Here is a 116797-nt window from a genome sequence, read left to right as displayed (position 1 = left end):
AACATGGTGTGAGCTCTCCATCATTCATGGAACATGGTGTCAGCTCTCCATCATTCACGGAACATGGTGTGAACTCTCCATCATTCATGGAACATGGTGTCAGCTCTCCATCATTCATGGAACATGGTGGTCTGAGCTCTCCATCATTCATGGAACATGGTGTCAGCTCTCCATCATTCATGGAACATGGTGTGAACTCTCCATCGTTCATGGAACATGGTGTCAGCTCTCCATCATTCATGGAACATGGCAGTCTGAGCTCTCCATCATTCATGGAACATGGTGTGAGCTCTCCATCATTCATGGAACATGATGTGAGCTCTCCATCATTCATGGAACATGGTGTGAGCTCTCCATCATTCATGGAACATGGTGGTCTGAGCTCTCCATCATTCATGGAATATGGTGTGAGCTCTCCATCATTCATGGAACATGGTGTCAGCTCTCCATCATTCATGGAACATGATGTGAGCTCTCCATCATTCATGGAACATGGTGGTCTGAGCTCTCCATCATTCATGGAATATGATGTGAGCTCTCCATCATTCATGGAACATGGCAGTGTGAGCTCTCCATCATTCATGGAACATGGCGGTGTGAGCTCTCCATCATTCATGGAACATGGTGTGAGCTCTCCATCATTCATGGAACATGGTGTGAGCTCTCCATCATTCATGGAACATGGTGTGAGCTCTCCATCATTCATGGAACATGGTGTCAGCTCTCCATCATTCACGGAACATGGTGTGAACTCTCCATCATTCATGGAACATGGTGTCAGCTCTCCATCATTCATGGAACATGGTGGTCTGAGCTCTCCATCATTCATGGAACATGGTGTCAGCTCTCCATCATTCATGGAACATGGTGTGAACTCTCCATCGTTCATGGAACATGGTGTCAGCTCTCCATCATTCATGGAACATGGCAGTCTGAGCTCTCCATCATTCATGGAACATGGTGTCAGCTCTCCATCATTCATGGAACATGGCAGTCTGAGCTCTCCATCATTCATGGAACATGGTGTCAGCTCTCCATCATTCATGGAACATGGTGTGAGCTCTCCATCATTCATGGAACATGGCGGTCTGAGCTCTCCATCATTCATGGAACATGATGTGAGCTCTCCATCATTCATGGAACATGGTGTGAGCTCTCCATAATTCATGGAACATGGTGGTCTGAGCTCTCCATCATTCATGGAACATGGTGTGAGCTCTCCATCATTCATGGAACATGGTGTCAGCTCTCCATCATTCACGGAACATGGTGTGAACTCTCCATCATTCATGGAACATGGTGTCAGCTCTCCATCATTCATGGAACATGGTGGTCTGAGCTCTCCATCATTCATGGAACATGGTGTCAGCTCTCCATCATTCATGGAACATGGTGTGAACTCTCCATCGTTCATGGAACATGGTGTCAGCTCTCCATCATTCATGGAACATGGCAGTCTGAGCTCTCCATCATTCATGGAACATGGTGTCAGCTCTCCATCATTCATGGAACATGGTGTGAGCTCTCCATCATTCATGGAACATGGCGGTCTGAGCTCTCCATCATTCATGGAACATGATGTGAGCTCTCCATCATTCATGGAACATGGTGTGAGCTCTCCATCATTCATGGAACATGGTGGTCTGAGCTCTCCATCATTCATGGAACATGATGTGAGCTCTCCATCATTCATGGAACATGGCAGTGTGAGCTCTCCATCATTCATGGAACATGGTGTGAGCTCTCCATCATTCATGGAACATGGCGGTGTGAGCTCTTCATCATTCATGGAACATGGTGTGAGCTCTCCATCATTCATGGAACATGATGTGAGCTCTCCATCATTCATGGAACATGGTGTGAGCTCTCCATCATTCATGGAACACGGTGTGACCTCTCCATCATTTATGGAACATGGCAGTGTGAGCTCTCCATCATTCATGGAACATGGCAGTGTGAGCTCTCCTTCATTCATGGAACATGGCAGTGTGAGCTCTCCATCATTCATGGAACATGATGTGAGCTCTCCATCATTCATGGAACATGGTGTGAGCTCTCCATCATTCATGGAACATGGCAGTGTGAGCTCTCCATCATTCATGGAACAAGGTGTGATCTCTCCATCATTCATGGAACATGGCAGTGTGACCTCTCCATCATTCATGGAACATGATGTCTGAGCTCTCCATCATTCATGGAACATGGCAGTGTGAGCTCTCCATCATTCATGGAACATGGTGTTAGCTCTCCATCATACATGGAACACGGTGTGACCTCTCCATCATTCATGGAACATGGTGTGAGCTCTCCATCATTCATGGAACATGGCAGTGTGAGCTCTCCATCATTCATGGAACAGGGCAGTGTGAGCTCTCCATCATTCATGGAACATGGCAGTGTGAGCTCTCCATCATTCATGGAACATGGTGTGAGCTCTCCGTCATTCATGGAACAGGGTGTGAGCTCTCCATCATTCATGGAACATGGCAGTGTGAGCTCTCCATCATTCATGGAACATGGTGTGAGCTCTCCATCATTCATGGAACATGGTCTGAGCTCTCCATCATTCATGGAACATGGTGTGAGCTTTCCATCATTCATGGAACATGGTGTGAGCTCTCCATCATTCATGGAACGTGGCAGTGTGAGATCTCCATCATTCATGGAACATGGTGTGAGCTCTCCATCATTCATGGAATATGGTGGTCTGAGCTCTCCATCATTCATGGAACATGATGGTCTGAGCTCTCCAGCATTCATGGAACATGGCAGTGTGAGCTCTCCATCATTCATGGAACATGGTGGTGTGAGCTTTCCATAATTCATGGAACATGATGGTCTGAGCTCTCCATCATTCATGGAACGTGGCAGTGTGAGCTCTCCATCATTCATGGAACGTGGCAGTGTGAGCTCTCCATCATTCATGGAACAGGGCAGTGTGAGCTCTCCATTATTCATGGAACATGGCATTGTGAGCTCTCCATCATTCATGGAACAGGGCAGTGTGAGCTCTCCATCATTCATGGAACAGGGCAGTGTGAGCTCTCCATCATTCAAGGAACATGGCGGTGTGAGCTCTCCATCATTCATGGAACATGGTGGTGTGAGCTCTCCATCGTTCATGGAACATGGCAGTGTGAGCTCTCCATCATTCATGGAATATGATGTGTGTGAGCTCTCCATCATTCATGGAATATGATGTATGTGAGCTCTACATCATTCATGGAACATGGTGTGAGCTCTCCATTGTTCATGGAACATGGCAGTGTGAGCTCTCCATCATTCATGGAATATGATGTGTGTGAGCTCTCCATCATTCATGGAACATGATGTCTGAGCTCTCCATCATTCATGCAACATAGCAGTGTGAGCTCTCCATCATTCATGGAATATGATGTGTGTGAGCTCTCCATCATTCATGGAACATGGTGTGAGCTCTCCATCATTCATGGAAAATGGTGTGAGCTCTCCATCATTCATGGAACATGGTGTGAGCTCTCCATCATTCATGGAAAATGGTGTGAGCTCTCCATCATTCATGGAAAATGGTGTGAGCTCTCCATCATTCATGGAAAATGGTGTGAGCTCTCCATCATGCATGGAACATGATGGTCTGAGCTCTCCATCATTCATGGAACATGGTGTGAGCTCTCCATCATTCATGGAATATGGTGGTCTGAGCTCTCCATCATTCATTGAACATGATGGTCAGAGCTCTCCATCATTAATGGAACATGGTGTGAGCTCTCCATCATTCATGGAATATGGTGGTCTGAACTCTCCATCATTCATGGAACATGATGGTCTGAGCTCTCCATCATTCATGGAACATGGCAGTGTGAGCTCTCCATCATTCATGGAACATGGTGGTGTGAGCTTTCCATAATTCATGGAACATGATGGTCTGAGCTCTCAATCATTCATGTAACATGGCAGTGTGAGCTCTCCATCATTCTTGGAACATGGCGGGGTGACCTCTCCATCATTCATGGAACGTGGCAGTGTGAGCTCTCCATCATTCATTTACATGGCAGTGTGAGCTCTCCATCATTCATGGAACATGGCAGTGTGAGCTCTCTATCATTCATGGAACAGGGCAGTGTGAGCTCTCCATCATTCATGGAACATGGCGGTGTGAGCTCTCCATCATTCATGGAACATGGTGGTGTGAGCTCTCCATCGTTCATGGAACATGGCAGTGTGAGCTCTCCATTATTCATGGAACATGGCGGTGTGAGCTCTCCATTATTCATGGAACATGGCGGTGTGAGCTCTCCATCATTCATGGAACATGATGTCTGACCTCTCCATCATTCATGGAACATGGCAGTGTGAGCTCTCCATCATTCATGGAATATGATGTGTGTGAGCTCTCCATCATTCATGGAACATGGTGTGAGCTCTCCATCATTCATGGAATATGATGGTCTGAGCTCTCCATCATTCATGGAATATGGCAGTGTGAGCTCTCCATCATTCATGGAACATGGTGTGAGCTCTCCATCATTCATGGAACATGGCAGTGTGAGCTCTCCATCATTCATGGAATATGATGTGTGTGAGCTCTCCATCATTCATGGAACATGGCAGTGTGAGCTCTCCATCATTCATGTAATATGTTGTGTGTGAGCTCTCCATCATTCATGGAACATGGTGTGAGCTCTCCATCATTCACGGAACATGGTGTGAGCTCTCTATCATTCATGGAACATGGTGGTCTGAGCTCTCCATCATTCATGGAACATGATGGTCTGAGCTCTCCATCATTCATGGAACATGGTGTGAGCTCTCCATCATTCATGGGATATGGTGGTCTGAGCTCTCCATCATTCATGAAACATGATGGTCTGAGCTCTCCGTCATTCATGGAACATGATGGTCTGAGCTCTCCATCATTCATGGAACATGGCAGTGTGAGCTCTCCATCATTCATGGAACATGGCAGTGTGAGCTCTCCGTCATTCATGGAACATGGCGGGGTGAGCTCTCTATCATTCATGGAACATGGCAGTGTGAGCTCTCCATTATTCATGGAACATGATGGTCTGAGCTCTCCATTATTCATGGAACATGGCAGTGTGAGCTCTCCACCATTCATGGAACATGGCGGTGTGAGCTCTCCATCATTCATGGAATATGGTGGTGTGAGCTCTCCATCATTCATGGAACATGGTAGTGTGAGCTCTCCATCATTCATGGAACATGGCAGTGTGAGCTCTCCATCATTCATTTAACACGGTGTGAGCTCTCCATTAGTCATGGAACATGGCAGTGTGAGCTATCCTTTATTCATGGAACATGGCAGTGTGAGCTCTCCATCATTCATGGAACATGGCGGCGTGAGCTCTCCATCATTCATGGAACATGGCGGTGTGAGCTCTTTATCATTCATGGAACATGGCGGTGTGAGCTCTCCATCATTCATGAAACATGGCGGTGTGAGCTCTCCATCATTCATGGAACATGGCAGTGTGAGCTCTCCACCATTCATGGAACATGATGGTCTGAACTCTCCATCACTCATGGAACATGGTGGGGTGAGCTCTCCATTATTCATGGAACATGGCGGGGTGACCTTTCCATCATTCATGGAACATGGTGGGGTGAGCTCTCCATCATTCATGGAACATGGTGGTGTGAGCTCTTCATCATTCTTGGAAAATGGTGGTGTGAGCTCTCCATCATTCATGGAACATGATGTCTGAGCTCTCCATCATTCGTGGAACATGGTGTTGTGAGCTCTCCATCATTCATGGAACATGATGTCTGAGCTCTCCATCATTCATGGAACATGATGTCTGAGCTCTCCATCATTCGTGGAACATGGTGTTGTGAGCTCTCCATCATTCATGGAACATGATGTCTGAGCTCTCCATCATTCATGGGACATGGTGGTGTGAGCTCTCCATCATTCATGGAATATGATGGTCTTGCATTACATCAGATTTGCCACTGGTCCTGGATTTACTGGGACAGTCGCATTTTATACTAAGCTGCCCCGGGATGACTGTGTCCCAGGCAGTATCTCAGGAACCTGTACTGTGCCCTCCTGACCCCCCCCCCCCCCTTCGATACTGAGCCTTTCCGCCTTACCCCCTGTACTGTGCCCTTTGTATTGATTAGTCTTTGATTTATGGCATCCTTTCCTATTGTTGAAAATTGATTTTATTGAGAGTACTAACGAATATATTAAAAATGTGAAAAGGGTGCGCTGATAAATTTAAATACGGTAAGCTGCAACCAGAGATCCAAATAACTGATTTGGAAATGTGAATGGAAATAAAGTGGTCTGGTGCACTAAACAAAAATAATCTCACTAAAAACCACAAATATAACAACATGTGATGCTGTAATAAAAATTGTCAAATGATGTGACGGTATTGATTCCCACAAACAATTTATTTCTACTAACAAATATGTTTAATTCTATCAGCTATTTATACTTTAACCAGTTCCCCATCGTCCAAAGTACATTTACTGTGGCAGGGCGGCCGCTCTGTGCAGGATCACGTAGCTGTATGTGATCCTGCACTTCCGGGTCTAGGGCCGTAGGCGACTCGCTCCCACTGTGATTTGACACTGCCAATCGTTTGGGACAGAAGCAGAATGGCAGTCTCCCTATGTAAACAAGGCAGACTACTGTTATGTCAGTAGGGAAGGTAGTGATCCTGTGTTTCTGCAAAGCAGGAACACGGATCTCTGCCTTCCCATAGTATAAGCACCTCCCACACAGTAAGCAAGCAAATTTTAGGCACACATCTAACCCGCTGATCGCCCCTGATGTTAAACCCTTCCCTGTCAGTGTCATTAGTACAGTGACCATGCATATTTTAAGTACTGATCACTGTATTAGTGTCACTGGTTCCCATCGTTCCATCGTTGTACCGGGCCACTGTGATCGGCCCTGGTAGCATGTGATCGCTGTAGCCAATATGTCATTTCCTTGCATCATTGTGTACTACTGTGTGTCACAGAGATCACATGGTACAGGCCCAATAACAGATATCACAGTATTTCTCAATGACTATAGGAATGCACCAGGAGAGAGAGTCTGATCATTAAGGGGATTAAACCTTCTGGAGCTAAAGTGGTTAATAGACACCAAAGCAACCAGACATCAGTCCACGTGCCCCAGATTACTGCCACACCAGTCCATGTGCCCCAGATCACTGCCACACCAGTCCACGTGCCCCAGATCACCGCCACACTAGTTCAAGTGCCCCAGATCACCGCCACACCAGATACAGGTGCAGTGCTGCTTTTGCTTGCAGTCTGTACCAATCCTGGCCTGTTTATGAACCATGTTTCTGCCTGTTGCCTGGACTTATAATTTGCCTGTTTTCTGACCATGTCTCTGCCTGCAGCCTGAACTGACCCATTTGCACATCCCACTAACTATGTTCCTGCGAGACATCAGTCCAAGCCATCACCTGTGGACAAGTGCGCTCCTGGAACCACATGGACTCTTTTGTTCTTCCTATCTTCAGTCCCCTGTACTTCCTGGCCAGTAAATATGTAATTCCTGGGGGCAGTCACATACCAGTAGGCTAGGCTTGCTTGGCTTAACCACTTCCCGCCCGCCCTATAGGCAAATGACGGTGGGAAGGTGGTTACATTATCCTGACTGGACGTCATATGATGGCACGCAGAGCGGTGATGCGGCGTGTCACTCTGACTACTGACGTAGGCTCTTTACCATGTGACCAGCTGGTCACATAGTAAATAGGAAGTGCCATTGATCAGCTTTCCTCAGTTTGTGCCTGACGCATGAGTAGAGGAGAGCCGATCTGCGGGTCTCCTAACAGGGGAGGGTCTGCACTGGTAATCAGAGCATTGATTACCAGTGCAGACCCTTGGGGGGGGGGGGGGGGAGTGCCACTAGAACCACCAGGGATGCCCACCCATGACCCCAGGGATGCCCACCCATGACCCCAGGGATGCCCACCATGGCCACCAGGGATGGCAATCAGGGCTCAGGGAGCCTGCCAGTGCCATCCCCATCAGTGCTGCCCACCAGTGCCCTCCCCATCAGTGCTGCCCACCAGTGCCCATCATTGCCCACCAGTGCCGCCTATCAGTGCTGCTCATCAGTGCCGATCAGTGCTGCCTATCTGTGCCACCTATCAGTGCCCAGCAATGCTGCCTATCCGTGCCCAGCAGTGCTGCGTATAAGTGCCCACCAATGCTGCATATCAGTGCTACCTACCAGTGCCACATATCAGTGCCCATCAGTGCTGCATATCAGTGCTGCCCATCAGAGCATCATATTAGTGCCACCCCATCAGTGCCTCCTCATCAGTGCCTGTCAGTGCGGCCTCATCAGTGCAGGAAAAGACTTATTTACAACATTTTTTAACATAAACAAAAAAATGTATTTTTTTTTCAAACTTTTTTTTTTTTTTTTATTTGTTTAGCGAAAGAAAAAACCTTGCGGTGATCAAATACCACCAAAAGAAAGCTCTATTTGTGGGGGAAAAAATTACATAAATTTGGTTTAGGTATAGTGTTGCATGACCGCGCAATTGTCATTCAAAATGCAACAGCGCTAAAAGCTATAAATTGGCCTGGGCGGGAAGGGGGAAAAGTGCCCAGTATTGAAGTGGTTAAAGGAACTGGGACTGCTATATATGAGGCTAAACTAAGCTATATTCCCTGAGGTGACTATTACATTACACTGGTTTTGACACAATTGGTTGATTTGTGTAATACACAAGATATAATATCTGGTACATAAGAACTCAAAATATTGAAAATGTCTACTCCGTCCATGGCTTAGTTTTAGAAAGAAAACAAAATGTAGACTTTGCACACCTTTTATTACAATGTACCTGGAATCTATTTAGCTAGTTTAAACTGATCATTTCAAAAGGAACTGCAGTCTGCTCACATAATTTGTAATAAAAACATATTTGCCATTCTGAAGCTTCCCTCCAACCACTTTGCATATTATTTTATATATACTGTGATTCTGTACTTGCCAAATATGCTGCAGAAATCTCCCTCCACTAATGGCACTTTTCCACTGCAAGTACCGGCTAGTACCGGCTCGGCTCTACTCGGCCCTGCTTGGCCTGGTTTGCTTTTCCACTGCTGGTACCGCATGGTATAGGGTTGGAACGGTTCGGTACGGTACGGTATAGGTTTGCTTTTCCACTAAAGCAGTACTAAAGTTAAGTGGGTGGGATAACAACGGGGTGGGTGGGATTCTCTGACCAATCAGTGGCTAGTAGTGACTGCATGCAAAGGATTGTGGGATATGGTACCAGTTTGGTACCTGTTGGAACCACAATCGAGTAGGTACTGTTTTTTCAGGGCCGTACCGTACCGTACCGTTCGGTTCCATGCAGTGGAAAAGCAAACCTATACCGTACCGAACCGTTTCCGACCCTATACCATGCGGTACCAGCAGTGGAAAAGCACAAAAGGGTGCCGAACCGGTACAGTTCCATGCAGTGGAAAAGCGCCATAAGTCTGGCTGCAGCCATTTTAACTGTGGGCAGCTGAAGCTGCTGCTGCCTGTTCACTTCCTGGATTTACACAGACCCACAGAGGTACACAGACATACATACATATACACACACACACACACACACACATATATATATATATATATTTATATATATATATATATATATTGTAAGGGATTAGCTCGGTGGCGGGTGTGGATGACCCCTTTGGGGGTGCGTTTTCACAGAGAGATAGCCGATAAGTGCTTGCAAACAACAGTTTGGTTTATTAATGCATTTTTTCTTCACCAGACTGCAAGCGTCAAAACCAGCAAAATAAAATAAAAGACAAAATAAATCCTTGCCTCTGTGGGCGGCTACCTTCTCACACTGGAACCTACCTAAGAGTCTGTCCCCAACCTACTGTTGGGCAGACTTTCTTATCCTACATCGGATACTCAACAGTCCATGTTTTATCTCTTCACACAGCACATGTTCATTTAACAGGTCCCTTTACTCTTCACAATGAGAATGTCTCTTTGCTTGTCCCTTCACATGGCAAACAATCCTTTATTTCTTCCACATAGCAATAGTTCGTTTTCTCACCTTTGATAAGTCTTCACAACTGGTTACCCTCCTTAGCGCACATCACTTCAGGGGGTCTTCTCCCATGCTCACACAGCTTGTCGGGAGGCACACATCTGACTGTCCTCCTTCTCCCAGCCCACACGGCTTCAGGAGACAGCTTCCGGAGGCAGCAATCAATAGGACTTCCTTTGGACAAATTATAGAGGCCTTCATTTCCTCATTCTGAACAGCTGAAGTCTGTTCAACTTCCTGCTGGCTAGCTCTGTAGCCAACACCCTATAGTAATTGGTGAACTTTCTAAATCAGGTGGAAATGTATCTCCTGCCTGTGACTACATTCCCAGATTTACCTGACTTCCTGTCACAATATATATATATATATATATATATATAGACAGACACACTCACACCACTGCTTGCATGCACATATTTCCTCTCTTGATGAATACTCATTGATCTCTGCAGTCTCCTGTTATCTTTGCCCTCATCCAGCCCCTCCAGCTATGCAGCACTCCTTGGTTCTCCTATGACTCATTCTTCCTCCCTTGCTGGCAAACTCTCATGAGGGTGAGAGAGAGAGAGAGAACTGTGCATGTCCTCATTAGCCTAGGCTAATTACCAGACAAGAAAGAGGAAGTGGGCTGTATAAGGTATTTATTAGCAGGAAAAAAAAAAAACGTTTTACTATCCAAAGTTAAAACAACAAGATTTAATAGATGGAAATATGAAAAAATGACTGAAGGTCAGCTTTAAGCTAAAAACCACCAACAAAGCTGGAGTGTAGAAGAGAAGAGGGTTAGTTTGCAGCATGAGCCCTAATAGGATCCTGACAAACTTTAGGGCTTATTGGGTGAGCACCAGAGTGACAAAATGGTAGTTCACAAAGTATGCCATGGTGAATTGTGGGCTGCCATGTGCAGAATGAAGGTACAAGTTTGGAAGCATGATTCAGTAGTGTCAAAGTACCCAACAGAAGTACATTCTTGCCAAATATCACTCTCCAGCAGTAGCTGTTTCCCACAGCAGGTGTTCAGTTAATCTCAGCAGTGATTTAGGCCCCTTATTAGATCTCAGGTAAGGAAGCACTAGTCAAAGATGCAACTAAGAGACCAATGATGGTCATACTCACACTAGGCACGGTTGTCTTGTTCATTGCCCAAGCTCGGTAGTCTCCTCCTTATCCCCAACCTTTGTTGATAATACGCCAGGGGCTCAAGCATGGTCAAAGTGGTTGTAAAGTCAGTTATTCCAATTCCTGCCAGCCCCTCTGTAAAAACAAGATGTACTACACAGTGGGTTTTTTGTTTTTTTTTGTAAACTCTGCAGCGAAACACCTTTTTTCTCATCGCCAATGTGTGGTCAGTGTTGCCAGGGCTGCTGTTTGAAATCATGGGGACCCATGAATACCTACCTGACAGGAACATCCACCCCCCCCCCCTGGCCAAAGTGACTGAGAACATAGATTTATCAGTCCTTTCGCTACAGCCTCAGCTGCACAGATGAATGAATAGGAAGCACTCTGAGGCTTCCTGCTCATTCACAAATTGAAGCATACTAAGCACAGTTTACTATACTTCAGCAATGAAGACACAGGAGTGATTAGTACCAATCTTTCACTGTTTTCATTCAGGAAAGGAAGGGACCAGTAAATTACATTTACTAGCCCCTTCCCCCGCTCTTCGTCCTAAAAAAATCCCTGTTTTCCTGCAGCGGTCAGGGTGCCAGGAAACCAGACCACACGGGTATGCGGGTAAAACAAAGCAGTTTATTGGAGAAATCAACAATAAAACACATAGCAAGAGTGAGAAAGTGAGAGCAGGAACAAGCTGGGGTAGAGTCCAAAAGCAGGTAGTCATCCAAGACGAGGTCGAGTCGAGAAGCGGGTAGTCATCCAAGCTGGGGTCGAGTCGAGAAGCGGGTAGTCATCCATCCCGGGATCGAGTCGAGAAGCAGGTAGTCATCCAAGCCGGGGTCGAGTCGAGAAGCGGGTAGTCATCCAAGCCGGGGTCGAGTCCAGAAGCAGGTAGTCATCCAAGCCGGGGTCCAGTCGAGAAGCGGGTAGTCATCCAAGCCGGGGTTGAGTCCAGAAGCGGGTAGTCATCCAAGCCGGGGTTGAGTCCAGAAGCGGGTAGTCTTCCAAGCCGGGGTCGAGTCCAGAAGCGGGTAGTCATCCAAGCCGGGGTCGAGTCCAGAAGCAGGTAGTCATCCAAGCCGGGGTCGAGTCCAGAAGCAGGTAGTCATCCAAGCCGAGGTCGAGTCCAGATGCGGGGTCGTCTGCCAATGTGGGATCGAGAGCCAGGAGAATTGTCAGCCATTCCAGGTCATAAACGGAGGAACACGGAGAACAGAAGACTGCTAGAAGAGATGCACCTTGGAGCACAAATGTAAGGGCAAGGACTACAACCCATGAGGTGATAGATATAGTCAGGTGTGCATCATCCTCACTGTGCAACACCCAGGCAGCAGGCAAGTGATGATGCAATCAAAGTTTATAAGAGGCAGCGGTCTGCACATGTCCAAGATGCCTGCCAACAGGAGGGCAAGGTAAAACCTTGACAAGCGTTTCCGGCTTCCTTTCTCTCCCGCCAGCAGCTGGAATGGAGCACTCAGGGGGGCCCGACAGCATATGGAGGGGGTGCATGTGATAGAACCAATCCCCCTGCAGTGCAGCTGGAGAGAGGGACAAGAGGAGAAGCTGGTAGCACTGCAGGGGGAAGCAGAAGAGGATCAGTGTCTGCAATAAGACAGTACAGCAGTACAGCTGGCTCTTCTGCTCAGAAGCCCGGGCCCCCCTTTAGAATTGATGGGCCTGGAACCAGCATAAGGGCTGACTTGCTGTACTGCCTTTTCGGTGGCCATTAATGTTGCCAACTGTCAATATTTTTATTGGCAGCCAGTAAAAAAATTAGCACTTTTCTCCTGCCAGTAAATGGCATTAACAAGAAAAGGTTGCCAGTAAAAAATATTGCTGTGATGCTCAGCTCACGCATGCTTAGTTCCAGTCCGGAGATGGCCGAGACGATCTGAGCACCTGCAAGAATGTGCGCCCCCCCAAGACCAAAAACACAGGACAGAGCTGGGTATTATGGAAGATTTCCACTGCTAAAAAAAAACATCCAATCCTATTTGATCTTCACCAAAAAGGCACACGGGAGAGAAAACCTAGAATAGGCAGCCGCACACAGCACTGGGATACTAATTAAAACTTCTTTATTGTAATGTTGGCAGATGCAGTCACAGGAATGAATGGAAGGTTAGCACCCTTCACACATCTTGTGCTTAGTCATAACCCAGGTTATCCCATTGTGGTGTGCAGCTGCCTATTCCAAGTTTCTTTGTCACCATGGCGAGCCGGGCCAGCACCTGCTGTGGGATCTCCTCGGCTCACCTGGAGCGGTAATTTCTCCTCTGCCTTCAGGCACACGGGAGACCTAGCAATCAGGAGAAAATTTCCTGATGACATCAGAGCTGAACTTTCAAGCATTAACCCTGGTTCACACTGGTGCGGCTTTGATATTGCACTACTTTAGCGCAATTTCAAAGCCGCACATTAGTGCGATTTGAACTGCAAATTTAATTGCGGCATGCGATTTCATTTAACAGAAGTCTATGCAAATCTCTAAAAAGTGTGCAGGAACCTTTTTCATAGTCGCTGCGACATGAGTCAAGTCAATATGAACGGTTCCATTGCTGGCAATAGGGTGCAACTTGTCATGCGATTTGGAACTGTCAAAATACATGACAAGTCGCACCGGTGTGAACAGGGGCTTAGTGCAGTACAATAGGGGGGTCTATTTATAAAATATTTGATGTGAGAATGTCTCCACATTAGCTCAAAGTTCAAATAATACCCATGATATTTGTAATATGAGTTAAATGTCAGTTTATAATTGTTTTCCTTCGCCAGACAAATTCAACCAGAAAACATTTGAGAACATTCAACTAATAGAGAATATAGGCTCACACTATAGGCTAAAATATGAGGGAGACCTCTGCACTGTAAACTAAGGGGGTCTATTTATAAAGAATTTGCATAGCCATTTACTCAGTAAAATCCCATGTACATTTAGGCAACAAAATGACTGTGAGTAGGCTATATTATGTGCTGTTTGAATGTAAATCATTAGTTTTACCACTTCCCCTTAGGTGGATGTCATATGACATCACGCAGTATATTCGCAGTGTTCCTGCATCGCAATAGTGTGAACCGGTGTTCCGTGAAAAAACCATACCCGTGAGAAAACCATACCCTCGTCACTTCCGGTTCCGCTACGGAGGGTATGGATTTCTCACGGTAGTTAAACTTGCGGCGGGTACATTAAAACACTTCGGGTGCAACATAAATCATCTCCGCTCCTATCGCTGTAACATCCCTCATCTCCGGTAATAAATATAAAAGCGGATCACGGAGCCGCGATCGCCGTCACATTTACGTCTCATACACCCGCCGCCGCTTTTATATTTATTACCGGAGATGAGGGAAGTTACAGCGATAGGAGAGGACATGATTTATGTTGCACCCGAAGTGTTTTAATGTACCCGCCGCAAGTATAACATTAGAAACAGTGCCGTGATAATTTCATGCCCACCGAGCATGCGCACTTCTCAAATTCTTTCTTCTTCAATCACGTATCCGGGGCTCTGAGCATGCGCACTACTGCGCTGCTCAGCTGTTTCAGACCGGAAGTGACGTGGGTATGGTTTCTTCACGGGGTATGGTTTTTTAACGTTACACCGGGACTTAGTGTATGAAGATTCCTGTGCTCACCACTGACATTGTAATGAATCAGAGAGTAAACAACTAATACAATGTTGCAGAGCTGGAACTCGGTGGCTGGTGAGGCTCGGTTCACACTACTGTGATGTACTTTTGGTGAAATTTTCAGTTTGATTATGTATCAATGGATGTTTTTAGCATATTCTATGGGGCCAAATTGGACCAAAGTAGCATATTATCCTTTCCTAAAATCGCACCACACAGAGTCACATTGATGTAAATGGCCACCATTGAAAATATTGTGATTTTCCTTGTCATGCAATTCTGTGCAACTCAAGTCCAAGACAATATCCCCAACACACATGTTCCTAAAAATGGCAGAAGTGTGAGTGGGTGGTGTAGTGACCACCATCTGGAAACCAGAAGGACTTCAAGGCAAAAAATATGTCACTAGCACACCAGGGAACTCCATAAAAGGGTCCAGTACTTTATTAATTGATCACATCACAGCAGAGGATAGCAACCTTTCGCAGCCACGCAGACAACTTTAACAGGCATATGACCTTAATCAGAAATTGCACCAGTGTGAACCAGCACTGAATCAGCAACAGATCACCTTACGTAAACAGAATTCGGTCTCTGGAACATTGAATCAATTCTGTAAAGCAGTTCACTCTCTACAGTAGCTGATTCATTACACCAGGGATAGGCAACCTTTTGAGCATAGTGTGCCAAAAAATGTTTACAAAGAAATTGAGAGTGCAGGGAACATAAAAAAAAACTGTCAACTTCACACTCAATTACGAAAATGATTTTTTTTTATAAAGTAAATGCTGTAAAAAAAAAAAAAACTTGAATAACAGTGAAAAAATGAATAATGAGCCTTACATCATTTATCATATCATCTCAATTCCTGCACTATAGACCTCAGTTCACCCCAAATCCTGCACCTTCACACCTCCGATCAGCCCCAATTCCTGCACCATCATGCCCTAGATCAGCCCCTATTCCTGCATCATCATGTCTCAGACCACTCCTAATTCCTGCACCATCATGCCCCAGATCAGCCCCTATTCCTGCATCATCATATCTCAGACAACCCCCAATTCCTGCACCATCATGCCCCAGATAAGCCCCTATTCCTGCATCATAATGTCTCAGACCCCCCCCCCCCCCAATTCCTGCACCAGTGGCGGCCCGTGCATAGGGGACGCCAGGGCGCCGCCCCCCCCCCTAAAAAAAAGAAAAAAAATTACAAAAAGAACACTAAAGTTTTTAAAAAAAAAATCTTGTTCGCCGACCTATGTGGTGGCTATGGGGGGATGGGGTTTACGACCCAGAAGAGGCGCCGATAGGCTGCCTTCTGGGGGCGTAACCTGGGCGCAGGTCATTGCGCTAGGACACCCCCACTTTCGTGATATCCTGGCTGTGATTGGTCCAGTCTCCAGCCTGGACCAATCATCATCCAGGACATCCGATTGTGACCCCCCTGACATCGCAATGGGGGCGGTGCCGGTGCATGCATCAGTCACTCACCGTCACCGCCCAGTCAGCTTCCCGACGCCGAAGAGGAGTCCAGTCCGGAGAAGAAGCCGGCGCCGCTCACCTTCCCGCCGCCCGAACGAAGAAGAGGAGAGGGAGAAGCCGCCGTGACTCACAGGTAAGTGCACTGCTCTCAGTCGGGCACGCACGCATAGCTCTGCATTGGGGACATGTATACTGGTGGTCACTGGCTGCACTGGAGGCACGCACGCATAGCTCTGCATTGGGGACATGTACACTGGTGGTCACTGCACTGGAGGCACGCACGCATAACTCTGTATTGGGGACATGTACGCTGGTGGTCACTGCATTGGAGGCACGCACGCATATCTCTGCATTGGGGACATGTACACTGGTGGTCACTGCATTGGAGGCACGCACGCATAGCTCTGCATTGGGGGACATGTATACTGGTCACTGCATTGGGGACATGTATGCTGGTCACTACATTGAAAGGTGGCATTTATACTGGTCACTATATTGAAGGGGGCATGTACTGTGGGGTTTGTGCTAGGGGCCTGTACTGTGGGGTTTATGCTAGAGGGCCTGTACTGTGGGGTTTGTGCTTGAGTTTTTTGTGCAGGGTTTGTGCTTCAGGGGTTTGTGCTGGGGGGGTCTGTACTGTGGGGTTTGTGCCATTCTCAGACCATGTATCCCATAATAGGATGTCTCTCACAGTATATCCCATAATAGGGCCCCTGTTCCCTATTATGGGATATACTAGTACTGATGGACCCCTTAATATGTGATATATTGGGAGAATTGGTTCACGCAAGCAAAATACAGGGGACAAATGGGTGGAGTCTATAAGGGGTGGGGCTTCTGAGAAATGGGAGGGGTTAAAATGGAAGGGCGGGGTCTTGCGCCCCCCCATCTTAAAACTTCACCAGCCGCCGCTGTCCTGCACCATCATGCCCCAGATCAGCCCCTATTCCTGCATCATCATGTCTCAGACCACCCCCAATTCCTGCACCATCATGCCCCAGATCAGCCCCTATTCCTGCATCATCATGTCTCAGACCACCCCCAATTCCTGCACACTCAAACCTCAGATTATCCCAAATTCCTGCACTTTCACATCTCAGATCACCTTAATTCCTACACCTTCACACCTCCCGTTTGTAACCCTAAAAAAAAAAAAAAGGAGATCCTGTTCCCTTATAGCAGATTAAACAGCAAAGTGCTTGTGCGGTCTAACCTGCCCCTCTCTAAACCGGGCTAATCCTGCCACTTCCTGTCTGTGCCCCCCTCTCCACTGACCATGATAGCCATTGCTGCTGAGCCCCGATCACCGTGATCAGCTTACATGCCTCCATCATCCACAGCATTAATTTGTCCCTCTCAATCCCATCCCTCCCTGCCTGTCAGCTCCTGTGTCTGTATCTCTGTTTCTGCCCCCCCCCCCTCCTGTCGCTATTAGTAGATATAAAATATTAGAAATTGTCACTACCAGCCCCTCTGGCAGTGACAGACACAGGATTAGTGTTTTATTAAAACAAAGCTTCTAAATACCTTTTTAGAGCTATCTTCAGGCCGGTCACGTGACTCCCGGCTGGTCTCCTACTCTGATCCAGGGCTACAGTCGAGGATCAGAGATCTCCCTCTGACCTCACCAGGGGAGGTCACGTGGCCGCTCAGCCCCTCCTGCTGTAGCCCAGGGATCAGAGTAGGAGACCGGCCAGGAGCCACGTGACCGACCTGAAAAATCGCACTAAAAAGGTATTTACAAGCTTAGTTTTATTAAAGCCCTAACCGTGTGCATTATGGCTACATATAATAGAGGGGCTGGCAGGGATTTACATGTTTGTGGTAATAACCACTTTAATTCCTACACCTTCACACTTCAGATCACCCTAACTTCTGCACCTTCACACCTCTGATCAGCTCCAATTCCTGCATCATCACGCCTCTGATCAGCTCCAATTCCTGCATCATCACACCTCCAATCAGCTCCAACTCCTGCACCATTAAACCTCCGAGCACCCCAATTCCTTAATTTTCACACCTCAGATAACCCTGATTTGTGCACCCTCAAACTTCAGATCAACCCAACCCCTGCACCTTCACCCCTCAGATCAGTCCAATTTCTATACCTTCACATTTCACATCACCATAATTCCTGCACATTCACAACTCAGATCTGCTCAATTCCTCCACCTTCATACCATAGATCAGCTCCAATTCCTGCACTCGCACTTTAGATCAGACTCAATTTCTGTATCTCCAGATCTCAAATAAGTCTAATTCCTGCACCTTTACACATCAAAGCATCTCAATTCCTGTACCCACCTCAGATCAGTCCAATTACTACTAGGGATGGGCTTTATGTTCGAGTCGAATGTAAGTTCGACTCAAACATCAGCTGTTAGTGTGTTCGCCGAACAGACAAACAAATTGGGGGTCAGTGGGAAATTTACCCACTGATGAGCCCCCAATAATGCACTGCGCTGTTGCAGTGCATTGATTGCTGATTATTGGCCAAAGCATGCACCTGACCTGTATGCTTTGGCCAATCACAGCACAATGTCCAGCCAGAGCAATGATTGGCCAAAGGCAGGGTGCCTTTAGCCAGTCATGGCTCAGAACTAAGTCCACACCCCACACTATATAAGGCTGCTGCTGACACGGCAGCAGTGTATAGTGTGTTATAATAGAAATTAGGCAGGTATTTAGTGGATAGTGTGTTGAGTTAGTTTAGTGCAGTCACATGTCTTAGTCCTGGGTCCCCTCTCGGTGCTTCCCAAGTTTTGTGTCCCTGTCACTTATAGTTCATGAGCAGTGCCATGCGAAGCGGATCAAGATTTCCCATAGACACCAATGTTAAAGACAGGGAGCAGTGCCATGCCAAGCTGACCAATATTTCCCATAGAGGCTAATGTTAAAGACAGGGAGCAGTGCCATGCCAAGCTGACCAATATTTCCCATAGAGGCCAATGTTAAAGACAGGGAGCAGTGCCATGCCAAGCTGACCATTATTTCCCATAGATGCCACTGAACACTGAAACCTAAAAAATGGTCTAGGCAGGAAGGGGGTGAAAGTGCCTTGTATTTAAGTGGTTAAGGGGAACTCTATGACAGAGTTAAAAAAAACAGCATGGGGTCCCCCCCAAAACCTATACAAGGTCCTTTGGATCTTGTACAGATTTTAACCACTTGCCGACTGCCTAACGCCGATCTACGTCGGCAGTCAGCCCCTCACAGGCAAAGTGACGTAGGGCTACGTCACTAGCTTGTGAGGGTCTAGGGAGCGAGCGCGCGCCCTCGGAGGCGTGCTCCCGCTCCCGCGTGGTCACGGACCCCCCCGCGCGTGTGACCGGCGGACCCGATGTCCGCCGGTCACTCGGCGATCGGCGGGGGAGAGGGAGAATGTCAGGCAGCCTGTGTAAACAAGCTGCCTGTCATTCTCCTTGCTGTTAGGATACTGATCACTCGGATCTAGTATGTAGATCCGTTGATCAGTGTCCATACAGCTCAAGCCCCAGCCAATCACAGTAGAAAGCACGCCCCTAGGGATACACACAGCCCCTCCCTCCCAAATAAAGTTAACCCCTTCACTACCAGTGTATTTTTACAGTAACAGTGCATATATATAGCACTGATTACTGTAGAAATGTCACTGGTAACCCCAAAAGTGTCAAAAATGTCAGTCAAGGGTCCGATCTGTCCGCCCCAATGTCGCAGTACCGCAAAAAAAAATCGCAGATCGCCGCCATTACACGTTAAAAAAAAAACAACAAAAATGACAGAAATCTTTCCCTTTGTTAGTAAACGCGATAACTTTTGCGCAAACCAATCAAAATACGCTTTTTGCAATTTTTTTTACCAAACATAGGTAGCATAAAACAAATTGGCCGAAAAAGTAAAAAAATTTTGATTTTTAAATTTTTTTTTTGGGGAATTTCATATAAAAAAATGTGAAAAATATTGCTATTTTTGCAAAATTGACGCTCTTTTTTTGTTTATAGCGCGTGATCAAAAAAATCGCACAGGTGATCAAATACCACCAAAAGAAAGCTCTGTTTGTGGGAAAAAAAGGACGCCAAATTAGTTTAGGTACAGCGTCGCACGACCGCGCAATTGTCCGTTAAAGTCACGCAGTGCCGAATCGCAAAATACCCCCTGGTCGGAATGGGGGTAAAATCTTCCGGGGCTTAAGTGGTTAAGGGGAACTCCACACCACAATTTAAAAAAAATGGCTTGGGGTTCCCCCCAAAATCCATACCAGACCCTTATCCGAGCATGCAGCCTGGCAGGCCAGGAAAGGGGGGAGGACGAGCGAGGCCCCCCCCTCTCCTGAACCATATCAGGCCGCTTGCCCTCAACATAGGGAGGGTGCTTTGGGGTGCGCCCCAAAGCACCTTGTCCCCATGTTGATGGCGACAAAGGTCTCTTTCCAACAAACCTGGACTGTGGTTGTGGGGGTCTGCGGGTGGGGGGCTTATCGGAATCTGCAAGCCCCCTTTAACAATGGGAACCCCAGATCCCAGCCCCCTTTAACAAGGGGGGCCCCAGATCCCAACACCCCCCCCCCCCAATGTAAATGGGTACATAGTATTCCTACCCATTAAACCAAAAAATGTAAAAAAAGGTAAAACCACAGAACACAGTTTTTGACACAGCTCTTTCATAGACAAGTGACGGGGCCACCCGGTTACGTGACGTCAGAAGGGGCAGTGCCACCGGGGGATGTAATCGGGCATACAGCGGGACGCCTCAAAAGAGGCGAAGCGTTTTTTAAATTTTTTCTATTTTTCAGGTCCAGCGGGCATCGTGATTGATGATGGATTTACATCGAGGGACACTATTTTTTTACAGGCCCAATATTTAAAATAAATTTTTCATTTTTATTGTTTCACTTTAAGCATCATTAAAATCACTGCTCCTGTAAAAACTATTGTTTTAAAAAAGATTTTTTGCGTTGATACATGTCCCCCAGGGCAGTACCCGGGTCACACTTTTTATGACAATAACTTGCACATAAGCCTTTAAAATTAGGAATTTTGATTTCTCATGTTCGTGTCCCATAGATTTTTAATAGAGTTTGCATGTTCGCTAGAACTTTTTCCCTGTTCGAGATGTTCTGGTGCGAACCGAACAGGGGGGTGTTTGGCCGATCACTACTGGCCATATATTTTCAATCGTCTGGTACAATTTTCCTTTAGATTTACTAAAAACCATATAATATGAAGTTTAAACTAAACAACTTTCAATTGTATCCAATTAGGTAAGCCGTTGCACTACATAGTTTAAAGGTAAATCTAAAGGAAAATTGTACAAGATAATTGAACATGTATGGCCAGCCCTAGAAACTAATATATTTAATGAAAGGGCTGATCTTGAATGATGTTGATGTTGATGCTTGGAATAAACTACCATCAGAGGTAGTGAGACAGTCAACAGTAAATGGCTTCAAGCATGTTTGGGATAAACATAAATCTATAATCAGATAACAAAGTTAACGAAAAACAAAAAACAAAACAATAATATAAAAAAGAGACTCAATCGACTACCCAGTCTTTTCCTGCTGTCACTTTTCTATGTTTATATCAGCCCCAATTCCTGCACTTTTTCTGCTCCTCCCGATCTCAAATAAGCCAAATTCCTGCACCTTCACACATCAAATCACCCCAATTCCTGCATCCTCCCAGTTTAGATCAGCCCAATTACTGCACCATCCTGCCTTATATCAGACCATATTTCTGCACCTTCAGATCTTAAATAAGCCCAATTCCATCACCTTCACACCTCAGATCAGCCCATTTCCTGCATCTTTCCACCTCAGGTCAATCCAATTTCTGCACCTTTACATCTCAGATCAGCCCCAATTCCTGCACCATCACTTCTCAGATCAACCGCAAACCCTGCACCTTCTTAGATAACCCCAAATCCTGCATCTTCACACCTCCTGCATAAAAACACCTCAGATGAGGCTCAATTCCTGTACCATGCCACCTCAGATCAACCTCAAATCCTGCACCTTCACACCTCACATCAGCTCCAAATCCTGCATGTTCACACCTCAGATCAGACTCAATTCCTGCAATTTCACAACTCCAATCAGCCACAACCCATACACCATCACACCTCAGATCAGCTCCAGTTCCTGCATCATCACACCTCCGATTAGCCCAATTCCTGTACCATTACACCTCCGATCAGCTCCAATTCCTGCATCAACATACCTCAGAACACTCCAATTCCTGCACCTTCATACCTCAGATCACCCAGATTCCTGCGCTTTCACACCTTAGATCAGACCCAATTCCTGAACCTTCACATCTTAAATCAGCCCAAATTCCTGCACCTTCACACCTCAAAACAGTCCCAATTTCTGCACCAACAGACCTCAGATCAGCCCGATTCCTGCACCTTTGATCAATCCAGTTCCTGTACCTTCACACCTCAGATTAGTCCCAATTTCTGCACATTTAGGACAAATAGGCGGTCTCCAGTTTACAGTCATTCATAAGAAGACCAGTCTATAGAGGAGCCACTTTCTGAGCCATTCAATTTCGATTTTTCTATGTATCTTCCTTTGTCTCAGCAGTCAAGGAAACCAAAGGATAATAAGAGGAGGCAGATGATTCCCTGCAGAAGGTCAGAAAATAGTAGACAATCCTCTTATTCCTTCTGACATGCTCAAGATCAAAGAGCTGATAAAGGAGTGGACTAAGCCTGACAAGAGACCCAGTCTTGCTAATATATTCCCTAAGCTTTACTCTCTACATTCAGTAGAGTCAGGGGCCAGGGGGCACGGCCCTGCAGTGGCCGGATAGGCATGTAACCCTCTCACTAGATGTGTCTGTGACATTTCAAGATCTGATGGACAGAAGGTGCAATTCTGCTCCTAAAAAGATTTATACCTTGACAGAGGCTGCCTAAGTCACTGGATGCCAAGCTTTGTGGTTTAAGCATTTGGGCAGCAGTGTAAAAAACTTCCTTTTCCTGGGAAGGCAGTATTTGGAAAGACCCTTGATGAGTTAATCAAGAGGGTACCAAGCAGAAAATCAGGATTAATACCCCAGCAGAGGAGAGGGCATCATCAGTCCAGAGAAGGGACCACAGAGCACCTTCCTCAAGGGTTTTAGGGCCAAAGCTTCCCAGCAAGGTAAATCCATTGGCAAATCCTATTGAGAGTGGTGGGGATTGGGAAAGTAGCCCTGTCTTGGGCTGGTGGGGACCAGGCTACCAACCTTTACTCGAGTTTAGGTGGACAAGATTTCAGATCATTGGGTAATGGAAACTATCCGCAGAAGCTACAGCCTAGAATTTTCGCTTCTTCCTGGGAGGAACCTTTATATGAGGACTAGGATTCCAGATCAGCTCAAGAAGAGCTAATGTCTAGAATCTCGTGTCAGAAAATTGCTTCAGGCTGAGGCTATTTTGCTTGTTCCTTTTGAGTGGAGATGCAAAGGTGTTTATTCTCCTTTTTTCTCATTCATAAGTCTTCAGAAAAGCACAGGTATTTGAATAAACTGAACATCTTCATGAAGGTAGAGAGTTTAAAATGGACGCTTTAGCCACTATAGCTTTCCTATTCCATCCACAAGATTGAATGGTGACTATAGGCTTTAAAGATGCCCATCTTCATGTATCTTTTGCAGACACCGATTAGCAGTATATGAGGTTTGTGGTCTTCCACCAGCACTACCACTTCAGGTGTCTTCCCTTCAGCCTCAGCTCAAGCCTGAGAACATTCTCCTATCTGTACTAGCATGGATCCACTTTAAAGGAAAAAGAGTGTTTCTTAACAATATTCTCTGAGGCTTATCTATTTAGCACGTATGGAAATAGAACTTCAGACTCTTTGGTTGGCTTGTAAACTTCCAGAAAAGCCAACAACAGCCAGTTTAATATAGTAAGGGGTATGGAAAAGATTCCCAGAAAGTCACTATAAAGAGACCAAAGTATTATGTTTATTGGACTCAGAATTGAATTAACAAAAACAGATATATAGTTGCAAACCACCACCGAACGCTGCAATAAGAACGTTGTTATTATGAAAATAAAATGAGGTTGCTAGGACCAACCTTCTGACCTACAAAGGGAACACTGTTACTATATTGATCACTTGAGCCTTTACCACATAATTCAAATTGTTCCCAGAAGAACGTGCACTCACCTGTCTCTATCGTTAAGGGGAATGGTTGTAATTACATTAAATACACTATAATGCTATACATCTCCGAAATCTACAAACCCCTGAAGGTAACATCCTACTGATCAGGTTTTCCACTGTCCTCAGCGATGCAATCTGGCTAACTGTCTCTGTATTTAGAGACTGATACTGCTCAGATGAGCAAATCATCCAACTGATATCGCAGAGATAAATGGATGGGTAGATGTGTCCACTGTCTATCTCTGCAATATCAATCAGGTGATTTGCTCATCTGAGCAGTATCAGTCTCTAAATACAGAGACAGTTAGCCAGATTCCATCGCTGAAGACAGTGGAAAACCCAATCAGTAGGATGTTAGCTTCAGGGGTTAGTAGATTTCAGAGTTGTAGAACATTATAGTGTATTTAATGTAATTACAACCATTCCCTTAAAGATAGAGACAGGTGAGTGCACGTTCTCCTGGGAAGGATTTGAATCATGTGGCAAAGGCTCAAGTGATCAATATAGTAACAAGGTTCCCTTTGTAGGTCAGGTTGGTCCTAGCAACCTCATTTTATTTTCAGAATAACAATGTTGTTATTGTGGTGTTAGGTGGTGGTTTGCAACAATATATCTGTTTTTGTTAATTCAATTCTAAATCCAATAAGCAGAATACTTTTTTTGTAAGCATACTGTCTGGGGTGTCTTTATGCTGACTTTGAGTGGAATCTTTCCCATACCCCCCTACTATATTGCATTTTTTCAGTATGGTGACCCACACATATACCTGTGGAACGACAGATGCAACATAGGTCCCACTGTGACTCCCCATAAACAGGGTGAGCCATGTTGTCTCTTGTTTACATACAGCCAGTTTAAGCAGTGGAGCATCTACGTATGATATTTAATCCATAACAGTTCAAAGATATTTCTCCCCCCACCCTGACCGCCTTCCCTGAAAGGTGTTTGAGGTGATGCTCAAGGCCACCAGGACGAAAAGTCAAGTCTCTTTGTTGGCGAAAGATTGTATGAACCAGATTTTGTTTCTTGATCCCAGCTGTGAAGTGGGCGCATTGGAACTTGTGCAGCTTTAATTCCTCTGACAATGGGACACATTTTCTTTTTCATATACCATCTTCCTCCCTACTCCTGTCAGGCAAAGTCTGGCCTGGTGGACAGTTCCAAACAATCTAGACTAGGGTAGGCCCTTTAGCCTTTGAGAATTTATTACGGTTACTTCAGATATTACTTTCCAGAGCTGGAGGTGCACTGTCTGTGCTTTCATGCCCAGGGCAGGTGGCAGAGTCAGGCTATCAAGCAAACCTACTGGAGCACCAGGCAGCCCTGCAAGCTCTTAAGCACTTACCAGTCATCCGCAGAAGCTGTGTGGGACTTCAGATCAGTGTTAATTTCGTTGACTAAAACCGACTAAAACGTTTTCGTCGACTAACACAATTCAGATGACTAAAATACGACTAAAACTAAAACGGCATTTTAGTCTTAAGACTAAAATACGACTAAAACTAAAATGGCATTTTAGTCAAAAGACTATAACTAAAACTAAATCGAAATTTGCTGCCAAAAATTAACACTGGTGCATGCTCAAAGCATAAATAATAACATATTAGATTTTTCACTCCAGGACCAGCAGTAGTATATAATGAGTTTGGAAATTGTAGAGAAATGCTTAAATAATGCATTACAAATTACAATTGAACTACACCCATTTGATTATAGATGACTAAAATGAGTTTTAGTCGACTAAAATGTAGGGCGTTTTAGTCGACTAAAATATACTGGAGTTTTAGTCGACTAAATACGACTAAAACTAAAACACTTGCAGAAGACTAAAATAGGACTAAAACTAAAATGCCATTTTAGTCCTAAGACTAAGACTAAAACTAAATTGAAATTTGCTGCCAAAATTAACACTGCTTCAGATGTAGAACAGAATGGTGATAGCCTACTTGTCTCAAAAAAGAGGCAGCAGGAGTCTATAGGTTGCAAAATAAATGTTTTTATAGGCTCAGGTCCATTTGGAACATCTAACAGCTGCCTATCTTCCGAGTCTGGAGAGCACCTTGGTTGATGCCTTGATTCACCAGTTTGCCCTTAATAGTGAGTGGTGATTGAACCATAAGCCCCTCCAGAGCATTTTCTGGCAGTGGAATGCTCCCTATATGGATCTCAGAGTGACTCCCACAATGACTGCCTGTTGAATTTCTTTACCCAGTATTACTGCCACAAAGTCCTGATTTAGGATGCCTTTGTTTCCTTTGAAGTTCAGGTTAGTATACCTGTTTTCACTGACGCAGTTGATCCCAAGGTTTTTATTGATGATTCAGTAGGGGGGGGGGGGGGGGGATTTCAATAATTGTGATACTTCCTTTTGGCCATGGAGGCCTTGGTTTCCTCTCCTCTATGAGATGGTAGGGTATTCACCAATACTGCTGCCATGTGAAAGGGGAAAGGGACCGTCTTTGCCAGGAGGGGCTGTAACACCCCAAAGTCAATTGTCTATGTTTGATGGCTTGAGGGTCTAACAGCTCCTCATCCTCAAACTGTACCTACGACGGATTCTGGAATAAAATTCAGAATTGAAATGATGGAATTGGTAAAGACCAATATCTTGGACTTCCTCCTGTCAACCCTGGATCTAGGATTAAGTTACAACACCATCAAAAATCAGGTTTTGGTGGGCACCCACTGAGCCGTTCACTCTTTGGTAGTGAAGATTCTCCAAACAGCCATGAAGATTAGGCCTCCTATCATACCCATTTTTCTAAAATCGGATCTTCCTAGGTATTGAACAGCCTCATTGCAAAACTATATTATCTGGCCACTTCTTGTTCCCTTAGACATATGTCTCTGCTGACGTCATTTCTTCTACTAGGAGCTTTTGTCAGTTGCTCTAATATAAAGTGGTGCTAAGACCATATCTAGAGTTTCTACCTAGAGTTCTTGGGAACTCAATTTCAATACTGACAAAGTGTGCAGTGCTCAATATATAAAACCAAACAAAAGGTTAGTCAAGCTGTACGCAGTGACTGTTAGATAAAATACACATAGGATCCCATAATGAAATGAACACCATCTAAAATATATTATAAAAAGTCCATAAAAAGTCCATAAAAAATGAACCCCTCAGAAAGAAAGTCCCATTCACAGTGTGCTGGTTGAATATCAGAGAAGCCTCCACCAATCACCCAATAGTGTGGCAGCTTACCAGAATGAGTAGATCCCCATGACAGAGATCCACACCAGCTCCAATGATAGTTAACCCCAGGGCACAATGATCAACTGCACAGATGTTGTCTCCTATTCTCAGACCAGCTCACACTCCAGGGATACTTTCCAAAGTAAGTCAGTTTAAACCCTCATAGATAGTCTCACCAGGGCTGAGCGAGCTGATCCGAATTATAGCCTATTATGGAGACAACATCTGTGCAGTTGATCGTTGTGCCCTGGGCAGTGGCGTAGCGTGGGGGGTGCAGGGGGGGCCAGCCGCACCGGGTGCAACATCTGGGGGGGCGCATCGGCAGTGTCACTCTGTCTGTCTGACTCTGACATACACAGTTCACCCACTGTCTGCGGCTGCCTCCATCTTTAGGCTGGGAGATGTCCAGCGCAGCCGCCTTATGGCTAAAAATGGCGGGGCTGGACTGTGCCTCACCTGTCCATTGGTGTAGGGTGGGGTGGGGTTGCAAGCCAAGCCCCGCCTATGCTGCCTCTCCTCACTGCTCAGTCAGTTTAGCAGCGAGTGAGTCAGCAGCCTGGCGCTGTCACAGTGTTTTTTTTTTTTTTAAATCACCTGATAGGCTTCAAAAAAGGGTGGACCCGGGGTGCAGAGCTGGTCACTCTGCATTGAAAGGGGGCACGCTGGTCTCTCTGCATTGAAAGGGGGCACGCTGGTCTCTATGCATTGAAAGGGGGCACGCTGGTCATTCTGCATTGAAAGGGGGCACGCTGGTTTCTCTGCATTGAAAGGGGGCATGCTAGTCATTCTGCATTGAAAGGGGGCACGCTGGTCACTCTGCATTGAAAGGGGACAGCTGGTCATTCTGCATTGAGAGGGGGCATGCTGGTCATTCTGCATTGAGAGGGGGCACGCTGGTCATTCTGCATTGAAAGGGGACACGCTGGTCATTCTGCATTGAGAGGGGGCACGCTGGTCATTCAAACTTGTATTTAGATGCATTTTGCTTTAATTACATCAGTATTTTCCTAACAAACAATACATGTGCTTAGGGGGTAAGGGTTTCTTTAACTACTCTAGTGGAAGAGACTCGAGTGCTAAAATTCCGCGGGTTAGGGGGCGCAAATTACTTGCCTTGCCCCGGGTGCTGACAACCCACGCTACGCCACTAGCCCTGGGGTTAACTATCATTGGAGCTGGTGTGGATCTCTGTCATGGGGATCTACACATTCTGGTAAGCTGCCACACTATTGGGTGATTGGTGGAGGCTTCTCTGATATTCAACCAGCACACTGTGAATGGGACTTTCTTTCTGAGGGGTTCATTTGTTATGGACTTTTTATAATATTTTTTATAATTATATTTTGATATCTAACAGTTACTGCGTACAGCTTGACTAACCTTTTGTTTGGTTTTATATATTGAGCGCTGCACACTTTGTCAGAATTTTCAGTGTTTAGTTGGGATTCAACAACTTTATGTGCTGGCTGTTAATATGTGCTAAAACCATATATATTTTTAGATATTGATTAAGCGCAGTGATTTATTGTTTTTTTAACTCAATTTCAATACATAGATTATTCTGCTGTCTTTTGATTCCTCTACTTCATCCAATGTGTGTTTGGAAAGGCTGAACTTGGAACACCTTTTCTCAACCTATTTGTGTAGGACTGAATCCAACAGGAAGACAGGCTCTTTGTTCTACCTAAGGTCCAATAAAGGGTATGACAACCTCCATCAGTCTTCATGGTTGGATTAGTAGAATGTGTATGGCCCATATCTCATTGGGTCTTTCCCCAACAGAGGAAATCAGGGAGCATTTCACTAGAAGAGTGGCACATTTTGAGCAGCATTTACAAAGTTGTCAGCAGAGGCGATATACAAGAAGGACAGCTGTAAAACCTCAAACACCTTCATTCAACATTACAAGTTAGATGTGGCCTTGGGTTCAGCATATTGGTCTGTTCTGTTCTGTCTTCTACTGTTTCTCACAAAAAAAAAAAAAAACTTGTTTTGCAGTATGTTCCTTGAATATGTTGTTTTTTTTTCTTCCAATTCTTTTTTTCTTTGACTTTGTTATTCAGGGTCCATATTTATACTGACATGAGGTGAGCCACAAATACAGAAATAGTTTTCTTATACGTACCAAAATTCTCCTTTCCTGGCCCTTCCTCACATCAGCATATTTTCCCTTCTTGGTGTCCATTGTGAGTCTATTCAAAACACTTGGTGGAGGTGGTTATTGGCTACTGAGAAGTTGTACAGTTGAACAGTTGCGGTTGACTACAGTTTTCTTAATTTTTTTTTTATTGCGTTTCTTAAAGCCAGAAGGGTGGAATGTTAAAATCGTTTTAAGGCATGTCTGTGATTAGTTCTTTCCTACACAATTTAACAATTTGAACATTGTGATGTTCAAGTGGTGATTCCATACTTTTTGAGGAAAAGCCAGGAAAGGGAAATGATGGTATAAGAAAGCAATTTTTTGCATTCCTGGTCCACCTCATGTCAGCATATTTATGGAAACTGACTAACCTTAAGCTAGCCATGCACATTTAGATTTGTCTTTGCCAGCCCTGCGAGCTAAAAAAAGAGAAATAAAACAATTAACCCAATACCCACTAAACGGTGTGGATGGAGGAATCTGCACTGCGGGCTATTCGATTCAGTGGCTGCAGTGGCAAAGCTAGACATTTTTTCACCCAGAGCAAAGACTAGGATTGCCACCTCATCCCTTTAAACCTGAATTCATTACACAGGTTCTGAGGCTAATTTAATGCAGATAAGACACCAAGTGAGTTTAAATACCACCTTAATCAGCCACAGAACCTGTGTAATTAGTGTGTTCAGTTTTAAAAGGATGAGGTGGCAACTAAGGATGATCGAACTTTTGAAAAGTTTGGTTTGACCAGAACACCCGAATTTTCCAAAAGTTCGGTTCTGATTTCAGAACCCCATTGAAATCAATGGGACCCGAACTTCGGTAATCAAAAAACACCATTTTGAAGCCCTAAAACCCAATAAATGCCCCTAAAAAGTGCCTAGGGTTCTGGGTCATGCCCCATTAACTAATAATCACACAAAAAAAAAGTTCTTAAAAATTGTCATTTTTGATAAAAAGGCCAATTATTGAAAAAAAAAAAAAAAAAGAGAGATTTGGATTTAGTATCTGGGGGGTCTAAAAGGTGTGCATGTGAAGTTTCAGCTCTGTAGCATGTCCAGAACCATGAAAAAAAAAAAGATAATTTTTCAGTAGAACAGGGATGTGGGTCGGGACCCTCCTTTAACTTTAACACATATATGATCTTTTTTTTCTGGTTCTGGACATGCTACAGAGCTGAAACTTCACAGGTACACCTTTTAGACCCCCCCAGACACAAAATCACACAAAAAAAGTTCTTAAATATATTACTGTAAATGATTTCATTAGCGCAAGCATTTATTTCTGCTACTATCACACCTATATATGTCTAGGGGTATATATTCAGACATATATGTCTATATATACCCCCTATACACATGTTCAGATGTTTTGCCTGCCTCCAAAACCCCCCAAAAAATGCCAGCAAAAACACACCTGGGCATTTTTTTTTTTTGACGCTAGCGTTTTTTTGGCATTTTTTTAGGTTCTTTTGAGGCAGGCAAAACATCTGAACATGTGTATAGGGGGTATATATACACATATATGTCTGAATATATACCCCTAGACATATATAGGTGTGATAGTAGCAGAAATATATTCCTGTAAATGATTTCATTAGCGCAAGCATTTATTTCTGCTACTATCACACCTATATATGTCTAGGGGTATATATTCAGACATATATGTCTATATATACCCCCTATACACATGTTCAGATGTCATGTCTGACATCAAACATGTCCTCAAAAAAGCACTGGCAGTGGCAGCCCCTGCAGCATAAAAAATGCTTGGCTGGTGAGAAGCCATATTCCAGTTACGAAGCTATTCAGAGAAATGATCATTTCTCTATAGAGGTCACCCTGCTATGGAAGGGTTTTGTCACACTGCCATAGCAGTCACTGCCAGTTAACCCTACACTACACTACGGTCCCCTTACACTTAACACTTTCCCTACAGAAACTCAATTTTTGAAGCCAACTTAAGTGTAAAGGAGCACTCTAACTACACTAGATATCCCTTTCCTCACACTAAAAATAGCTAAATGACACTTTTAAAGTAAAATTAACAGAACTGCTTCCATTCTCTTCCATGTCCAGTATAACAATGCTAGGAATATGGCGGGGGCGATCTTATATACTGGGGGGCGTATTCACTAATGATTGGTCTAGGGACCCCCTAGTCACTCCAATCACATTCCTAGCATTCTCCTGCCCCCTCAATTGGCTTTTGCTAATGGTTCTGGTCCAATCACGGGCTTTTAAAGCCCATTTCCTGAAGCATTGCATTTTGGGCGGTTCTGGTTGCAGAATTCCGAACTTTTTGGGCAAAAAGTTCTAAATTTGGCCGAACCTCGAACACCCAATGTTCGGGTCGAACCGATGGTGGACCCGAACCGTTCGATCATCCCTAGTGGCAACCCTAGCAAAGACTCAGTTCAGCGCCCCACCGAAGAGAGAAGTTCTCCATCCGGGGGGCAATATATCTGATGTTCCAAAGTACTTTGAAATTCAACAAAAAGAAAATACATACACAGGTTAGCGAATACCAACTCTGGCCTAACATTAATACATTTTTCAGGCTGAATGAAAAAAATCAAATAGATTGCTCCATCCATGCTAACAGCATAGATGGATGATTCTCTTACTGATACTATTGTATTTTGACAGCCAGTGCTGGTGGCTGCCAGAATACAGTAAGCGCTCCTAAACAGTGATTGCAGCTGATTGACAGCAGTCACTGTTTGGCCAAGAAATATCCACCCAGCTCCTTCAATTTTCAGATCAAAAGATGTAAGGCAGGTCGGTGCCATCAGTGCCATCCACTGCTCGAATGTCTGCCAGTTTATCAGAAACCAGCCAACATTTGATCAGCTTTATGAAACCTTGAGCAAGGTAAGGTGGAGCTGTGAAATCTTAAATTACATTTTGCATATCGCATGAGTAGAGTAACATGAGACAACAGCTGTATTATTACCTTGCTCCAGTTTTCTTATAGCAGCCCTTTACTGCAGTTGTACAGATGAATATAAAGTATTTTACAAAGGAAACTCATTAAAAAAGGAAAACAAGCTTAAAGCGAACAAGCCCTAACTCATAGCAGTATTTGGGATTAGCTGATCATTAATCAACTGGATTAAAATGATCATTAATAATTCATTTGTGGCTTATACTGTACACGTTGCTAATTAAACACAACCAGGTTACTGAAGCAATAACATCTTAAGTGCAGCTGGGAGGTGACAGTCCTTCTGGATGAGGCTATCTAGATATACAGTATTGGCTGATTACAGTGCAGCACTATACAGTAGCTGCCATGACAATTGCAATTTTTGCAAGAAGAGCGGGTGTTTCTCAGAGTGCCAGCGGGTTATGAATTTTAGTTTTGACCTGCTTAGTTTAATAACTCACTATTGGGCTCTATAGAAACAAATTTGCAATGTGTATCCCTTTTTCTCTACCAGGCTTGCCCTATTGTACATTTAGGCTATAGGGTCTTCAAACTATGGCCCTCCAGTGGTTTGGGAACTACAATGCCCATCATGCCTAGTCATGTCTGTGAATGTCAGAGTTTTACAATGCCTCATGGGATGTGTAGTTCTGCAACAGCTTGAGGGCTGTAGTTTGAGGATCCCTGGTATAATCAAAGCTACTCTTTAGGCTCAGTTCAGCTACAGAACTGAGCATAGAAATCGCAATGTTTTGGCATTTTCTACATGCATTGTTGTTCATCCTTATCCAAAGGTTTGCTTTGCTGGAAAATGCACCAAAGATGCAGCAAGCCAGGTATTTTTTTACAACACACTACAAAATGTATAGGTGTAAAAGTAGCCAAAAACAGACTTTAAAAATGTAATCAGGCTTGGATTATGCCTATGGAAATTCAAGTATTTACATACTGCATTGTTCCATCAGCAGTGTATTGCTTTTCAGAGGGTGTTTGACAAGCAGGGAGGAGGTGTTATGTTGCCTTCTCACCATCTGTTTTAAAGAGGTTGTACACCCACTATTTTTACATTTACCTATAGGTAAGCCTATAATAAGGCTTACCTATAGGTGCTATAAATATCTCCTAAACATGCACCGTTTAGGAGATATTTACAATGCATGCAGCAGATGACGTCATCGGCGCATGCACTCTGAAGGGACGTCCACCTGTGCCGTTCCTTCAGAACCCTATGCCGGCGGCTCGCGCATGCGCGGGAATGATGTAATCGCGCCTCCGGCCAATCAGATGGATGGAGGGCGCGAACAAGGAAGCAGGGCGGCCGGACATGTCGGCCGCCCTGTTGCTGAGCGGGCGACACTTCGGGCAACACTTGTGATGCATACTAGCTCATTATGCCTTTGTCTTTACAGGTTTTTTTTCTCTCGTTTTTTTTACGTGCATTTCCTCTTTAACCTCCAAAAGCCTGCACACATGTGCATTGCACAGTACCGCCCGTTAATTGTGACGGGGGGAGATGTTTTTTTCCACGCCGTGATGCAAAGCATCGCACCCATGGCATGTGTACTCTCCTATATAAAGGGGAGTGGTTAGGGGGTGATAAATACGCTGCAAGACATTAAAGCTGATTATGCACCTCTTACATGGTTCTAATAATTAGAAAGTAAATTCTGAAACATTAATACAGAAAACTCAACAATCGTTTAAATGAACACACGAACACGTGCTTAGCAGGAAATATAATATAGCGTTGTCCCTATTGTGTCACCCAGTTTCATGTAACCAATACTATTAGAAACAAGAGGCACTCTGAAACATCTTTTAAAAACACGGTTCTGATTACTGTTCGGGGATAGCCACTGGTAAAATGATACACTGCTCAAAAAAATTAAAGGAACACTTTGAAAACACATCAGATTTCTAAGGGGAAAAAAATCTCATGCTGGATATCTATACTGGTATGGACTGGGTAATGTGTTAGGAACAAAAGGATGCCACATTGTTTGATGGAAATGAAAATTATCAACCTACAGAAGGCTGATATAAAAGACATACCGAAATACAAAGTGAAAAAAGTATGCACCAGGCTAGTCCATTTTGATGAAATTTCATTGCAGTAACTCAAAATGGTACTCAGTAGTTTGTATGGTCCCAACGTGCATGTATGCATGCCTGACAACACTGGGGCATGCTCCTAATAAGACAACGAATGGTGTCCCCAGGTATTTCCTCCCAGATCTGGACCAGGGCATCACTGAGCTCCTGAACAGACTGAGGTGCAACCTGGCGGCATCGGATGGACCGAAACATAATGTCCCAGAGGTGTTCTATTGGATTTAGGTCAGGCGAGCATGGGGGCCGTTCATCAGTATCAATTCCTTCATCCTCCAGGAACTGGCTGCATACTCTCACCACATGAGGCCGGCATTGTCATGCACCAGGAGGAACCCAGGACCCTCTGTACCAGTGTAGGGTCTGACAATGGGTCCAAGGTTTTCATCCCAATACCTAATGGCAGTCAAGGTGACATTGTTTATCCTGTAGAGCAGGGATTCCCAAACGAAGCCCCTGCAGCTGTTGCAGAACTACACATCCCATGAGGCATTGTAAAACTCTGACATTCACATACATGACTAGGCATGATGGGAATTGCAGTTCCTGAACAACTTTAGGGCTGTAGTTTGGGAATCCCTGCTGTAGAAGTCTGTGCGTCCCTCCATGGATATGCCTCCCCAGACCATCACTGACCCACCACCAAACCAACACCAAAAAAATGCTGAACGATGTTACAGGCAGCATTACGTTCTCCAGACCCTTTTACGTCAGTCATATGTGCTCAGGGTGAACCTGCTCTCATCTGTAAAAGCACAGGGCGCCAGGGGTGGACCTGCCAATCCTGGTGTTCAGTGGCAAATGCCAAATCGAGCTCCACGGTGCCGGGCACTGAGCACAGGGCCTACTAGAGGATGTCAAGCCCTCAAGCCACCCTCATTAAGTTTGTTTCTGATTGTTTGGTCAGGGACATTCACACTAGTGGCCTGCTGGAGGTCATTTTGTAGGGCTTTGGCAGTGCTCATCCTGTTCCTCCTTGCACAAAGGAGCAGATGCCTGTCCTGCTGATGGGTTAGGGACCTTCTACGGCCCTGTCAAGCTCTCCTACAGTAACCGCCTGTCTCCTTGAAATGTGCTGACAGACAGAGCAAACCTGGCAAAGGCACATATTGATGTGCCATCCTGGAGGAGTTGGACTGCCTGTGCCAGCTCTATAGAGTCCAGGTATTGCCTCATGCTACCAGTAGTGACACTGACCCTAGCCAAATACAAAATTAGTGAAAAACAGTCAGAAAAGATGAGAAGAGAAAAAAAATGTCAGTGGCCTCCACCTGTTAAACCATTCCTGTTTTGGAGGTCATCTCATTGTTGCCTATCTAGTGCACTTGTTAATTTCATTGACACCAAAGCAGCTGAAACTGATTAACAACCCCCTCTGCTACTTACCTGACCAGATCAATATCCCAGGAGTTTACTTAACTTGATGCTGTACTCTGATTAAAAAGCATTCCTTCAATTTTTTTGAGCAGTGTATTTGCAGTGGCCAACAACAACCACAGATATAATGTCTGCAGACAATACTGTTTAATTGTTGTCAAAACTGTAAATTAAACCTGCACCTTCAAATATTATATATTTTCTGAATGCAAAGACCCTGGAGAATGAAATGGTCACCCCAAAATATCCAATACATATTTTCAGTAAAAAAAAAAAAAAAAAAGTTAAAAAGGTGCATAATTAATGTTTACACTTGCAGTTGGGGGCTGGTAAAAACATGTGATTAAACCATGTATTTTGCACCTCCCTCCTGCTTTCAGAAATATATATGCTGTTTGGGGATTTTAACTAATCTTCAGGCCTAAAATGTGCATTTAAATATCTGTGCAAAAGGGTTAACAGACCTTACAGGTCATCAGTTCAGAGTTCAACATCAATGATTGCCCTAGAATTAATACTTTTATTCTGCCTTGCACTGCAATCATTGTTTTCATATACAGCATGTGTTCTTATGTGCGTGAATATAGCGGTGCTTTAATTTTTTTGTTTTATAGATTTAGTGTAACTTTTATTTTTTTCACTTCACTTTATTGGTATCACATAGGGGAATGACAAGTGGAGGAGGGGGCGATACCTAGCAGCGTGTGTAAGTGATCAGTCAAATCACTTCCAATAGTTGGCAAAATGGACTCCCAGCTGTTATAGCAACCAATGCATCGTACACATGCAACGATTATCGGCCGACCGATCGTCCGACTTTTGTCCAGAGTGGTGTTTTGTTGGTTGGAATGTGCCTAGACTGCACACGAATTTTCTCGGCCAACAAAAATCTACTTCAGAAGTGATGTCATGTGCTGGTTTACTTTCCGTGTGTTTTTTCTTCTCTGAGCATGCCCAGTCTTGCTCATCAGATTTTTGTCTGCCGAAATCTGTACTGACTGACGGAAAATCGCCCGTTGTGTTGACGGCCAACAAAAATTTTATAGTCTGCACACCAGATTTTTTTCGGCCGAAAAGTCGGAGTTGGTTGTCGGAAGCATCATACTAACAAGCCGAAAATCGGCAGATCGGACGTTGGCCGAAAATTCCCCGCCAATTTTCGACGCGTGTGTACGGGGCTTAAGAGTCAGTTTACAGGGCTGTGCTACCAAGGATGTAGTATTTATGTCCTACAAGGCTAGATGATGAGACCACATTACCAAAGAAGCCAGCCAGTGTGCCGGTTCACTAGCCATCCCAGTACACTCTACTGGGGTGGCTAGTGATCAGGGGACACAGGCTTGCTGCTTTGGTGACACTGTACTGTGGGAAAATAAACCTGTTACTGATCTTTCAGAAAACATTATTTCTTCTGACAGCTGATGGGTGAACCTCCTGTCACAACCCCACTACACGCTATTTCAACAACCATAATCCCTTCAATCCGCTGCTACATAAATTATAACTGCCCTGTGAAAGTAACAATAATATATCAATTATGCAGCACTAGATTGCACCCACTTTTCCATACCCACTTTTCCATACCCTAAATTTATCAACTAACCATGAATAATAATAATAATAATAAAAAAGAAAAAAAAGTGTGCCCCAACATCAATCCAACCAGTGTAATACATTTGTGAAACATGTACAGTTTTTGACTTGCCGTAAAATCAATTTCTCTGAGTTCATTGATTGATACAGCACCCAGCCCTCTATGGAGTTGTAATCCTTCTGACATTACTTGTTACAAAACTGAAGGCCTATAGCAGAGGGGAGCATGCCACTGAGGACTGCCCATAGGCGTAGCCAAGCCTTTTTTTCTGCCTAGTGTCCTACTCCTGTAGGGTGCAATATAACCCAATGGTTCAAAATAATGGAGAGCTGTGTCCGTCAATGAACCCAGAGAAATGGATTTTACGGTATGTAAAAAAGGCCATTTTTCCATGTGGCCTCAGAATCTTTAAGGTTCCTTTTGGCAAAGCTAATTCATGACTGCATGTGGCCTTTGAGGAGTGTCTTTTTTCTTGCAACCCTCCCATACAAGGCACATTTGTGGAGAATTTGTGATATTGTTGTCACATGCACACAATGTCATAAATTCCTGCAACTGCTTCAGAGTTGCTGTAGGCCTCTTTGTAGCCTCTCTTACCAGTTTCCTCCTGGCTCTTTCATCTAGTTTGGAACAATGTCCTGATCATCCAGGGAGGGCCTGTGTTGTACCAAATACCTTTCACTTCTTAATAATAGACTTCACTGTACTTCCAACTATTGATAAAGCCTTTGGCATTTTTTTGTATCCATCTCCTGACTTGTACCTGTTTACAACTTTATCCCAGGGATCTTTTTACGTGTCTTGCCACCCAAAGTTGATTGCTTTAGTTGCACTACAAGGAACTGAAATGCTCCAGAAAAGCTCTTTTTATGCTGAACTAATCAAAATGATCACCGTTAAAAGTCAAATGGCTTTATGTGCCATTAAGGTGATTAGCTACACCTGATTGAGTTTACAAGTCATTTTTAGGAGGTGGGTGATCCTTTTTCCAACTAAGTGATTCTGTTTTTACATTTTTTTTATATATTTTTTTCTGCCATGTTGTGGTTATATCTTTCACTTAGATGTTACAAGTTGAACTGAGTAAATAAAGCTGGATAAAACTAAAACTGTCTGCAAAGCAACAAAATTTGATTTTAAAGGGGGATGGGAATTATTTTCTATACCCACTTTACATCAGTGGAAGTCTTAATGTTGGTGATTTTTTTTCTTATTCTTGCGTTATACCAGAAAAAAAATATATTCAAAAGCAGAATTAAAAGTATCTGCTGCAGACGTCTGCTGTTAAATACATTTTCTCTACTGTTATAATGTGCAATTTGTGCCTGTGCAAAAATTATCTTGTTTAAGCTGACAAACTTGTAGTTTAATAACAGTAACCTATCAATTACTGTATGCAGCAGTAAATGCCGTTCCCTTCTACACCTTATATTAATATACCGTGTGCATTATACATCAGTCTGACTGCAAAGGTATTATTTCTCTCCTTCCTACCAGTGCACTGAAGCCAGCCCCTAGCACAGTCATGGTCAATGTTAAGGACTGATCTGCTGCTCTAGACTAATAAGGATACCACCTCCTTTGTGTGTCATCAAGCTCAACTCTGATGCGTTTCGTCACTGAAACTTGTTGAGAATAAGTGTGGTTCCCAGTTGAGGGTGGAGGCCTTCACATGTTTTGGGTGAAAAGGGTCTTTGCAAGGAAGAAAAAAATCAGTATGGAAAATACTTACTGTGGTGGAAGATATACCATTTTTGCTTTCGTTCATTGACAGACACAGCTCTCCAGTATTCTGAACCATTGGGACATCCCCAAGCAGTGCCAAACATGAGGGATAGGACAACAAAAATCCCAAGGCTAAACAAAATAGCCAACCAGGTAAACAGGAGCTCAACAAAAACACAACTGGAGCCCAACCTGAACAATACACCCCCAAAGAGGGAACAGACCCTCTAAACAGCAGCCTGCAAAACTTTCCGGCCAAGGGAAGCATCTGCAGATGCCAACACATCCACTTTGTAGAATATAGTGAGAGTGTGCACCGACGACCAAGTGGCCATCTTGCAAACCTGGGCAACTGACACCTGATGGTGGAAGGCCTAAGAAGCACTAGGCGTCCGAGTAGAGTGTGCGGTTACTGTGAAAGGAGGAACCTGCAGAGGACTCCGCTCGCAAGAGGTCGACCAGGTAGCCCAGTACCACAATCCCCAGCTGACGTAGGAATGCCAGAACCGGGGCCAACAGTTTTGTGAAGACCGAGATTGGCGAGGCCAAAGGGTAATGCCACAAACTGATAATGCTCTTCTCCTTCAGCAAAACAAAGGAAGCGCTGGTGTTGGGCACATATTGAAATGTGCAGGTAAGCATCATTGATGTCGATAGGAAAGAAAATCCCCCTGATGTAGGGATGCCCCCACCGTGCGAATGGACTCCATTCTGAACTTCTGTACCCCGCACAAAGCAGTTCAGGGCCTTGAGGTCCAGAATCGGACGTACCTTGCCCTCTTTCTTTAGGACCGTGAACCGGTTTGAATAAAAACCCTGAAACCGTTCTGAGACTGGAACAGGGACAATCACACCTTGAAGCAGATCTTGTATCGCCCCAAACAGAGTTTGCAATCGGTCTGAAGACAGATGCACATTGGAAGGGAAGAACCTTTCCGGAGAGGAAGAATGAAACTATCTTCTAACCGGACACCATCACCTTGTGGTCCCATTTGTCATTTACCAAAGAGGTCAATGGGCCCGGAAACCAGCAAAGATGTCCCCCCACCTCAGGCATGGGTGAGGGTGCACCTTCATGCTGAAGGACCCTTGTCTGCGGGTTTAGACAATCCCCCTTTTGGCTTGCCGGACCAGGGCCGCGAGGAGGACTTGAAAGGTTTTGAGCCTTGTCAGAGGATCCCGAGGGACAAAAAAATTTCTTGTGAGCTGAGAAAGATGGGCCACGTCTGCGATGAGGTTCTTTTCCTTTTCCAGACTGTGGTAGAAAGGTACTCTACCCCCCTCCCATGAGACTCTTAATGATGTAATCCAGGGTAGCCCCAAACAGGCGATCGCCTAGAAGTCTGGTACGCAGACCAACACTTAAGCCACAATACACGGCTAAGCACCACTGCCGAAGCAGAAAGCCTAGAAATCAGAGGGAGCAGACAGCCGAGAAATCCAAAGAGGCATCACAGACAAACTGCAGCCCCTGGATCAGCTGGTCTGCCAGTTCAGCAAAGGCAGAGGGAAGCTGCTCACCCTCTAGGTCACAGTGCAAAAGTTTAGCCCACTCGGTCAGAGTTTGCGACACTAAGGAAATGTTGAAGACCTAAGCTTCGAACGAGCAACAGTGAACATATTGCAGGCCACAGCCTCTGCTTTTCTGTCAGCCAGGTCTTTAACCACTTCAGTTCCGGAAGGTTTTACCCCCTTAATGATCAGGCCATTTTTTGAGATTCAGCACTGCGTTACTTTAACAATTCCACGGTCGTGCGACACTGTACCCAAATACAATTGATGTCCTTTTTTACCCCACAAACAGAGCTTTCTTTTGGTGGTATTTGATCACCTCTGCGGTTTTTAGAATTTGCACTATAAACAAAATAACACAATGTTTTTTACTTTATGCTATAAAACATTCCCAATGAAACATTTTTAAAAAACACTTTTTTTTTCAGTTTAGGCCAATTCTGCTACATCCCAAAAAATCCCAAAAAGCGTATTTTAATTGGTTTGCGCAAAAGTTATAGCGTTTACAAACTATGGGATAGATTTTTGGACTTATTCTTTTTTTTTATTAGTAATGGCGGCGACATTAATACAGTAATCAGTGCTAAATAATATGCACTGTTACTGTATAAATGACTCTGGCAGGGAAAGGGGTTAATACTGGGGGTGATTAAGGGGTTAAGCGTAAGCCTAATTGTTGGGGGTGGGAGGGCTCCGTGAAAGGCACACAGAGAGTGGTGTTTTAGCTTAGTTGAGACACATGATCTCACTGTCCCTGTCTGACAGGAGAGCCGCCTGCTTTGTTTACATAGGCAGGCGGCTCTCCTGTCGGTTTCCCCGAAGATCGCGGGAGGCTGGCCGTCTGAATAATCACAGCGGGAGCGCAGTTCTGAGACTGCGTGCACATAATCACGTAGATCTACGGGACTCCTCAAAGGGGTACCTTACCCCAAAGCATTTAGGAACCACAAAGGGATGTTTTGGATGCTCCAACTCTTTTGCGACAAATGTGTCAAAATAGGAAGGATAGGGAAACACCTTTGCCGCAAGACAACCTGTGAGTGACAAAGGGGACAGCTTCCTTTGCCACAGCTTTATCATCCATTTTTAAAGTCTCACGCTTAGATACAATCAGTGCATCCACCAGCACCTTCTTGTGCGTAGCCACAGACGTGAAGGAATCATCCTCACTATCCGATAATTCCCGGGAGCGTGGCCGCAGACCCCTCATGGTGGGCCACGTCTATGGCGGCCGAGTCAGATTCAGGATCTGATGGGACAGAGGAGACAGAGGAGGCAGGGAAAGGAGGAGGGATGCTTTTTGCTAGCCCTCCGCCCAACAGCCAACTTCACCCGGGACACAAAGGACTCCATGACTGCCATCAGTGCATCAATGGATAGCTGGAACGCTAAGGAACCTGCAGCCTTTGAGAGTGGGTCAGGTGGAGAAACATGCCCCAGAGACTGTCAGTAAAGAGGAGGAACCCCACAAAAAGTGTATGGCAAGGCAAAGGGACACCCTCACCGTGCTGGTAGCACCACCAGCAAACAGAACACCCCACAACCTGCAGCAGAAAGGAGGGACCCCACCAGACAGGACGGCCTTAGGTGTTCAGGCGCACTGTGCGAGCTAATCCTGTGGCGACCCCCCCCCCACGTGCGCATTTTCTTGCACCTTATTTGACTTTTCTTTTTTATGATCACTAATAACTTAGCCCCCCTTACATCAGACACCCTCACAGAGCCCCCCTTACATTAGAGACCCCTACAGAGCCCCCCCTTAAATCAGAGACCCCCACAGAGCCCCCCCTTACATCAGAGACCCCCACACAGAGCTCCCCTTACATCAGAGACCTCCACAGAGCTCCCCTTACATCAGAGACCCCCCCTACACAGAGCCCCCTTACATCAGAGCCCCCCCCACACAGAGCCCCCTTACATTAGAGACCCCCCACACAGAGCTCCCCTTGCATCAGAGACCCCCCCACACAGTGCTCCCCTTTCATCAGAAACCCCCCACACAGAGCTCCCCTTACATCAGAAACCCCCCCACACAGAGTCCCCCTTACATCAGAGACCCCCCACACAAAGCCCCCCTTACATCAGAGACCCCCCCCCACACAAAGCCCCCCTCACATCAGAGACCCCCCCACACAGAGCCCCCCCTCACATCAGAGACCCCCACACAAAGCCCCCCCTCACATCAGAGACCCCCTCACAAAGCCCCCCTTACATCAGTGACCCTCCTCACATAGCCCCCCTAATTTCAGCGACCCCCCCACACAGAGCCCCCCTTACATCAGATACCCCCCACACATCAGAGACCCCCCCACACAGAGCCCCCCTCACATCAGAGACCCCCCACACAAAGCCCCCCTAACATCAGAGACCACCCCACACAAAGCCCCCCTAACATCAGAGACCCCCCACACAAAGCCCCCCTTATATCAGAGACCCCCCCACACAGAGCCCCCCTTACATCAGATACCCCCCACACATCAGAGACCCCCCCACACAGAGCCCCCCTCGCATCAGAGACCCCCCACACAAAGCCCCCCTAACATCAGAGACCACCCCACACACAAAGCCCCCCTAACATCAGAGACCCCCCACACACAAAGCCCCCCTAACATCAGAGACCCCCCCACACACAAAGCCCCCCTAACATCAGAGACCCCCCCACACACAAAGCCCCCCTTACATCAGAGACCCCCCTTACATCATAGACCCCCCACATCAGAGACCCCCACACACAGAGCCCCAATTACATCAGAGAGCCCCCCTTACATCAGACCCCCCACACAAAGCCCCCCTCACATCAGAGACCCCCCACACAGAGGCCCCTTACATCGGACCCCCTCCCACACAGAGCCCGCCTTACATCAGAGACCCCCCTTACATTTTTTGCAGCAGAGAGACCTTACTTACCTCACACTGTCTGCAGCTTTTTTTTTTTCTTTAAACTTCCCGCCCACACATCCCCAGGGAGAGTGGGCGGGAGGGGGAGCTGACGATCTCTCCTCTGGCATCCCTGCAGGGAGGAGGGATCTGTCAGCGTGGATCGGAGGCTGAGCTGTGTGTGATACACAGCTCAGACTGCAGCAGTAGGAGACCGAGGCACAGCCGCACAGCAGGAGGTATTTGACTCTCTTATGAGAATTTGCCTCATTTAATGAAATGAGCACCTTTAGTTTATTTCTGGTAATCTGTTGCTTCTTTACTGCGGCCACCAGCCACGGCCATCTTGCTTTTGGGAATAGAACAATCACACACGGTTTGAACTGAAGTATTTTTTTTTTTTTATTAAACTTTGTTTTTTACGGATTCACACTTTGGAGAGTGCTTTCTTGTTTTATGGTATTATTCGTGTATGGAGTCTCAACGCACAGTGAACTTTGGCGGAAGCTGTGGTATAAGTGCCCTGACAAGATCCTCAGTGATAGATCAGGCGTTTTGTGGAGCATTTATTAAATGCAGTTTGACCTCTCCTTAGCAAGGGGTGAAGGGTCATTGGAATCCGGTAGGCCCCCCCTCTTCACGCACTGTGGTGGTTTGCATAGTGATTCTAACAGCTGGTTATTAAGAGGCTTTTCTTTGGGATTCACTTCTCTATCTGTCATATATAGAGATCACCCTGACAGCCTTTGGCTCTTGTTGTGGGACTTATATTTACCGTTTCAGTTTATTCTAATGTACTTAATGTTCTTCACACTTCTTGATTATGCACCATGTTGGTTTCATTCGAAGCACTTGTATGATTACACCTATGGTTTTGCATTATACATAGCATAAACACTGTGTATTATGCACATATAGGTATTTGTATTTCACATTTATGAGCGCTGTGCTGTTGTTTTTGTATTTATGTATGCCTTGTGCTAGATGCTACTCTCTATAGAATTTCTCTAGACATTCAGCATGGTTTTCCTTGCTTTACATATTAAATACTGTGTACATATACCCGGAACTATAAAAATTATTTTTATGATCTTAACTACTTATAGGCATTCAGGTAGTGCAGCCCAAACAAAATAAAAATATCCATAAAATCATGAATAAATAATTAAGAATTTCATCTCATAAAAATCCACATATCCATAACCGCTGTGAATAAGTGCTTCCAAATGGGGCATGCAGGTGAAACACTGAGATCCCTCCACCACAAACATAAGCAGCCTCTCACCTCCTTGCTAAGACCAATAGGTCTCAATACACCAACCCCAATAAGGGTCACAGATCCTCCAGTAGGCACTCAGTAGCAGCAGTCTGTGCGTGAGATGTAAAAATAAATAAGGCAATATCTAGTGCTCTCCGTTTGACATCACACTTTAAAAAAGCAGGTTAAAAGACTTACAAGCATAGCACTTGTGACAAGTGCAAACGATCAGCACTCTAGGTACAATCAGTAAACCATAGGGATGGCAATGGGTGATGTCACACATAGCTCCTCCCCCATAGACATTACATCCTGGGTGGGACTTCATCATTCCCACTGACAAAGTCCCACCCAGGATATAGCGCATCTAAAGCCTCGTACACACGCACCGATTGTTAGCCGTGAATTTTCGGCCAACGTCCAATCAGCCGATTGTCAGCTTGTTAGTATGATGCTTCCGACAACCGACTGCGACTTTTCGGCCAAACAAAATCTGGTGTGCATGCTATAAAATTTTTGTTGGCCGTCACCAGAACAGCCGATTGTTCCTCAGGCAGTACAGATTTCGGCAGACAAAAATGTGATGATCAAGACTGGGCATGCTCAGAGAAGAAAAAACACACGGAAAGTAGACCAGAACATGACATCACTTCTGCAGTTGGTTGTTGTTGGCCGACAAAATTCGTGTGCAGTCTAGAGCACATTTCAACCAACACAACAACACTGGACAAGACGGCCAATCGGTCGGCCAACAATTGGTGCGTGTGTACGAGGCTTTAGTAAGGAGGTGAGAGGCTGCTATGTTTGTGGTGGAGGGCTTATCACAGTGACATCTGCATGCCCCATTTGGAAACACTTATTCACAGCAGTCATGGATATGTGGATTTGTATGAGATGGACTTCCTAATGATTTATTTATGTTTTTTTGGATGTTTTTATTTTATTTATTTTGTTTGCACTGCACTACTTGAATGATTATTTGTATTTATTAGGTATTGTGTTTTGGGCATGAAGTATTCAGCTGGCAAACCTATTAGATATCAATTTATATTTGAGCTGAATATTTTATCTTTTGAGCTTAACTACTTCCCAGCCCTAGAAGATATCCTTGTCAGGCTCAGACTTTTACCCTAAACATTTCTGGTTCGGCTGCATCACTTTCAAGATGGAGGTTTTACCTTATCAATTTTTCTCCATACTGTGTTTTTTTGCCAAGCTGGAAAACTGGATTTTTGACTTACATTAAAAACCATTTCTCTGATATTCAGTGACGGATACAAGGATACAGCTCTGTTCCATTCTTGACCATTGGGCTATGCTGCTACCTACAGGAGTAGGACACTAGACAGAAAAGAACTTCTGGCTACACCAATGGGCAGGCCGGGGGGGGGGGGGTATACTCCCTCTTCCTGCTATATTCACTCGGTTTTGTTACAAGCAGTGTCAGGAGAATTATAACTCCACAGAGGGGTGGGTGCTGTGTCCGTCAATAAACATCAGAGAAATAGATTTTACAGTAAGTCAAAAATCCCATTTTCTCTTTTGTTCATAGATGGACACAGCTCCTTTCTTTACCATTGGGGCATCGCAAAGCAGTGTCAAACATGAGGGGAGGGAAAGAGCAAAATAAAAAAACTCCCAAGGCTCAACAGTAGCCAATTAGGCGACAGGGGCTCAACCAAAACAACTTGAGTCCACCTAAAAACAATACACCGGATCAGGTCCTCTTAACATCAGCCTGCAAAACCTTGGGGCCAAATGAAACATCGTCAGATGCCAACACATCCACTTTATAAAACTTTGTAAAAGTGTGCACCAACGACCAGGTGGACGTCTTGCAAACCTGCATTACTGACGCTTGATGACGGAAGGTCCTGGAAGCACTACGCTCCCTAGTAGAGTGCGCCCTGACAGGGAAAGCAGGAACCTGACCCCTGATGGAATAGGCCTGAACCACCGTCTGTCTGATCCATCTGAAAAAGGTGGCAGAGGAAGTGGACAACGCTTTGCGAAGTCCATCCATGAGCACAAATAGAGGGAGTCTGACTTCCTGAAAGACTCCGTAGCTAACAGATACTCATGAATTGCCCTTACCATGTCCAAGGCATGCAAGGTAATTTCCTTCAGATGTTTAGGCCTAGGACACAGAGAAGGCAACACAATGTCTTCATTCAAATGAAAGTCAGAGACCACCTTAGGAAGGAAAGATGGACAGGGTCGAAGCACCACTTTAATCCTTGAAAAACACGCAGAAGTGATAGCCATCAAAAAGGCCACCTCCTGAGATAGCGTAAGCAGGGGAATCTCCCGAATATTTTCAAAGGAAGGCTTCTGTAGAGCTGAAAGCACCAAATTAGCATCCCAAGGCAGCAACATAGCATGCACCGGAGGAACCAAATGTTGGGACACCCTGAAGAAAGCTACACACCAGGGAGTGTGTGGCCAAAGGTCATTGGAAGAAGACCACCAAAGTCGACACCCTGGCCCTTGATGGTACTCTAGGCCAACTTCTATTCAATCCCCTGTTGAAGGAAGGTTAAGATACGAGCCACTGAGAAGGAGCGAGGATGAACCCCAAGAGACTCACACCACGCAATGTACGTCTTCCACGTGCGATGCTAGATCTAACTAGGAGGTAGATTTCCTAGCTTTTAACATAGGAATCACCGACTCAGACAAACCTCTATCCTTTAGCAGCTGGCTTTCAACAGCCAAACAATCAAAGCCAGCGACTGTAAAGCAGGATGGAAGATCGGTCCTTGGGGCAGCCGATCCTCCCTAAGAGGAAGCTTCTAAGGAATGTCGGCAACTAATCGCACTAGATCGGCGTACCAGGCCCGACGAGGCCAGTCAGGTGCCACTAGGATGAACGAAATGCCTTTTGCCTCGATCCTGCATAGAAGTCTGGGCAAAAGCTTGATAGGAGGGAAGGCGTAGATCAGACGATACTGACCCCACGGGGCCACCAGCTCATTTGTGGCATCTGCCAGAGGATCCCTTGACTGAGCCACAAACCTCTGCACCTTACGGTTGAGCCGAGACGGTATCAGATCCACCTTGGGGGTGCCCCACCAGAGACACAGCTGATGACACACCTCCGTATGAAGGGACCACTCCCCTTGGTCCAATGCCTGCCGACTGAGGTAATCCACCTGCCAATTTTCCACCCCGGAAAGGTGTACAGCGGAGAAGGCTGGAACGAACTGTTCTGCCCACCTTAGAATGCCAGCTACCTTCAGAGCCACCAGGGAGCTTCTTGTGCCCCCTTGGTGATTGACATAAGCCACGGCCATGACATTGTCCGATTGAATGCACATTGGGCATCCCTAAAGACGATCCGTCCAATGATCCAGATAGCTCAAGAGTTCCAGGACATTGAACAGTAGTCTGGACTCTTCCAGTGCCCAGATCCCCTGAGCAGAATGCTTGTCGAGGACGCCTCCCCAGCCGGATAGGCTGGCACCTGTTGTGACCACTGTCAAATACAAGAGGAGAAAGGATTTTCCCAGCCGAAGGCACCATATCAGGAACTCCTTTGTTCCCTGGATCTGATTGTCCAGAGACTGCGGAGTCTTGTCCCATTTGGTCAGAATCTCCCTTTGCAGGAACCTCATATGGAACTGTGCAAATGGAACCGCCTCCAAGGTAGATACCATCAGGCCCAGCACCCGCATGCAAGCCGGGAGAGATAACCATTTGTTGGACAGCATGAGGCAAATTGCAGCCTGCAATTTCTGGAGTTTGTCCAGAGGAAGGAGCACTCTGGCTATGGCCGAGTCCAGACTCAGGCCCAAATACTCCAGCTTCGTGGACAGAACCAGGGCAGACTTCTGAAAATTCAGAACTCCCACAGAGTTCGTATTGTGATCTTAAGGTCCTCCACCAGAGCAGAGGGAGACTCCGCTCGCACAAGGAGATCATCCAAGTACCCTAGTACTGTGATCCCCCATTGATGTAGCAAGGCTAGCACCAGAGCCAACACTTTAGTGAAGACCCGAGGAGCGAGGCGAGACCAAGAGGCAAAGCCACAAACTGATAATGCTCCACTCCCACAGCAAAGTGGAGAAAACGCTAGCAACTGGCACATATTGGGAGTTTGCCACACTTCTGGAGGATTCGACTGTATACACCATAGCACTAAGGGGACCCCACTGTACATATACACATCTGCCTGAGACTTTCACACCCTCTCCCCCCCCCCCAATCTCCCTCTTGCTCCCCCGTTCTCCTCTCTTTTATTTCTTTGATTTATTTTTTTTCTGGGCGCTGGGCAGCTGATTTGAAAAACCGGCTCCTAACTTTTTTTAGCTGGCTCCTAGATTCAAAAGAAAATTTGTCAAGCCCTGCTTTAAATACTTATATATTATTACATACTTCGTATATTCAAATAATTCTAATAAAATAGTGAATTGCTGAATTTCCCCACCTGCAACACATTGAGGTACTGACAGTCCAATATCAAAATTGATACACCCCTTACATCACCACCTGGAGCGCCTGGGTCACATTTTTGGTTACCCAATGCCTAAAGGATGTTGTATTAAAACACAGAATGAGGTCTGAAATTTTGGGGGTGCATCACCTCAGTTTCCCTCTGCCCTTGACCCCTAATTCTCTTAACGGTCTCAAGGTGTGCGGTCATGGAAAGAGAAAAAAAAATATGTGTGGTATAGAGAAGGCAAAATGAGTGGAGAACAAGGTCATCTGCAGTACTCAAAGGCTGAGCAAGTGCTCATTCTCCTTTTTCTATGTACTTCAGTGTCCACTTTAACAAACCATCCATCTTGCACAGCTAGATTATTGTACCACGTGACTCTCATGATGCACTTTAAATAAGACCTGTTGTAATATGTGACTGACGGGACCTGTTCAGTACTTTTCTGTAACCTGGAACTAGCCAGACATGTGTTGGTTTATGGATCTGCTTTATCTACTATGGGTATAAAGTTTTATTGCTATGATATTTAAAAAAAAAAAAAAAAAAAGTGAAAAAAACTGTAAAGATCAACTTTAGATCTGAACATTCTGAGCGTGACCAACATCAATGCTTAGGGACAACAACAGGCAGAAAAGAGAAAAACCTGCTAAAGCTGACATCATTGGACTTTAATTTACAAAAGAGCACCACAACCACTTTGAGTGTATTCTCTGACATTGGAATAGTTGCAATTAGTCATAATCATAGTGACATAAGCAGCTCCCTGACCAACTTTACAGGTTGCTTGTAATAGATTTAAAGAAGCCATTTTCTTTCAGATTGATTAGCATTCTTTTTAGCAAATTCTATTTACAGACCTGGAAACTGGGCCCAACATATACATACCTTTTCCCTGAGAACCTAGTTTTGAATCCTCCTTATCCAATTGAGCAATAAAAAAAAAGGAGCAAAAATAAAGTATTGTTGCCCCGAACTACATACTGACAGTGCAAATAATTAACACACACAAAAAAAAAAAAAAAAACAACCATATTGCAGCCAGCACTTACATGCGTTCCCGCACCAATGGTCATATTATTCCTTGAAAAAGTGCCACCCAGTCACAATATAATCAAGAGAGAGACACACTAGACATGCAATAATGTGCAAATCCAACTTCAATACAATATGACCTAGCGGTTGAGAGTGAAATTATATGAATTTGTGCAAACTAACTACATGCGCTAACATGCATCAAATATTATACGAACTAAAAAAAAAAAAAACACAATGTAAAGTGCTTATATAAATGTATATATAACATCAACAGTTTAGCTGATTTGCATAGTGTCCAAAAACGATCTTCAGTGATAATGGTTAAAGATAGGTTATCGTGTACATCCAGTGTAATCTACCACCAACTTATGGCGGATTTCACTGGCTGTACACGATAATTAATTATCACTGAAGATTGTTTTTGGACACTGAGCACCTTTGGAGTATATCAACTAAACTGTGGATTGGACTTCTGTACATAAATATTTTATTCACATTGTTGTATTTTTAATTAATATGATTTAGGATGATACGTTAATGCATGCCACTTGTTTGCACGATTTCAAATAATTTCACTCTAAACCGTTTGGTCATATTGCATTGAAGTTGGATTTGTACATTAAACGCATGTCAGTAGTACTTTTCTTTTTATTATACTGTGTCTGCGCTGCACTTTTTCAAGGAATAAAAAAAAAAAAAAAGAAGGAGTATGTGTAAACATACATAATATAAAAACAAAAAAGAGCAACATTCTGGATAATTGAAAAATACGTGGTGATAAAGACCTTTTAACCTTTTATAAATAAGACATAAAATCCTTAATACATGCAGCTGCAATTTAGAAAACAAAAATGGAGGTTGCAGGCAGCATCTTCCCATACACCTCTATTCTCCAGTCAATTTTTTAGATCAGTACATTCAGAAAATAAACAGTCAATAGTGCTCTCCTCTCCCGAGGATTCCAGTGAAGACCTCCTTCAGTCTGTTTTGGTGGCTTCCTTTTTGCTTGACCTGTATTCCTTAGCTATCTTCAGCAGAGACAGCAAGATAGGGACAGCCATGGGCAAGAACAGAGGAATATAAATAGCAAATTTCTGATCATCTGGGAAGTACAAGAGGTGAAGCAGGGAAGGGTCAAAGAAAGCCTTCTCAGAAGAAGTAATGGCTTCTTTGCTTGCTTTAAAAGCATTCTCCAGCCTGCCAGCTTCCAGTTCAGACAGTGCAATTTGAACAGAGGACACCGCATGATATACCTGTGGGAGAGAAAGTCAAAAAACAAGCTTTTAGGCCTTCAATGTGTTTAATAAGAGGATAACTTGCATAGCTTCCACTAGTAGAACACCTTAAAGTGATTGTAAAAGTCTCGCTTTTTTTTTTTTTTTTAGAATAAAAATAGGTTATACTTACATGCCCTATTGCAGTTGGTTTTGCACAGAGCAGCACAGATCCTGCTTATCTCGGGTCCCTTTTCAGCACTCCTGGCCCCTCCCTTCTGTACAATGCCCACACAGCAAGCAGCTTGTTATGGGGTCACCCGAGCTGAATCACAGCTCAGTGTGTCCATTTAGACACAGAGCTGCTGTTCGGCCCCGCTCTCTCTCTCTCCTAAATAGCTGACTTGGATTGACAGCAGCGGGAGCCAATGGCGCCACTGCTGTGTCTCAGCCAATAAGGAGGGAGAGTCCCAGACGGCTGAGGGACTCAGGTAAGTATTGGGTGGGGGGGGGAGGGGGGCAGCTGCACACAGAAGGCTTATTATCTTAATGCATTAAGATATAAAAATCATCTGATTTTTACAACTCCTTTAAAGCGGAGTTCTGGCTTTGGGGGTCAATTTGAGCTAAAAATACCTCCGGGACAGTCAGGGCTAGTACATTCCATAATGGATAGCCTCTGAACTGTCCCGGGTCGCACTTACCTGCAAGAAGAAATACTTATCTTGAAAATTTCTTCTCCAGCGTTGCCATCTCAGGTGTGGGCAGCTGAAGCCGCAGCGTCCCTCTTCGTGTCCTCTTCCGTGACGTCGGAGTCCCACAAGCTGTTTAGCAGTGAATACCGTGCCTGCACTGGAAGTGACGAGCGGGGCCGGTGCAGGCGCATTGATTCCTGGGAGCGATGACGTTCAGCTGCCAGGAATCATCGCAAACCGGAAGTGACGGCGCGGGCCGCGGCCGCAGAGGTAGGAAGTGGAAGGAAGGCGAGTATATATTCTTCTATAATAAAGTAAATGACCAAAAAAAAAAAATATCGGCACTATCCATTTCTCTTTCAGGTCCCCTTAGCAAGTGGATGGCCCAAAATTAATTTTATCGATGTTGTGGCCGGAACTCTGCTTTAAGGGCTATAGACAAGCTCCCTACACACATAAGGCTGGCAATACACAGTGCAAGTTGCTTTCCTGCATCCATGGCTAATTGCAAAAAGATAAATAAATGATATTTTACAGGACTCACCTCAGAGGCCACATTGTCTTTGATGACAATGTTACCAATCTGATCCAATAGCTGAGCCAAGGAGGTCAATGTGGTAGTGACCGTAGCAATGTTTTCCACAGCCCTTGTCCAGAGAAGCTTATCCAATTCCCAATCAGTCAGCCCTTCATTGCCTGGATTTTCCAGCTGATAGCTGGCAGGCACATATACCTTTGATATACCTAAAAGAAGCCTAGAAATTAAAAACAAAAAAAAAAAAGGTCATACACAGAGGATAAAGAGAGGTCTTGCAAAGCGGTCTTTAGGTGGTCGCCACCCTAAGACCAGTAATTGATAAAAAGGACACTTGGTCAAAACAGGATTTACTGAATAACCGCCATTGCTAAATTTCTTCTATAAATGTTACCTGCCTGGCTGTCCAACATCAGTACATTACAAATCCTTGACTCAAAACAAGCATGCAGCTAGTGAAATCAGGAGAAATACCACTGCGGCCAAATTACTGCTCGCCCACCTGCAGCATAAGGCAGAGAACCCTCTGTGGCACAATTCAGTCTTCCACACTGCAGCCCAGATTTCATGAATGGAGCTTAAAATCTAGGTGTAATGTGAAATACACATTGTGCCGTCCAGCCGTATTGTTACGTTGTTGATTTGCCTGTATAATAATATAATACAAATTTTGTCCTTACCTCACATCGTAGCTAAAAGATGCTCTGTATAGCTAGTCCCACCCTCTTTTTAGTGTGTCTTTAGTTTCTATTCTGAGCACTGCTGGAGCTAGACATACTATGATTTTTTGACCCATCTGATTTTATTCTGTGAAGATCTGCACAACTTCTGTAAAAATCTTTCTATGATCTGCAAGATATCATTTGGATCGAGTCACTGTTCTGCCAAGCTACTGAGCCCATAAGTTACAGCTATCTTGCCACAACTTGATCTGTTATAAGGATCAAACTTGCGATGCTTAGATTGGAGAAGCAGAACAAGTATCCACACTCTGTTTAAAAAAAAAAAAAAAGGACCAACATTTTAAATTCCACAATGGCAGCCTATGTATTTTATCAGTACAAGTTTCCTTGAAACCAAATGAACCTGGTGAAAGCACAATATAGGGTACATTAAATGTTAGAAGTGACCTACATAACCGATAAACTAAAATGTATGCAAAAATTTAGCGAATACCTACCGTAACTGCGTCAGAAAAACCTCCATTACGGATACCATGTCAATATCAACATGTACTGGAAATTCTAACTCCTCAAGATTCCCATAATTCACATTATATACCTGCAGAGACACGAATAATCATACATCAATGTAAGATCGTAAAACAAATTTTTGTGATTACAGTTCTAAGATGATTCAGCACAAAAAGGTCCACATATATCCCAGGGCCCCCTCTCCCTGCAAAAATAATCTGGTACTAGTAAGTGTGAAAGCTACCTGTTATAAAGTTAAGATTTATACTTTTCCCCCTTCCACATCGCTGGGCAAGTCACTGCCCTACTGGGAAAATTCTTTGGGAAACACAGGGCAGGCCAAATCTCACAAAATACACTCCAGTGTGTTGCAAGAATGTCTTCTCATGAAAAATTTAGGCTGCTCTGCATTCCCCGGGATCTCATTGGAAGGAGCATGACATTATCCTTGTCCAGGAGCTGCAAGTGGAAAACAGAGGTAAGCAATTCAAGAAACTAAATTTTCCTTTCTAACAGCAAGTTACAGGGGGGAGGGGGCTCAACAGCATGGCTTGACCAAATTTGCTTTGAATCTAGCAACTAGCTAAAAAAAAAAAAAAATTTGAGCCAGTTTTTTTTACTACAGGGCTTTATTTTCTACAATGGAGATGGCAGATCTCTAATTTGCACATGGAAGGGACTGAAGCCAGGCATGGTGCTTGGTGGGTCTGCTTTCATGCTAGGTGGTTGTCACCAGGATGCTTGTCACTTTGGGGCTCTCAGAGGGAGATTTGCATATGAGGTGGTTGGGGGTTGAGGTTGTTGGTGTGTGTTGGACTCTGCTTGTCTCCATCACCAAGTGCAGGGACTAGCGGGGAGGAGGGGTGGGCCACGGTGAGCATGGATTGGCTGGTGCCGAGGGGGGGGGCTGGGGGTTTCTTTCCGTACAGTGGAGGTGGGTCTGCTGGGAGAGGGTGTACCAGGGTGCCAATGTGTGGGGAGGAAGACAGAAACCATGGCTCTGCTGCAGGTATGCATCAGAGCTGGAGGTGTTGTTTTTTGGGAGATGCATGCTCGGAGTGTCGGGCAACGGGAGCTACTCGTGCCTGCTGCCAGCAGTGAGTGGGCTGGTGGAAGCCTGGGTGCCAGGGCGCTGTTTCTGATCGCCATGGTGCCTGGGATTTGTTGAGTCCTGCCCAACAGTATAAGCAGACCTTATATTTGACTGCAACATCTACTTTAGGGTCACTGGAACACCCCCCTGCAATCTGTGAGCACTAACCTTTCAGAATGCACTACACTGCACCAAGCCGCATGGTACAGTGGTACCATGCAACTTTATGGCTGCAAAAAGTTTGCAAGATACGTTTGGGGTGCTATTGACAATTGGCTTGCAAGGGCAGTGTGATCACCCTGCGGTGCTGGAAACACACATGGAACATGCCTTTCCTGCACCCTATTTTGGTGTAAACTGGCCCTAAAACCAAAGCACAATTAAAAACACAAAGCCCATAGGCGATAGGAGTCTTGTTTGGTCACTGCAGGCACGGATTGTGTGTGTGTGTGTGTGTGTGTGTGTGTGTGTGTGTGTGTGTGTGTGTCCCATCCACCCCCCCACTCCTGGACCAGGTCAATTTTTTAATTTAAATAATGGCCTATGGAATGGATACACACATACACACTTGTCATTATTATCGTTCTGGTAGGTCCACAATATTGTAATAAGGACAAACACATTTTTCTTTTGTCCTATTATTTTCCAATGCATTATCTGTATTTTCAATAAACTTAAGTTAAAAAATGACAACAGCGTAAAAAAATAAAAAAGTTAAATATTTTGTTCTGTTGGTTTTGCTGCTCATTATAAGAGTAACATTGCATAGCTGGTACAAATGCATGGTCGCGTTTTCTAATTAAAAAATTAAGGACTTGGGTATTTTTTTTTTTTTTTGAAAGAAAGAAAAGGAAACAAAAAAAATAAAAAAATTTGACTTTTTGACCCTGAGTTATAGGTTTGTACCTTCAGGTGATTGGACACTGGCAAAGGTTTTGAGGACATGCCCCCTGGTTGCCTCCCCTATACCCCTACCCCATGCGGAGTCCTTGTTTTTGTTAAAAGCAAAGCAACCAAGCAACAAAAGGGAGAGTCCTGTACTCTACTCAAAGATATAGAATTTACAAGTAAGTCAAAAATCCTCCTACCTTAATCATACAGTACAAGACACAGGCAGAGTACTGTATTCACAGATCCCAAGATATCGAGAACGGAGAACCAGGTAATGGCTGTGCAAAACTAGGCTACAGAGGCTTGGTGTCAGAATGTTTAAGAAAAAAAGCCTGCTCCAGGTCAACAAGATGTTGTGATGGAGAGGTCTCAGGTAAAATTGGGTGAATGGCACTGCCTCAAAAGAGGCTACCATAAGCCCTAGAAGGCTTATTGTGAGATGTCTGACCTCAATTCCCCAGTGTGAGAACAGAGAGCGCATTTTCTTCTCTTGAAGGAAAACATTTGCATTGGATGTGTCCAGGACCAAACTTGGAGAAGGCAAAGAGAAGGTTAAAGAGCAGATTTTTTGGAAATTGATCACCCATCTGAAAACATGGAGCATTAGAATTGTCCTGCGATTGTTTACACTTAGCTGGAAGGTAGATAAAGGGTGTGTAAACATGTGGCCTTGATGCTCTTCTTGGAAGTTCTAAGTTTGTAGAGTATTCACAAAGGTCCTAGCACCTCCTCTTGCCCTTTCAAGAAAATAGGATAGGCCAGAATGCAGTTCAACAAACTGGAAAGGATAGTCTTCCACTGCAAATTGCAGATGTGGTGGATAAATTGGAATATGCACATGACCATCTTGGATGTCTATGAATGGCAATTATTTGCCTTTTTTCAGAGAGGCAATAACTGACCTTGCGCATTCCATGTAAAATGTTGGTATTTGTTGAGGTCCAGAACAGGACAAATGCCCTTCGTTGGCTTTTAGCACCATGAAAATGTTTGAATAGCATCCTTTGAACTGGTCTTGTTGGGGTACTGTTACAACTATTACCTGGGACAAGAGATGATTCATTCTGCAAATCTGACTGTCCTTGGGCAAATTTTGGTTGATTTGAGAGAAGAAAACAGCGAGGGAGTAAACATTTTAACATTTTGTACCCCTTTGCAACCACTGATTGAACTCACAGGTCTGAGACATCTGCGACCCAGAAAGAGGCAACATGTAACAGACCTCTGCCCACTCCTAAGTGTGAGGGCCTCCCCCCCCCCCCTCATTGAGAAGAGGGCTTTGGGGAAGACATGGTGGGCTCTGTGTCCCAAGTCTTACGTCGAATGGAAAGGCTAAACTTAGGTTTTGAAGATGAAGCCTGGGTGGAGTGATTAGGTGCTATGTTTTGAAGAGGTAGAGGCTCCAGAGGAGGGGGGTTGAATTTTCCACTGTGAAAGTTGAAGTTTCTCTTTTGTGATATCTGTAATGAATTTGTCAAGTGCCTTACCAAAAAGATATCCTCCTTCAAAAGGAGGGGGATGATCAATTTACAAGCAGTTTCAGCTGTAAAGGCTTTGAGCCATAGGATTCTGTGCAAGTAAATGGAGATTAGAGCCATTCTGGAAATTTTGCTACTTGTTCTAGGACATCAACACAAAAGAACAGAGCAAGAATTAACTGCAGAATTGCTTAGTTAAGGCATGATCCTGGAACACAGGATCATGTTGGTTGTTCATTGCCCTACTTCGGTTACCTGTAGTTTAAACAGACAGAAATTGCAGTGATAGCTGGTTTCAGAGCTAGGCCCAAGTTTAAAGAGACTCTTTAAGAGCATCTCAAACTTCCCACCTCCAGAAACTTTGAACGACAGTACATCTTCAATAGGAACAGAAGGATGTTTAAGACTCAGATGGAAGACTCAACTAATAGAACAGACATCTATTAGAGAACTTTTTCCACTGGATAGAGTTCAGTAACAATTTTCAAAGGAGTGAAAATCTTTTGTGGATTGACCCAATCATTGTGGATTGCCCATTCTATTTGTTCATGAACAGGGAACAAGATCATTTTTTAATCATCTGAGAAATCTTTTGCAGCCTCCTAACACTGCCTCCAGGTCCTCTTCATTCCCTTATGTACATTCAAACACAGGAAGAGAAGGATCTGGAGAAGGGGCCTAGCATTTTAAAGCCCTGAAGGGAGATGGTTGTGTTAAAGTCGTCAGTTGTCTGAGAAAAATGGATTTTTGTAAAATCTTACCGTAAAATCCTTTTCTCTTAAGCTCATTGACAGACGTAGTCCTCGTTGATTAATAACAACTCGGGTTATACTGCCCTCTACAGGAGTAGGACTAGACAGGAAAGAAAACGTTCTGGCCACACCCTAGGGGCAGTCCCAGAGGGTATATCCTCTCAGTTCCTGCTACAGCAAATCAGTTATGTCACAAAGCAGTGTTTAGAGAATTTAACCCAACCCAACTCAAAAACAGAGGGGTGGGTACTACGTCTGTCAATGAGCTTAAGAGAAAAGGATTTTTACGGTAAGATTTTACAAAAATCCATTTTTCTCTGTCGCTCATTGACAGACGTAGTCCTCGTTGATTAATAACAACTCGGGACGTCCCAAAGCAGTACCACAAATGAGGGGTGGGATAACAGAAATCAAAATCCAGAAGGCCCAACCGGAGCCAACCAGAAGCATCAAGGACTCATCGAGCAAAAAGAGGAGACCTAAGTGAAAAAAAACCCAACAAACCCTTGAGGTAGACCAACAGTCTCCTCAGATTGCGGCCTGCAGAACCTTGCGGCCAAAAGAGGCATCTGACGATGCCATCACATTAACTTTATAAAATGATGTAAAAGGTATGAACCGACGATCAAGTCAAGTCATCGCCTTGAAAACCTGTATCGCTGACGCCTAATGGCGGAAGACCCAGGAAATACTAGGCGCCCGAGTAGAGTGCGCCTTAACAGGGAACGGAGGATTCCGACCCTTAATAGAATAAGCCTGTACCAACATCTGACTGGTCCATCTAGATATGGTCGCGGCAGACACAGGCAACCCCCTTCTAGGGCTATCTGTGATCACAAAAAGTGAGTCCGTCTTACGAAACAAGTTCGTAGTAGTCAAGTGAACCCTGATTGTCTGAACCCCATCCAAGAAGTGTAATGCAACCTCCCAATGATGGCTAGTCTTAGGACACGGGGAAGGTAACACAATATTTTTATTCAGATGAAAACTCTGAAAACCACTTTAGGAAGGAAGGATGGATTCGGAAGAAGAACCACCTTATCCCTATGAACCACCAGATATGGGGAACGACAAGATAATGCGGCCAGTTCTGACACCCTGCGTGCAGAAGTAATGGCCACCAAGAAGGCCACCTTCTGGGATAATGTAAGCAAGGGAATCTCCCTAATATCTTCAAAGAGAAGTTTCTGAAGAACCGACCACACTAAGTTAAGATCCCAGGCGGTAAGGGTGCACGCACTGGCGGAGCCAGATGTCGCACCCCCTGGATGAAATTCCGCACCAAGGAATGATTAGTCAAAGGTTTCTGAAAGAAGAATGCTAACGCTGAAACCTGACCCTTGATCGTGCTCAAGGATAGTTTCTGCTCAACCCCTTGTTGCAGAAAGACCAAGAATCGGGTCACCGAATAGGTATGTGGGGGAAATCCAAGAGATTCACACCACGCAATATAAGTCTTCCATGTGCTGGAAGTCGCTTTCCTTGCTTTAACTAGAGGTAGGAATAACTGAAGCTGACACTCCCTTGTCCTTCAGTACCTGAGTCTCAATGGCCAGGCCATTAAGCCAGCGATTGTAAAGCAAGATGGAAGATCGGTCCCTGAGACCGCAAATCCTCCCTGAGAGGAAGTCTCCAAGGAGCGTCTGCGACTAGCCTCACCAAGTCGGCGTACCAGGCTCGACGAGGTCAGTCCGGAATTTCCAGAATAACTGGAATTCCCTCCACCTCTATCCTGCGAAGAAGTTCCCGCAGTAACTTGAGAGGATGAAAAGGCATGCCGTAGCTGATACTGCCCCCACGGGGCGATCAGCGTTTCTGCTGCGTCCGCTAGAGGATCGCGGGTGCGAGCTACAAACCTCCGCACCTTCCTGTTGAGCCAAGGTGCCAACAGATCCACATCCGGGGTGCCCCAATGAAGGGACAGTTATTGAAAAACCTCTGGATGAAGAGGCCATACCCCTTGATCCAGAATCTGATGGCTGAAATAATCTGCCTGCCGATTTCCCACCCCTGGAGTGAACACTGCGGGGAGATCCGGAACAAACCGTTCCGTCCAACGAAAGATGCTAGTCGTTTCGATGGCCACCAGGACACTCTAAGTGCCCCTTTCTTGACATAAGTCACGACCGTGGCATTGTGCGATTGGATCCGAATCGGGCTGCTCTAGAGCTGCTCGGTCCAGTAAATCAGACAAAATCTGATCGCTCTCAGTTCCGATACCCTTATTGGTAACCTGGATACTATCTGAAGGAATGACTTCCCCTGGTTGAGCATCGGAGACTCCCTGGTCCGCTCGCTCAACCGGATCCGATTGTCCAGGGAATCGGAATTCTGATTCCATTAGAAAAGAATCTCCTTCAGGAGAATTTGGGTATGAGACTGGGTATACGGTACTGCCTCTAAGAAGGCCACCATCAGTCCCAGCCAATTGACGGACAGCAACATCCGAATCGTTGACTGAACCTTCTGGAGTTTCTCCGCAAGGAGAAACTCTCTTGCCCAGGATGTATCCAACATTAGGCCCAGATAGTTCAGTCTCCTGGTGGGAACCAGGGATGATCTTTGGGAAAGCAAAGAAAACGCTGATGTCCTGCGATGATGGGGATCTAAAGATAGGCATCCTAAATGTCTATGGACGCCAGGAAATCCCCCTGATGCAGGGAGGCCACCACTGTTCGGATGGACTCCATTTTTCCCCAAGTCCAGAAATTGGACGCACCTTGCCCTCTTTCCTGGGCATTGTGAACAGGTTCGAATAGAACCCCTGAAACCGTTCAATGTTAGAAGGGAAGAATCGCACCGGTGGAAGTGATCGAAACTCGATCCTGTATCCTGACCGTATGACCTCGCGAACCCCTTAGTCCGGGGTTCTGGCAAGCCATGGATCCGGAAACCGGTGAAGACATCCCCCCACCCCAGAGATGGGTAGGGGCGCATCAGGCTGTATTCTTCAGGCTTGGCTGAGCCGGACTATTTGTTTAGCTGACCAGCGCCCTTTGAAAACCCTCTGAAGGGGCTTTGGAGGGTTTTGCCTTATCGCCCGCCCTCGCGGAACGAACAAACTCTTTATGAGCAGAAAAGGAAGGTCCTCGTTAGTTACGAGGTCCTTTTATCCTAATAGTCTGTGGCAAGACAGTGCTCTTGCCCCCAGTGAGATCCTTTATAGTCTCAACCAAACTAAATGGCAACCACTGGCCTAAGAGTTGACCCTATCAGGGAAAAAATGACGCGGGATTCCGCTTCCACTTCTTCGATCCACCGGATCCCTAAAGGACGCAACGTCCTCCAACGGGATAACGGTGGCTTTATTTGGAAATTGGCGAGTCCACTACAGGTGGTACCGTCTATCCTTTAAAGAGGGATTCCTCAAACGGATAGTACCTAGCCATGCGTTTGGAAATAGCAGGGGTTCGTTTCAAAACGACCCCATTTGGGTAAAGGAAAATCCTTCGACCTTTTGGTAGGCTAACAAGTACCAAAAAGGAATCTCAGTCTCAGCTACCTCTGCCGGTGTAACCTCAAGACTAAAGGTTTCCCAGACGGACACAACTAGTGCATCCACCACTGCATCCACTGTGCTATGGCGGAGGCAGAAACGTTCTCCTCACTGCTGAGGGGACATTACCTGAGACAACAGCCCCATAAGAGGGACCTGCAGCTGCATTGACCAGCTCCGAATCCGTATCTGAAGTATCAGATAAAAAATAGGGGTAGGCGGGGGTCGCTTCTTGACCCTCGTCCCTGACAGGCCACCTCCACCCGGGATACCAAAGACTCCAAAACTGCCGATAATGCATTAAAAACAAGTGGGGTACTGGAGGGTCCTGCGGCCACCTTGAGGGGATCAGGTGGGGATACATATGCGGCAGGGTCCATTATTATACAAGACATTTGCCAGCGACAAAAAAAAATGACAAAGTAAAAAACTTTTTTTTTTTTGTAATCCCCCAGCGCAACAGCGCCCCTCAGTGTTACCTGCCTTTTTGGACCCCACAGAGAGAGAGAGACCCCAAGGCTCATCTCTGATGCACAGAAGTTTTCTATCAGCTTGCTCAGTGCTGTCCTGTTACAGACAGGAAGTCTTTGGGCCTTTTTCCTGGGTAAAGGAGGCGGCTCCGCCCCTTAACACGCCTTCCGGCGCCTCCCCCTGGCTCCACGAGGTGTTTGGTCACCTCAAACATGGCCGCCCCCATGCTGGAGACACGAGGCTACGCCAATATGGCGGTCTCGTGTGATCTGCAAGAAAAAATGGCGGCGGCCTGTTAGGATAGCGGCGGCTAGCAGCGGCCTGCGGGATGCTGTATTCGGCCTAGTGGCCTGCGGGAGTGCATCGGCCCCACAAACTTCACCCTGGATGGTGATAAGCCTGGCCTGCGGTACAGGACCCTGGCGGGCCGCATGCGGTCCGTGGGTCGTCGGGAGATGCCACAAAACAGTGCTGTGCAGCCCGTGGAAGCTGGAGGAATGGCGATCTGGACTGCAGTACTCAGGCATAGGCATCAGCCTGTGTGTCTCTGACAGGTAGGATACCTTATACTTCAATAGTAACGCCCTTTTAGTGCTGCCACTGACTTCAGTCATCCTTACAGTCTTACAATGACTTTAGATCGTCAGCTCCCAAACCAAGCCTCCTGGTTATTTTTCACAAAAATCACACTCAAATTGGGGGATCTGTGACTTATTATAGGATAGAGGGGAGATCCATCCTACCATCCCAGAAAGGGGCCCGCGTCCACCATAAACCCGACAAGGGGAGAGGGGGAACCTACTACTCACCATACCGGACCAGACGGGCGCCAACTCCTGACAGAACCCCTCTCCACCGGGGTGGGGGGGCTGTCGACCAATATGGATGCCGTGACTCTGTTGGTCATTGGCGTCCAGGCGAGACGTTTAACTCGCAGGGTCAGTCCCTGTCCAGTGGGACTATGTCGCGGCCGACCCAGCGCGGAGCTATGGCCTGCACGCGCTCGTAGGCTGAACTGGGGTGAGCACTGGATCTCAACATCCAGCCCGTCGCCCAGTTCCAGCTTACTTGCTTGAAGATCTCACAGGAAACTGGAGAAAAGAGCTGTCTAAAAAATCTTTCTAAGAAAAAAATCCTGCCAGGACCGAAGATCCTAGCAAGGCATCTAGGTCCTTACTCCTAACTAGACAGAAAAAAACTGATTTGCTGTAGCAGGAAGTGAGAGGATATACCCTCTGGGACTGCCCCTAGGGTGTGGCCAGAACGTTTTCTTTCCTGTCTAGTCCTACTCCTGTAGAGGGCAGTATAACCCGAGTTGTTATTAATCAACGAGGACTACGTCTGTCAATGAGCGACAGAGAAATTGTGTTATAGTTGCAGAAAAAAAAAAAAAAAAAAAAAAAAAATCGCCCTTTGTCCGGCAGGCCGTTTCTTTTGTACCTAAAATAGAACTAGCCTGATGCAGACGCAGACTGGTGTTAAAATTGGGTTCTGTTCTGGTGCAAGGGAAGCATCATAACTCTGAGGTTGAGGCTTCGTTCACACCCTGGTGCAGAGACATCAGTTTTTCTGCACTCATTCTGCAAGGGCACAAAAAAAAAACAATGGTTCTTTATGCGCCTTGTTCATACCACAATGCGCAGATTTGTTTTCTGTGCAGGAATTTGCAATATGTATGCAGTTTTCCGCTCAGGAAAAAAAATGGACGTAACATCAACACTGATGTGAATAGGGCACATAACTGACAGGCCTTCAGCAGGGAATGTTTGACGGAATTTTTTCTCCCTTCCCCTGGGTTTCCACCATAGCTATGGATGAGGGCAATCCCCTGCAGGGTACTTCTGGAGTAGGGTGGAGATTATAGGGAAAGCATGTCCGGAGGTAGTACGCAGCAACCAAAGTCCTTGTGGCAAACAGGAGGAAGGATGCCCCTGAGTACCTTACAAGGGTACCTACAACATAGGGTCCAGGTACGGTTCCTAAGCTTTTACTAAAGTTGCACTGATTCTATTGGGAAGACCGAAGATTTAACTGACAAATCTGAAGATAAAATAAGAAACTAGTTAAGCTAAGAGTGATTTCTTTGAAAGGGAGTAGAGGGCCATCACCTTGCGACACTGAGGAAATGTGGAGTGGGGTAAGGTGCGGTTAGGCGAGAATGATGTCCTTATAAGCTTTACCAGTGTCCAATCACTAAAAAAGGTATGAGCCTATAACTCAGGGTCTATGAATGCTCAGCTTATGTCCAGTAGTTTATGATTAAGAGAGGTGAACTAAGCAACAGGAGTAAAAACAGCTCAGGATTAAAAGCGGGGAAAGGTTTAAATGAGATAATTATGTAAATCGAGTATAGTTTTTATTAAAATTTTGTTTTTTCACTTTTTTTGCAGCAAGTTTTGGCATGATTAAATCACAGAACACTCCTATAATCTGCAATGAGGCCACAGCTGTGTAACTTTGTAACTACTCCGTTACACTAGTTAACCCATAGAGTTACTGTGCAATTAGGAGCCACTGTCACTGGTTTGCCAGGCTAGGACAAGAAAACAGGCCCCAATAGACATGGACAACTTCTTCAAGATCCTAAAGAACTAGATGAAGAAGTACTCCAAGATTTATACAACATACAGGTCCTGAAAAAGGTTGGAAAAAAAAAGTACAAACTACTACACAAGTGAAAATCGTCCTGCATACAGTATTCATCTTATGAATGTGCAAAAATCAGAAAGCTGTTTGAGGTCAGATTTAACACTCCATAACAAATAATTTACATGGAAAACAGTCCATAAAACTGTAGTACAGGCAGTTCCCGGGTTACAAACAAGATCGGTTCTGTAGGTTTGTTCTTAAGTTGACTCCGTATGCAAGTTGGAACAGATACATTTTTTTTTTTTTTTTTTAAGTGCAACTCCAGACAAAAATTATTTTTAAGCTTTTTGGATAGCATACGGAAGGGTTTACACCCCTGTAACATTTGTTTTGCCGTCTGTGCCCCTGTTCAGAAGACTTCACCTCACTTTCTGTCCCTGGGACAATTGGATTTTAAAAAATGTTGGCTTGTTGTGGAAATAAAGATTGGTGATAAAGCTTCAGTGGAGACACCTTTTTCCCCATAATACCTCTTACAGAAGTGAATTTCCCTTCCTAGGGGTAGATTTCTTTTCCCTTCCTGTTGTCTCCCTCCATTTGTAAGTATGAGTTGTATGTACATACAGTTGTGCTCATAGGTTTACATACCCTGGCAGAATTTATGATTTCTTGGCCATTTTTCCAAGAATATGAACGATAACACAAAAACTTTTTTCACTCATGGTTAGCGTTTGGCTGAAGCCATTTATTACCAATCAACTGTGCTTAGTCTTTTTAAATCATAATGACAACAGAAACTACCCATATGACCCTGATAAAAAAAATTTACATACCCTGGTGATTTTGGCCTGATAACATGCACACAAGTAGACACAAAGGGGTTTGAATGGCTATTAAAAAAAAAAAAAAAAAAAAAGAAGAAGAAGAAGAGCATCCTCATCTGTGATCTGTTTGCTTGTAATTAGTGTGTGTGTATAAAAGGTCAGTGAGTTTCTGGACTCCTGACAGACCCTTGCATCTTTCATCCAGTGCTGGACTGACGTTTCTGGATTCTGAGTCATGGGGAAAGCAAAAGAATTGTCAAAAGACATGCAGGAAAAAGGTAGTTGAACCATATAAAACAGGAAAGGGATATAATAAGATATCCAAGGAATTGAGAATGCCAATCAGCAGTGTTCAAACTCTAATCAAGAAGTGGAAAATGAGGGGTTCTGTTGAAACCAAACCACGGTCAGGTAGATCAACTATAATTTCATCCACAACTGCCAGGAAAAAATTGTTGGGGATGCAAAGAAAAACCCACAAATAACTTCAGGTGAAATACAGAAAATACAGGACTCTCTGAAAACATGTGGTGTGGCTGTTTCAAGATACACAATAAGGAGGCACTTGAAGAAAGATGGGCTACATGGTCGAGTCGCCAGAAGAAAGCCATTACTACACAAATGCCACAAAGTATCCCGCTTACAATACGCCAAACAGCAGAGAGACCAGCCTCAAACCTTCTGGCACAAAGTCATTTGGAGTGATGAGACCAAAAATTTAGCTTTTTGGCCACAACCATAAACGCTACATTTGGAGAGGAGACAACAAGGCCTATGATGAAAGGTACACCATTCCGAATGTGAAACATGGAGGTGGAATGCTGATGTTTTGGGGATGTGTGAGCTACAAAAGGCACAGTGCCGAATGCAGTACGTTATCAAAAAATACTGGAGGAAAATTTGTATTCATCAGCCCGGAAGCTGCTCATTGGACATACTTGGACATTCCAACATGACTATGATCCTAAACACAAGGCCAAGTCAAATTGTCATTGGCTACAGCATAAAGTGAAGGTTCTGGAGTGACCATCTCAGTCTCCTGACCTCAAAATCATTGAGCCACTCTGGGGAGATCTCAAACATGCAGTTCATGCAAGACAGCCCAAGAATTTACCGTAACTGGAGGCTTTTTGCCAGGAAGAATGGGTAGCTTTACCATCTGAGAAGATAAAGAGCCTCATTCACAAATACCACAACAGACTTCAAGCGCTCATTGATGTTAAAGGGGGCAATACACGGTAATAGGAACTGGGGTATGTAAACTTTTGATCAGGGTCATTTGGGTAGTTTGTTGTCATTATGATTTAAAAAGAGTAAACACAGTTGATTGATAATAAATGGCCTCAGCCAAACACTAACCATGAGTGAAAGAAAAGTTTGTGTGTTATCATTCATATTCTCTGACAAATGGCCAAGAAATCCAATTCTGCCAGAGTATGTAAACTTATGAGCACAACTGTACGTACGTATGTATGCAAGTCAAGAGTTTGTAACTCGGGGACTGTCTTTAGACAGACTACTATGCACATTTTTTTCCCAGAATTCAAAAATGTAATACATTGTTAACAAACAACAAATGTTGGTACTGGACAAGTCCTATGTCCTAACCTCTGACGTTAGAGAATTGTAGTATGCCAATAAATAAATACATAAGGTTGTATGAAACAAATACTTATGCACCACAAATACAAGAATTTAATTGTAATTGAAACAGTTAAACTCTGGGGTTAATCCTGATTAGCTAGCAGAAAGCTCTCTGTGGAAAGAACACAACTCTGCTGAGTGAGTGAACATATGTTGCTGCATGCACTTAGTAGAATATATCCTCCTTATCCCATCATTTAAGTCTTGGATTTTATTAGCAGAAAGCCGAATTGAAATAGCATTGATGTGCCATGTGTATTTCCCAAGCCTCTTTTTAAAACTGCACCTGGGACTACTTATTGCCCTGGTCCCATTTGGACCTAAAATGACTATGTCTGGGCCATAATGGAACAGTACTATTTTCTCCAAACTTTGCAGGAGACGATGGTGTAGCATCTGCTGTGACAGGGCATTTTCTACCTTCACAGGAAACCGCTCTTCTAAAATGTCTAAGAGTCTGGGACTAGAGTAAGGATTAGGATTAGAGCCAGGATTAGCAGTTTTGGAGAAAATCTCCAAAAAGGTACTCAAAGTAAACAGCTGAACTCACGGGTGAAATAAATACATATAAAAAGGAAGCTGTTTTACCTGCCAAATAATGTGCTTTTTTTTTTTTCCAGCTCTGAGATTTACACAGCTCTGCCATGCCACAAACTTTTGTCTGGCAGTGGAGGAGACCTGAATAATTTTTTGGCTGCAGTTGAGTAATTCTTACAGGACTCCTTACCACTGTGTTACTAGACAGAGAAAAAAAGAAGAAGCAGCAGGCTGATGAGATATTTTCTCTGTCACTCTGCCCTCTCCTCCTGTAAGCAAGCTCCTTGCACTGAGGTACAGCTGACTGGCTTCTTGCTTCTCCTTTCCTCAGTCTGAGCTCTGCTGTACAAGGACTGCAAGACGTTGATACCAAGCAAAAATCAGATGTACACAACTTGCATGAATAATACATTTTAAAGTGCATTAATGATTAGAGATGCATTTGTGTTTACTTGCTTGGAGTTCAGATTTAACTAGAGAAGGTGGCCGCCACTTCATTGGAGACAGGACTCCAGCTTCCTGTTTATTTTCCAAAAGCTTTTATATGGCTTAGACGTATAATTCAGAACACTGCACTGCCGAAGGATTTGCACCAAAAGGGATGGCACAAAAAAACGTTTCAAATAAAGTAATACCATTCTGGGTCATTATTCCCTCTTCTAAGCCTGGCATTCTGGAGCGGTCTTTCCAGTTGCAGGCGATGCTGGTAATTGGCATGTACTTATTCCAGTGGGCCTATACTCATATTATTCCTTAAATCTTAACCATTAGCATAAAGTAAATTGTGGCTAAGCAATACTCTCCAAAATCAACATTTTCCTCCTGAGTGCACATCCTGACATGTGACAGTTCTTTTGCACTCCTGATCATTTTGCTCACACCCGACTCTGGTAATTGCTATTCTCACCAGATTTGGAGCATCCTTCACCTGTAAAGTAAACTTGTACCTACCATGATACCACCCCATCGAGGACTGTGAAATGCATTACTAGCTACCCTCTTGCCATCTTTGTCCTGAATGTAGAGGGGAGAGTGAAAATACTCTGGGACGTAGAGTAAAAAGTTCAGTACAGGGTACAGAGAGGCAGCACTGGAACCTGGAAACAGACAGGCAGTGGTAGACAATAAATAAGCAAGATCCAACTAGAATGAATTTATACAAATAAACAAAAGAGATCTTGTATACTCTCAGTATTCAAAACTGCTAATATCAAGTCCTAATCAGGGGGTGTCCAAACTTTTGGCCTTCCTGGACCACATTAGAAGAGGAAATGTCTTGGGCCACACATAAAACACAGGAACAATGATAGCGAATAAGCAGAAAAAGTCAGGCAGATTACAAGCGAACAAGCACCAATATAAATAAATGTACTTATATGCATAATAAAACTTTTTTTGTAATTTTTTTAATATAAAAGTAAATATAAAACAAGTGCGATATGCGACACGGTTTTTGATAAACTAACATTATCTGGTTCGAAGGATTTAGTAGCAATTCTCAAGGTGCTCATCAGATTTTTTGGTTCTAATTTTGCCCCTCGTGTGCTTCATCCTTGAAAATAGTTGCTCACATATATAGGTACTGCAGAAAACCCATGACATGAATAAGGCATGATTGGGAATAGTGGGATATTTCTCTTTGGAATATAAAAAAAACGTATAAAAGTCCAGTAAAGTGAAATGTTTTCTTCGGCTGCATGTGTTTGCGTTTGCCAAGTATAAATGCATTTAGACAATAAAAAAAGAAAAAAAAAGAAAAATCAAAATGTGCAAGTTTAGGATTTTGAATTGGACTGCATTCATAGCAGTCATGGGCCGCAGGTTGGACCACCCCTGTCCTAAAGGTAATTAGGTTTCTGCACCTAATTGACATGAAGTAAAAATTCCAGTTAAAAATGAGACACTACCTTTTTATTTATACGTTTAACCACTTGACTGACTGCCCTATAGCACCTGACTGCCCTATAGCAGATTTACTGCTACAGGATGGCCACTCTGTTCAGAATTCTGCACTTCCAGGTAGGGGGCGCACACAATGCTTCTGCTGCAATTAGTCACAGCAGAAGCCAATCAGCGGGTGTCGGCCAAGGAATGTCAGTCCTTACCAGCTGATTGTAGAGGAGAGAGGCTGGATGGAGTTTTGCCTTGTTTACACACTGTCAGTGTGAGGAGAGCCAATAACTGTAATTTCCTTGTTTACATGTGATCAGCTGTGACTGTCCATTAGACACACAGAATGGGGCTCAACCCGCCCCTGCTCCCTACTTACTGGTTTTGATTGATAGCAGCAGGGCCAACCAATAGCTCCTGCTGCTGTATCTGAGCCAATGAGGCTCTTGTGCACGTTGCTGGGCTTTCCATGGGGGCACCGTGCTTGCTCGCTCCCGAGTTGCCCTGTCTATGTCTATTGACACAGAACGGGCAGCTCAGCCCTGTCCCCAGCTCGGCACAGCATTTGATTGACCACAGTGGGAGCCGATGGCTCCCGCTGCTATCAATCTTCCCAGGGAGGAGGGAGCAGGCTGCTGCTCTCTTGCACATCGCTGAATCTGGCTCAGGTAAGTATAAGGGGGGGGGGGGGATTTTGCAGCACAGAAGATTTTTCATCTTAATGCACAGAATGCATTAAGGTTAAAAAAAAAAAAACATAAAGGCTTTGGAATCTTTTTAAACGCTTGGTTTCAAATGAAAATCCAATTAAACTTTGAACCTGGAAATTGTTCTTACATGATCTGCATCATTTACATGAAAAGAATGCGTTTTATTTAAAAAGGTAATCGTTCTAATTTTCTAGGAGCCCACCACAATTAGTGCCCTTCAATTTGTTCTTAAAACTGGAGCTTTCCTGTAAATGACCTTAGTATTCAAGTAGAATATCAATATTTCTAATTGTCTGCTTTGCGCTGACCTAACTAAAGATTAGTATATTTACAGAAGTTAAAATATACAGCCGGAAAGTATTAACAGCGCTTCACTTTTTCCACATTTTGTTATGTTACAAACTCATTCCAAAATTGATTCATTTCATTACTTTCCTCAAAATTCTTCAAACTGTACGCCATAATGACAATGTGAAAGAAGTTTGTCTGAAATCTTTGCAAAATTTATTAAAAATTAAAACAAAGAAAAACAAAAAAAAAAATCCCATGTACATAACTATTCGCAGCCTTTGCCATGACACTCAAAATAGAGCTCAGGTGCATCCTGTTTCCACTGATCATCCTTGAGAGGATTCTACAACTTGATTGGAGTCCACCTGTGTAAATTCAGTTGATTGGCATGATTTGGAAAGGCACACACCTGTCTACATAAGATCCCACAGTTAACAGTGCATGTCAGAGCACAAACCAAGCACAGTGGCCTCCATCATCCATAAATGGAAGCAGTTTGGAACCACCAGGACTCTTCCTAGAGCGGGTTGCCTGGCCTAACTGAGCAATCGAGGGAGAAGAGCCTTAGTGAGGGAGGAGACCAAGAACCCGATGGTCACTCTGACAGAGCTCCAGTGTTTCTCTGTGCAGAGAGGAGAACCTTCCAAAAGAACAACCATTTCTGCAGCACTCCACCAATAAGGCCTGTATAGTAGAGAGTGGACAGACAGAAGCCACTCCTCAGGCACATGACAGCCCACCTGGAGTTTGCCAAAAGGCACCTCCTGAAGAACTCTCAGACCATGAGAAACATAATTCTCTGGTCTGATGAAACAAAGATTGAATTCTTTGGCTTGAATGACAAGCGTCATGTCTGGAGGAAACCAGGCACAGCTCATCGCCTGGCCAATACCATCCCTATAGTAAAGCATGGTGGTGGCAGAGTCATGCTGTGGAGATATTTTTCAGCGGCAGGAACTGGGAGACTAGTCAGGATCGAGGGAAAGATGAATTCAGCAATGTACAGAGACATCCTTGATGAAAACCTGCTCCAGAGCGCTCTGGACCTCAGACTGGGGCGAAGATTTATCATCCAACATGAGAACGACTAAGCACACAGCCAAGAGAATAAGAAGTAGAGGCTAAGGGACAACTCTGTGAACATCTTTGAGTGGCCTAACCAGAGCCCAGACTTGAACCTGATTGAACATCTCTGGAGAGATCTGAAAATGGCTGTGCACTGACGCTCCTCATCTAACCTGATGGAGCTTGAGAGGTCCTGCAAAGAAAAATGGTTGAAAATTCCCAAAAATAGGTGTGCCATGCTTGTAGCATCATACCCCAAAAAGACTCGAGGCTGTAATTGGTGCCAAAAGGTGCTTCAGCAATTTATTGAGCAAAGGCTGTGAATACTTATGTACATGTGATGTTTTACGTTTTTAATTTTGAATAAATTTGCAAAGATTTCGAACAAACATCTTTCATGTTGTCATTATGGGGTATTGTTTGTTGAATTTTGAGGAAAATATTGAATTGAATCCATTTTGGAATAAGGATTTAACATAATGAAATGTGGAAAAATTGAAGCGCTGTGAATACTTTCCAGATTCACTGTAGGTCTGTTGACATGAAATAAAATTTTAACCACTTGCCGACCGCCTGCTTCAGATATACTGCGACAGGCTGGCTCGGCTGCACAAACTGCTGTACCTGAAGGTGCGCTTGTGCCCTTATTAGGTAACTGGGAGGCTGATTCACAGGGCCGGTGGCCGCAATTGCCGCCGGGCACCCGCGATCACTCCCCGTGGAGAGAAAACAACGGTCTGCTGTTATAGTCAGTTCATTTCACCTGAAGTGAATTCTGCAGATAAAAAAGGTACTGAACAGGAATAGTATTTAATAGAATACACCCCTTATGAGAGTACTTACCAAGTCTGGCTTCTACAGGGTTGATGACATGGGGCAGGTTGTGTGCATTCAGAATGTAGCTTGATGTTTCCTTGTCAAATCGAGGATTGACACCAAGGATAGCATAATACAGAATCTAAAAGCAAAAGCACATGAATACTCAATTTTAAAACTGTAAGTAAATAAAACATATCACAATGCCATATATTATAGGTCTGTCACATTGAAAGCCCCCAACCAAGGCTGGCAACTGAAACTGCCCAAATGCTGGACGCATTGCCATGCCTTCCATATCCGGAGTCACTAACCCAGATCTAGTATGCAGAAAAGGGCTTTTGATCCTACTCTGATTTTTCTATACTCATACTCATTCATGGGCAGTGACTTTTTTTTCTCTTTTATTCCCACCAGGTGACCCTGCAAACAACACTTCCTATTGATTAGGTCTACATTTTTTCCTCCAGCCCATCTATGGGGCCACATTGACTGTCATACAGCCTGGACTTCAAATATGTCTGCCCTTTTGCAAAACCATAACAAAGTGGATAAATGGGACTAGTAGTTTAAACAAGCAAGATAAGCTTCTTTGCGCAGGACACCATTTCGGGTAAGATCAAGAATGCATTTGCTGTATATGTGAAAGTGGAAACCAATGCAGCCACCAGATCTTCGGAATAGTAAGCTGAAAAAAAAGTAACAGACTAGCTTGTAAATGTCATATCTTGAAGTATAGTACAGGACCCTGGGTTATAGGCTGGTAACTTCAGGTGATTAGACACTGCCAAAACCTTGAGGGACTTGCACCCTGTGCTTCCCCATATAAACCTATTCCACTCTGTGCCCTCAGTTTTGTAGCAAGCAATGCAGAGTAATACAAGATTAGAGTGGAGGATGGCCTGTGCCCTGTACTGTGGAATTTAGAGGTAGGTCAAAATTCCTTTTATCTTATTTGTACAGTAGACCTCACATGCTTGGTATTCTTAGACCTTGTACATTTCCAAGCAACGAATAAGGGTGGGCAACAACTAAACAAACAGAAACTGTGCCAACAGCCTTAGCAACAACAAGGAAATAGATCCAACTTCAAAGTGCCGCTGTAAGAACCTTACAGCCGAAAGCTGAATCCACAAAGGTTTGGGGATCTAGGGATTTCAGGTCCAGAATAGAACGTATACCTCTGTTGGATTTTTGTACCATAAAAAGTGGTAGTAAAGTCCGCTTTGCAAATTTTAACTACAGGTAAGCTGATATTAAAACTTACCTGTAGGTAAAATAGTCTCCTAAACGCGCACCATTTAGGGGAGATTTCAATGAGTAACAGCCGCTGATGTCACCAGCACATACGCACTCTCAATGGACGGCATGCTCCCTGTGACAAGGCACAGTTCTAGGCGTTCTAAAATCTGGCCTTGAGCAGATTTTGGTCAGTTTAAAAGAAGGGAACGATGAGAGAGTAGGGTTTGGAACTTATTTTGTATCCCTTTGAAACCACTGATTCATTTAAGCCACATAGGGGCTAGCTTTTTCCACCCCATAAAGTTACTATTACACCAGTGACTGAGGCCAGCTCCCTTTGCTTTCAGGCCCTGGTAGACCCAGGCACCCCTCTGTGTCCCCCTGATTTCTGAATCATTCTGATTTTGGATGGGGGTACAAGGTCTTTGTCTGCCCCTCCTGTGGCCCGATTGTGCTCCTGCCTGGGCATTGGCTGTTTAACCACTTCATTACCAGACCAGACCTTTCTGCCCAGGGCAATTCTCAGTTTTCAGCGCTGTCACACTTTGAATGACAGAAAGCCTCCACCTCGTTCCCCGTTTGCGATCCGCTCGCCGCCTAGTACCTGGTCAGCAAGCTTCCGGGTATGACATAGGACGTACAGGGTAACCTTGGTGACCGCGCCCTCAGGTGAAGTCCTTGATGACGAAACGCCTAAGGGCGTGGTCACGCGGTCACCAAGGTTACCCTGTACGTCCTAGGTCATACCCGGAAGCTTGCTGACCAGGTACTAGGCGGCGAGCGGATCGCAAACGGGGAACGAGTACCAGACGCAGGTTAACCACATTACATACGCTTTGATATATGCTTATTATGTGAGTGCAATATTTGAAGGATCTTTTGTTTGGGATATTTTAATAAAATTGGAGTTAAACAGGATTACACTATGTGGATTTTGTCAATCTATTTTCATGCACAACGGTATATGCTGAGTGAGTCCTGTCCATTATTGTGAGGAGAGTGTCCGGTCCACGGTTCCAGTGCTTTGAAGATATGGTTTTTGAACAATACAGGCTTATAATTAAGTGGCCTCTGGTAAGTCTATTACCATAAGGCGTGCACAGCAGTGAGGTGGAGGCTTTCTGCTAGTTGGATGCACAATTGTGGATGATCGGATTATCTTTTTATCCTTGGATCCTTACCCTGTTTTTATTGGACTGTATGCATGAACTCTTCTACACTGATATTATCAACATCAAAGACTCTTTACTTCTGCTTTTATATTCATGTTATGATGATATTTATTTTGATTTGTATACGTTTATGATATACCAGCGCTGCTAGTGTATTATTTAGGGTGGTTATGTGTATCTTTACAATCACCTTTTGAATACACCTTTTTTTCCATTTCAGTGTTTTTATAGCAGCAGCTCACGGTCCTATTTCAATTTTATTAGCAGTGGAACCATTTGTTTTGTTTCCTATGAGCACTGGGTGAGTGGGGTTCTTTCGTGTTTTAGTTTATCCTACTCCTAATTTATATATATATATATATATATATTTATTTATATATATATATATATATATATATATATATATATATATATATATATATATATATATATATATATATATATATATATATATATATATATATATATATATATTTATTTATTTTTTTTCTTTCTTTATTAATATACAGGATTTATATAGCGCCAACAGTTTGTGCAGCGCTTTACAATGTGAGGGAAGACAATACAGTTACAATACAATTCAAAACAGGAGGAATTAGAGGGCCCTGCTCGTTAGAGCTTACAATCTAGAAGGGAGGGTCAAGTGAAACAAAAAGGCAATAGCCGTGGGGGGATGGGTTGATGGAAAAAATGGAAGTAAAGTTGTTAGGTGTGGGTAGGATAGGCTTTTCTGAAGAGGGTTTTCAGGGATTGTCTAAAAGCTAATAGGGTAGGAGATAATCTGACAGATTGGGGTAAGGATTTCCATAGTATTGCAGAGGCTCTGGTAAAGTCCTGGAGACGAGCATGGGAGGAGGTGACGAGGGAGCTAGAGAGCAGGAGGTTTTGAGTGGAACGAAGAGAATGATTAGGCTGGTATTTTGAGACTAGGCTAGTGATGTAGCTGGGGGCTAAGCTGTGGATGGCTTTGTAAGATGTTGTTAGTATTTTGAATTTATTTTGTTGGGTGATGAGAAGCCAGTGGAGGGCTTGACAGAGAGGAGCAGCGGACACTGAGCGATTGGTAAGGTGGATGAGTCTGGCAGCAGCGTTCATGATGGATTGAAGGGGGGATAGCCTGTGTAGTGGTAAGCCAATGAGAAGGGAATTGCAGAAGTCGAGGCGCGAGATGACCAGGGAGTGAACTAGGAGCTTTGTTGTGTCTTTGGTAAGAAAGGGGCGTATTTTGGAGATGTTGTGGAGGTTGAGGCGGCAAGATTTAGACAGTGATTGGATGTGGGGCTTGAAGGAGGAGAGTTCAGAGTCCAGGACAACACCTAGAACCTTGGCATGCGGGAATGGGCTGATAGTAGTGCCATCGATTGACAGCTATCAGCGGAAGGGGCACGTGGAGGAGGAAAAATTATAATTTCCGTTATGGATGGATTGAGTTTGAGGAAGTGGTGTGACATTCAGACTGATATATCTGACAGTAAATTAGTGATACGTGAGGAAGGAGAGAGCTGAGGGGTGGATAGATAGATTTGGGTATCGTCAGTGTAGAGATGGTATTGGAAGCCATGGGAGACTATCAGCTGACCCAGAGAGGAGGTGTAGATTAAAAATAGGAGGGGTCCAAGAACAGATCCTTGGGGGACCCCCACAGAGAAAGGAAGAAGAGAGGAGGAAGTAGAATTGTACAGAACGCTAAAGGTACGATTGGATAAGTAGGAAGATAACCAATTAAGAGTACAGTCATGGAGACCAAAGGCGTGGAGTTTTTTGAGGAGGAGGGGATGGTCAACCGTGTCAAAGGCAGCAATAAGAAAGGGGGAATGGTCTGACACTAGCCATTATGAGTACCTATATCATTTTTTAAGTTGTATTTTTTTTGTCACAATGTTTAGGGAAAAAAAACAAAAAAAAAAAAAAAACAAAAAAAAAAACACCACCACCACCACAGAGGGGCACATGGACTTGTATAGCACTCTGCAGCCAACTGCACGAAGTACCGAGTGAGCGCCCATGCTGGTTTCAGTGCCTGAAGCAACATTGCAGGGCGCCCCCACAACATGGGGTTTTACAAAGGTTGAACTGATCTGGCTGCACTGCTCCTATTGTTGTATTAAAAGACAGTGAAGAGTTTGATCGAAGAATCCAATCAAAGAATAAAATAGTTAAGCTAACAGTGAGTTTGCCATTAACCACTTTACCTTTACCACTGAGCTGCTACTGCGGCAAAGTGGTTCGTTATCGTCTGGCGACGTAGACCTACGTAGCCAGACATTCCCCTCTCTCTGCGGCTCGCTCCTGCTTTATTCAGTCACAGCGGGAGTCGGGCCAGGGGAGGAGCGGCGGTGATTACCGCCGCTCTTCCCCGATCGTCGGGGAATCGTGTAAGTTTGTGTAAACAAAGCGGGCGGATCTCCTAAGTGACAGGCAGGGTCAGATTGCAGGGTTCAGCATAGCTGAACCTGCGATCTGTCCTTGTGTCACATAGTCCCCTCCCCCCACACGTCAGTAAGCACCAGGCATACATTAACCCCTCCCTCTCCAATAAAAATTAACCCCTTCCCTGCCAGTGTCATTTTTACAGTAACAGTGCATATGTATAGCACTGATTACTGTAGCAATGTCACTGGTACCCCCAAAAGTGTCAAAAATGTCAGTCAAGGGTCCGATCTGTCCGTCGCAATCCCGCCAAAAAAAAAAAAAAAAAAAACGCAGATCGCCGCCATTACTCGTTAAAAAAAAAAAAAAAAAACACCAAAAATGACAGAAATCTTTCCCTTAGTTAGTAAACGCAAAAATATGTAGGAGAAAACAAAATTGGCCTAAAATTATAAATTTTGATTTTTACATTTTTTTTTGGGGGGGGGGGGGATTTCATATAAAAAAAATGTGAAAAATATTGTTATTTTTTCAAAATTGTCGCTCTTTGTTTATAGCGCAAAAAGTAAAAATCGCACAGGTGCTCAAATACCACCAAAAGAAAGCTCTGTTTGTGGGAAAAAAGGACGTAAATTTCGTTTGGGTACGGCGTCGCATGACCGCGCAATTGTCAGTTAAATTCGCACAGTGCCGAATCGCAAAAAGTGGCCCAGACGTAAGACAGCAAAATCCTCCGGTGGTAAAGTGGTTAAAGGAGAAGAGGTTAAATCACCTTAGGACACTGAGGTCTCACAGGAGTAGGGTAGGGCTGTCCTTCAAAGCTTTGCCAATGAATATCAAAGCCCCTTACCTGATTTTTTTTTTTTTAAGATTTTAGATATGCATCAAGGTAAAACCAAGCAATACTATAAACAAGTCAAGATAAACATTTAGAGTGTTTAATGACTTTCAGCAAAGAGATTTTATCTGTTCACAACACTCAGAACAATGAACGATTTCTAAATGTTTGTGTAGTTACCTGCAATTTGCACATTGTTAACAACTGAAAGCCCATTAAAAAGCTGCTTAAAATGAATGTAAAGGTTATCTACTTTGCTAAGTAAACTAATTAGGCCTCATGCACACTGCTTGTTTTTACAGCTGCTGTTTTTGGCTTCAGGCTTTTTTTCCCTGCAGCCAGTAAACATCCCAGCATGTTATCCTGTGTCCATGTAAACACGGGGGTTTATTTACCAAAGCTGGAGGGTGCAAATTCAGGCTCACTTCTGCATAGAAAATAATCTGCTTCAAACCTCAGCTTCTTCAATTAAGCTTTGACAATAAAACCTGGAAGCGGATTGGTTTGTATGAAGTAGAGAGTCTGATTTTGCACTCACCAGCTTTAGTAAAAAAAACCCATAGGGCGGCTTTTATCAGTGTTTTCTGGCTGGGGAAAAAAAAAAAAAAAAAACAGGAGTTTTTCTGAAATACGCTGCAAAACATGACAAATTTTGCAATTCTTTTATGCGGCATTCTACAGCTAAAGCTACTGGTGTCTTTATAATGCCCAGTGTGCTTGTGGACCGCCCCACATACGTGAACTGAAGCATACTAGCACATTTTAACTTTGCCTTGCTGGGAAAAAAAAATAAAAAATATTTTGCAAGTGGTTTACTACCCTCAGTAAATATGTGGCCCTTAGCGCCCATTTACACTGGCGCGACACGACTTGCTGGGGCGACCTGTGAAGTCGCGGTGCACAGCGTGTACCTCGGCGCGACTTGCACGGACTTCATATAATTGAAGTCAATGCAAGTCGCTCCGAGGTCGCCCCAAAGTAGTACAGGACCCTTTTTCTAAGTCGGAGCGACTTGTGTCGCTCCTATTAGAACGGGTCCTGTACTATTCAATGGCGAGCGACCCACTGCGACTTGTCAGGCGACTTGGTCGCCTGACAAGTCGCGCTAGTGTGAATGGGGTCTCAACCTTCTCAATTAGGTCCATTGTTTCATCTAAAATTTCATATGATTGATTTTGTCTGATTTAGACTTTCTAAAAAAAAAAAAAAATAACTTGTTAATGAACATCCAAACTGAACTGCTAGATTTGTACATCTGCACCACCCACTTTAACCTGTCTTAATGGTTTTGTACTCTTGCAAAAACTTTTCATTATTTTAACTAGGTATTAGGGTAACATCTAATGCACACGGCTATATATTCAAGGGGTAAAAAGGCACCTTCATCCAATTGAAATATAAAGAAACTTAATGGATATTCCACAGGTATTAGGGTAGCTGAGGCACATGTTGTGGCTGCAGTTTTTAGTATCATGGCTGATCAATTCCTCTATGTCCAGGTATTAAAGGAGAAGTTCACTTTTTAAAAAATAAATAAATGCATATTTATTTGCAGGTGCTACAGTAACATGTTAGACCCTGAATATGGGTGTAACCTGTAACATGTTGTTACAAACGGTGAACTTATCCTTTAAATCAGCTTGCTCGTCACTATTCCCAAAAGGGACAAACAATCTTTTTTAATCAGTTTATTAGAAAAATAGAAACAATACAGAAATACAACATATACAATGTGCAATTAGTAGATATAGTACTTTCAACAAACAAAAAGGTCCCCACAGGAGTAAACCAACCTCTGAGTGGGTAATATACAGGAGACGTACAAAGCTCATTGGGAAGAACAAAAAGGAGATAAAATAAAACGCATACAACACAAAGAGAGGAATCGTGCACTGAAATCCATTTGCAATGTATATTGGCAGCAAAACACGGGTGTCTAGGCTCGCAGAAGGGGAAACACCCTAAGCCAACGTTTCTCAACTCCGGTCCTCAGGGCACACTAACAGGCCAGGTTTGCAAGAAAACTGAAATGCATCACAGGTGATATAATTTGCTGCTCACTGATTGCAGTATTCTAGTCTTCATCTCCCCAAGGTAATACTTAAAATCTGGCCTGTTAGTGTGCCCCGAGGACCAGAGTTGAAACACTGCAAGCACACGTCTCGGGGGCCTGAAGCCATCTATCCCAGATTTTATTGAACTTTTAAGAACAACCTCTATGAATATAAATAAACAGCTTATAAGGGATAGTATCACTCACCTCCCTCAGCCAGGCACCGAACGCGGGAGGTTGCTCACGCATCCAGTGTCTCGCTATTAGCTTCCTCACCAGAAACAATGTCTTCTGCAGGAAAAGCTTAGTGAATTTATCCATATCTGTGTCTGGGAAAATTCCCAACAAACATGGTTTAGGGAGCAGTGTCAAGGGGGAACCCATGGTATCGTGCAAAAATTTGACAACTTGCCTCCAGTAGTCCTGCACCTCCGGGCAGTCCCAGATCAGATGGTAAAAAGTGCCCCGGGTGAGCTTACACATGGGGCATGAGGTGGTGGTATCAGTTCTCTATGTAGCAAGCTTGAGAGGCGTGAGGTACGAGCGATGGAGGATATACAACGGAGTAAGGAGGTCATATAGTTTAGGAGATACAACCTTACAGGCATCCAGTGAATCAGTCCATTCCTCATCCTCCAGCGCGCCCACGTCACCCTCCCACCCTACCTTGGAGGCATAGGCCTCCACCGTGGATTTAGGGAGGTGGAGAGCATCATAGAGTATAGATATGAGGCGTTTGGGGTTAGATCCCCATACTACCTCAAGGAGTGGTATTGGTGCAATGGTAGGGGTGGACTGGGGAAATTGTGTCTAGAAGGCGTGGCGAACCTGCATGTAGCGAAAAAACATATGATTCACAAACAATCTTTTGAGTACCATGGGTTTCAAAGTTTTATGAAAACCTACAAACTATAAAATGTAGCAACTTCAATTTAGAATGAACAGTAGTAATAACATTAGGATTGTCCAGTATTAGGTATCAGGCAAGGACTATAGATACAGGTAAACTAGTTGCCACTAACCTGAGAGTCTACAGAGAAGTTGGCTACAGGCTGCAACTTGTCCAGGAACGTCTGGATATAATGGTCTGAAGCAGAGCTTATATTCCAGTTCAAGTCATGAGATTTTGGATCTGGGTTGAGAAGGGTGAATGTGATTTCATAACCTAGAATATAAGAGGTTAGGGCAGTCAAACTGATATGTGATCGATGGAGCCAGCAAGATCAAAGACATAATGTACAGATATATATGGGCCCATTCCAACTTATGAAGTCCATTGCATTCCGTCAACAAACATTATATTGTGGGTCAATGGGGTTGCAAAATATCATTTAAAATGAATGCAAGTGCTGTTCGCTGCTGTACAATGAGTTGGGGTGCCATTCACAGTCACCATAACACAATAGTCTGGGCCAAAATAAAAATTTTTGCAGCCCATTCAAACCTATAAAATTCCAACTAGCACTGCAGTTTTGGTTTTAGAAATTTTAATAAATGTTAACCTTTAGCCCAAAGTAAGGCTTCGGTCACATGGCTGATCAGAGCGGTGCTGCAGCAAGGAAAATCCGCTTCCAGCCATGACAGGGATTACAGGTGTGTGCGATCAGCTACAGCCAGGAAGCCTGTACAAATCAATGCTAGGCTGACAGGCAACTAATATATCCACAATAGCATTTAACCGCTGGATGTGCAGTCACATGCCAACAGCCGCAGCATCCATCATTCATTCGTATAGGCTTCCTGGCAGTCGCTGATCGCATACACCTGCAATCTCATTGCCCTAATCAATCATGTAAATGAGCCCTATCCTCAGCCAAGTCCAATAATATTTTAAATGTGCAGTCACGCAGCTAATATAAAGATCCTTTTCCTTGTGTTAAAGCTTTGTGAACTAAGCTTAATGCATTTTTCTACTACCAATAAAAGAGGAATTTGTAACAAATTCAGAACTAAGCCGTGTACGCTCTTCACTAGGATGTGGACATGGGGAGAGTAGTAGTAAGAATTGATAGCTTTAACAAAATTAAGAGAAGTTATCCCTGAAAAAGACCTATTGCGATATAAAGACTATTTTAAGTAACCAAAATTACAGGAACGTAGACTGTGTATGTGTTTATCATAGAACAAGCATCTTGTAATCACTGGGGGACATTTACTGAAATGGGAGGACTCAGAATCTGGTGCAGCTGTGCATGGTAGCCAATCCGCTTCCAACTTCAGCTTGTTCAATTAAGCTTTGATAATACATTCTGGAAGCTTATTGGTTTCCAAGCACAGCTGCACCAGATTTTGCATGCTCCAGTTTTAGTAAATCTCCCCCTCCGTCCTTACCTGGGCTGGACTTCAATGCTCTTCTGCTACTCTCAAAGTCATCTTTATTGAGCCGGCCACTGGAGATCCTATCAGACAGTGAGGCAGTGACAGCCTCCTCTGTGATGGACATGGTGTGAATAATGCGCTCTACTTTACGATACAATGTATGGCGGATTTCTTCCGTGGAAAGTGATGGGTCCAGTGTAAGTTTAACGAACGATCTTCTATGCTTGCCAATGTAGACTGTGACCCCCTGGAAGAAAAGCATACTTCAGCAATGCGCTTTATAAAATGCCAAATAAACCCATAACTGAGTTCAATGGGCTGAATCACCTTTTGTTTTTGTTGCACCTGAACTAGGCGCCATTTGATACAATATTTTGTGCATCTCTGCCCACTCCCTTATTGCCACATACTGTATATATACTCTCCACATTTCAGTTTACTCCAGGCAATCAAACTTTAACTAAGGGAGCATACACCATGATTTGACTTAGTAATTTGCCACTGAAATGGGACAGAACCGGAGGTTCTGGTGGCGACAGTGCCAAGAAGAAATTCAACCTGCCAACAACCAAATAAGTGAAGGACTTGTTTTAACTGAAACTAATCTCAAAGTGCAAATGAGTATGAAAACTGTACCCAGCTGTATTTGAATTAAAGCGGATCTTTGTATCTTCGGCTGGCTGAGGCCCAGCTAGAGATCGTGACATCATCTGCCCACCTCATCCAGTCAGAGGAAGCCTTGTGTTCATTCAAAGAATACAAAGCTCCCTGTGAATGGCTGAGCAGCACTGAGCCTGACTTCACTTTTTCTTTCTTGGAGTGGGACTGGAAGTTCTTGTCCCACTGCTGTATACTGTTTGTAGCTGAGGTAACACAGTTTATACAGCACACACACAGGGGGCACCTCACATTGAGAAGTTAATAATGCTTTTGGACCAGTTTGGTCCAAACTAACTTTTTAAACTTCACTAATAGCAGGAAATCAGCTTTAAAGTAAAATCCAAGGTCTGCTCAATTTGCTTCCCCCAAACCCATCAACAAAACATTGCAAGACAATAAAAAAAGTAAAGCTCAGAATACCAATTCTTATGAAAAAAAAAAAACACCTTATTGCACTGTACAGGAACACATTCCATGGGATTTGGGATCCTAAGTAGTGTTGAGTGAACACGGACTGTATTATTCGTGTTCGTACCGAATAATTGGATTTTTTGTACCCGAACACGGACACGGACACTTTACTGTATGTTCGGGTAAAAATCCGTGTTCGGTCGTTTTATTTCCGGGTTTTGCATGCTTTGGCGCTCTTTTCATGGCGGGCTTTCAACAGCCAATCAACAATCGTTTAACTGGTGTGCCTTAAGCCATCCCAGCCATGCCTGCAAATGTCTCAGTAGCTGTGATTGGCCGTCTGAAGCATGTGACCAAGTCTTTATAAGTTCGAGGCAGCCGCAGCGGCGTCATTATGCTGCTTAGATTCAGGGACAGAGCACACATCAACGTGCTGGCTGCTGATTAGGGAAAGATAGGCAGGAAAAAACCATTTGTGTCCGGATAGAATTGAGGGACAGGTCGGAGTGTTTAGGCAGGGCGAGTTGTAGGCATTTTAGGGATAGAGTCTGCTGAATTATAGGGTCAGTGTCTTCTACAAACTACAATCGATATTGCTGTGTGGGGGGTGGGGTCTGCACTCAATCCTGATCTACGATCTCTTCTCAATCCTGTTAGGGACAGAGTCTGCTGAATTTTAGGGAAACTGTGTTCTACAAACTACAATCGATATTGCTGTGTGGTGTGGGATTGGAGATAGGCAGGTGTCAGTGATCCACATCCATTTTTCTGTGTGTGAGCTGCAGTGAACACAATCTTTTTGGGCTGCAGTGAACACAATCTTTTTGGGCTGCAGTGAACACAATCTTTTTGGGCTGCAGTGAACACAATCTTTTTGGGGTGCAGTGAACAAAATCTTTTTGGGGTGCAGTGAACACAATCCTTTTTGGTGTGCAGTGAACACAATCTTTGTGGGGTGCAGTGAACAAAATCCTTTGTGGGGTGCAGTGAACACAATCTTTTTGGGGTGCAGTGAACAAAATCCTTTTTGGGGTGCAGTGAACAACATCCTTTTTGGGGTGCAGTGAACACAATCTTTTTGGGGTGCAGTGAACAAAATCCTTTGTGGGGTGCAGTGAACACAATCTTTTTGGGGTGCAGTGAACACAATCTTTTTGGGGTGGAGTGAACAACATCCTTTTTGGGGTGCAGTGAACAAAATCCTTTTTGGGGTGCAGTGAACAAAATCATTTTTGGGGTGCAGTGAACACAATCTTTTTGGGGTGCAGTGAACACAATCTTTGTGGGGTGCAGTGAACACAATCTTTTTGGGGTGGAGTGAACACAATCTTTTTGGGGTGGAGTGAACAACATCCTTTTTGGGGTGCAGTGAACAACATCCTTTTTGGGGTGCAGTGAACACAATCTTTTTGGGGTGCAGTGAACACAATCTTTGTGGGGTACAGTGAACAGAATCTTTGTGGGGTGCAGTGAACACAATCTTTGGGGGGTACAGTGAACACAATCTTTGTGAGGTGCAGTGAACACAATTTTTGTGGGGTGCAGTGAACACAATCATTGTGGGGTGCAGTGAACTCAATCTTTGTGGGGTACAGTGAACACAATCTCATACTTCTGAAGGTTTGAGGGTGCTGCCTGTTCCATACTCCCCCTACTCCTCATCTAGCCTTTTAGGGGTACAAACAATAGTAATTGGGGCCTAGTGTGGTTGTGTACGTGTGATATACATACACTTTTTTGGGATCATATTTTCTATTCCGCTATTTAATCAAAAACCTTTGGGGATCAGTTAAATTGGGGGATAGTCTGTGTTGGTACGTGTGAGAGAGATCCACCTTTCCAAGTTGTTGGGGTTCATCTCATACTTCTGAAGGTTTGAGGGTGCTGCCTGTTCCATACTCCCCCTACTCCTAGCCTTTTAGGGGTACAAACAATAGTAATTGGGGCCTAGTGTGGTTGTGTACGTGTGATATACATACACTTTTTTGGGATCATATTTTCTATTCCGCTATTTAATCAAAAACCTTTGGGGATCAGTTAAATTGGGGGATAGTCTGTGTTGGTACGTGTGAGAGAGATCCACCTTTCCAAGTTGTTGGGGTTCATCTCATACTTCTGAAGGTTTGAGGGTGCTGCCTGTTCCATACTCCCCCTACTCCTAGCCTTTTAGGGGTACAAACAATAGTAATTGGGGCCTAGTGTGGTTGTGTACGTGTGATATACATACACTTTTTTGGGATCATATTTTCTATTCCGCTATTTAATCAAAAACCTTTGGGGATCAGTTAAATTGGGGGATAGTCTGTGTTGGTACGTGTGAGAGAGATCCACCTTTCCAAGTTGTTGGGGTTCATCTCATACTTCTGAAGGTTTGAGGGTGCTGCCTGTTCCATACTCCCCCTACTCCTAGCCTTTTAGGGGTACAAACAATAGTAATTGGGGCCTAGTGTGGTTGTGTACGTGTGATATACATACACTTTTTTGGGATCATATTTTCTATTCCGCTATTTAATCAAAAACCTTTGGGGATCAGTTAAATTGGGGGATAGTCTGTGTTGGTACGTGTGAGAGAGATCCACCTTTCCAAGTTGTTGGGGTTCATCTCATACTTCTGAAGGTTTGAGGGTGCTGCCTGTTCCATACTCCCCCTACTCCTAGCCTTTTAGGGGTACAAACAATAGTAATTGGGGCCTAGTGTGGTTGTGTACGTGTGATATACATACACTTTTTTGGGATCATATTTTCTATTCCGCTATTTAATCAAAAACCTCTGGGGATCAGTTAAATTGGGGGATAGTCTGTGTTGGTACGTGTGAGAGAGATCCACCTTTCCAAGTTGTTGGGGTTCATCTCATACTTCTGAAGGTTTGAGGGTGCTGCCTGTTCCATACTCCCCCTACTCCTAGCCTTTTAGGGGTACAAACAATAGTAATTGGGGCCTAGTGTGGTTGTGTACGTGTGATATACATACACTTTTTTGGGATCATATTTTCTATTCCGCTATTTAATCAAAAACCTTTGGGGATCAGTTAAATTGGGGGATAGTCTGTGTTGGTACGTGTGAGAGAGATCCACCTTTCCAAGTTGTTGGGGTTACATAGTTACATAGTTACATAGTAGGCGAGGTTGAATAAAGACAATAGTCCATCCAGTTCAACCTGTGTAGGTGTGTGTGACTGTAATCATCTAACATAGCCCTCAATCTCCTGATCCTTGAGATGTAAGTCTAAGAGTCTTTTGAAAGTCACCATACTACCCGCAGAAACCACCTCTTGTGGTAGACAATTCCACAATCTTGTAGCCCTAACAGTAAAGAACCCCCCACGTTGCCTGAGGTTAAAACGCTTCTCCTCTAATCGCATTGTATGTCCTCGAGTCCTCATGCAATTCCTTCGAATGAACAGCTTTTCTTCTAAGCTGAGATCCCCATTAAGATATTTATAAATTGCTATCATGTCCCCTCTCAGACGTCTTTTCTCCAGGGAAAATAAATCGAGCGATTGCAGCCGCTCTTCATAGGTAAGGTCCTCCAACCCCCTAATCAGTTTAGTTGCCCTTCTCTGGACTTTCTCCAGCTCCAACACATCCCTCCTGAGGACTGGCGACCAGAACTGGACAGAATACTCCAGATGCGGTCGGACCAGAGTTTTATAAAGTGGAAGGATTATAGTCTTCTCTCTGGAATACATCCCTTTCTTTATGCATGCTAATATTCTGTTGGCTTTGGAAGCTGCCGCTTGGCATTGCATGCTGTTGCCTAATCTATCATCAACTAAGACTCCCAAATCTTTCTCCATTTTTGATTCCCCCAAGGGTTCCCCTCCTAACGTGTATTGTGTTTTTATGTTTTTGGTCCCCAAGTGCAAAACCTTACACTTCTCCACATTAAACCTCATTTGCCATGTCGTTGCCCACTCCGTAATTTTGTCCAGGTCATTCTGTAGGATATCTGCTTCATGCTGTGCAGTTATTGCCCTGGCCAATTTTGTGTCATCTGCAAAAACTGATAACGAACTACTGATCCCTTCCTCAATGCTGTTTATGAATAAATTGAACAAGGTTGGTCCCAGGACTGAGCCCTGGGGCACCCCGCTTACTACCTCAGACCAGTCTGAGTATGCGCTGTTTATTACTACCCTTTGGACACGGCCTTTTAGCCAATTCCGTATCCAAGAGCAAACCCTGCTGTCGATACCTGCAGACCTTATTTTATAAATTAAGCGCTTGTGGGGAACTGTATCAAACGCCTTAGCGAAATCCAAGTACACCACATCCACTGGTCTCCCCCTATCTAGCTCACAGCTCACTTCCTCGTAGAATGCTAAGAGATTGGTTTGACAAGAACGCCCATTTGTAAACCCGTGCTGGTTACTACTGATGATGTTGTTGTCTTTAGCATACTCTACGATATAGTCCCTTATCATCCCCTCCAAAAGTTTACATATTATTGATGTCAGACTGACAGGCCTATAATTTCCCGGGATATGTCTCTGGCCCTTTTTGAATATCGGAATCACGTTAGCCTTCCTCCAATCCCCTGGTACATCTCCTGTCCTAATACTGTCAGCAAAGATCAGGAACAGTGGTCTAGATATAACCATACTGAGTTCCTTGAGCACTCTCGGATGTACGCCATCCGGGCCTGGTGATTTGTTTGTGTTAAGTTTATCCAGTCTTTCCCTGATTTCCCCCTCTGTTAGCCATAGTGGCAAGTCCTGTGTATTACTACTAACCATACAGTCATGGTCAGTGTACCCTTCCTTTTCCTGCGTAAAGACTGACGAGAAAAAAGAATTCAGCACGGTTGCTTTTTCAGTGTCCTCTGTAACCATCCTCCCATCATCGTTAATTATGTGTGCAATATGCTCTGCCCTAGTTTTTTTGCTGTTGATATATTTAAAGAATTTCTTTGGGTTTTTTTTACTATCCTCCGCTATTTGTCTCTCAAAGTTGATTTTAGCCATCTTGATTTCGTGTTTACACTTCTTATTTTCCTCCTTGTATTGCTGGAAGGCCGATACTGTGCCCTCTGATTTATATTTCTTGAAGGCCAATTTTTTTCCCCTAATAAGTTTTTTAACGCTACGGTTTAGCCAGCCAGGTTTGGCTTTGTCTCTTCTAAATTTATTCCCCATAGGAATGCACTGCAAGATGCCTTTGCTTAATATTGTTCTAAAGCATTCCCATTTTCATCTCATACTTCTGAAGGTTTGAGGGTGCTGCCTGTTCCATACTCCCCCTACTCCTAGCCTTTTAGGGGTACAAACAATAGTAATTGGGGCCTAGTGTGGTTGTGTACGTGTGATATACATACACTTTTTTGGGATCATATTTTCTATTCCGCTATTTAATCAAAAACCTTTGGGGATCAGTTAAATTGGGGGATAGTCTGTGTTGGTACGTGTGAGAGAGATCCACCTTTCCAAGTTGTTGGGGTTCATCTCATACTTCTGAAGGTTTGAGGGTGCTGCCTGTTCCATACTCCCCCTACTCCTAGCCTTTTAGGGGTACAAACAATAGTAATTGGGGCCTAGTGTGGTTGTGTACGTGTGATATACATACACTTTTTTGGGATCATATTTTCTATTCCGCTATTTAATCAAAAACCTTTGGGGATCAGTTAAATTGGGGGATAGTCTGTGTTGGTACGTGTGAGAGAGATCCACCTTTCCAAGTTGTTGGGGTTCATCTCATACTTCTGAAGGTTTGAGGGTGCTGCCTGTTCCATACTCCCCCTACTCCTAGCCTTTTAGGGGTACAAACAATAGTAATTGGGGCCTAGTGTGGTTGTGTACGTGTGATATACATACACTTTTTTTGGATCATATTTTCTATTCCGCTATTTAATCAAAAACCTTTGGGGATCAGTTAAATTGGGGGATAGTCTGTGTTGGTACGTGTGAGAGAGATCCACCTTTCCAAGTTGTTGGGGTTCATCTCATACTTCTGAAGGTTTGAGGGTGCTGCCTGTTCCATACTCCCCCTACTCCTCATCTAGCCTTTTAGGGGTACAAACAATAGTAATTGGGGCCTAGTGTGGTTGTGTACGTGCGAGATACATACACTTTTTTTGATCATATTTCCTATTCCGCTATTCAATAAAAACCTTTGAGGATCAATTGAATTGCGGGATAGTCTGTGTCGGTACGTGTGAGAGAGATCCACCTTTCCAAGTTGTTGGGGTTCATCTCATACTTCTGAAGGTTTGAGGGTGCTGCCTGTTCCATACTCCCCCTACTCCTCATCTAGCCTTTTAGGGGTACAAACAATAGTAATTGGGGCCTAGTGTGGTTGTGTACGTGTGATATACATACACTTTTTTTGGATCATATTTTCTATTCCGCTATTTAATCAAAAACCTTTGGGGATCAGTTAAATTGGGGGATAGTCTGTGTTGGTACGTGTGAGAGAGATCCACCTTTCCAAGTTGTTGGGGTTCATCTCATACTTCTGAAGGTTTGAGGGTGCTGCCTGTTCCATACTCCCCCTACTCCTCATCTAGCCTTTTAGGGGTACAAACAATAGTAATTGGGGCCTAGTGTGGTTGTGTACGTGCGAGATACATACACTTTTTTTGATCATATTTCCTATTCCGCTATTCAATAAAAACCTTTGAGGATCAATTGAATTGCGGGATAGTCTGTGTCGGTACGTGTGAGAGAGATCCACCTTTCCAAGTTGTTGGGGTTCATCTCATACTTCTGAAGGTTTGAGGGTGCTGCCTGTTCCATACCCCCCCTACTCCTCATCTAGCCTTTTAGGGGTACAAACAATAGTAATTGGGGCCTAGTGTGGTTGTGTACGTGCGAGATACATACACTTTTTTTGATCATATTTCCTATTCCGCTATTCAATAAAAACCTTTGAGGATCAATTGAATTGCGGGATAGTCTGTGTCAGTACGTGTGAGAGAGATCCACCTTTCCAAGTTGTTGGGGTTCATCTCATACTTCTGAAGGTTTGAGGGTGCTGCCTGTTCCATACCCCCCCTACTCCTCATCTAGCCTTTTAGGGGTACAAACAATAGTAATTGGGGCCTAGTGTGGTTGTGTACGTGCGAGATACATACACTTTTTTTGATCATATTTCCTATTCCGCTATTCAATAAAAACCTTTGAGGATCAATTGAATTGCGGGATAGTCTGTGTCGGTACGTGTGAGAGAGATCCACCTTTCCAAGTTGTTGGGGTTCATCTCATACTTCTGAAGGTTTGAGGGTGCTGCCTGTTCCATACTCCCCCTACTCCTCATCTAGCCTTTTAGGGGTACAAACAATAGTAATTGGGGCCTAGTGTGGTTGTGTACGTGTGATATACATACACTTTTTTTGGATCATATTTTCTATTCCGCTATTTAATCAAAAACCTTTGGGGATCAGTTAAATTGGGGGATAGTCTGTGTTGGTACGTGTGAGAGAGATCCACCTTTCCAAGTTGTTGGGGTTCATCTCATACTTCTGAAGGTTTGAGGGTGCTGCCTGTTCCATACTCCCCCTACTCCTAGCCTTTTAGGGGTACAAACAATAGTAATTGGGGCCTAGTGTGGTTGTGTACGTGTGATATACATACACTTTTTTGGGATCATATTTTCTATTCCGCTATTTAATCAAAAACCTTTGGGGATCAGTTAAATTGGGGGATAGTCTGTGTTGGTACGTGTGAGAGAGATCCACCTTTCCAAGTTGTTGGGGTTCATCTCATACTTCTGAAGGTTTGAGGGTGCTGCCTGTTCCATACTCCCCCTACTCCTAGCCTTTTAGGGGTACAAACAATAGTAATTGGGGCCTAGTGTGGTTGTGTACGTGTGATATACATACACTTTTTTGGGATCATATTTTCTATTCCGCTATTTAATCAAAAACCTTTGGGGATCAGTTAAATTGGGGGATAGTCTGTGTTGGTACGTGTGAGAGAGATCCACCTTTCCAAGTTGTTGGGGTTCATCTCATACTTCTGAAGGTTTGAGGGTGCTGCCTGTTCCATACTCCCCCTACTCCTAGCCTTTTAGGGGTACAAACAATAGTAATTGGGGCCTAGTGTGGTTGTGTACGTGTGATATACATACACTTTTTTGGGATCATATTTTCTATTCCGCTATTTAATCAAAAACCTTTGGGGATCAGTTAAATTGGGGGATAGTCTGTGTTGGTACGTGTGAGAGAGATCCACCTTTCCAAGTTGTTGGGGTTCATCTCATACTTCTGAAGGTTTGAGGGTGCTGCCTGTTCCATACTCCCCCTACTCCTAGCCTTTTAGGGGTACAAACAATAGTAATTGGGGCCTAGTGTGGTGTGTACGTGTGATATACATACACTTTTTTGGGATCATATTTTCTATTCCGCTATTTAATCAAAAACCTTTGGGGATCAGTTAAATTGGGGGATAGTCTGTGTTGGTACGTGTGAGAGAGATCCACCTTTCCAAGTTGTTGGGGTTCATCTCATACTTCTGAAGGTTTGAGGGTGCTGCCTGTTCCATACTCCCCCTACTCCTAGCCTTTTAGGGGTACAAACAATAGTAATTGGGGCCTAGTGTGGTTGTGTACGTGCGAGATACATACACTTTTTTTGATCATATTTCCTATTCCGCTATTCAATAAAAACCTTTGAGGATCAATTGAATTGCGGGATAGTCTGTGTCGGTACGTGTGAGAGAGATCCACCTTTCCAAGTTGTTGGGGTTCATCTCATACTTCTGAAGGTTTGAGGGTGCTGCCTGTTCCATACTCCCCCTACTCCTCATCTAGCCTTTTAGGGGTACAAACAATAGTAATTGGGGCCTAGTGTGGTTGTGTACGTGTGATATACATACACTTTTTTTGGATCATATTTTCTATTCCGCTATTCAATAAAAACCTTTCTAGGGCAAGATCTTAAATTACAGAAATATGAGGAGACCGTCAAATAAGGGCCGTGGCCTGGGTCGTGGTGCTGCTGGTAGAGCTCCTGTTGCAAGGAGAGGACATGGTCGATCTGTGCCAGCTACACGCACAAGTGAAACACCTTCCTCAAGTGTGAGTAGGCGACAGAACCTGCATCAGTATTTGGTAGGGCATCAAACGCCCCTAGAAGTGATGAGGCCAGAACAAGTTGAGGCGATAGTAGATTGGTTTGCTGCTGACAGTGCCTCCAGTTCCTTCACATTGTCTCCCACCCAGTCTACTGCAGAAAGGTCAGAGTTGGCACCTGCAGCCAATGTCCAACCGTCTTTCACCTCACCCCCTTGCAAATCAGGCCAGCAGTCTGAGCCCCAAGCCATACAGCAGTCTCTTATTCTTTTTGAGGACTCTGTCAGCAGGGTTTCCCAGGGCCATCCACCTAGCCCTGCCCCAGAAGTGGAAGAGATTGAGTGCAGCGATGCCCAACCACTTATTTCTCAAGATGAGTACATGCAAGGATCATCGCAGCACGTCTCCGATGATGACGAAACGCAGGTGCCAACTGCTGCGGCGTTCAGCATTGTGGAGACCGACAAGGAGGGCAGGGGTGAAGACTGGGTGGAAGATGATGTGGAGGACGATGAGGTCCTCGACCCCACATGGAATGAACGTCATGCAGGTGACCTGAGTAGTTTGGAGGAAGAGGCGGTGGTCGCACAGAGCCACCAGCACAGCAGAAGAGGGAGCAGGGTGCAGAAGCGGAGCGGCCGTGCCCTAGACACTACGCCCGCTACTGCCCAACGCAGCAAGGGAACGAGCGCACCAAAGTCAGCTCAAAGGAGTTCTCTAGCGTGGAAGTTCTTTAGAAAATGTGCTGATGACAGGACACGAGTGGTTTGCACCCTGTGCAATCAGAGCTTGAAGCGAGGCATGAACCTTCTCAACCTGAGCACAACCTGCATGATCAGGCATCTAAGTGCAAAGCACGAGCTGCAGTGGAGTACACACCTTCAAAACCAAGAAACGTCTCTGGCTCATCCTGCTTCCTCTTCTGCTGCAGTCTCGGCCGCTCCAGCCACATCTGTAGTGATACCGGCACCTGCCACCCCGCAAACAGACGATCTGTCAGCAACACCACCACCTGGGTCACCAACAACCATCTCCACAATGTCCCGTGGAAGCGTTCAGCTTTCCATCTCCCAAACACTTGAGAGGAAGAGGAAGTACCCCCCTACCCACCCGCGATCCCTGGCCCTGAATGCCAGCATTTCAAAATTATTGGCCTTTGAAATGCTGTCATTCCGTCTGGTGGAGACGCACAGTTTTAAAAACCTTATGTCGGTGGCTGTCCCACAGTACGTCGTGCCCAGCCGCCACTACTTTTCCAGGCAAGCCATCCCTTCCCTGCACAACCAAGTGGGGGAAAATATCAGGTGTGCACTGCGCAACGCCATCTGTGCCAAGGTCCACCTAACTACGGATACGTGGACCAGTAAGCACGGTCAGGGGCGTTATATCTCCCTAACGGCACACTGGGTAAATGCAGTGGCGGATGGGCCTGAGGCGGATAGCAATTTGGCGCATGTCCTTCCACCACCGAGGATTGCAGGGCGCTTCAGTTTGCCTCCTGTTCGTAACTCCTCCTACTCCGCTTCCTCATCCTCTACCGCCTCCTCATCCGGACAGCGTAACACCTTCACCACCAACTTCAGCACGGCCAGGGGTAAACGACAGCAGGCAGTTTTACAACTTGCCTGTTTGGGGGACAAACCACACACCGCGCAGGAGTTGTGGAGGAGCATGGAACAGCAGACAAATGAGTGGTTGCTGCCAGCGAGCCTCAAGCCCGGCCTGGTGGTGTGTGATAACGGGCGAAATCTCATAGCAGCTCTGGGCCTAGCCGGTTTGACGCACATCCCTTGCCTGGCGCATGTGCTGAATTTGGTGGTGCAGAGGTTCCTTAAAAACTACCCCGATATGTCAGAGCTGCTGCAGAAAGTGCGGGCCGTTTGTGCGCACTTTCGGCGTTCTCACCCTGCTGCTGCTCGCCTGGCAGCGCTGCAGCGTAACTTCGGCCTTCCCGCTCACCGCCTCATATGTGACGTGCCCACAAGGTGGAACTCCACCTTGCACATGCTGGAAAGACTGTGCGAGCAGCAGCAGGCCATAGTGGAGTTTCAGCTGCAGCACGCACGCGTGAGTCGCTCTGCGGAACAGCACCACTTCACCACCAATAACTGGGCCTCCATGCGAGACCTGTGTGCCTTGTTGCGCTGTTTTGAGTACTCCACCAACATGGCCAGTGGCAATGACGCCGTTCTCAGCTTAACTATCCCACTTCTATGCCTCCTTGAAAAAACAATTCGGGCGATGATGGAAGAGGATGTGGCACAGGATGAGGAGGAGGAGGAGGATGAAGAGGTAACATTTCCAAGGCTTTCAGGGCAGTCATTCGCAAGGGGCTCCGAGGGTGGGTTCCTGCACACGCAAACGCCAGGGACGCAATTGTCCAGCAGGGGCACAGTTCTGGAGGATGAGGAGGATGAGGAGGAGGAGGAGCTGGAGGAGGAGATGGAACCATGTTCACAGCAGGGTGGCACCCAGGCCAGCTCATGGCCATCACTGGTGCGTGGCTGGGGGGATACAGAGGACACGGACGATACACCTCCCACAGAGGACAGCCTTTCGTCGCCTCTGGGCAGCCTGGCACACATGAGCGATTACATGCTGCAGTGTCTCCACAACGACCGCCGAGTTGCCCACATTCTAACTTGTGCTGATTACTGGGTGGCCACGCTGCTGGATCCCCGTTACAAGGACAACGTACCGTCCTTAATTCACTCACTGGAGCGCGATCGCAAGATGCGCGAGTACAAGCGCACGCTGGTAGACGCCATGCTGCTGGCATTCCCATCTGACAGCGGGGCCACAGTGGAAGCACAAGGCAGAGGAGGAGGAGGAGGAGGTCGCCAACGCAACCAGGGCACCGCCAGCACCTCAGAAGGCAGGGTTAGCATGGCCGAAATGTGGAAAAGCTTTGTCAGCACGCCACAACAAACAGCAGCACCAGCAGCTCAGATGGAACGTCTTAGCAGGAGGCAGCATTTTACCAACATGGTGGAGCAGTATGTGTGCACACGCCTACATGTAGTGAATGACGGGTCTGCCCCCTTCAACTTCTGGGTCTCCAAATTGGGCACATGGCCTGAGCTTGCCCTTTACGCCTTGGAGGTGCTGGCGTGCCCTGCAGCCAGTGTATTATCTGAACGGGTATTTAGCACGGCTGGGGGCGTTATAACAGACAAGCGCAGCCGCCTGTCCAGAGACAATGTGGACAAGCTCACGTTCATTAAAATGAACCAGGCATGGATCCCACGGGACTTTTCCGTACCTTATGCAGAATAGCAATGGATACCGACCTTACCCACCCATTGTTCCATTTTTGCTCTTTCTCACTCTTTTGGGGTGTACCCTCATTTAAAATTTTTGAAAAGAAGCAGTGTTGGCTACCTCGTCCTCCTCCTCAGGGCCAGATTAATGTAGGGGCTATTGGAGCTGCAGCTCCAGGCCCCTACCTTTTATATAGGCCCCGGGTTGGCCATATTCACTGTTACCGCTCTTCTGTCACTTGTAAACACAGAAGTCTGGCTTCTATGCTCGCTTCCCCAGGCAGCACCCTCAGAACCTCCCCACACAGCGTGAAGGCCGGACAAGGAGGGACAGTTGGCGATGCATGGATGTGTTTATGGGCTTCAGAGACAGCATCCCATGTTGAATTAGGCATGCATGGCTGCACCCTTCCTCCTCTGGGTGCATGGCAAGGCACGGCCCTTAAGGCCCTTCAAAATCCTCAGCACCAAGCCCATGATGCTGTTAATCCGGCCCTGGTCCTCCTCCACCGCCGCTTCCACCTACACCGCCCATAGGTGTGCGCAGCCTATTGCATTAAGGTGTGCACCCCAAAGTTGAAATACACATGCATGTGTTTGCCAGCAGGGAGAGTAATGTATCGGGGCCATGTACCTGTAGGCAAGGAGAAATAGAGCAGAGCAGGTCCCAGGGAGATCTTTCCCATCTCCTCACTGGCAATGCTATGTGCCCTAGGTGATTAGGGTGTGCCCAGGCACACCCAGCACACCCTGTGCGCACGCCTATGTCACCGCCACATCCACCACCACCTCAACCTCCCTCCTACTCCATATGGGCCTCGTCCTTCAGAGATGAAGAAGAACATTGTTTTATTTTTCTGTTTTTTTTTGTTGTTTTAAGTTATTTCCCTATCCACATTTGTTTGCAGAGCACTTGCCATGCTCTTAATTACGTTTTGCTGCCATTTGCAGCACTCTAGCCCTTTCCTTTGGTGTTTTAGAGCCATTTTAGTGCCTTAAAGTTCGGGTCCCCATTGACTTCAATGGGGTTCGGTGTCCGGGAAAAGTTCGGTAAAAGTCCGGGACACGGACCCGGACTTTTTTTTAAAGTTCGGCCGAACCCGTCGAACACGGACATCTAGGTGTTCGCTCAACCCTAATCCTAAGTTTTCCAGGATATGGAAAGACGACCAACCAATATCACCCTCACCATTACACCAGAGGTTTTGGAGTAAGGCAAGTATTTTTCACAACTTTTGCTCAGAGTGCTTTGTTTTTACTCCTGCAATGCAGACTTTTGTAAGCAAAGGGTGGGGGCAGTCACATAAGCGGACCTTGCAGTGAATATTTCCAACCGGCATCAAGAAAACCACATAAAGTAACTATTTTGACCCATTCCGAATATAAGCTTGTGCCCGTTTTCTCTGACTCAGCCTTGTTACAATGCATATCCTATGGATGAACATTAGGGACTATTGTCCTTCTGAACAATACAATACGAAAAACAAATCTGTATAGATTTACTACAGCACTATATTATATTATATATATATATATATATATATATATATATATTGTAGTGAGGAGAGAACAATCCTGATGGTGGAGCTGCTCCTCCAGAAACCGTCCTAAGATATGTATAAAGAGGCACTTCTAAGTTCACACTGACATTAAAAGCAGGCGTTTGAGAGGCGTTAAAAACGCCCCTCAAATGCCTATGCACAAGATACAATAGACAGCACATGGTGCTGTTCGAAGCGTTAGCGTAGCTTCAGAATTAAAGCATCATGTCGAGTCAGGAGGTGTTTGAAGCTTTTCAATGCTTCCCCCATTCAAGTCTATGGTAACGTTTCGCAAATGCAGGCAGGTTCGGAGCAGTTTCGGGGCGTTAAGATTAGCTTAACTGTAATGGAATAGAGGTTTGTGGAGCAGTGTTAATGCACCTTAACGCTCATCGCATGCTTCAGAACTGCCCACAGGGCGCTTGGGGGACATTTTTAACTCCTCATTAACACTTGTAAAACACCTGCCTAAACGCCTATACTAAACTCATTAAAGCAAGTCTAATGCCCATACTAATGCTATAGAAATGTAGTCAAGTGTCTGAAAAAGCCCAGAGGGTACACCATTTCTAGAAATGTCACCAATAATCATGCAAAATGACAGCACAGCCCCATCTTACAGCACAGAAGGGAAAACCCTGACTGCAACACGAGTACAGCTTTATTCCTGGTTCAGATTTCATCAGTGTACAGAGAATAGGAAGGGGGTCACACAACTGGACTAAAATAAAAACCTGCACATGTATCTGCCAGTTAAGGGCACTATAAATACTTTTCCCACATTAATGATGAAAGTTTTCTAGATGACAATGGGATGTTATATGGTCTGTTAGTACCTGTGGGAAAAGGGGATTGGTTTCTGATACAATAATCAGTGACAGGGATCCCTGGGTTCCTTTACTGAACTGCTGAAGAGCTTCATCCGCTTCTGAAAGGCAAAAATAAAACATACTTATATAGGATGTAGCTGTATGATTTCTCAAAGTGTAGAAATTAGAACAAGCCACATGCAGTTTGTAAGAGTGATGCCCTCTTGTGGCGATAGCATGTATTCTTCAAATGCAAAGCCACCTTACATAACATAAAATCGAATTAGGACACCAACTTCCAGTCTTAGGTTTTGATTTAATCCTGTAACTGTCATGAAAGAGTTAAAGCGAAAGGAGTTACAGATTCCCCTGCTATTAAAAAACAGTCAAAGCTTTAAAGAAAACTCTCACCTGCTAAAATGTGATTTTTACCTTGGAAATATACTTGATCACATCTACAAACCCAAACAACGGATTGTTCTTTGATGCAAAAGTGATTGGGGCAACCCCTCTTCCAGCAATTAGAGTGGTCAGCATAGTATAGTGTTTTAAGAAGAGAGACACAATGAATCTACCACTCTGCCTGGGGTTTTACCAGCTGATGTTCTGTCTCCTCTACCCTTCTATATTCAGAATCTGCCGTCATTCTGCCTTCTCTTCCCTTTCCCACAGTACACAATCAGCTTCTGCTTTGCCTCTTCTCATATGACCAGCTCCCTCCCTGCCTCCAATAACCCTCCCTCCGCAATCAGCTTATGCAAATTATTCACCCATGATCAGTTCATTCATGTGTCTCCCATGACCAAATAATACATGTACAGGTAAAATACTGGAATTCAGCTCCAAACAATAACAGTGTCAACTGAAATGCCTAACGCTACATCTCTTGTGCCGATTCTTCTTCTTTTCGTGTTTTTGGCTGCACTTCGATTTTAAAGTGGAGGTAAAAGGCCAATATAAAACTTAAAAAAAAAAAAAAAAAAAAAAGTTACACCCCCCCAATCTCATACCCATGTTGAATATGGTTTGTAAAAGATTTTGTGTAAATATCATTTTTCTATGCGCTTTGGTGCAGACATGTGATCTCCAAGCTCCAGCTCCCCTGTAAAAGAGCTTTGACAACGGGGCTGAATTCCCAGAGCTGTGATGTCACCTTCACCCATTACCCCACCATTGTTGGCACTTCCTCTCATCTGCTGCAGCAGCTACTCACTGACTGGGGAAGCAACATTTCAACCAAACTTACAAAAGCCTTGACTTCCACTTTAACCCATTCATGAAACAGCCCATAGTTGAAAAGTTTTTACCATTCTGCTCCACTTTTTATTTTTTTTTTATTAACGCATGCTACTATATGGACCACTAATCTGAGATCACATTAAAATAAAAGCCAAAATGTTTCTATAATTTTTAATGTACTTACTGCTTATGTCAATATTTTATAACCTATACTATTTTAGTTAACAAGTCTATATGCCACATGATTTTAAAAAATTTGAAACAAAAAGGTCTTCTACTATAAGAAGTTTCCCAATACAGTACTAGGTAATAAAATATTGGAGATTCACCTCACTACTGTAGCTATTCTGCCTTTCGTTTAGCCCCCGTTCACATTAGGTCACTCCGACTTAGGGGGCGACCTGTGAAGTCGCGTGCAGCGCGACTTGCACGGACTTCATAACATGAATGTTTATGCAAGTCGCCTCCAGGTTGCCCCGAAGTAGTACAGGACCCTTTTTCTAATTTGGAGCGACTTGTGTCGCTCCTATTAGAACCGTTCCTGTACTACACAGTGGGAGCGAAACGGACTGCGACTTGTCAGGCTGACAAGTCGGATCAATGTGAATGGACACTTATGCTCATCTTGAACAGAAAAGTAAACGCAAATACTTTGTACCTTGTAAACTCGGCATAGAGAGTACTTCATCTTCTTCAATACTTGTTCTTCTGTACTTGAACTCATAGTGGGTTTTAAAACTGGTATGAGCTGAGATAGAAACATATTTTACATTAAAAGAAAAAATAAAATGACCACACATGTTAAGCCATTCTATGGCAAAAAAAATCTACAATTATATGGTAATGTTAAAGCTGAACTCCAAACACAAAACAATTGAAATAAATATATTCAATAGTCACAGAGGTTAGAAAATCTATTTTGTGTGCATCAAACAACTTTGCGAACCCAAATGTTACCCAGCAGGCCCACCCACTACAGGCTGCACGCAGGAAACAGAGCAGCTGTGGACAGGCAACAAGGTCAGTACCTTAGTAGATTTTGTCATTGCCTTATCAGCTAGGACTGCAAGAATAAATAACAGATTGACTCGAAATGACAGAAAGTGGAACTGTAGTACAAAGAGTGGCAGCGTGGATTTGCCATAATGTGAAAGTATGAAGCACAGTGTACACGATACTGCAAATGCACCACAGAAAAAATAAAAATTCAAGTTAGGCTTACCGGTAACTTGTTTTCTAGTAGTCTTTCAGGACAGCACATGAGAGAACGTAGCTCCTCTTGCAGGAAACACACACCCACAACAGACTTTAAATTGGAGGCTTTCCCCCCACAGTCCTCAGTTGTCAAAGAGTGCTTCTGGCCCATAGGAAAAAAAATAGGCACAACAGCATTAACAATATAAGGGCAGGCAATTAATGCTGTCCTGAAAGACTACTAGAAAAAAAAAAAAAAAGTTACTGGTAAGCCTAACTTGAATTTTCTCAAAAAGTCTTTTAGGACAGCACAAGAGGATAAATGAGAACTTACCCCCTCAGGACGGGACCACAGCATGCGGAACCTTCCTGCTGAAGACCTGCCCCCAGCTGATAAGTCCTGTCTGTAATGGGGTACAAGAGTGGACATGCTTGACCAAATCACAGCTTTACAAATGTGTTCCGGTGTGGCACCAGCCTTCTCTGCCCATGCGACTGCTAGAGCTCTTGTAGAATAAGCATGAATACCCAATGTTGGAACGAGATTCGAAAGTATATAGGCTGATTTAATTGCCATTCTTAGCCATCTGGCAATGGGTCCTTTAGTGGCTTTCTGCCCTTTTTTTTGGTCCCAGCAAATAAATGAAAAAAAAAAAAAAAAAGAAGATTCAGAGCTACTGAATTCTTTAGGGAATTCTAAATAATGTAGAACGATTCTTCTCACATCCAAAGAACGAAAATTTCTCTTTCTTTCCTTCTCTCCTGACAGGTTAGGACAAAACCTTGGCAAAATAATGTCTTGAGAGCGGTGATACACCGACGTTACCTTTGGGAGAAAGCTGGGATCGGTTTTCAGCACAATCCTGTCTGAACAGATCATTAGGAATGGCTCTCTGACTGACAACGCATGTAGATCACTAATCCTGCATTAGGAAGTGACCCCGCAATTAGTAGAACTGTCTTCAGTGTAACATACTTGAAGGTTGCAGAATCCAGAGGATCGAAAGGAGACTTGGTTAGAGCTTGTAGGAATACTGAGAGATACCATTAGGGAAAAGTTTTAACTTTAACTGGTCTGGAACGGGATAACACCCTGAAAATCGAATGATTAGGTGTTCCAAAGCAACAGAGCGTTCCAGAAAGACTCCCAAAGCTGCAACCTGGACTTTAAATGTGTTGATTGCTAACTTCTTGTCTGCTCCTTATTGAAGAAACTCCACTATTGAGGTAAGATCTTCAGAAGGCCTTAAATTGGACAGGCACCAAGAGTTGTACCTTTTCCAAACGTTGTCGTACCTAGCCCTCGTAAACTTTACAGTTTGACAGGAGAGTGTCTACTAGGTGTTGAGAGAAACCCTTTCCTTATAGGAGTTACTTTTTAGAAAAAAAGCCATGAGGTGTAGACCTTTTTACCTGTGGATGACACAGAGGCCCTTGCAAGCAGCAGGTCCTTCCTGACAGGGAGCTGTATGGTATGACTGCTAACCGGAGGAAACTTGAAATCCACTACCTTTTCCGCCATAAAGGAGCCACGAAAATGACCGCCACTCTCTCTGCTTGAATCTTCTTCAGGACCTGCAGAATTAGCTGGAAGAGGGAAAAAGGTGCAACATAGCTGGATCCCCAATTTTTGAGCAAGGGCATCTACCCATATTGCTCCATTTCCTCCATTCAGGGAGAAAGAAGAAGAAGAAAGAAAAAAAAAAAAAAAACACACAACAAGTTCTTGGCATTGTGATGGTTCAAACGCGAATCACTTGTGGCAGACCCCAATCCTGAACTAAGTCGTCAAAGACTTCCTGATTTAAGCACCATTCACATTCTCTTGCTTGCTGCCTGCTTAGGAAATCGGCTACCAGGATCAGAGAACCCTTGAGATGGACTGCTGAAAAGGATGCCAAATTGATTTACACCCAACTCAGGATTTCTTCTGCCAGATTTTGAAGACTCCTGCTTCCTGTGCAGCCTTGCCCATTTATTTAGGCTACAGCTGTGGTGTTGTCTGAGCAAACGTGAACACGATTGCCCCAGACCCTCAGAGAAAGCCAACAGTGCTAGGGCGACCGCTCCCCAGCCCCAGGAGCTGGCATCTGTGGAAGGATTCTTCCTATCTGAAAGGACCAGACCACTTGACAGAACTCCCTGATTCTTCCACCACCAGAGGGATCTTTTTGCCCTGGTGGGAACTCTCACTCAGGTGTCCAGTGAAGTAAAATCCCAATTCCATACTTTTGGAATTAATTGTTCCAGGTGTCTGAAGTGCATTCTTGCCCACTGCACTGCTGGAACAGAGGCTGTTAATAAGCCAAGAACTGACATCAGAACCCTTGTTGACACCTGCCGATTGCCTCAGTGCTGATCAAACTTTTTGCTTTTTCTCTTCTGGCAGGGAAATCTTCTGTTCCGCCAAACAAATGCAAAACCCCAGAAATAAGACTTGGATGGGGTAAGGTTGGAATTTTGCACATTTATAATCCAGCCCAAACTCTCCAGATAATTGCAAGCCACCTGTAGGTCCTTTGTCTAGGTATGGGATTACCATGACCTCTGAGTCTTAGGAGAGCTAAGGCCTCCGCCATCACTTTTGTGAAAATGCAGGGTGAGGATGACAAAACGAATTACAGTGCCCTGAACTGCAGGTGCCGGACCTGTTGCTCTGATCTGAAGGCCAGTCTCAAAAATCTTTGGGAGCGTTCTCCAATTGGGATGTGGAGATAGGCGTCCCTTACATCGATCAATGCCACGTAACAGTCTGGAAACATCAGATTTATCACCGAAAAGATTGAGTCCATTCTGAACCTTTTTTGTATAACACCGCCTTGTTCAACCGCTTCAGGTTGAGGATTAAGTGGAATTTTCCTGACAGTTTCTCCACCAAAAATATATGGGAATAAAACCTCATTCATTCTTCTCCTGCAGGGACCAGCAAGACCACTCTTATCATATCCGAAACTAGGTTCTTCATGGCAAGAGCTTTTACTGTATTTCTTGGAACATCCATCACAAAATAGAATTTGCAGAGGCTCTGCCAAGAAGGTATTTCATACCCCTTGCTGACAAGATTCCAGATATGCAGGTTTGTTGTCAATATTTTCCCATTCTGAAAAGAATGCCTGTAGTCTTCCTCACACCGAAAGGAGTATGGAAAAAGACTGGTCCTTTTTTCCTTGCTTTCTGTGACCCCCAGATTTTTCTTTTTCCCTGAGACTTGTCACCTTACTGCAGGTTCCTCGGACAAAAAAAAAAAAGCCCCCCGCAAGGTCTTCAGCTTTAAGGCCCCTCTTGCTGAATTAGACAAGGCAGCTGATTGTTCTGTCACACGTATGGATTTTGCACGTTTCCGCTATATATCCAGCTGCTCTTGAAATTGTAGGGAAAGAATTTAGAATCCCTTCTTTTGGGGTCCCTGCACTGATATGTGCTTTAAGCTGGTTTAACCAATGTTCTAGATTTATTGCCACCCACGTCTGGCCAGAAGCTCCGCCCCCCCACCCACAAATGACATTACAGACATGCCCAGGTGCTGCCAGACACCGAAAACATGGCTGCCACCATGCAGAAGACACGAGGGGCTGCAGCTTACCAGCAGTACTGGTTCTCCCCAAGCACTGAAGGGTGAGAGAGGAGCCAGGAACAGGCCCCCTCACCTGTGACACTGCCTGGAGCACCCTGCTGCAAAAGGAAGAGGTATAAGGAGACCTCGCTCAGGCAGCACCAGAGAGAACATAGTCCCCACAGTCTGTGTGTGTTCCTGCCTGGCCGGAAGAAACATAACTGCGGAGTGTGGGGCGAGGCCTCCAATTTAAAGTCTGTTGTGGGTGTGTGTTTCCTGCCAGAGGAGGAGGAGCTACGTTCTCTTATGTGCTGTCCTGAAAGAAGTTTTGAGAAGAATTGCTAGGAGAAAAGGGAAAGGAGTATTTTGTCAGAAGAGATATACAAAGTCCTCCAGCAGCCAAGGTGAAGATATGAATGTGTGTGGCAACCAATAACCCAGAGACATGCTGAGACAGTAGGATTCTACCAAATAAACTAGCACTTTTTTTTTTTTTTTTACACTTTAGTTCTGCTTAAAAATTTCCTTCTGCACCAAAAGCTGGTCATACACTACACATTCTGATTGTACAATTTCAGTGCCATCTATTTTAGATTTAGCAAAACTATGTAAGATGAGATCAAACTTAACTAATGCATTCAATGCAGGCCCTTGTACCACCTAATTGTTGGCAGAGCTAAGACTATAGTGTATGGTGATCTTCAGAATTTAACACGAGACCAGACCAATATTTTGTTTTTTAATTTGTTCTACTTGTAACATAAAATGGATATGTTGTTAAAAAAACAAGGCATATTGAAACCCCATTCACACCTGGGCATTCCCACTAATGGGATTTTTTGCATAGGACAGCCGATTCAAATGCCCCAAAAAAGCTCCACAACCTTTTTCAAAGTAGAGTGCGGCTCCTTTTTTTCACTGTGTTTTGGCGTGATTGTTGCGTACCGAAACAAGTGTCTGCTACTAGCACTTGGGGTGCTATTAATTAAGCATGACTCGCGTTTGCAGCGCATTTCCAAAACACGCATTTCTGTGCGCTGTCACGCATTCCAGAAACGTCAGGTGTGAATGAAGCTTGTAGTTTATACAATAATGCTTTGTTTTCAGCTATCTACACTTTCCGTTGACAATTTTGTAACTAATTTTAAATAAGAAATTTAAAATAAAAACGTTCTATGTGCATAACTTAGAATAATGCATCACAAAATAAATTTCAAATATTTCGATTTACTTATTAAAATAAAGAGGTCAATTCACTAAGAGTATAAATGCGGTTAAATACTACATGCGGTAAATCAGTTGTGAAATTTCAATACACTAAGAATTTAGCGTTAAATAACAAATGCAGTGTTGGGGGTTAAGGTCATTTCCTAATAACATTTTACGTTAGATTCAAAAATAGTTTTTTTTGCAAAATAAAAATATAATTTTTTTACAATATTCATGTCTCCTGATGCTTGGTATTCCAAGCAGTTGTCTTTTCCATGTGGAACTCAGTTTCCTGAAAATAGGTGTTGCGCTCCTTTATTAAATCCATCATGCCATACATTTCAACAAATGTGTTTTTCTGTAAATGTATGGCCCAATAGAGCGGTTGAAAGTGCTCTTTACTAGATTGGTCTGTTTTTTGACCAATTTCTGTGCTGCAGTCTATGTTTGTATTGTGGAAAATAAAGAAAAAAACTTGACTGTTTTTTTTTTTAAAACATTTTTATTTATTTTTCATGTTCCTATCCAAGTTTAACCACTTCCCGCCCGCCCTATAGGCGATTGACGGCGGGAATGTGGTTGCATTATCCTGACCGGACGTCATATGAGGGCGGCAGGATAATGCGTTCTGCACCACTCGGGGATAATGCGCTAATGCGCCCCCTGGGGGCGCGCAGAGCGGCGATCGGTGATGCGGCGTGTCACTCTGACACACCGCAACTCTGATCTCGGACGTAGGCTCTTTACCATGTGACCAGCTGTGTCCAATCACAGCTGGTCACATAGTACACAGGAAGAGCTGCCCACCAGTGCCCTCCCCATCAGTGCTGCCCACCATTGCCACCACTGCCCCCCACCAGTGCCCATTATTGCCCACCAGTGCTGCCCATTAGTGCCACCTATCAGTGCCCAGCAGTGCCGCCTATCAGTGCTGCCCAGCAGTGCCGCACATTCAAGCCACCCCATCAGTGCGGCCCCATCAGTGCAGGAAAAAAACATATTTACAAAATTGTATAACAAACAAAAAAACATTTGTTTTTTTTCAAACTTTCCGGTCTTTTTTTATTTGTTTAGCAAAAAAGAAAAAACCTTGCGGTGATCAAATATCACCAAAAGAAAGCTCTATTTGTGGGGAAAAAAATGACATCAATTTGGTTTAGGTACAGTGTTGCATGACCGCGCAATTGTCATTCAAAATGCAACAGCGCTAAAAGCTGAAAATTGGCCTGGGCAGGAAGGAGGTGAAAGTGCCCTGTATTGAAGTGTTTAACTTACTGTAATGGTGTATATAACCAAAAGTACTACATTGTTGCACTTTTGTAAGTAACGTTTACTTTAAGTTTTTTTTTTTTTTTTTTTTTTTTTTTTAGTTCTTGATGTTAAATTTCAGCCGATGTTTGCATTTAATTTGCACTGCACGTTATGCCTTTTTAAAAAAAAAAAAGAAAAAAAAAAAACTTGTGTACTCAATGTATAATGCCGCATTTTCGTGTGTCTGCTGCGGGTGGAAAAGTGTCAACTTTTTGTAGGTTCTCTGTGGGTGGAATTAGACCCCTCTCTGAGGGTAATATTGCATTCCTTTCTGTGGGTTGAATTGGGCTCTCTGTGGGTGGAATGCCCCTGTTGGTTTGAATAGGCCCCTCTTTCTGGTACCGCACTGGTTACTGCCACAAAAAGGGTAGCGTTAAATATCGCACCTTTTTTCAGTTCCTGTTTTGTTTGTGAATTGGACTTAACAGATTACTGCATGATATTTTGCAATATATTTACCGACAATTTTTTTTCCCCGTTTACCGCAAAACCATTTTATTTTTTTATTTTAATGAATTGGACTTTAATTTAACGTGTGCAATAATTTATGCAAATAAGTAACATAATACCCTTACAGCTTGCGGTAAAGCCTTAGTGAATTGACCCCAGCGCTACAGTATATGCAAGTGCTAAGTGTAAACTCAATAACTTAAACCCAAAATTCGCACAGAACAATACGGCATCTAATTGAATGTTACCAAAAAGATTTTTTTGCAGTAACACAACCCCTATAGAAGACAAAGATCGACCACTCACCATTTATTACAATCTCCTTATCGTTTGCATCTGAAGCTGGGATTCTCCTTTGTTGCTCAGCAGTCAATGTTCCTTTAGAAAACACCACCTCAACAGGCACAGTGAGCTGGAGCTGACATATAAATTAAAATAAATGCTCAAATTTTCATTTGTACTTTACATGTTTAATAATAAAAAGATAAAAACTAGTGCCTGCACAAAAGGAAAGAGCATTATGATGCAGCAAAGAAAGAATGCTAGTAACAAAGAGATGGCTCCTACAAACATAGAAACTCAAAAACATATCTTGTAGCCAGCAGACAATGCTGAGGAGTTGCTGGGCATAAGTTTCCATAAAAAAAAAAAGTCCAAAGTTGGGGGTCACAATGCTGATATGGGCCTATCACTGGCAGCCACAGAATTGCTAAACAGAACACTCACCTGCTTCTGCAGGGTCACCCCCCTCTCTGATTGAAGAGCTGCAGAATGTTGCTCGCCAGTGAGGGACCGGCAGTGACACCTCTCTGGTCTAGCCAGTGAAGGAATCACGATGGAGAAGCAGGGAAGTGGTTTATCTGCGCTCCTAGTGATGCCATCTTTAACATTCATATGGATGGCACCAACTTGCCATTGTGACATGGGCCTTAAAGTGATTGTAAAGTCTCGTATAAAAAAAAAATACAACAAACATGTTATACTTACCTCCTCTGTGCGGTTGGTTTTGCACAGAGCAGCCCGGATCTTCCTCTTCTTGAATCCCTTGTCCCTGCTCCAGGCCCCTCCCTCCTATCAAGTGCCCCCACAGTAAGCAGCTTGCTATGGGGGCACCCGAGCCGAGCTAGAGCTCCATGTGTCCATTCAGACACGGAGCTGCCGTTCGGTCCCGTCCTTTCTCTCTTCCGATTGGCTCACTGACTTTGATTGACAGCCCCGGGAGCACAAGTATTAGGGGTGCTGGGGGGCTGCTACACACAGAAGGCTTTTTATCTTAATGCATAGAATACATTAGAATAAAAAAAAACAAAAAAAAAAAAACCTTCCTGACTTTACAACTCCTTTAAGCAACAGCCAAGCTGTGTATCAGTCATGCTACAATTAAAAAACCTTCCGACCAACTGAACGAAAACGGGGGGTAATGTTCTCTCTCACCTCAGGACATTAAAACGTATGACCAAAATCAAAGTCAGAGGTCACCTGAAATCTGACAGCTGCTACCCATCCACTGTTTATCCTCACACGCTGTACACTCAGAAGGCAGGAGACAGTGGGGAGATATATTAAAGCTGGAGCACTCAGAATCTGGTGCGGCTGTGCATGGTAAGCGAATCAGCCTCTATCTTCAACTTGTTTAACCTCTTCTGGACCTCCTAATGCAGTATATATATATATATATATATATATATATATATATATATATATATATATATATATACTGCGGCAAGGCGGCCCTCCTGCATGAAATCAAGTAGTTACACATGATTTTGTGCACTGGGCCAGGGGCGCACGCCACCCGTGACTCGCTACTGCTGTGATTGGACACAGCAAGAGCGAATCAGCGGGTCTGGGGGACCCGATGTTCACTGTCACCCGGCGATCTTTCTCAGGAGAGGATGAACGGCGGTCCGCCTATGTAAATAAGGCAGACCACCGTTCTGTGAGAGGGGAAGATGGAGCTCTTGTGTTCCTGCTAAGCAGAAACAAGGATCTCTATCTTCCCCCAGTCAAAGCATTCCCCACACAGTTAGAAAGCACTCCATAGGAGCACATTTAACTCTTTAATCACCCCTGATGTTAACCCCTTCCCTGCCAGTGTCATTAGTACAGTGACATTTTCTTTTTTTAGCACTGATCACTGTATTGTGGTTACTGGTCCCCAAAAAGTGTCAGATTTGTCTGCTGCAATGTCGCAGTCCCACTAGAAAAATCGCTGATCGCTGCCATTACAAGTAAAAACAAAGAAAAAAAAAGGAGAAGACAGTGATTATTGCGAATGGCTATAGCAGCCGCTAGCGATAATCGCAGCTAAAGCCCTGCATGCTGGTTGTACCCAAGGTGATCGATCAACTTGGTCCATTCAGCCTACCCATACCCAGTTCAGCAGGATTTGAACTGTGTATGGCCTGCCTAAGGCATTGTTCACGCGGGGCAATTCCATCCATGCCAGGCCATGTTTTATTAGCACAGGGATGCACAGGAGTTGCGTGGATCCTTGTGCCGGTGTTCTGTCAGTTTACCGCTACCTAGAATTACCTTTACCATTACCTTACTTTAAATTGTGTAACGGAAGTAACATTCCGACAAAAACCCTTAATGTGTATGCGCTATGTGTTCCATGGCGGGTAGAGGTAATCTGATAGAACACCCATGCAGACAGCTTACTACACCCAGCTACGACTTGAATTTCAGCAATAAAGTGGGCAGATATAAACACTGTATATTGACATCAGTGATGCTAGTTTGATGTTACATTTTGAAAGAAGCTAGACATGAGCAGTAGGAAGGTGACAGAGGCCATGTTGGTACACCCCACACTGCTCAGTGCTAAATCTTTATGCTTTCAAAATTAAACATCACAGATCTCAATATACAATATTTATTTATATCCGCTCACTTTATTGCTAAAATTACTCTGAAATTCAAGACCGGGCTGGGTGTAGTAAGATGTCCCACAGTAAAAGCCTAATTTATTGTTTAAAAGAAGAAACACAGAGATACATACCACCCCGAGACCCAAGTCAGGCAGGGGCACTGTCCGAGATGGATTCCGGAACTTTTTTTTTTTCCCCTCTTCTATTTTATTTTTAAATTTTTTAATTATTTTTCATTTTTGTTTTTATTTTTCTCAGCTTTTTTGCATATAGACATGATGTTTATTATTTATATATCCAGAGGAGTTGTGCATGTTTAATCTTCCTCTGTAGGTTGGGAGAGAGGCAAGGGCACTGGCGTTTTAAAGGAATCCATTAAGTCCTCCCAATATTATTCACTTCCCACCCCTCCTTTGGCTTTAAATATCTCTGCTGCCGTTTTCCCCGTGACTTGATAAAGTGCATGCGCGTGAAACGCCTAGTCCCGCCAACGAAGGACGCTTGCGTTCCACCCTGGTTCCTGCTAGATAAGCGGCCCCTCTTCCAGATACTGCACAAAGCCTCTGTGCGCTGCAGTGACGATCCATCCTTGCACCGGCTGGCTTCGGCGAGGCTCTTCTCCATCTCCAGCACACTGCTGCTATTGCCCCCCTTGCCATCCCCAATCCGGGACCTCCATCGTGGACAGTGCCCCTGCCTGACTCGGGACCCGGTGTGGTATGTGCTCTGTGTTCCTTCTTTTAAACAATAAATTAAAGCGGAGTTCCGGCCTCGGAAACATTTTTTCAATAAAACTACCCCCGGGACAGTCAGGGCTAGTGCATCCCACAATGCATAGCCTATGAAACTGCCCCGGGTCGCACTTACCTTTTAGAAGAAATACTTACCTTGGAAATTTTCTTGTTCAACGCTGCCATCTCTGGTGTGGGCAGCTGAAGCCAGGGCGTCCTCTTCCATGTCCTCCTAGTCCCAGAATGCCCTGCACCGGCCCTGCTTCTCATTTCCGAGGCAGGCGCGTTATCCCTGCACAGCTTCTGGGCATGCCCAGAAGCTGTTTAGCAGGGAATGACGAGCCTGCACCGGAACTGACGAGCGGGGCCGTTGCAGGGCATTGACTCCTGGGAGCGATGACGTTCAGCTCCCAGGAGTCAATGCAAGCAGGAAATGACGGCGCGGGCCGCAGAGGGAGGAAGTAGAAGTAAGGTAAGTATATTTTCTTTAAAACCAAGGTAAGTAAAGAAAAAAAAAATCGGGAGTATCCATTTATTTTTTAGGGGATTTAAAGCAAGCGGATGGCCCAAAGTTGTTTTTGAGGCCAGAACTCCACTTTAAGCTTTTACTCATGGATCATGGTATCTGCATCCTCCCTGGATCATTTCAGTGTGTTCCTATGCGCCTTCTACAAACGTTGCACAATGTTCTAGCACCTCATCCCATGCTTTTCTAGCTGGCAGCAGGAGGACATTGACTGTGGCCTATCGGACACATCTATATCCATCTTTCACACCAGGCACCCTGGATATTGTCTGTAGTAAGATGTCCACATGGATGTTCTATCAGATTACCACTACCCATCAGATCAATGAAGTGTTTGGTGCGCATAGCGTTGTGGAATGCGCATGCGCAGTATTTTTTGGTCGGAACGTCACTTCTGTTACACAATCTGATGGGTAGCGGGAATCTGATGGAACAAAGGCAGTCCTATTGTTGTCTATTGGGACGCAGTGGCTACAAGGAAACTGCTGCTGTCCCCAATCTGACATCGGTGGGGGTGCGCGGCTCTGAACACACCGCCGTTTGTTGGGGGTCACATTGGGAGCAGCAGCTGTGTCTGTGCAGCCACTGCATCCCCATAGACAACAATGGGACTCCCAGCATGAGGATGCATACAGCTCCTGTATACCCCTCTATGGGGCATGGATGGATTCACCCCCTGTGACTTTACTAGTCCCTTCCCTTGTGACTTCCTCTCCTCCTATAAGATGCTGACACATGCCCATCATAAACCAATGACAAAGCCTGATGGCGGGTCTCCTTCCCCGGATCATACCTGCAGGTAGCCCAGCTGACTGATGTCTGAGTAGGGCAGGGTGGCTCGATAGGTCTCAGTCGTCTTCCACCATAGAGGCAGCCCCACCACAGCGGCCACCAGAGCGATGGAGAGAGCGGCTCGCTTCCCGCGGGAGGCCTCTGTGACAAGAAGGACACATCAGTCTCCATTCATTAACACGAGCGCTTACCATCACACACCAGGATACTCACCCACCGCGGAGAACGTCATGGGAGCCACCATCTTTGTTTCCCCTTGTCAGACCGGTCAGAGAGCAGCCAATCACAGCACGGATTGTGTTAACCGCCCAACGATCGTGTCTTCAGGTTTAGCTCTCTCTTTGCATGGAATCGGCCATTTTTCTGAAGACCGGGTAATAGGAGCTTATGTATAAATCCCTGGCAAAATGGCTTCCCTGATGGAGACAAGATAGATAATGACATTTACTGATTAAAAAAATGTCATGTTCTGTGTATTTATGTCCTATACAGGTGCATATCATAAAACTAGAACATCATAAAAAGTTCATTTATTTCAGTTCAATTCAAAAGTGAAACTCAAATATTTTATTTAGATGCTTTACACACAGAGTGATATATTTCAGGCATTTCTTTCTTTTAATTTTGATGATTCTGGCTTACAGCTAGGAAGAACCCAAAATTCAGTATCTCAGAAAATTAACATTTTTACATAAGACGAATAAAAAAAAAAAAAAAAAGGATTTTTAATACAGAAATGTTGGCTTACTGAAAACTATGTCCATGTACAGTATAGTATGCACTCAGTACTTGGCTGGGGCTCCTTTTACATGAATTACTGCATCAATGCGGCGTGGCATGGAGGTGATCAGCCTGTGGCACTGCTGAGGGGTTATAGAAGCCCAGGTTGCTTTGATAGTGGCCTTCAGCTCTTCTGCATTGTTGGGTGTGGTGTAGGATTACCCCCTCATCCCTTTAAACCCGAACACATTTGAATAACACAGGTTCTGAGGCTAATTTAACCACTTGCCGACCGGTCACGTTGACTGTACAGCGGCAAAGTGACTCGTTATCGTCTGGCGACGTAGACCTACATCACCAGACATTCCCCTCTCTCAGCGGCGCACGCACACCCCCGGAGGCTCGCTCCCGCTGTATTCATTACACAGCGGGAGTCGGGCCAGGGGAGGAGCGGTGGTAATCACCGCTGCTCTTCCCCAATCATCGGGGATCAAGTGTGGAGATCCGCCCGCTTGTGTAAACAAAGCAGGCGGATCTCCTAAGTGACAGGCAGGGTCAGATTGCAGGGTTCGGCATAGCGGAACCTGCGATCTGTCCTTGTGTCACATAGTCACCTCCCCCCACACACGCCAGTAAGCACCAGGCATGCATTAACCCCTTGATCACCAATAAAAATTAACCCCTTCCCTGCCAGTGTCATTTTTACAGTAACAGTGCATATGTATAGCACTGATTACTGTAGTAATGTCATTGGTACCCCCAAAAGTGTAAAAAATGTCAGTCAAGGGTCCGATCTGTCCGCCGCAATGTCGCAGTCCCGCAAAACAAGTCGCAGATCGCTGCCATTACTCGTTAAAAAAAAAAACACCAAAAATGACAGAAATCTTTCCCTTAGTTCGTAAACGCAATAACTTTTGCGCAAACCAATCAAAATACGCTTATTGTGATTTTTTTTACCAAAAATATGTAGATATGATTTTTACATTTTTTTGGGGGGGAATTTCATATAAAAAAATGTGAAAAATATTGTTATTTTTTCAAAATTGTCGCTCTTTTTTTGTTTATAGCGCAAAAAGTAAAAAATCGCACAGGTGATTAAATACCACCAAAAGAAAGCTCTATTTGTGGGGAAAAAAATGTCATAAATTTAATTTGGGTACAGTGTTGCATGAGCGCGTAATTGTCCGTTAAAATAATGCAGTGCCGAATCGCAAAATATGGCCTGGTCAGGAATGGGGTAAAACCTTTCGGTCATAAAGCGGTTAAAAATTGAGAATTTTTTTGTCAAAAACATGTAGCTAAATACATTTTGGCCTAAATATATGACAAAAATTGAATATATTGGATATTTTTTAACTGTCAAAGTAGAAAAATATTGTTATTTTTTCAAAATTGTCGCTTTTTTTAATTAATATCGCAAAAAATGAAAATCGCACAGGTGATCAAATACCACCGAAAGCTCTGTTTTGTGGGAAAAAAAGGACTTAAATTTCGTTTGGGTACGGCGTTGCATGACCGCGCAATTGTCAGTTAAATTCGCACAGTGCCGAATCGCAAAAAGTGGCCTGGACGTAAGACCGCAAAATCCTCCGGTGGTAAAGTGGTTAATGCAGATAAGGCACCAAGTACGTTTAATTACCACCTTAATCAGCCACAGAACCTATGTAAATAATATGTGTTCAGTTTTAAAGGGATGAGGTGGCAACCATAGTCTGATGTCTCTAATCTTCCTCTTGACAATACCCAAAAGATTCTCTATTGGGTTTAGGTCAGGCAAGTTCACTGGCCAATCAGGCACAGTGATACCATAATCATTAAACCAGGTACTGATACTTTTGGCATTATGGACAGGTGCCAAGTCCTGCTAGAAAATCAGTACGAAGTCAGTGCAGCCCTCTACCAGGAAATTCTAGAGCTTTAAGCCCCGTACACACGTACCGATGGTCGGCATACAAATGTTCGTCTTTTCTCCCCGGGATGTCGGTGTCTGTTGAAAAGTGCAAAGACAGCACAAGGACAGCACAAGAATTTTGTCTGCAGACTTCAGCTGACTGCAGAAGTGATGTCATGTAATGGTTAACTTTCCCTGTGTTTTTAATTTTCTGAGCATGCCCAGTCTTGCAAATCTGCGGTCTGTCGGCCGAATTCTGTACTGACAGGCGAACAATCGTCCGTTCTGGTGTCCGCAGACAAAAATTTTCATGTTTGCAAGAAAGACTTTTGTCCGCGGATTGTGCGCAGACATCTGTCGGAGGCACCATACTAACACGCGTACAATCGGCAGATCTTTCGTCCGCCGACGTTTGTATGCCGACGATCGGTACGTGTGTACGGGCCTTTATGGAGATGCTGATTTCATTTTCATTTTCCAGCAGGACTTGGCACCTGCCCACACTGCCAAAATTACCAATACCTGGTTTAATGATCATGGTATCATTGTACTTGATTGACCAGCAAACTCATCTGATCCAAACCCCATAGAGAATCTGTGGGGTATTGTCAAGAGGAAGATGAGAGACACCAGATCCAACAATGCAGACAAGCTGAAGGCCGCTATCAAAGCAACCTGGGCTTCCATAACACCCCAGCAGCGCCACGGGCTGGTCACCTTCATGCCACGCAGCATTGATGCAGTAATTCATACAAAAGGACCCCCAACCAAGTATTGAGTGCATACTATACTGCACATGGATGTACTTTTCAATAAGCCAACATTTCTGTATTAAAATTCTTTATTGATCTTAAATAATAATCTAATTTTCTGAGATACTGAATTTTGGGTTTTCACTAGCTGTAAGCCATATTCATCAAAATTTTAAAGAAAGAAATGCTTAAAAAAATATAACTGTGTGTAGCACATCTTTATAAAACATATAAGTTTCACTTTTTTAATTGAATTACTGAAATAAATGAACTTTTTAAATATATTTTAATTTTATGAGATACACCTGTATATAGGCTTTCCCCTGCAGAAGAGTACTATGATACTCATTATGTCTAAAGCTGGTCATACACTATACAGTACACCCTGATCATACAGCCTCTACATAATCTTATTTAGACTACATAGTACAAAGACAAACCTAAACAATTCATTGCATTTGTATCAAATCAGGTAGGCCATTGCATACTTGATGGTAGTTCTAAAGCAGAGTGAAAAATCAGATTGCATGGTGTATAGTCGTCTTAAAGCAGAGCTTCACTTTAAAGGATTCCTCTTTAGGTCATGTCTCATCCCAGATAGCAAGCAATTAAGCAGCAAGTTTGAAAATGACTTGGTAAGCTATTGCTAGACTTGCCAGGCTTCACAAGTTTATTGCACAATTGCAGCAAGTCAGCATTGCATGACTCCAGATCAACTTTCTTTGCAAACATTCTGCAAGTCTGCTGAAAGTTCTGGTTTAGTTATGTTGTGCAATAGTCATCCCACCACAGGGGGTCACTGTGGCTGAATTTTCATGCTGTAGACCCGCAGAGCTCTTGCTGTAGACTTACCACTGCAACTTTGCTGTTGCTAGATACTGGTGAGGTGTGTGATGTCAACTGGTATTGATGATGTTGCAACTCGCAACTGGTTTTCCAGGTTTGCGTTGGCCAGTTTGGAGCGCAGTTGACTCTTTGTGGTGGTAAGTTTTGAAAAGAACTGCTGGCGGGTACTGCTGGTGGGTATAGTGGGTATAGCTGGCTGGTACTGCTGGTAGGTACAGCTGGCTTGTACTGTGCTGTGGGTACTGCTG

At 44.4% G+C, this 116797-nt stretch overlaps 1 protein-coding gene across 1 annotated transcript; it reads right to left on the bottom strand.

Annotated features, from left to right (window-relative positions):
* Positions 1-51574: 51574 nt before the first annotated feature.
* PIGS (phosphatidylinositol glycan anchor biosynthesis class S) lies at positions 51575-112609 on the bottom strand (the record flags this gene model as incomplete). Its single annotated transcript, XM_082247397.1, has 12 exons — positions 112554-112609; positions 112342-112481; positions 107725-107836; positions 100360-100449; positions 98490-98581; positions 82788-83022; positions 81479-81621; positions 72809-72923; positions 68961-69106; positions 54222-54322; positions 53051-53261; positions 51575-51850 (listed from the first exon to the last, which is right to left on the bottom strand). Exons 1-12 carry the CDS (start codon positions 112582-112584, stop codon positions 51575-51577), a joined length of 1692 nt encoding a protein of 563 aa, XP_082103523.1. The 5' UTR covers positions 112585-112609.
* Positions 112610-116797: the final 4188 nt, after the last annotated feature.

This window comes from Pelophylax lessonae (genome assembly GCF_965119305.1).
Source record: "Pelophylax lessonae genome assembly, chromosome: 2".
NCBI classification, from domain to species: domain Eukaryota; kingdom Metazoa; phylum Chordata; class Amphibia; order Anura; family Ranidae; genus Pelophylax; species Pelophylax lessonae.
This window is presented reverse-complemented; position numbering and strand designations above follow the sequence as displayed.